Source organism: Capra hircus, chromosome 11, assembly GCF_001704415.2.
Source record: "Capra hircus breed San Clemente chromosome 11, ASM170441v1, whole genome shotgun sequence".
NCBI classification, from domain to species: Eukaryota; Metazoa; Chordata; class Mammalia; order Artiodactyla; family Bovidae; genus Capra; species Capra hircus.
The window spans coordinates 6,723,774-6,867,952 of record NC_030818.1 but is presented as its reverse complement, the minus strand read 5'-3'; the positions used below and the strand labels follow the sequence as shown (position 1 = coordinate 6,867,952).

Sequence of the window (144,179 nt, the reverse complement as noted above, 5' to 3'; positions counted from 1 at the left end):
TATTTTGTCTCATAAATGCATTGTCTTTTTATTTTGTTACTGGTTTCCTTGCTGTGCAAAAGGTCATAAGTTTGATTAGGTCTCATTTTTGTATCATTGAATCATTTTCTATTGCCTTGGGAGACTAACCTAAGACAAGAACTGTACCGCTAATCTTTGCCTACATTTTTCTCCAGGGGTTTATGGTGTGATGTGTCTTATTTAAGGCTTCAAGGCATTTTGAGTCACTTTTTGTTGAGTGGTGTGCTGGTGGGTTTTAATTTCAATGATTAGGATGTGGCCCTACAACTTTCCCAACACTGCTTACTGAGGAAATTGTCTTCTTCCCCTTTCATTGGGTTGTCTAAAATGTTTCTTCGAGCTTTTCCACAACATCTTATAGAAAAATCGGAGTGAAATTTGTGGCTAGCCCCATATCTTCTCGCTCCCACCGTGGAAGATTAGTTGACTGTCGGTGTGCGGGTTTGCTCCTGGGGGCTCTGTGCTCTCTCATTGTCCCATAGGTCTGTCTTTGTGCCGGCACCCCCTTGTTCTGAATCCTGTTGCTCTGTAGTGTGTGCAGTTTGGGCGGGTTATGTCTCCTGCTTTGTCCTTGGTTCTCAGGATTGGCTAGGGAATTCTGTGTCATGTATGCTTGCACATAATATAAGGATCAGTGGTTCTAATTCTGTGCAGAATGTCACAGGAAATCTGATATTGTCTTTTTCACGTTCAATCATATCCAGCTCTTTGAGACCCCGTGGACTGTAGTTCGCCAGGATCCTGTCCATGGGATTTCCCAGGCAAGCACACTGGAGTGGGTTGCCATTTCCTCCTCCGGGGGGTCTTCCCGACCCAGGAGTTGAAACTATCTCTTGTGTCTTCTGCACTGGCAGGCAAGTTCTTTATCACTAGCGCCACCTGGGACACCATGAACCTGTAGATGGCTTGGGGTCACATGGTCATTTTAAAAATAGTACTGCTCTCAGTCCAAAGGTATGTGATATCTTTCCATTTATTTGAGTCATCTTCGATTTTATTTGTAGTGTTTTATGGTTCTCAGCATATAAGTCTTTGACCTCCTTACTCTGGTTAATTCCTCATTACTGCATTCATTTGGATGCAACTTTTGTTTTTACTGTACTTTTTCAGGTTTCTATATTACGGTAAAATATACATATCATCACCTTTATGATCTTAATTTTTACAAACTTTTATTTCTTACTGAGAAAGTGTTGATTTACAGTGCTGTGTTAGATTCAGCTTTAATGCACAAAATTTTCTTTTCCCATAGTTTGTACAGTATATTTATTTGAGTTCCCTAGTGTACACATTAGGTATTTGTTGAATATGTATTGTGTATGTGGTAATGGGTATAAGCTAATCTCAAACTCCTAATTTAACCTGCCCACCACCAGTTCCCTTCCTGAGCATAAGTCTGTTTTCTCAGTCTCTGAATTTGCAAGTCTCTTTCTGTTTTGTAAACAAGATCATTTAATTGTTAAGGAACCTCCTTTCTGCTCTCCATAGATGCTATACCACTTTACATTGCCACCAACAGTGTAGGAGAGTTCACTTTTCTCCCACCCTGTCCAGCATTTCTTTTTTTCTTTTTTTTTTTTAGATGATTTTTTTTTTTAAATTTTAAAATCTTTAATTCTTACATGCATTCCCAAACATGAACCCCCCTCCCACCTCCCTCCCCACAACATCTCTCTGGGTCATCCCCATGCACCAGCCCCAAGCATGCTGCACCCTACGTCAGACATGGACTGGCGATTCAATTCTTACATGACCGTATACATGTTAGAATTCCCATTAAGACATTTTAATTATGGAAACTCTGATAGTTGTGGTGACACCACATTTTGGTTTTCATTTGCATTTCATTAAAAAATTATTGATGTTGAGCATTTATTCCTATGCTTTCTGGCCATCTATCTTTGTAGATCAAATAGATCTTTATAGATGTATGTAGATCTTCTGCCCATTTTTTGATTGGGTTGCTAGTGTTTTGATACTGAGGAAATGAGCTGCTTGTACATTTTTGAGATCAGTGTTGTGTGGATCACAATGTTAGCAACTGTTTTCTCCCATTCAGTGAATTGTCTTTTCATTATGTTTATGATTTCCTTTGCTGTGCGAAAGTTCATAAGCTTGATTAGGTCCCATTGGTATACCTTTGATTCTTTTTCCATTGCCTTGGGAGACTGACCTAAGAAAAGAGCAGTATGATTTCTGTCAGAGGATGATTTCCCTACTTTTTTCTCTAGAAGTCCATGGTGTGTTGTCTCTTGTTTAAGACCTCAAGCCATTTTGAGTTCTTTTTGGTTGAATGTTGTACATGTGGGTTCTAACTGCAGTGATTGAAGTGTGGTTCTATGACTTTCCCAGCACAACTGGATGAGGAGACTGTCTTCATCCCCTTATACTGGGTTGGCCAAAAGATTCCTTCAAATGTTTCCATAGCATTGTACAGAAAAATCCAAATGAAATTTGTGGCAAACTCAATGTATTCTCGCTCCGATTGTGGAAGATTAATTGACGATAGGACTGTGGGTTTGTTCCTGGGGTCTCCGTTCTTTTGCATTGTCCCCAGGTCTCTTTTCATACCAGGACTTCCTTGTATTGAATACCATAGCTCTGCGGTGTTGTGTAAAGTCTGGGAAGGTTATGCCTCCTGCTTTGTCCTTAGTCTTCACTGTTGCTTCAGCAATTCTGAGTCATGAATGGTTTCATGTAAATTTTAGAATTACTGGTTTGAATTCTGTGAAAAAATCATGAGTATTTGATAGAGACTGCATTAAATCTGTAGACGGCTTTTGTGGTATGACCATTTTAACAACATTAATGTTTCTAATTTAAGAGCATGGGATATCTTTCCAATTTTTTTGAATCATCTGCAGTTTCCCTATCTTAATATTTTATACTTCTTAGCATATAAGTATTCAAAAGCAGAGACATTACTTTGCTGACTAAGGTCCGTCTAGTCAAGGCTATGGTTTTTCCAGTGGTCATGTTTGGATGTGAGAGTTGGACTGTGAAGAAGGCTGAGTGCCGAAGAATTGATGCTTTTGAACTGTGGTGTTGGAGAAGACTCTTGAGAGTCCCTTGGACTGCAAGGAGATCCAACCAGTCCATTCTGAAGATCAACCCTGGGATTTCTTTGGAAGGAATGATGCTAAAGCTGAAACTCCAGTACTTTGGCCACCTCATGCAAAGAGCTGACTCATTGGAAAAGACTCTGATGCTGGGAGGGATTGGGAGCAGGAGGAGAAGGGGACGACCGAGGATGAGATGGCTGGATGGCATCACGTACTCGATGGACGTGAGTCTGAGTGAACTCCGGGAGATGGTGATGGACAGGGAGGCCTGGCGTGCTGCAACTCATGGGGTCGCAAAGAGTCGGACACGACTGAGCGACTGAACTGAACTGAACTGAGCATATAAGTCTTTCACCTCCTTGGTCAACTTTATTCGTAAGTATTTTATTCATTTTGATGTGATTTTATTTCATATATTTTTTCAAATTTCTTATTGTGGTAAAATATGCATAACAGAACATTTATCATCTTAATTATTTTTTAAGCTTTTCTTTTATATTGGAGTAGAGTTCATTTACAGTGTTCTGAGGTTTATTTGTATAGCCTAGTGTGTGCTTATACATAAATCTATTCTTTTCAGGTTCTTTCCCCATATAGGTTAGACAGATTATGGAGCAGGTTACCGTCTGGTATGATTAGGTCCTTGTTGATTATCTATTTTGTATATAGTAGCGTGCATATGGACTTCCCTGGTGGCTCAGACAGTAAAGCACGTGCCTTCAATGCAGGAGACATGGGTTCGTATCCCTGGGTCGGGAAGGTCCCCTGGAGAATGAAATGGCACCCCACTCCAGTACTCTTGCCTGGAAAATCCCATGGATGGAGGAGCCTGGTGGGCTACAGTCCATGGGGTCACAAAGAGTGGGACACAACTGAGCGACTTCACTTTCACTTTCAGTGTGCATATGCTAATCCCTAATTATGGCAAATCCCTAATTTGGCATATGCCAAACTCCTAATTCATCCCTCCCCACCACCTTTCCGCTTTGGTAAGGATAAGTTTGTTTTCTCAGTCTCTGAGTTGGTGCGTGCTTCTGTTTCATAAATAAATTAATTTTTAAAATATATAACCTTACGAATTTTCTGCTATGCTGGGTCTCTGTTGCTGCATGAGCTTCTCTCTAGTTGCAGCGAGCAGAGACTGCTCTCTCGTTGCATGTGTGGGCTTCTCATTTCTGCAGCTTCTCTTGCTGCTGAGCATGGGCTGTAGGGCATGTGGGCTTCAGTATTTGCAGAACTTGGGTTCAGTAGTTGCGGTTCTTGGGCACTAGAGCACAGGCTCAATAGTTGTGGCTCAAGGGCTTTGCTGTACCTTGGCATGTGGTATCTTCCAGGACCAGGGATTGAACCCATGTGTCCTGCTCTTGCAGGTGATTTTTATCTCTGAGCCACCAGGGAAGCCTAAATAAATTAATGTTTAAGGAACCTCCATAGTGTTTCCATAGTGGCTCAAATATTCATTCCAACACACTGTGTAGAAGGGCTCCTTTTTCTCCACAGTCTCCTTAGAATTTGTTATTTGTAGACATTTCAGTTATGGAAATTCTGATACATGTGATCACTGATTGTAGATTTCATTAACATTTCTCTAATAATTATCAGTGTTGAGCAGATTTGTATGTGCCTTTTGGCCATATGTTTTTGGAGAAATGTCTAGGTAGATCTGCGTATTTTGATTTTCTTTTTTTTTAATATTGAGAAGAATGAGCTGTTTGTATATTTTGCAGATTAGTTCCTAGTCTGCTCCATTGTTTGCAGATATTTTCTCCCATTCCGTAGGTGGTCTTTTCATTTTGTTTATGATTACCCTGCAGCACAAAAGCTCATGAATTAGATTAGGTAGCATTCATTTCTTTTTTATTTTATTGTTACTGCTTTGGGAGACTGGCCTAAGGAAACACTAGTACAATTTATATCAGAGAATATTTTGTTGATGATTTCTTCTCAGACTGATATGCTTTGGTCCTGGAATAAGTCCTTAAGCATTTTGAGTTCATTGCTGTGTATGGCATGAGGGTATTATAATTTCATCAATTTCCGTGGAGCAGTCCAGCTTTCCCAAAGCCACTTACCGAGGAGACTGTCTTTTCCCCATTGTGTATTTTTGTTTCCTTTATGCCAGGGTAATTGGCTGTAAGTCTGTGGTTTGCTACTGAACTCTCTTCTCTTCCGTTGATCCATAGGTCTGTTTTTGTGCCAGTACCTCACTGTCTTGATGACTGTTGCTCTGTAGTTCTGCTTATATCTCAGCAGGGTTATGCCTCCTGCTTTGTTCTTTGTCCTCAGGATTGCTTTGGCTATACTGGGTTATTTATGATTTCATATAAATTTTAGCATTATTGGTTCTAATTCTACTGTAAAAGTAAAATATCCCTGGATACTTTGATAGAGATTGCATTAAATCTAAATTTCTTGGGATCGTATGGGTATTTTAACAGTTTAGTGATTCCACTAAAGGGGCATGTGATATTCCTCCATTTATTTAAACCTTTTGCAAATTCATTTATTTTATAGTTTTATAGTTTGAGTATTTTATAGTTCTCAGGATATGAAGTATTTCACTTCTTTTGTCAGGTTGATTTCTAAGTATTTTATTTACTATTTTGCCACCATTTACTCAAATTTATTGTGGTACAATATGCATAATATAGGAGAAGGCAATGGCACCCCACTCCAGTACTCTTGGCTGGAAAATCCCATAGGTGGAGGAGCCTGGTGGGCTGCAGTCCATGGGGTCACTGAGAGTTGGACACGACTGAGCGACTTCACTTTCACTTTTCACTTTCATGCATTGGAGAAGGAAATGGCAACCCACTCCAGTGTTCTTGCCTGGAGAATCTCAGGGACAGGGGAGCCTGGTGGGCTGCCGTCTCTGGGGTCACACAGGTCGGACATGACTGAAGTGACTTAGCAGCAGCATGCAAAATATAAAATTTCCCATCTTAATTATTTTTAAGGTTTGCATTGATAATAGTGCTAATTTACAATGCCTTGTTGGTTTCACTTGTAGAGCCTAGGGATTTATATATATATATATATATATATATATTTATTTATTATTTTTCCTATTTTTTAAAATATCATACAGAGAGTATTCAGTAAAGTTCCCTGCGGTCATGTTGATGATATATTTTGTATAGTGGTATGTATGTTGGTGTTGTTCAGTTGCTTAGTTGTGTCCAACTCTTTGTGACCCCATGGACTACAGCACACCAGGCTTCCTTATCCTTCACTATTTCCCAGAGTTCGCTCAAAACTCATGTCCGTTGAGTCAGTGATGCCATCCAACCATCTCACCCTCTATCATCTTTTTCTCCTCCTGTCCTGTCTTTCCCGGCATCAGGGTCTTTTCCAAAGAGTCGGCTCTTTGTACCGGGTGGCCAAAGTATTGGAACTTCACCTTCAGCATTAGTCCTTCCAGTGAATTTTAAGGGTTGATTTCCTTTAGCATTGACTTCTTTGATCTCCTTGCAGTCCAAGGGACTCTCAAGAGTCTTCTCCAGCACCACAGTTTAAAAGCATCAATTCTTTGGTGCCCAGCCTTCTTTGTGGTCCACCTCTCACATCCATACATGACCACTGGGAAAACCATAGCTTTGACTATGTGGACTTTGTTGGCAAAGTGCTATCTCTGCTTTCTAATACACCAAGTGTGTCCCAGCTTTTCTTCCAAGAAGCAAATGTCTTTTAATTTAAGGGCTGCAGTCACCATCCACAGTGATTTTGGAGCCCCAGAAAATGTCTGTCACTGTTTCTATTTTACCCCATCTATTTGCCATGAAGTGAAGGGACCAGTTATACCAAAACTTCTAAATCATTCCTATCCATTTGTTTTGCTTTTGGTAACCATAAGTGTCTTTGCTCACTCTGTGAGTCTGTGTGCTTGTTTCTCTCTCTCTTTTTTTTTCTTTCTTTCTTCTTTTTTGCAGTAAGTTCACTTAATTCTTAGGTCCCTCCTTACTGTTCTCCATAGTGGTGATACCCTTCACATTTTCACCAACAGTGTAAAAGGGTTCCTTTTTCTCCACACTCAGTGCAACATTTCTTATTCGTAAACATTTTAATTAAGGAAATTCTCGTCACTGTGGTGGTACCTCATTGTGGTTTTGATTCCCACTTCATTAGCAATAGACAGTGTGCAGCATCGTGTCATATGCTTTTTGGCTGCCTGTATGTCTTCTTTGAGGAAATATCTGTGTAAATCTGCCCATTTTCTGACTGGCTTGTGGTGGTTTTGATATTGAGCTGAATGAGCTGTTTCTATATTTTGGAGATCAGAGTCTCGATCTCAAAGTTTGCAACTGTTTTCTCCCATGGGTGGTTTTTATCATTTTCTTTCTGGGTTTCCTTTGCTGCACAAAAGATCATAAGCTTGATTAAGTGCCATTTTTATATCTTGGGTTCATTTTCTATTGCCTTGGGAGACTAACCTAAGAAAAGAACAGTAACAATTTCTGTCAGAAAATGCTTAGCTTACTTTTTTCTCTAGGAGTTCATGGTATGATGTCTCTTTAAGTCTTCAAGCCAGTTTGAGTTCCTTTTCGGTGAGTGGTGTGCATGTGGGTTCTAATTTCAGTGACTGTCCTATTCCCAACAGCCCTTGCTGAGAAGACTATCTTCTTCCCCTTGTATTGTCCAAATGGTTACTTGAAGTTATTCCACAGCATCATACAGGAAAATCCAAATGAAATTTGTGGACAACTCAATGCATTCTTGTTTCCCTGTGGAAGATTAATTGGCCATGGGTGTGTGGATTTGTTCCTGGAGTGTCTGTTCTTGTCCGTTGTCCCATAGGTCTCTTTTGTGCCAGGACCTCCTTGTTTTGAGTTTGCAGCTCTGTAGTGCTGTGTGAAGTATGGGAGGGTTATGCCTCCTTTGTCCTTGGTCCTCAGGATTGTTTTGGCAATTGTGGGTCATGTATGGTTCCATGTAAATTTTAGGATTATTGGTCCTAGTTCTGTGGAAAATGTCCTGGGGAATTTGATAGGGATTGCATGAAATATGTATATTTCTTTGGGTAGTATGGCCATCTCAAAACTATTATTGCTATCAGTCCAAAAGCATGGCTGTCTTGCCGTTTCTTAGAGTCATCTTCAGTTTTCTGTTAGTGTTTCATCTCCTTAGTCAGGTTTATTTCTAAGTATTTTGTTTGTTTTGATCTGATTTTATTTTTCTATTTTAAGAAAATTCTTTATTGTGGTGATATATGCATAACATTTATTATATTAATAATGGGAAAATTTTTCATTTATGTTGAAGTGAAAGTGAAAGTCATTCAGTCATGTCTGACTCTTTGCGACCCTGTGGACTGTATAGTCCATGGAATTCTCCAGGCCAGAATACTGGAGTGGGTAACCTTTCCCTTCTCCAGGGAATCTTCCCAACCCAGGAATCAAACCAGGGTCTCCTGCATTGCAGCCAGATTCTCTACCAACTGAGCTATGAGGGAAACCCCATGTTGGAATACAGTTAACTTACAAAGTCACCTCCCATTTTGCAGCTGGTTTCACAGAGGAATCAGGGCTGTGTTTGACATGCAACGATCTTGGTGATAAACTGAGAAGCAAGTGACCCAACTGGGACGGAAATTCCAAAAGAAGGGGGTATGTGTATACATATGACTGATTCACTTTGCTGTACAATATTGTGTTAATCTCATTTGTACAACCTACAGGTGTGCTCACACAGAAATCTATCTTTTTAGATTCTTTTCCCATGTAAGTCATACGGGATACTGATTAGCAGCCCCTGTGCTATGCAGTCAGTCCCGTTGATCATCTATTTTGTATGTAGTGATGTGCGTGTGTTAATCCCAAACTGCTAATTCATCCCTCCCCAACCCCTTTCCTCTTTGTTAAGGATAAGTTTTCTTAGTCTCTGAGTCTTTAGTTTGTAAGGAAGCTCCATTCTGTTCTCCATACTGGCTGAACCAATATACATTCTGAACAGTAGGGTAGAAGGGTTCCTTTTTCTCCACCGTCTCCCCAGAATTTGTTATTTGTAGACATTTTCATTATGGAAATCCTGATGCTTGGCGTGCTGATCACTGATTGTAGATTTGATTTGCATTTCTCTAATAATTTTCAATGTTGAGCACATGTGCTTGGGTCCTCTGTATGTCTTTGGAGAAACGTCTATGTAGATCTGCCCATTCTTTCAGTGGGTTCTTTGTTTTCTTAATATTGAGTTGAATGAGCTGTTTGTGTGTTTTGGAGATTAGTCCCTAGTCCGTCCCACTGTTTGCAAATATTTCCTTCCATCCCACGTGCTGTCTTGCTGTTTATGGTACCTTGCTGGGCAAAAGCTCATGAGTCACATTTGTTTTTTCTTATATAGCTTTCTCTCTTTCTTTGTGGCTGTATTGGGTCTTCTGGCTGAGCGGGCTCTCTCTGGTTGCAGTGCCTGGGCTTCCCATTGCAGCGGCTCCTCTTGTTGCAGAGCCCAGGCTCCAGGGCTCGAGCGTGCCGCGAGTCCTGGTTTCCGGGCTCTGGGGCACAGGCTCAGTAGTCGGGGCACAGGGGCTTTGTTGCTCTGCCCCACGTGGCATCTTCCTGAGCCAGGGACTGAACCTGTGTCCGCTGCATTGGTAGGTGGCTTCTTTACCACTGAACCACCAGGGAAACCCTGTTTCTTTCTGTTGTTTTGGGAAACTGGCCTAAGTGATCTTTGGATTTAAGTCCTTAAGTATTTTGAGTTCATTGTTGTATATGGTGTGACAGAGTGTTCTAATTTCATTGATTTTCATGTGGTGGTCCAACATTCCTAACACTACTTGCAGAGGAGACTGTCTTTCCCCTGTTGTATATTCACGTTTCCTTTGTGCAAAATTGACTGTAGGTGTGGGGCTTTGCTGCTGAACTCTTGTTTCTGTTCCATTGATCCACAAGTCTGTTTTTGTGCCAGTACCACATTGTCTTGAGGGCTGTTGCTCTGTAGTATTGCCTGAAGTCTGGAAAGCGTTATGCTTCCTTCTTTATTTTTTGTCCTATAGATTTCTTTGGCAATACTGGGTCATTTATGGTTCCTTATAAATTTCATTATTACTGGTTCTAGCTCTATAAAAACATGTCCATGGGTATTTTGATAGAGATTGCATTAAATATGTAGTTTTCATGGAGTAGTATGGTTATTTTAACAATTTAATGGTTCCAATAAAAAAAAGCATGTGATATTCTTCCATTTGTTTGAAATTTTTTCAAATCCCTTTATTAATATTTTGTAATTTTGTAATACTCAGGATACAAGTATTACACTTTTGTCAGGTTCATTTGCACTATTTTATTTAATATTTTGCTAACATTTTATTTCAATTTTATTAAAATTTCTTTATTGTGGTACAGTGTAGATAACATAATATTTGCCATCTTAATTATTTAAGATTTGTATGAAAATAAAATAGCATTAATTTACAATTCTGTGCTTCTTTCACTTGTGAAGCCTAAAGATTTATTTTTATATATATATATATATATATATATAAAATTTTCTTTTTTCAAATAATAAGCTTGAAAGTGAAGTCACTCAGTCGTGTCCGACTCTTTGTGACTTTAGACCATGGACTGCAGCCCACCAAGCTTCTCCATCCATGGGGTTTTGCAGGCAAGAATACTGGAGTGGGTTGCCATTTCCTTCTCCAGGGGATCTTTCCTACCCAGGGATCAAACCTATGTCTCCCACATTGCAGGCAGATGCTTTACCCTCTGAGCCACCAGGGAAGCTTGACATTTGTATATCTTAGGCTCATTTTCTCTTGGCTTGGGAGACTGGCTTAAAGAGTTCGATTTCTTTCAGAGATTGTTTCACCTACTTTTTTCTCTAGGAGTCCATGGCATGATGTCTCTTATTTAAGACTTCAAGCCATTTTGAATTCATTTTTGCTGAATGGTGTGCATATGGGTTCTAATCTCAGTAATTGGCCTGTGGCAGTATGATTTGCCCAACAGCACTCGGAGGAAACTGTCATTTTCCCTTTGCATTGGGTTGGTCAAAAGGTTTCTTCAGAGTTTTCCTTAATATCTTATAGAAAAATCCGAATGAAATTTGTGGCCAATCCAATATATTCTTGCTTCCACTGTGGAAGATGAATTGACCGTAGGTGAGTGGGTTTGTGCCTGGGGTCTCTGTTCTTTTTCATTGTCCCCTCCCTCGGTCTGTTTTTGTTCCAGAACTCGCTTGTTTTGAATACTTGCTTGGTAGTCTTCTGTGCGTTCTGGGAGGTTTATGCCTCCTGCTTTCCTCTTGGTCCTCAGGATTGCTTTGGCAATTTTGGGTCATGCATGGTTTTGTCTCAATTTAGGACTATTTGTTCTAGTTCTGTGAAAAAAGTCATGAGTAATTTGATAGGGATTGCATTAAATCTGTAGATGGCTGTGGGTAGTATGACCATCTTGAAAATATTACTGCTATCAATCCCAAAGTGTGGGAGATCTTTCCATTTCTTTGAATCATCTCAATTTTCTTTTTTAATCTTTTATGTTCTCAGCATAAAGGCTTTTGCCTCCCTAGGTTTAGTTCAGTTCAGTCACTCAGTCATGTCCAGCTCTTTGTGACTCCTTGGACTGCAGCACTCCAGGCCTCCCTGTCCATCACCAACTCCCAGAGTTCACTCAAACTCATCTCCACTGAGTCGGTGATGCCATCCAACCATCTCATCCTCTGTCTTCCCCCCTTCTCCTCCCGCGTTCAATCTTACCAAGCACCAGAGTCTTTTCAAATGAGTCAGTTTTTCACAACAGGTGGCCAAAGTATTGGAGTTTCAGCTTCAGCATCAGTCCTTCCAGTGAATATTCAGGACTGATTTCCTTTAGGATGGACTGGTTAGATCTCCTTGCAGTTCAAGGGACTCTCAAGAGTCTTCTCCAACACCACTGTTCAAAAGCATCAATTCTTTGGCACTCAGCTTTCTTTATAGTCCAGCTCCCACAACCATACATGACTACTGGAAAAACCATAGCTTTGACTAGATGAACTTTTGTTGGCAAAGTAATGTCTCTGCTTTTTAATATGCTGTCTAGGTTGATCATAACTTTTTTCCAAGGAGCAAACTTCTTTTAATTTCATGGCTGCAGTCACCATCTGCAGTGATCTTGGAGCCCCCAAAAATAAAGTCTGTCACTGTTTCCATTGTTTCCCCATCTATTTCCCATGAAGTGATGGGACCAGATGCCATGATCTTAGTTTTCTGAATGTGGAGCTTTAAGCCAACTTTTTAACTCTCCTCTTTCACTTTCATCAAGAGGCTCTTAAGTTCTTCTTCGCTTTCTGCCATAAGGATGGTGTCATCTGTGTATCTGAGGTTATTGGTATTTCTCTTGTCAATCTTGATTCTAGCTTGTGGTTCATCCAGCCCAGCATTTCTCATGATGTACTCTGCATAGAAGTTAAATAAGCAGGGTGACAATATACAGCCTTGATGATTCCTCACTAATGTATACATTTTGATGCAACTTTTTTTTTGCTTTTTATTGTACTGTACTTTTTCAAATTTCTTTATTGTGATCTAATATGCACAACATAACTTGTATGATCTTAATTTTTACAAGTTTAGCTTTGTTTTAGAGTTGAGTTGATTTACAATGTTGTGTTAGATTAAGTTGTAACAGCACAGTACTTTACATATTCTTTTGTTTGTCCTTTATGAGATTCTTTTCCCATATAGGTTACACAGTATATTTACTGAGTTGCCTATTCTATACATTAGGTATTTGTTGAGCATATATTATGCATATAGTAGTGTGTATATTTTAAACCCAAGTCTTAATTCATGCCTGCCTGCCATCTGCCTCCTTTCTTAAGCTTGAGTTTGTTTTCTCAGTCTCTGAGTCTGTGAGTCTCTTTTGGTTTTGGAAGTAAATTCAGTTAATGTTTAAGAAATTCCTTATTCTTCTCCACTTTGTCTTCTTTTTCTTCACAACCACTCAAACATATCTTATTTGTAGATGATTTAATTAGGAAAATTCTGATTGGCATCCGGTCCCATCACTTCATGGGAAATAGATGGGGAAACAGTGGAAACAGTGTCAGACTTTATTTTTGGGGGTTCCAAAATCACTGCAGATTGTGACTGCAGCCATGAAATTAAAAGACGCTTACTCCGTGGAAGAAAAGTTATGACCAACCTAGATAGCATATTCAAAAACAGAGACATTACTTTGCCAACATAAGTCCATCTAGTCAAGGCTATGGTTTTTCCTGTGGTCATGTGTGGATGTGAGAGTTGGACTGTGAAGAAGGCTGAGCACAGAAGAATTGATGCTTTCGAACTGTGGTGTTGGAGAAGACTCTTGAGAGTCCCTTGGACTGCAAGGAGATCCAGCCAGTCCATTCTGAAGGAGATTAGCCCTGGAATTTCTTTGGAAGGAATGATGCTAAAGCTGAAACTCCAGTACTTTGGCCACCTCATGCAAAGAGTTGACTCATTGGAAAAGACTCTGATGCTGGGAGGGATTGGGGACAGGAGGAGAAGGGGACGACTGAGGATGAGATGGCTGGATGGCATCACTGACTCGATGGACGTGAGTCTGAGTGGACTCCGGGAGTTGGTGATGGACAGGGAGGCCTGGCGTGCTGCAATTCATGGGGTCGCAAAGAGTCGGACACAACTGAGCGACTGATCTGAACTGAACTGATTGTTGTGACATCTCAGTTTGATTTTGATTAAAAATCATCAATGTTGATCATCTTTTCTGGTGCTTCCTGTCCATCTGAAGGTCCTCTCCAGAGAATGTCTATGTAGGTCTTCCATCTGGTTTTTTGTTGGGTTGCTAGTGTTTTGATATTAAGGTAAGGGGGCTTTTTGTATATTTTGGAGATCAGTGTTTTGTGGATCACATTGTTTACAATTATTTTCTCCCGTTCTCTATTATTGATTTCCTTTTTGTTGTGCAAAAAGCCATTGATTTGATTAGGTCCAGTTTGTTTATTTTTCTACTGCCTTGGGAGCCTGATGTAAGAAAACAGTGGGAAAACTTCTGACAGAGTATGTTTCCATTCATTTTCCTCTATGAGTTTGGGGCGTGATGTCTCCTATTTAAGTCCGCTAGCCATCCTCAGTTCCTCTTTTTGGTAGGTGTGTGAGTGGATTCTGATTTATGTGATGTTTGTGCCTGTCCAACTTCCTCATCGCTGGTTGTGGTGGAGACTTTTCCCCATTGTGTATTCTTGTTCCGCCATCAAAGATCAGCTGACCGTGGATGAGTGGGTTTGCGCCTGGAGTCTGTGTTCTGTGCCATTGCCCCGCAGGCCTGTCTCTGTGCCAGGACCTCCTTGTTTTGAGTACTGTAGCTCTGCAGTGCCCTGCGGAGTCTGGGAGGGTTCTGCCTCCTGCTTTGTTCTTGGTCCTCAGGAATGCTTTGGCAATTCTGCGTCAGGAATGGTTCCAAGTAAATTTTAGGAACAGTGGTTCTAGTTTTGTGAAAATGTCACAGGGGATTTATTAGTGATGGCATTAAATCTATAGATTGTTTTGGGCAGTATGGCTGTTCTTAAAAATTACTGTCATCAATGTAAAAGCCTGAGTTATTTTTCCATTTCTTTGAGTCGTCTTCGTCGTCTTCAATTTTATTTTTATTGTTTTATGGTTCTCAGCATGTAAGTGTTTGACCCCCTTAGTCAGATTAATTCCTCAGTACTGTATTCATATTGATGGGACTTTTTTGTTTTTTATTGTATTTACTTTTTAAATTTCTATATTGTGATATAGTATTCATAACAATTTTATGATCTTAATTTTTATGAATTTTTACTTTATATTGGGATCAAGTTATTTACACGTGCTGTGTTAGATTCAGTTGTAACAGCCCAGTAATTTTCTTATATCTATCCTTTTTTCAGATTCTTTTCCCATAGAGGCCATACAGTATATTTAGTTGTTTATTCTTCCATACATTCAGTACTAGTCGAATATGTATTGTATATTTTGTATTGTGTATATGTTAATTTCAAGCTCCTAATTTATCCCTGCTGACTACCAGTTCCCTTCTTAAGCATAAGTTTGTTTTCTTAGTCTCTGTGTTTGTTAAATCTCTTTTTGTTTTGTAAATAAGATCATTTAATTTTTAAGGAGCCTCCTTACTATTCTCTATACTGCTGCACCAATTTACATTCCCACCAGAAAGGTAGGAGAGTTTCTTTTTCTCCACACCCTGTCCAATATTTTTATTAGTAGACATTTTAATTCTGGAAATTCTGATCATAGAAGTGATGCTTCATTGTGGTTTTCATTTGCATTTTGTTAAGCATTATTGATGTTGATTCAATAACACAAATCATCATTCCTGTGATTTTTGGCCACCTGTAGGTCTACTCTGGAGAAATGTCTATGTAGATCTTCTGGCTGGTGACTTTCTAATTGCATTGCTAGAGTTTTGATACTGATGTAAACAAACTGTTCTATAATTTCCAGATCAGTGTCTTGTGGCTCACATCATTTGCAATTATTTTGTCCCATCTAGTGGGTTGTCTTTTCCTTTTGTTTATGGTTCCTTTTCTGTGCAAAATAATATTAGCTTGATTAGGTCCCATTTTTATATCTTTGGTTCATTTTCTATTGCCTTGGGAGACTAACCCTAAGGCAAGAACTGTGCAATTTCTGAGAATCTTTGCCTACGTTTTTCTTTAGGAGTTTATGGTGTGATGTCTCTTATTTGAATCTTTAAGCCATATTGAATTAGCTTTTGTTGAATGATGTGCATGTGGGTTTTAATTTCAGTGATTGGGACGCAACTCTATAATTTTCCCAACACTGCTTGCTGAGATTGCCTTCTTCTGCTTGTACTGGGTTGGACAAAAGGTTCCTTCAAGTTTTTCCATAGCATTGTACAGAAAGAGCCAAGTGAAATTTTTGGCCAGCCCCATGTATTCTTGATTCCACTGTGGAATATTAACTGACCTTAGGTGTATGGATTTGTGCCTGGGGTCTCTCTCCTTGTCCATTGTCCCATAGGTCTGTTTTGTGCCAGGACCCCCTTGTTTTGAGTTCTGTAGCTCTGTAGTGATGGGTCAAGTCTGGGAGGGTTCTGCCTCCTGCTTTGTTTTTGGTCCTCAGGATGGTTAGGGAATTGTGTGTTGTGTATGCGTCCACGTAAACTTAAGGGTCAGGTTCTAGCTCTGTGAAAAATGTCACAAGAATTTGACAGAGATTGCATGTAATCTATCAATTGCTTTGGGTAGTATGACCATTTAAAAATATTACTGCTCTCAATCCAAAAGCATGTGAAATCTTTCCATTTATTTGGTCATCTTCCATTTCATTTGTAGTATTTTATGGTTCTCAGCATATAAATCTTTGACCTCTTTAGTCAATGGCACCCCACTCCAGTACTCTTGCCTGGAAAATCCCATGGACGGAAGAGCCTGGTAGGCTACAGTCCATGGCGTCGCTGAGGGTCAGACACAACTGAGCGACTTCACTTTCACTTTTCACTTTCATGCATTGGAGAAGGAAATGGCAACCCACTCCAGTGTTCTTGCCTGGAGAATCCCAGGGATGGGGGAGCGTGGTGGGCTGCCATCTATGGGTCGCACAGAGTCGGACATGACTGAAGCGACTTAGCAGCAGCAGCAGCAGTCCAGTTAACTCCTCAGTACTATATTCATTCTGATGGGACATTTTTGTTTTTACTATACTGTACTTTTTAAAATTTCCATATTGTGGATAAATATGCATAACATTACCTTTATGATCTTAATTTTTACAAACTCTTATTTCGTGTTGGAAAAGTGTTGATATACAATGCTGTTAGATTCAGTTTTAATGCATATAATTTACTTATATCTATCATTTTTCAGATTCTTCTCCATAAGTCTGTCTAGGATATTTGTGCTCCCTGTTTTACACATTAGTTATTTGTTGAATATGCATTGGGTATAAGTAATGTGTGTATGTTAATCTCAACTCCTATTTTAACCTGCCCATCACTAGTTTCCCTTCTTAAGCATAAGTCTGTTTTCTCTAAGTCTGTAAGTCTCTTTTTGTTTTGTAAATAAGATCATTTAATTTTTAAGGAACCTCCTTACCATTCTCCACAGTAGTGGTACCACTTATATTCACACCCAAGAGTGCAGGCATGTGCCTTTTTCTCCCACCCTGTCCAGCATTTCTTATTAGTAGACATTTTAATTATGGAAATTCTGATCATTGTGGTAATACCTCATTGTGGTTTTCATTTGCATTTTGTTAACAAATTATCGATGTTGAGCATCTCTTCCTGCGCTGTTCGGTCATCTGTAGGTAGGTCTACTCTGAAGAAATATCTATGCAGATCTTCTGCCCATTTTTTGATTGGGTTGCTGGGGCTGTGACACTGAAGTGAGTGAGTCGTTAGTACATTTCTGAGATCAGTGTCTTGTGGATCACAACATTTGCCCTACTTCCTCCCATCCCGTGGGTTGTCTTATTTTGTATATGGTTTCCTTGGCTGTGCCAATGGTCATAAACTCGATTAGGTCCTGTGTGTGTATCTGTGGCTCATTTTCTATCATCTTGGGAGACTTACCTTAGAAAAAAAAAACAGTATGATTTCTGTCAGAGAACACTTTGCCTAATTTTTCTCTAAGAGTTCATGATGTGGTGTTTCTTAAGTCTTCAAGTCATTCTGGGTTACTTTTTGCCTAATGGTGTGCATGTGGGTTCTAATTGCAGTGATCGGCACGTGGCTCTGACTTTCCCAGGACCCCTTGCCGTGAGACTGTCTTCTTACCCTTGCACTGTTGTTATTTGGTCACTCAGTTATGTCTGACTCTTTGTGACCCTGTAGCCCACAAGGCTCCTCTGTCCATGGGATTCCCCAGGCAGGAATACTAGAGTGGGTTGCTCTTGCCTTCTCTGGGGAATCTTCCCAACCTGGGGAATCAAACCCAGGTCTCCTCCATTGGCAGGCAGATTCTTTACCACTGAGTCACCTTGGAAGCCCTCCTCTTTCATTGGGCTGGCCAAAAGTTTCTTTAAAAGTTTTTTCATAACATCTACAGAAAAATCTGAATGCAATTTGTGGCCAACCCAATATATTCTTGCTTCCATTGTGGAAGATAAATTGACCATAGTGTGTGGGTTTGATCCTAGGGTCTCTGTTCTTTTCCATTGTCCCATAGATCTGTTTCTGTGCCAGGACCTCCTTGTTTTGAACACTGTAACTCTGTAGTGTTGCGTGGAGTCTGGGAGGGTTATGCTTCCTGCTTTGTTCTTGGTCCTCAGGATTGCTTTGGCAATTCTGCATCATATATGATTCTGAGTAAATGTTAGGATCTTGGGTTCTACTTCTGTGAAAAATGTCTTAGGGAATTTGACATGGATTGCATTCAATCTGTAGACTGCTTCAGGTAGTATGGCCATTTAAAACTACTACTGCTATCAATCCAAAATAGAATTTTTAAGTATTTTACTTAATACTTTGCTACCATTTTATTTCATTTCAGCTTTATTCATATTTGTATTATGGTATAATATGCATAACATAACATTTTACCTTCTTAATTAAGATTTGTATTCATGATAAAGTAGCGTTGAATTACAATGTTGCGCTTTCACTTGTAGAGCCTATTGATTTATTTATACATATATATATATATATTATTTTTCTTTTTTCAAATATGACATAGAGAGTAAAGTTCCCAGTGGTGGTTGTTGATGATATATTTTTAATTTTGTAAAGAGTGATGTATCTAAATTATACCAAAACTCCTAAATCACACCTACCCCTCTCTTTTGCCTTTGGTATCTGTAAGTCTCTTTACTTGCTCTGTGAGTCTGTGTGTCTGTCTCTCTTTTCAAGTACGTTCACTGAATTTTTAAGGACCTCCTTACTCTTCTCCACAGTGGCAGAGTACCCCTTTCTGTTCTCAACAACAGTGCCACACAACACAACAGCAGTGCCACAGTCCTCCACCCTCAGAGCAACGTTTCTTATCTGCAGACATTTTAATTATGGCAATCCTGATCATTGTGGCACCTCACTGTGGCTTTAATTTGCATTCCATTAATGATAAATGATGCTGAGCATCTATTCTGTGCTTTTCGGCCATCTGGATGTCTTCTCTGGGGAAGTGTGTATGTAGGTATCTGCCTGTTTTTTGATTGGCTTGTTAATGTTTTTGTTGCTGAGCTGAATGAGCTGTTTCTGCATTTGGGAGATCAGTCTTGATCTCAAAGTTTGAAACTAATTTTTTCCCGTTGGATGGGTTGGGTTTTTTTTTTTTTTTTCATTTTTAAAATGGGTTTCCTTTGTTGTGCTAATGATCACAACTTTGATTAGGTCCCATTTTTTTGTTTTTCATTCATTTTCTATTGCCTTGGGAGACAAAAATATAATGGTACCATTTGTGAGAGAACGTTTTGCTTACCTTCTTCTCTGGGACTTTATGGAGTGATGTCTATTATTAACTCCTGAACCTGGTGGGCTGCCGTCCATGGGGTCGCTAAGAGTCGGACACGACTAAGCGACTTCACTTTCACTTTTCACTTTCATACATTGGAGAGGGAAATGGCAACCCACTCCAGTGCTCTAGCCTGGAGAATCCCAGGGACAGGGGAGCCTGGTGGGCTGCCATCTATGGGGTCGCACAGAGTCGGACACGACTGAAGCAACTTAGCAGCAGCAGCAGCAGCAAGCTTTTTTGAGTTCCTATTTGTTGAATGTTGTGCACGTGGGTTCTAATTTCAGTGATTATTTATATGTGGCTACTAGGATGGCTACGCTTCCTGCTGTGTCCTTGGTACTCAGGATTGCTTTGGCAATTCTGGGTCATGTATAGTTCCAAGTAAAATTTAGAATCATTGGTTCTAGCTCTGTGAAATATCACAAGGAGTATGATAGGGATAGCCCTAAATCTGTAGATTGTTTTGGGTCATATGGGCATTTTAAAAATATTACTGGTATCAGACCAAAAGCATGGGATATCTTTTCATTTCTATGAGTCATCTTCAACTTTATTTTTAGTGTTTTATGCTTCTTAGCATGCAGCCATGAAATTGAAAGATGCTTGCTCCTTGGAAGAAAAGCTATGACCCAACCTAGACAGCATATTAAAAAGCAGAGACATTACCAATGAAGGTCCATCTAGTTAAAGCTATTTTTTCCCAATAGTCAGGTGTGGATGTGAAAGTTGGACCATAAAGAAAGCTGAGCACTGAAGAACTGATGCTTTTGAACTGTGGTGTTGGAGAAGACTCTTGAGAGTCCCTTGGACTGCAAGGAGATCAAACCAGTCCATCCTAAAGGAGATCAACCCTGAATATTCATTGGAAGGACTGATGCTGAAGCTCCAATACTTTGGCCACCTGATACAAAGAACTGACTCATTGGAAAAGACTCGTGCTGGGAAAGATTGAAGGCAGGAGGAGAAGCGGATGACAGAGGGTGAGATGATTGGATGGCATCACCAACTTGATGGACATGTGTTTGAGCAAACTCTGGAAGTTGGTGATGGACAGGGAAGCCTGGCGTGCTGTACTTCTTGGGGTCACAAAGAGTCAGACATGACAGAGTGACTAAACCGAATGACTGACTAAAGTAAATTCGTTTAGTTTTTAAAGAACTTCCTTACTCTTCTCTGTAATGGTGGTACCACTTTTATATTTCCAGCAACAGTGTAGGAGAGGTGTTTTTTTTTTTTTCTTCACACCAATTCAAACATTTCTTATTTGTAGATGTTTTAGTCATGGAAATTTTGAATGTTATTATGATACCTCCATTTGGTTTGATTTGCATTTTGTTAAAAATTATCAATGTTAAGCATCTTTTTCTATGCTTCCTGACCATCTGAAGGTCCTTTTTGGAGAGATATCTGTGTAGATCTTCTGTCTGGCTTTTTGTATAGTTGCTAGTGTTTTGATATTGAGGTGAGTGAGCTTTTTGTATATTTTGAAACTGATATCTTGTGGATCATATTGTTTGCAACAACTATTTTCTCCCATTCTCTCTTACTTTTTTATTGTTCAAAAGCCTTTAATTTGACTAAGTCTCTTTTTATTTTTGTTTTACCTTGGGAGCTAGAAGTGAGAAAACAATGGGATGATTTCTGCCAGTGTGGTTTCCCTTTGTTTTTCTCTAGGAGTTTGTGGTGTGGTGTCTTCCTGTTTAAGTCCTCTAGCCATTTTGACTTCCTTCTTTTTTGGGGGGGGGTGGTAGCTGTGTGGGTGTCTTCTAATTTCAGTGATTATCTGTGGCTCTTCAGCTTCCCCACCTCCACTTGGTATAGAGACTGTCTTTTCCCCGTTGTATATTCTTACTTCCTCCGTCAAAGATTGACCGTAGGTCCGTGGGTTTGTGCCTGGGGTTTCCATTCTTTCCCATTGCCCCATAGGTCTGTTTCTCGGCCAGGACCCCCTTGTTTTGAATATGTAGCTCTACAGAGTTGTGTGGAGTCAGGGAGGGTTATGCCTCCTGCTTTGTTCCTGGTCCTCAGAATTGCTTTGGCTGTTTGGGGGTTACTTATGGTTCCCTATAAATTTAGAATTACTGGTTCTAATTCTGTGAAAAATATCATGGGTAATTTGACACGGATTCCCTTCAATCTTTATATTGCTTTATGAACTATGGCCTTTGTAAAAATATTAATGCTTTTAATCATAGAGTATGGTATGTTTCCATTTCTTCGGTTTCCTTTATTTTTATTTCATAGATCTCAGTGTAGGTCTTTTACCTACATGTTTGTTTATTTTAAAATATTTTATTTGATGTGACTTTCTCCTACATAATATTTGTTTTAAAATATTTTATTTATTTCCCTATCAGATTTCTGTATTCTTGTAAAATATGCATAACATTTTCCCCTTTTTAAATTTTTTTTGTATTTTGGTGGAGTATTGATATGCTGTGTTATTTTATTTTCAGTTGTACAGCAAAATTATTTCCTTATTCAGATATCTATTCTTTTTCATGTTCTTTTTACACATAAGTTAATAGAGTATTTAGTACAGTGTTATACAGCATGTGCTTATGAATTATCTTTTGTGTATACAATAGTGTATATATATTAATCTTAACTTTTTAAATTATCCTGCCACCTTTCTCAAGTGGTAAAGCTAATTTTTCCTAGTTTGTGAGTCTGTGAGTGTGTTTCTTGTTTTAACAATAAAGTTTAACATAATTTTTAACAATACAGTTTAACACTATGGAGTCTCCATAGTGTTGTCCATATTAGCTTTTTCCAATTACATTCCCCATGACAGTGTTGGAGGGATTTTTTTTTTTTTCTCCCCAGGGTTTGTTGTTTGTAGATAATTTAATTATGGAAACTTTTATCAGTGAGAGGTGACACTTCATTGTAGTTATGACCTCCGTTTCTCTAATAATTATCTCCACTAAACATGTTTTCATGTACTCTTTGGCTGTCTCTGTCTCTTTAGCAATGTCTGTTTAGATCTTCTGCCCATTTTTTGATTTCTTGTTTTTGATATTGAAGTGAATGAGAAGTTGATATATTTTGCAGTTTAGTTCAGTCGCTCAGTCGTGTCTAACTCTTTGCAACCCCACGGACTGCAGCACGCCATGCTTCCCTGTCCATCACCAACTCCCGGAGCCTGCTCAAACTCATCTCCATCGAGTCAGTGATGCCATCCAACCATCTTACCCTCTGTTGTTCCCTTCTCTTTTCTTCAATCTTTCCCAACATCCGGGTCTTTTCCAATTAATCAGTTCTTTGTATCAGATGGCCAAAGTATTGGAGCTTCAGTATCAGTCCTTCCAGTGAATGTTCAGGGCTGATTTCCTTTAGGATTGACTGGTTTGATCTTCTAGATGTTCAAAGGACTCTCAAGAGTCTTCTCCAACACCACAGTTCAAAAGCATCAATTCTTTGGTGCTCAGCTTTCTTTATAGTCCAACTCTCACATCCATACATGACTACTGGAAAAAACCATAGCTTTGACTAGACAGACCTTTGCTGGCAAAGAAATGTCTCTGTTTTTTAATGTGCTGCCTAGGTCAGTCATAGCTTTTATTCCAAGGAGCAATTGTCTTTTAATTTCATGGCTGCAGAATTTCATATTTTGCAGATTAATTGCTTTTTGGTCACATCATTTTCAAATATTAATATCTTCTCTCAATCTTTAACTTTTCATTTTTTTATGCTTTGCTGTGCAAAATTTCATAAGCTTGGTCTTATTTATTTTTGCTTTTTTTTTTCTATTGCCTGAGAGACTGAACTAAGAAAACAATGGTATTAGTACAATTTATGTTAGAGAATATCCTGCCTATATTTTCCTCTAGAAGTTTTTATTGTACTTGGTCATACGTAGTTTTTCAATACATTTTGTGTTTACTTATTTTTAGGGTAAAGAATGTTCTCATTTCATTTTTTTGCATGTAGTTGTCCCCATACTCTTGCTTGGAAAATCCCATGGACAGTGGAGCCTGGTAGGCTGCAGTCCATGGTGTCGCTGGGAGTCAGACACGACTGAGCAACTACACTTTCACTTTTCACTTTCATGCATTGGAGAAGGAAATGGCAACCCACTCCAGTGTTCTTGCCTGGAGAATCCCAGGGACGGGGGAGCCTGGTAGGCTGCCACCTATGGGGTCGCACAGAGTCGGACACGACTGAAGCGACTTAGCAGCAGCAGCAGTCCCAGCACAACTTATTGAAGAGACTTCATTTTCTCCATTGTTCATTCTTGCCTCCTTTGAGTAGATTTAATAACCGTTGTTTCATGCATTAATTTCCTGACTTTCTGTTCCACTCCACTGATCTCTAATTCTGTTTTGTGCCAGTACCATATACTGTTTTGATTAACTTTATAGTGTAGTCTGAAATCACAGAGCTTGATTCCTTCAGCTCTACAGTTTTTTCTTCAAGATTGCTTTAGCTATTTATGTTCTTTTAGGTACCTGTACAAATTTTAAAGTTTTTTGTCCTTGATCTGCAAAAAAAAAGAAAAAGAAAAAGCCTTGGTGATTTGATAAAGATTGCATTGAGTCCTTTGACTGCCTTGGCTAATGTAGTCATTTTGACAGCTTTTATTCTTCCTATCCAATAACATGATTTACCTTTCCATGAGGAGGGCATGGCAACCGACTCCAGTATTCTTGCCTGGAGAATCCTCAGGGATAGAGGAACCTGATGGGCTACAGTCCATGGGGTCTCAAAGAGTCGGACAAGACTGAGCGACTAAACACAACTATTTGTATCATCTTCTGTTTATTTGCATGTTTTAGTTTTTGTAGTACATGTCTTTTGCCTTGTTAGGTATGCTGTTCCTAAGCATTTTATTCTTTTTGATGTGATGCTAAATGGGATTATTTCCTTACTTTCTATTTCTGATCTTTCAGTGTTAGTGTGTAGAAATAGAACACATTTTCTCTGTTTTGTTTTGTCTTCTTCAACTATAAAAAATTCATTAATGAGCTCTAGTAGTTTTCTGGTAGCATCGTTAAGATTTTCTATACATAGTATCATGTCATATGAAAACTGAGATTTTTGCTGCCTCTTTTCCAGTTTGGATTCCTTTTATTTCATTTTCTTCTGCTTGCCATGACTAGGGCTTCCAAAAGTTTGTTGAAAGGAAGTGGAGAGAATGGGCATCCTTGTCTTGTTCCTGACCTTGGAAGAAATGCTTTCGGCTTTTCATCATTGAGAATGACGTTTGCTGTGGGTTTGTCATATATGGCCTTTATTATGTTGAGGTAGGTTTCCTCTGTGCTCACTCTCTGGACAGTTTTTATCAAAAATAGAAGTTGAGTTTGTAAAAAACTTCTACATCTATGAGATTATCTATTTTTTTTATTCTGCAGTTTGTTAATGTGGTGTATCACTGGTTGATTTGCAGATATTAAAAAATCCTCACATTCCTGTGATAAACGCCACTAAATCATGGTGGCTGATCCTTTTAATGTTCTGTTGGATTCATTTTGCTTGTATTTTGTTGACGATGTTCCTCTCTACATTCGTTAGTGATATTGCCTGTAATTTTGTGGTATAGGCCTGTAATTTTCTTTTTGTTTGGTACCCATGTCTTGTTTTGGTATCTGGGTGATGGTGACCTCACAGAATGTGTTTGAATGCGTTCTTCCTCTGCAATATTTTGGAAAAGTTTCAGGATAGGGGGCTTCCCAGGTGGTGCTAAAGAATCCACCTGCCAATGCAGGAGCTGAGAGAGACATATGGGTTTGATCCCTGGGTCAGGGAGATCCCCTGGAGGAGGAAATGGCAACCCACTCCAGTATTCTTACCTGGAGAATTCCATGAACAGAGGCCACAGTGCATGGGATTGCAAAAGAGTCAGACACAACTGAGCGTGCACACACACATTTGGTAGAACTCACCTTCCTCCTCTGTTCTCCTGTAATTGGATGACTTTGTTTTATGTTACGTTGACTTCCTTTTTATCTGCTGTAGATTTGGGGGTTTTGGTTTACTTGTGGTTTTTATATAGCAGTCTATATATATAAGATTTTTTAAGTTGCCGGCCTCTCAATTTTAAATGCGTTTCCACTATCCTGCATTTGTGATTTCCTCTTCTCAGGATTGCTAGCTTTGAGACTGTGTGTGGTGTGGGTGATTTTCTACCTTTACTGTTTATTTGTCTTGACCTATGAGCTTTCCCCTTTCCTGTCTTATTTCTAGTTGTGCTTTTTCTGTTCCTCCTACAGAAATGCCTTTAGCGTTTGTTGTAAAGCTGGTCTGGTGGTGCTGAATCCTTTTAGCTTTTGCTTCTCTGTAAAGCTTTTGATTTCTCCTTCAAGTCAGGAGAGCCTGACTGGGTTGAGTATTCTTGGTTGTAGGTTTTTCCCTTTTATTACTTTAAACATGGGCTTCCCAGGTAGCTCAGTGGTAACGAATCTGCTAGCCGAAGCAGGAGACAAGGGTTCCATCCCTGGGTTGGGAAGATCCCCTGGAGGAGGAAATGGCAACCCACTGCAGTAGTCTTGCTGGGAAAATCCCGTGGACAGATGAACCTGGTGGGCTACAGTCCACGGGGTCACAAAGAGCTGGACATGACTGAGTGTGCGTGCACTGCCCTGCACACTTTAAATACATCATGTCACTTTCTTCTTGGCATGAAAGGTCAAAACAACCTTGTGCTATGCACGAGTTTCAAAACTGTGACAGTGCAGAAACTTATACTCAGGTCTCTTTCCAACTAGGTAGCACCACTAGTAAGAAATAATTCCAGAGACCAAAAAAAAAAAAAAAAAGGCTATTCTGAGTAACGTTTATCTGGTAAAGAAAAGAATATAAATTTTCATGGGGAAAAAAAAAAAAGATAATTGCTCTTAGCACTGATTGTTTTATTCTGTTTGCTAAAATTATATTAACTGGTAAAAAAAAAAAAACAAACAAAATATGGTGAAATCGCTCTGAATCCTTCCACTGAGATGGTCTATTTGGGCAAATTTTCTGGATAGCTGACTCCCCAATTTTCCTAAGTTCTTGTATTTTTAATTTTTGTTGAAAAATCCCTCAGGAATGTGTTAAAGTAATCCCCTTCTTTCTTTAGAGCACTAAACATCCTATAAAGTTTGGGGCTGGCAGAGGGTCATAGGGACACAGTCATTGGCCGTGAGCGACTCAGAAACCCCTGGGGTGGGGGGTGGGCCAGGCTTTGGTCTCCAGACGTCTCGGCTCCGCCTGACTGCCCTCTACTCTCTCATTCCTTTTACGTTGCTCACCAATTGTATGTTTTATCCACTCTATTTGCAGATTTCACTATGACTGGAGAAACCAAGTTTATTCGCAGAATTACTAGAGACAACACTACCATTCCCTGAGGACAGGCCATCTGCTTGACCCTGTGGACTTTAAGGTGACCCGCCACCTCTGCCCTTCTCCTCGGGTGCTCACAGCACCATCTGCTTGTTACCAGCTACAGGGTAAGAGGAAAGATGCACTGGCCAGCTGTGAAAGGCGCCCCGATCCTTAGAGCTTGTGAACATTAGAGCTCGCATTTGGATATGAAATCTATTGATTTTGTTAGGCTCCTGGATCAAAGGAGAAAAATAAATAAAAACTTTTTGTGAGATGTAAGTCTAAGAGGAATGGATAAAAAAACAATATGGTACATATATACAATGGAATAGTACTCAGCCATTAAAAAGAACAAAATAATGTCATTTGTAGTAACATGGATGGACTTAGAGATTTTCATACTGTGTGAAGTAAGTCAGGCAGAGAAAGACAAATATGTTATGACATACCTTATATGTGGAACCTAAAAAGAAATGATACAAATGAACTTAATTACAGAACAGAAACAGACTCAGACTTACAAACTTATGGTGGGGGAAGTTAAGGAGTTTGGGATGGACAGGTACACACTTCTATATTTAAAATTGATAACCAACAAGGACCTACTATATAGCACAGGGGACTCTGCTCAATGTCATATCAGCCTGGAGGGGAGGGGAGTTTGGGGGAAAATGGATACATGTGTATGTACGGCTGAGTCCCTTTACTGTCCACCTTAAACTATCACAACATTGTTAATTGGTTATACTCCAATATAGCTTTTTGTAAAAAGCAAAAAAAAAAGATGTAAAAGTCTATACAAATGTTGCCCCTATGAGTTTTGGACTGGTAATACGTGAATAAGACTCATATTTAATCTATTTTAGGAGCAAGCAAACAGATGGAATACAGCTGAGTCTACAGAGGGGAGTCAGCCCTCAGCTAATGACCTCTGACCTCCCCAGGAAGAAGGTTTCCTCACTTTCCACCTGACCTGGGAGCACGCAGGTAAACTCAGGAGAGAGCTGGCAAAGAAACAGACTTGAAGGAGAACAATCAATACCGGGTTTTGACAATTTTATTGGAAAATAAGTACAGTCCATTGATCAATGATACGTGCTGTACATGAATCTGGTGTCTTTCTATATAAAAATATTTGGTGTCTGCTGCAGAATTATACAAACAAGGTTTTTTTAAAAATCATTAACCAGTACAAATATAATTTATCAAAAAACTCATTAAAAAATGGCTCAATACCCTCTTTTACTGCAAATAGAGGCAGAAGGGGGAAAATAAAAATTCTGCTAAGCCAGTTTTAACAACTGGAAATGGAATACTTCACTATACTTGCAAACTTTTCTTAAACACTCACACTGACCAAGAAAAAAATTTCCCATCAGATTATGCAGTAAAATCTAATTAATGGGGAAGGCCTGAAAGGAAAAGGTTAAAGGGAAACTGAACAGAGGTTTTCAAAAAATAAGATAACCCGTGGACATTTTTAAACAGTAAAGCACTACACCAGTCTATGTTATCTGTGCAAATTTCTTCTGAAGGCACTGCCAACAAAGAGACACCCCTGCCTTTTCTGCAGAGAACAGGGCTTGGAGCTGGAGACAGAAGCAAGTTCCCGCAGAGAGAGCCTAAGTACAATCAGATTAAAAGAAACTGAACAAGTGCCTGAGGGCAGTTTCCTGGGGAAAGGGACTTGGAGTAAATTTTGAGTTTTAGTAAAATTTGGGTCAGCTAGAGAAAATGTGAAGAGGATTTCTGGTCAGAGGAGATGGGAAGGAGAGGCAGAGGTGGAGGGAAGCTGGGGACAGGTGTGAAGGTGAATGATCTGGGCGTGTGCAGAGCAGGACTGAGAGGTGTCTGGCTGCATAGGGCGGTGGGGAGATGCTCGTGGGCGGAAGTGGGCTTTCGCTCCTGACCCAGGAGGAGCCCGTGGAGGCGGTCTAGTAAGGGCATTTTAAGATCTGAGCATCGTAGGAAGATGTTTCATCTATAGGCCGTGTGTGTGACAGTGAGAGGAGGTGACTTTGGAAGTGGACCTTCCAGAGAAGTGACGAGTCCAGGAACAGGCAGAAGAATAAGGTGGAACCAAGTGGTCACTGCAGGGGGAAGGCAGTAAGAGATGGGTCCATTCTCTGCTATTCTCTCAAAATTCTCTCTCTCCTGCAGAAAGCTAAGGTTATCTCAAACCCTTAAGAGTCGGGGGAATTCCTTTGCTCAGTTGAAATGACAGTTTTAAAGGTTCCATGAAATGAAATTCCATCTTTGGAAAGTGACTGCCAGCTGTCTGTCGAGAGGTATGGGAAATGCAAGGCAGATGGAGAGTTCTCTAAGAATGCTTCTACGTCCTCTGGGAAGTACAGGTCTCAGTCTGCCTGTAGCAATGCCCAGGAGAACCACTCGAGGGCCTGCTGTCCCCAGACTGGGCCACAGCCCTGCCCTCAGACCCTGGGAGACTTCCTAAATCTGTCTATAGATGGTGAATATTACCTGCATGTTCATTCCCCTGGTTTGCTGCCCAGCGCCTTTTCTCAGCAGTTCAAACATTCAGACAGGGCATCCAGCGCCTGTTAAAGGACTTCCCAAGCCCTCTGCCTGGAGTTGCCCTGGCCACAGAGCAACTGTTGCTACATCCTGCTCCCTTAATCCGGTCCCAGGTGACCTCAGGGATAAGGGACTAAACAGGTATGTAGGATGACTGTGCAAGTCAGTGAGGCCCAGCCTGCAGTGCCCGAAGACAGGAGTCACCGAGGAACTCTTGGCCAAGCTTCTCCACTACCCGAGAGGCACGTGGACCTCCATGGGTCGTTTCTCCTTAGAGTCCAGCAGAGTGGCTGGGGACAGCAGCTGGTGCTTGGATAAACGCCGCTGCCGCTGGACTGGCATGTGGTACCTGACCTTCTTCCAGAATCTCGAGTTCATAGACTGCGACCCCTCTCTAAAGTCCCCTGACCAGCGTATGACCCCCTGCTTCTGCTTAATGAATTTAATGGATTCTGGCATTTTCTCATAGTCTGGAATCTCCTCCAGCTCCAGCAGGACGACTTTAATTCCTTCCTGAATGAGAGCATTGTACATGGCCACCTGCTCTTCAGATGAATTGCCCGGCCAGCTGAATCCTGACGTTTCTGGGACCAAAATGATAATCAGTCTCCTGCTTTTCTTTACATTTTCATTAACAACCTCAACAACGCCTGAAAAACAGGAGACGCAGCACAGTAAGTAAACTTTCAGCCTATAATCCTTCCCTCCAGAACCACGGCCCCTCAAGGTTCTTCCCACCCCACCACCTACTCTTTCTTCTTGCCTTAACATTGAAGGCATTTCTCATTTTACAGAAGAGCTCAAACACTGACCTGCAAAAGGTGAGTATTTCATTTCAGAGTAGGAGTACTTTAAGGATAAATTTTATAAACTTCCTTGCTAAACCACTGGATCTACATCACTCCTATTTTACCATCAGTTGTAAAGTAACTACTAGATCTAACTAGTTAAGTTCTGCAAAACGAAATAAAATTTAGTTAATTGTTGCCCCAATAGAGAATGAGAAAAGTAAACACTTTGCATTTGGTATGAAAACCATCATGTGCCACCACGCTGTTCTTGTTTGGTCTCTCGGTCGTGTCTGACTCTCTTTGACCCTTTGGACTGAAGCCCACCAGGCTCCTCTGTCCGTGGGATTCCCCAGGTAAGAATACTAGAAAGGGTTGCCATCCTCTCCTCCAGGGGATCTTCCTGACCCAGGGATTGAACTCGCATCTCCTGCATTGGCAGGCAGATTCTTTACCGCTGAGCCACCAGGGAAGTCCCACTTAAGAGGCTCTTCAAGTTGTCAAGTATATACACCCAGGCTGCAGTCTTCCAGAGACAGGAAACCCAACTTTAGTAATTAGTTATACAAGACGTCACTTCTTTCTACTGCATACATACTTTCCCCAACGTAGTCATCTCGGCCACAGATGAACAACTTATAGCCACACTGTTTTTCCAAGACCTCAGGCATGACTTTAAACACAAAAATATCTGAGTTACAGGTGGACCCTTCCCCAGGGGTCTTTGGACATAGTATGTACGCATCATATGTCTTTCCATCTGAAACTAAAAGAGAAAATGCAATAGCTTTAGAACAAAAGAAAAAATGAGATTTGGTAAAGTCAATATCACAAACATCATTTCATAGTGAATTACTAATTTTGTGTACAATGGTACGCAGCAACAATACCAAAAAGTATAATGTCTTTTTAAAGTGTTCATCTCTGACAAGTTTCTTTTTATTGTTTCACTGCAAAGTTCTTATATTAGTCAAAGGTCCCCATAAGGAAAGATTCTTCACCTGCCTAGAATGAAACTCTCTCCATTTCCTTGTTCTCATCTTACTCAAATGTCTCAGGCCTGCATTCTATCCACTCTTCCTTTTATGTATCAGTGTTGTTGTTTAGGCACTAAGTTGTGTCTGACTGTTTTCATGACCCCATGGACTGTAGCCCACCAGACTCCTTTGTCCGTGGGATTCTCCAGGCAAGAGCACAGGAGTGGGTTGCCATTTTCTTCTCCAGGGGATCTTCCCAACCCAGGTATTGAACCTGTTTCTCCCGCATTGGCAGGCAGATTCTATACCACTCAGCCACCAGGGAAGCCCATATATTAGTGGAGTAGTAGTTTTTTCTGAGGTTTAAACAAAATAGAAAATGCTTCCCTGGTGCATGAAAACTGAGTCATTTCTTTCATTTTATGGCAGATAATGGGGTGATCTCTGTGCTACCTAGCACAGAGCAAGTCTTCAACCATGGCTTCTGAATAACTGGATTTATAAGCAGATGCTCTAAATGCCAGGCTATCCCACCATTATGAACACCAGAGCAGTAACTTAGAAAATATTAATACTATTCAGTCTATTCAGTTATGAAACTATAATTATGTATAATTACATTATTTTGTATGGACCACATTTCATTTTAAAATTTGAATTAAAACCCTCTTAACTACCCCCACTTTCTCAGGAAAATACTACATAGAGTACAAAACCGTACCTTTTTTCGGGAGGAAATAATAGAAGGAATCTCTGTACCAAAGCACAATGTCAACCTTGAAGACTTTGTAGATGCAAACAGAGCATGTAATTACCAGTGTTAACATGACGAATATGCCAACTGTGGGCTTCTGGAAATCAGGGACTGTAGCAGGGAAGAGGGAAGAGCACATCAGAACCCAAAGGACTTAAAACCTGAGCACAGCAAACGAAACATTACCATCCCAGAGAAACCATATTTGGGATCGGCCTGTAAGTCCAAATTCCAGACAGTATTAACTCATTCATTACCGTATCTTATTACTGGATGATTGTTGTTGTTGTTATTTAGTTGCTGAGTCATGACTGACTCCTTTGCGACCCCATGGACTATATAGCCTGCCAGGCTCCTCTGTCCATGGGATTTCCCAGGTAAAAATACTGGAGCGGGTTACCATTTCCTTCTCCAGGGGATCTTCCCAACCCAGGGATGGAATCTGCACCTCTTGCATTTACAGGCAGATTCTTTACCACTGAGCCACCAGGGAAGCCCCTATTAGTGGATACTAATCTACAGAGGCATTGAGGATGGATACTGTATAAAGCTAAGGTGCACTGCATTTAATTTCCACTTACATAGTATGCAATAACAGAAAAACACCAGACCATAAGATAGAGCGCTCCATAGGAATATGAGTAAAGTCAAAGTCACTCAGACGCCTACAAACGTTCTACAAAAGTAGGAGAGTCGGGTGGAAAAAGTGGTAGACTGGAGGAAAGGAAAGAAGAGTTTAGGACTGCCAGACAGTGTTCCACACTCCACATTCTCCCAGCTCCACAGGCTATTCAGCTGATGACCGCAGAGGAGTCTGGTGGAGAGGTATGGGGGAGCAGGGCAGAGAAAGAAGAAAGAGCCTTCTAAACATCAGGGGCTGAGGAGACAACCAGGAAAGAGAATCTAAAAGCTCCATTATTTTGTTTTTCCAATTTAGGTCACTGACCCCCCTGCAGTTAAACTGGGTATGAAGTGGAAATCAAGGTAGACTAATGTCCTATTGGCCTAATTGATAGTTCACATTTATACTCAATTATTGCAGCTTTTAAAAATATTTATTTATTTATTGGGCTGTGTCGGGTCTCGGGTGCAGCACCCAGGCTCTCTAGTTGCAGTGCTTGGGGTTGGTTGCTCCACAGCATGTGGGATCTTGGTTCCCCAACTATGATCCAACCCATGTCCCCTGCATTGCAAGGCAGATTCTTAACCACTGGACCACCAGGGAAGTCCCCAGCTGTAGCGCTGTGCACGATCATCTTATCTGACGGGTAAATCTTCCAGACTGTTTTTATGCAAGACCACCTTAACTATTCTGGGCCCTTGACATTTCCAATATGACTTTTAGAATAAACACACCCACAACAACATGCCCACACAAACACACACCCACACCTGCACAAACACTGCTGAGATTTTGACTGGAACTGCTTTCAATGTACAGGTTAATTTGAGGGGAACTAGAAGGCAATGGCACCCCACTCCAGTACTCTTGCCTGAAAAATCCCATGGACAGAGGAGCCTGGTGGGCTGCAGTCCCATGGGGTCGCTAAGAGTCAGATATGACTGAACGAATTCACTTTCACTTTTCACTTTCATGCATTGGAGAAGGAAATGGCAACCCACTCCAGTGTTCTTGCCTGGAGAATCCCCGGGACTGGGGAGCCTGGTGGGCTGCTGTCTATGGGGTCGCACAGAGTTGGACACGACTGAAGCGACTTAGCAGCAGCAGCAGGGTATTTATAATACTGAATCTTTCAATCTATGATTATTTATTCCTCCATCTATTAGGTCTTTATCTCAGTAATTATTTTTAGTTTGTATCAGATTTTGAACAATTGTTGCTGCATTTATTCCTAAGTATTTAATAGTTTTGATGCTATTATAAATGCTATTTTTTTTAACTGAAGTTCTGTTTCTTCATTGTTGCTATTTAAAGATTACATAGAAATACTATATATACACATGTATAGCAACCCACTCCAGTATTCTTGCCTGGAGAATTCCAGGGGTAGTAGAGGAGCCTGGCTGGCTGCAGTCCACAGGGTCACAAAGAGTCAGATATGACTGAGTGACTAACTTTCACTAGTGATATTTCTAAATTCATTTACTAAGCCTAATAGTTTGTCCATAGGTTCTTTTCATATTTTTCCATGTATACATTCATAAATAATTCAACTATAAATTATCTTAAAATGTTTCACACACTTTAAAATTTTTATTTATTGAAGTATAGTTTATTTATAACGTTGTTTCAGGCATACAGCAAAGCAGTTAAGTTTTATATATATGTGTGTGTGTGCATGTGTGTGTGTGTATACACTTTTCCGGGCTTCCCTGGCAGCTCAGAGGTAAAGAACTTGCCTGCCACTGTAGGAGATACAGGTTTGATCCCTGAGTTTGGAAGACCCCACAGCCAGAGGACCCTGGCTGGCTACAGTCCATGAGATCACAAAAGATCTGGACACGATTTAGAAACTAAACAACATATACACTTTTTTCAGATTTTCTTTCCCTTATAGCTTATTACAAAATACTGAGTACATAGTATTTGCTATATACAGTAGGTTCTTGTTGGTTATCTATTTTATATATATTAGTGTGTACATGTTAATCTCAACCTGCTAATTTATCCCTCTCCCTCTCCTTTGGTAGGGCTTCCCTAATAGCTCAGCTGGTAAAGAATCTGCCTGCAATGTGGAAGACCTGGGTTCGATCCCTAGGTTGGGAAGATCCCCTGGAGAAGAGATCCCCTGGAGAAGGGAATGGCTACCCATTCCAGTATTCTGGCCTAGAGAATTCCATGGAATGTATAGTCCATGGGGTCGTAAAGAACTGGACACAACTGAGGGACTTCCACTTTCATTCTGACCAGAGGGAAGTGATAGGTTATTGTAGTTCTGATCAGCATTTCTCTATTGATGTTGAACATTTTTCCATATGCCTGTTGGCCATCTATATGTCTTCTTTGAAAAAAATATCTATTTAGGTCTTCTGTCCATTTTCTGACTGGGTTTTTGTTGTTATTGAGTTGTATAACTGGAGATTAATCCCTTTCCAGTCACATTGTTTACAAATATTTTGTCTAATTTCTATAAGTTGTCTTTTCATTTTGTTTATAGTTTCATTTGTTGTACAAAAGCTTTTCAGTTTAATTAGGTCCCATTTGGCTTTGTTTTTATTTACTTTATCTAGAAAATGGATCAGAAATAATATTGCTGTGGTGGTGGAAATAATATTTCTCAGTCATGTCCGACTCCTGTGACCCCATGGACTGTATGTAGTCTGCCAAGCTCCTCTATCCATGGGATTCTCCAGGCAAGAGTATTGCAGTGGGTTGCCACTGCCTTCTCCAGGGGATCTTCCCCACCCAGGGATCAAATTCACTTCTGCACTGCAGGCATATTCTTTAGTACTGAGCCACAAGGCAGTCCAATATTGCCGTGATGTGTGTCAAAGCGTGTTCTGCCTCTGTTTTCCTGCAGGAGGGCAAGACATAGCTCCACCCACCAGAAGGCCTGAACAAGCCTCTAAACCAGCCTCGCCCACCAGAGGGCAGACACAAGAAAACTGTCATCTCAGAGCCTGTGGAACTGAGTACGCAAACAGGTCAGAACCTACCCTGGGACCACGGCCCCTGGCCCTTGGGTGATGAGAGGGAGGTGTACTGATGGGACAATAGAATGTTCCCTATAGAGGCCACTTCTCCAAGGTCAAGAAACATAACTAACCTTCCATATACACAAGAATTCAAATAGAAATCTACGCAAAATGAGACGGCAAAGGAATCCATTCCGGACAAAGGAGCAAGATAAAACCCTTCACCTGGAAAAGCAGCTAACTGACGTGGAGATAGGCAGTCCACCCAAGAAAGAGTTCAGTATACTGATCGTAAAGGCCTTAAAGTTCTACTCAGGAAAAGGGTGGAGGCACAGAGTGAGAAGCTACAAGAAGGCTTAGCAACCCAGCAGAGCAGAAGGGTACCATAAGGGCAATGAAAAATACACCAGAAGGAGTCATGGCAGAATAAATGAGACAGAAAAATGGATCCATGAGCTGGAACACAAATACTGTCAATATTGTGTTTGATTATACAACGTATGAAAACCAGTAACGTCTGACATCCTCTCTGGAAAGTAGATATTTTGGCTTCCCCTGTGCATCCATCACGGAACTGTTTACCTAAAAATATATTCATTAGGCACCTAGGATGATCAAGATGCAGGTCAAGAAGCAACAGTTAGAACTGGACATGGAACAACAGACTGGTTCCAAATCAGGAAAGGAGTCCGTCAAGGCTGTATGTTGTCACCCTGCTTATTTAACTTCTATGCAGAGTACATCATGTGAAATGCTGGGCTGGATGAATCACAAGCTATAATCAAGATTTCTGGGAGAAATATCAATAACCTCAGATATGCAGATAACACCACCCTTATGGCAGAAAGTGAAAAACTAAAGAGCCACTTGATGAAAGTGAAAGAGGAGAGTGAAAAGGTTGGCTTAAAACTCAACATTCATAAAATCAAGATCATGGCATCCATCCCATTACTTCCTGGCAAATAGATGGGGAAAAAATGGAAACAGTGAGAGACTTTATTTTTGGGGGGCTCCAAAATCACTGCAGATGGTGACTGGAGACATGAAATTAAAAGACACTCATTGGAAGGAAAGTTATGGCCAACCTAGACAGCATATTAAAACACAGAGACATTTCTTTGCCAACAAACGTCCATCTAGTCAAAGCTATGGTTTTTCCAGTAGTCATGTATGGATGTGAGAGTTGGACCATAAAGAAAGCTGAGCACCAAAGAATTGATGCTTTTGAACTGTGGTGTTGGAGAAGACTCTTGAGAGTCCCTTGGACTACAAGGAGATCCAACCAAGCCATCCAAAGGAAATAAGTCCTGAACACTCATTGGAAGGACTGATGCTAAAGCTGAAACTAATACTTTGGCCACCTGATATGAAGAACTGACTCACTGGAAAAGACCTTGATGCTGGGAAAGATTGAACGCAGGAGGAGAAGGGGACAACAGAAGATGAGATGGTTGGACAGCATCACCGACTCTATGGACATGGGTTTGAGTAAGCTCCAGGAGTTGGTGATGGACAGGGAGGCCTGGCGTGCTGCAGTCCATGGGGTCACAAAGAGTTGGACACGACTGAGTGACTGAACTGAACTGATGATCAGACTTAAGTTGCTAACTAGCTCTGGAAATAGAATGATTAGCAATTGTCTGCATTATCATAGAACTTACAATCATGTAAAGAAAACTAAGTAAGATAGATATGGAAATACATAGCTGAGGCCCTAACACCTTATCTTTTGGGGCAGAGAGATGCGTTAAGAGAAGGAAAGTAGGACAAAAAAACTTCACAGAAGATACAGTTCACCTGAGAAGTAAAGTGAATGGAAGTCCCCAGGTTAAAAGGAATCTAAGAGCATCGTGGGCAGAGGAAATGGCATGGCAAACCTCAAGGTCATGGTATCTTACCATGGGAAAACAAAACTGCATTTCAAGTAAACGACTCTCTTGTTTACCTGGATGTATCAGTTGTATATATGCTGTGCTTATTCCTTCTGTATTCTTGGCTAAACAGGTAAATGGATGCAGGAAAAATTTACTTTCCACTGCCGAAATATTAAGCCGTGCGAGGACTGTACTCCTTCTTCTGTTTACAGGATTCTCCACTCTGTTCAAAAGAGTAAGTAAAATTGTAAAGATGGCATCAACTATAGAAACAATACAATTACCTGGTTTATCTCTTTGTCACATAAACTGCAGCAGTAAGAATCACCAGCCTAAAGCACAGGTGTAAGAATAAGGCTGTAAGCAGCACACTGATCTGATATTTGATAGCTCTAGGACCACTTACTAGCAGAGAGAAATCAAATCAAAATGACCAGCTTCCAAAAAGAAAAATGGGGATACAGGCATTCTGGGCTCCACGGGATACAGGGAATATATGAAATAAGAGTAGATCGAGACAGGTGGGCAAGGTTCCCAGGTGATGCTAAGGGCTGGCAGTTTCTCCCTGGAGAAGTGACAGGAAGACATCAGAGACTTGAGCAGGGGCATGCTTTAATTCTTGGTTACATTTCATGCGTCTTCTCTAAACTACTTTAAAGATGAAATGACATGAAGTGAAATTCAGGACGATTGCATCATTGGAATGTTGCAATTTTTGACTGAATTTAAGAGAAAGCCTTCCAAGTGGTCTGGAATTGGTACCATAATAACATGTAGTTCACCTGTATTGTACAAGATCTTATGAATCCTACTTAGCTTAGCAAAACTCAAGGGTCAATCAAAGACCCACTTGGAGAAGGAAATGGCAAACCACTCCAGTATTCTTGCCTGGAAAATCTCATGAACAGAGGAGCCTGGTGGGGTACAGTCCACAGGGTCATAGCAACTAAGCAAAATGACCACTCATCCTTGGTACTAACCCTTGCTTTGTTATTTAGCTACTCAGTTGCCAGGGTCCTGCCCTGGTGGATCCAGGGAATTTGAAGGGGAGATGGCGTAGGTGAGGAAAAAACTTATTTATTTAGAAATATAAAAGAAATTAAGAAGAAATAGTGTAGTAGGAAAATTTAGTGGAGAAAAGAGGCTGAATAACTTGGTCCACGTGGAAAGCCAATAAAGTTCCAGACAAGAAACTTGCACCATCTACGTTAGGCCACCAGTGTCCTCTTGAATAGTGGGGGGTGCCCCACCTTGGGCTCCCTCTCACATGGATCTTAGAAGCCGGGGCAAGTAAGTAGACATGGCGAGCATCCATGCCCCAGATGGGAATTCAGCCAGAAAACAGAGTAAAGAGGAGACATGGGGGAAACCAGTCCAGCGACTGGCCCCACCTCTATTGTCCAGAAAGGCCTTATATACTCTTGATTTTACATAGAGATCAATGGATAATACAAAATTATGCAGCGTCAGCAGCCCTGACTCTTATCGAGACCAGGCTTTCTCTCTGCATACCTAGTTGTATACATAAGTCTTGGGTGATTTACATCATCTTCTGGGCATAAGGCCAATTAACATTTTATGGCCCTTTTCTGATAAGGGTTTGTCATCCAGAAGACTTATTTGTCTTACAAATGTTGTTCTTCCCAAAGTCTGGTGCCACTCTCAGAAAGCACTAAATAAAGTTACATTCTTACATAGCAAAGATACAACAGTTTATAACAAGTAAAAGGAGTACAGTGATTTATAAAGAGAAAAGTAATTAACTCAAAAGTCTAGTGTTGCTAACATCAAAACTACTACATTCTTATTTCTGCATCCCAATTACATTGATTAATATCCTCCCAGGTGCCTAAAAGATAAAGAATATGGAGGCCTGGCAGCAGTCATTGAGTCAACAGTGAAAACCTGTCACCAATATAATTTTTAGCTCTTTAGAAAAGGCTCTGTATTTTTAAGATGCTTTAAGCTTTGTGCCTCTCGCAGTTGGGGGGCTGTAAGCAATTCACAAGCTGCAAAAGGTCCTGGGGAACCTGTCAGGCAAGTTAGAGAGCCATCAAAGGGGTTTGAGCTGATGCAGGAGACTGAAGCCCTGAATTAACTTTTTTTCAGAGAATGTCAGAAGAGTGAAAAGCACAGTAATAAAGCATGCAGACTCTGGTTTTTGGGGGTAGATGTTCAGGAGAACTCAGGGGGAACCCCTGAAGCCAGATCACGCCTTTGCGTTTTGTTGGGCTTCCTTCCTCATGACCTTTGCCATGGGCGGGATTCCTCATGCTGGCTCCCGGCACTCAGTCATGTCCAACTCTTTACAACCCCATGGACTGTAGCCCCATCCCGGGCGCCCCATCCATGGGATTTCCCTGCAAGAACACTGGAGTGAGTTGCCACTTCCTCCTCCAGGGAATCTTCTCAACCCAAGGATTGAACCTGCATCTTCTCCACTGTAGGCAGATTCTTTACAAGTGAGCCACCAGAGAAGCCAAGCCTTGCTACCCTTGGAATTGAATACCACAGTTTGTCTAGGGCACAACTGACTCTTGGCATACTTACGTGATAAAGTCTTCCTCCAGCACAGGAGTATATGTACTAATCATTGACCCATTCCACTTCCAGTAGACATAGTTACTTAGCCGGCCAGTAACATTGCAGATCAATTGAAGCCAGGATCCTGCAAAGCAATGTATTTTTAAATCATAACATTAATGGACTCTGGTCTATCTAGATTAACAAATGACTATTGAATAAAAATTTTAAAGTATAAGAAAGGAAAAGAAATTGCTCTTACATCTACCACTGAGAGAGGACCATGATTCAGTTCAGTTCAGTTCAGTCACTCAGTCTTGTCTGACTCTTTGCGACTCCATGAATCGCAGCACGCCAGGCCTCCCTGTCCATCACCAACTCCCGGAGTTCACTCAGACTCACACCACGATTAGTAACTTCATGTATCTTATTGCTTACCTTTCTGTGCACTGTGCAGCTTTTAAAATGGGGCATTATCATCTACTCTGACTATTGAGAATTTCGGCTCACATGATCAGCCTTCCAAAACAGGCTATTTCAAAGCAGTTTAGTATTCCATCATACAGACATATTATGACAAGCTCCTTTCCTATTCAGTTCAGTTCAGTTCAGTCACTCAGTCATGTCCGACTCTTTGCGACCCCATGAATTGCAGCACGCCAGGCCTCCCTGTCCATCACCATCTCCCGGAGTTCACTCAGACTCACATCCATCGAATCAGTGATGCCATCCAGCCATCTCATCCTCTGTTGTCCCCCTCTCCTCCTGCCCCCAATCCCTCCCAGCATCAAAGTCTTTTCCAATGAGTCAGCTCTTCGCATGAGGTGGCCAAAGTACTGGAGTTTCAGCTTTAGCATCACTCCTTCCAAAGAAATCCCAGGGCTGATCTCCTTCAGAATGGACTGGTTGGATCTCCTTGCAGTCCAAGGGACTCTCGAGAGTCTTCTCCAACACCACAGTTCAAAAGCATCAATTCTTTGATGCTCTGCTTTCTTCACAGTCCAACTCTCACATCCATACATGACCACTGGAAAATCCATAGCCTTGACTAGACAGACCTTAGTAGGCAATGTCTCCGTTTTTGAATATACTATCTAGGTTGGTCATAACTTTTCTTCCAAGGAGTAAGCGTCTTTTAATTTCATGGCTGCAGACACCATCTGCAGTGATTTTGGAGCCCCCCAAAATAAAGTCTGACACTGTTTCCACTGTTTCCCCATCTATTTCCCATGAAGTGATGGGACCAGATGCCATGATCTTCGTTTTCTGAATGTTGAGCTTTAAGCCAACTTTTTCACTCTCCTCTTTCACTTTCATCAAGAGGCTCTTTAGTTCCTCTTCACTTTCTGCCATAAGGGTGGTGTCATCTGCATATCTGAGGATATTGATATTTCTCCCAGCAATCTTGATTCCAGCTTGTGTTTCTTCCAGTCCAGCATTTCTCATGATGTACTCTGCATAGAAGTTAAATAAGCAGGATGACAATATACAGCCTTGACGTACTCCTTTTCCTATTTGAAACCAGTCTGTTGTTCCATGTCCAGTTCTAACTGTTGCTTCCTGACCTGCATACAGATTTCTCAAGAGGCAGGTCAGGTGGTCTGGTATTCCCATCTCTTTCAGAATTTTCCAAAGTTTATTGTGATCCACACAATCAAAGGCTTTGGCATAGTCAATAAAGCAGAAATAGATGTTTTTCTGGAACTCCCTTGCTTTTTCCATGATCCAGCAGATGTTGACCATTTGATCTCTGGTCCCTCTGCCTTGTCTAAAACCAGCTTGAACATCAGGAAGTTCTTGGTTCGTGTATTGCTGAAGCCTGGCTTGGAGAATTTTGAGCATTACTTTACTAGCGTGTGAGATGAGTGCAATTGTGCGGTAGTTTGAGGATTCTTTGTCATTGCCTTTCTTTGGGATTGGAATGAAAACTGACCTTTTCCAGTCCTGTGGCCACTGCTGAGTTTTCCAAATGTGCTGGCATATTGAGTGCAGCGCTTTCACAGCAGCATCTTTCAGGATTTGAAATAGCTCAACTGGAATTCTATCACCTCCACTAGCTTTGTTCATAGTGATGCTTTCTAAGGCCCACTTGACTTCACATTCCAGGATGTCTGGCTCTAGATGAGTGATCACACCATTGTGATTATCCAGGTCATGATGATCTTTTTTGTACAGTTCTTCTGTGTATTCTTGCCACCTCTTCTTAATATCTTCTGACATAATTTCCTAATTTTTAATTATGATTGATATACCAATGAATATGCCTGTACATGTTCATTATGAAATGTTATCCTCAATTTTTTGAGGTTTATAAGTCAGAGATTGGGGGGACTTTTTTTGTTTGGATGGCTTTTTTCTCTCGTATAAATCCAATATGTTTTCTAAAGATTTTGCGAAGATACTTTATAGACAGCTCTGTTGCAATAGGATCTCTTTTCTCGTTATGTTTACTTACTGGTTTTTGCTAAAGTCTAATACTATAGTATATTAATTTTATATCTGGCCAGTTAATACAATAATTATTCTAACTTTCCCCAGTTCTCTTGAAATTTATAGGTATGTAATTATACAATCGGAAAACAAAGTTCTTTTCTCCCCTACAGTCAGCAAGCGTTGGTTCTTTAATCTTTGCATTAGTGGGCACTTCTGGAACAAGTTAAGTAATTGTTAATTGTTATAGTAACTGTTACAAGTAACAGTTAACTGTTCATGTGGTCAGCTTAGTCTCACTTGACTTCAGTAAGAAAGTCAAGACCTATATAAGGCTTAACACTACAGTGTTTCACAATTAAAAATGCTGGGGATGACTGGTTTGAATTAATGTTATTTATCAAGTGTAAAGGGCTTCCTAGGTGGCTCAGTGGTAAAGAAGCTGCCTGCCAAGTAGGACACACAGGTTTGATCCCTGGGTTGGGAAGATCCTCTGGAGAAGGAAATGGCAACCCACTCAAGTATTCTTGACTGGGAAATCCCATGGACAGAGGAGATTGGCAGGCTACAATCCATGGGGTCGCAAATCAAGTGCAGAAAGTATCCCTCAGTTCCTATTTTTCTAAGTCATTTTATTGGTAATTAATGTGAAATCTTATCAAATAAAAGCCTGACTATAGCATAACCTTGTGCTATGGTGACCAGGCCTCTGATCAGTGTGATATATTAAAATAATTATTTCTAATGTAATATAGGAAGGAGGAGAAGGGTACGACAGAGGATGGGATGGTTGGATGGCATCACCAACTCGATGGACATGAGTTTGAGTGACCTCCAGGAGTTGGTGATGGACAGGGAAGCCTGGCATGCTGCAGTCCATGGGGTCGTAAAGAGTCGGACACAAAGGAGAGACTGAACTGAATGCAGTTATTATTTTTAGATCTGTAGATCAAATCTAGGTTTTACAGAGAGCTCTTAAGTACACATTCCGAGAGCATGCCTTCTCAACAGGGAAAAATGTGCTTCTTAGTGAGGAGCGCAAGAAAAGCCTATCTATTGCAATGGTCTGCAGTCCTCTAAAGTGCCAGAGTACATATCTGGGCATTAAATATCTGAGAAAGTAAAGAGGATTGGGGAGAAATGTCCTGTTAGGTGCTACAGCGGAAGAAAAAAGGGGGAAATAAAAGGTTGAAAACACTGCTCTGAATTCTACTGGCCAATATTTAAAGTTTTCATATCTTTGTTTACATCTATGAATGTCTGTATATTACCTTCCAACATGAAGAACAACTGGGCCAAGTACAGAATTCAGAGCTCACACATTTTAGCTTTTAATCTCTGTACAAGTGTTCTCTGTCTTCATGCAGTTACTATTACAGAAGAGAATTCTATATGCCAGCCTGAATTCTGATCCTCTGATACAAAAGAAAAGTCTGTTTTTTTATGCTGGGACCAGTGGTTTCCAACAACTTTCAGTTTTGGCAAAAATGTTCTATAGTTGTGCTGTCTAATATGTAGTCACATGTAAGCCAGTCAGCCCTTGACTGAGGCACTAATATTTAATTAAATTTACTTAATTTAAATTTAGTGTAGCTATGTACATAACCACACATGCCTAGCTGCTACTGTATTGCACAGCTTAGATGTGAATGCCTATAGTATTACGTCTTTATTCTTGAAATAAAACACTATCACTAACTTGGAAAAATAATCCTCTAGAGTAGTTTATCTTCTGGGCCTATCTTCTTAGTCTTCTACCTAAAAGTTTAACTCTCTCAGGAAAAGAAATCCCTCCTACACCAAATATATTCCATTTCTTATTCCTAGGCCTAGTGAACTTGGTCTTTGTTTTTTAAGATTTTTTTTTATGTGGAGCATTTTTAAAGTATTTATTGAATTTGTTATAATATTGCTTCTGTATTATGTTCTGGTTCTTTGGCCATGAGGCAGGTGAGATCTTAGCTCCCCTCCCTGGGATTGAACCCACACCCCTCATATTGTAAGGTGAAGTCTTAACCACTGCACCACCAAGGAAGTCCCTGAACTTGTTTTTCGGCTGATGTCTTCATGAATAGTAACTGTCCATAGAAAAGTAACACTGAGTCAATAAGATGTGGCTAGATGTTTGCCATAAGAGGCAAAAAATCCAAAGAAACAAGACACAACCTGTGCCACTTTCTAACTTTAGATACATGGAGTAAACAGTTTGGGTTGTATGCAGTAAAGGTACAGTTTATCTTACTCTCTACTTCAAAAAAATACTGATTTCAGCATATTCTAATTGTAGCCCACTTACCCAAGACCACTTCCATTGTCTCATTAGCTGGACTCACAATCTCAGGTATTGTGTTTCTGGATTTCTCTGAAAGAAAAACACCCACAAGGTCTCTTGTAGATTCGAATCTCCAAAGATGACAACACTTGGCAAAATATACCAAATACTAATATATACAACACAGCATCTGCCTCTAGGGGCCAAAGTATACATGGCAGGAGACAGAGGGCCAGGACTTTTGTGAAGGCAGGAGGCTGACTCAGAGGCCACAGCAAAACCATAACACCTTGGCCCTTCTGAACCCAGAGTTTGGTGCTACAAAAAAAAAAAAAAAGACCACAAATATCACCAGGCCCTGGGTCTCCGGACAAGTGGATCTCTTCATGCAAATCAGGGAAAACAAAGTGGCTTCCCTGGATGGAGCTTTATTAACCAGAAAGTCACCCAAGAGTGAAAGCCACAGTTATCAAAGAATGCCACACATTTCGGCATACTGTATTAAAGTAGGCAGAAAAATACTAAGAATCTCCAGAAATTAATCTGTCCTTTAGTGGCTCAGACGATAAAGCGTCTGTCTGCAATGCAGGAGACCCAGGTTCAATACCTGGGTTGGGAAGATCCCCTGGAGAAGGAAATGGCAGCCCACTCCAGTATTCTTGCCTGGAAAATCCCATGGACCGCAGAGCCTGATAGGTTACCGTCCACGGGGTCTCAAAGAGTCGGACACGACTGAGCAACTTCACTTATTCTCAAGCAGATAGGCTTAAAGAGTTGATCTGGGACCAAACCTTAGAAACTCCAAATTTGAATGCCTAGTATTGATTCTGCTACTTAAAAAAATTGTTAGCTCCATCAGCGCAGGATATTATCTCCCTTGTTCCCTAATGTATACCTAGAAAGTGCCTGGAAGACAGGAAATGTGCAATAAATATTTATAAATCCACCGTTAGAAAAGAAACAAAATAGAACCCCACCCCTGATTATATTATTTCTACATGAGGGATCAGAAAAGATGTCCGAAAGTAGTTAAAACCCATTTGAATTCTTAAAATTCTGTTTTCCCTCAAATCTGGTCTGCTGGTCTGGCTGCAGTACCCCAAGACACACAGACTGGAGATACACAATGCCCGGGGAAGTGCTGCTAAGGATGGTTGTGACTCAGGACTCCTGAAATTTAGGAGTCACTGATACTTGCAGGATGTAGGCAAGGAATCAGTTTTGAGACAACACAATTAACCTATGGAAAAAATAAATAATTGTAGAATTGAGAAAACACAGCTATCTGATAAGTGATCATCTGGGTTTACCTGGGATAGTCCCTATTAGGCCTGTTGTCCCAGAATAATTACTAGTAGAGACTGCTTTAACTTTTCAAAGTCCTGGTTAGAGTAACTTTACTCTTTTTTTTTTTTTTTAAACAGCTTGATAAATTTAACTTTCTATTTCATATCAGAGTAAAGCTGATTAACAATGTTGATTGTTTCAGGTGGACAGCAAAGGGATTCAGCCATACATACACGTGTATCCATTCTCCTCCAAACTCTCCTCCCATCCAGGCTGCCACGTAACGTTGAGCAGAGTTCCCTGTGCTATGCAATAGGTTCTTGCTGGTTATCCATTTAAAATATAGCAGTGTGTACATGTCCTTCCCAAACTCCCTAACTATCCCTACCCCCCCATTCTTTCCCTCTGGTAACCGTAAGTTCATGGGAATAACCCTCTTCATACATTACTGAAAGCTTAGGGAATCTAGTGTTGAGAGACAGGTTGAGCATGCTGCCCATCTCCAGGTAACTTATAAAGGTGCGTTTGTCCTATTTTGTTTTAAAATAGTTTTTATTATGAAATACGGTGGATAGCAGCCTCAGGATCACTAGCAAGAAAAACTGGCCTGCGCCTATTCATTTCTCAGCTGTTGGGCACCAGGCACATGACTATAAGCTGAGCACGCCTGATCAGCAGCACAGCTCACAACAACCTTGGAAGCTTGAATCTGCTTACAGAGAAGGAAACCGGCTTAGAGAAGTTACGTGACTGGGTTAACAAAAGACCTGACAAGAGTGGAGCTTATTCCATGGATAAAGAAGCTGTGATACAAGTAGTCAGTGGAATATTACACGCCATTAGAAAGAATGAAATAATGCCATTTTCAGCAACACAGATGGACCTAGAGATTGTCCTACTGAGTGAACTCAGTCAGACGGTAAAGGGGAAATATCGTATGACATCCCCCCATCAAGCTAAAAGAAATGATACCAAGGAACTTACAAAACAGAAAGAGACTCATAGACGTAGAGAACGAACTGACGATCACCAAGGGGGAGGGTGGGGGAACGGATATATTTAAAATGGACAACCAACAATGTATATAAAATATATGTTTGCTGTCACCACTGTGGTCTTCCCTCACTGACCCTAGCAGAGTACTCACCATGCTGTGGATTGATTAATTTTTAACTATGAAGAGTCATTTACTGATTTTAAGAGTGGCTTATGCAGATTGAGGAAATCAAAGAAGCCCTGTGGGGACTTCGGCTTATGGTTACCAGGGGGGAAGGGTGCAGGGAAGGGATAGTTAGGGAGTTTGGGATGGACGTGTACACACTGCTGTATTCAAAGTGGATAACTGACAGGGCCTACTGTATAGCACAGGGACCTCTGCTCAATGTCATGTGGCAGCCTGGAGGGGAGTTTGGGGAAGAATGGATCCATGTATATGTGTGGCTTAGCCCCTTTGCTGTGCACCTGAGACTATCACAATGTTGTTAATTAGCTATACTCCAGTACAAAATAAAAAGATGTTTTTGAAAAAGTGTAACTTATTTCAAGGTCTGTTAGAGTCCATCAACAACTGCTAGACACCCAGACTCCCCAGGTGAGAGGTCTCAGAACTGTCCTTTCCCCAGTACTAGCCAGAGGAGTCCCTGAAGCCTCTAGAGAACCATCTTTAGCTATGCCCAAAAACAAGCCTCCTAGTTCAGCTGGAAAACTCAGCTCATCCCATCTGTTTAATCAGCACTGCGTCTGAAACAGGAATGAAAACACTTAAATAGCATATAGCAACAAACACTAAAGCCAGGTGACCTCTAGCAAGTCATCAAGCTTCTCTTGGACTTGGTCCCTCTGTAGACAGTGAAGGTGATATTACTCACGGTCTCTGGACCTTCCCAGATTTAAACTCCCAGGACTGCAGCTATGACTCACCCAGAGTAATCAGCTTTATCGCCCGGGTGACACGATACTGCTTTCCCAAGTGTGTGTACGATGCAAGACACATATAGTGCCCACTGTGTGTTGTGTTCACATTTGTGATGATCAGCTTATTTGTTACTCCAGCAAAGTTTACATTGTCAAGAAGTAGAGGTTTGCAATCCTAGACAGGGGGAAAGGAAGCATTGAAAACCAATTAGTCATAGTTGCATTCATGTAAGGGCAACCCACTCCGACATTCTCGCCTGGGAAACACTATGGACAGAGGAGCCTGGTGGGCTACAGTCCGTGGGGTCACAAAGAGTCAGATACGACTAACGGACTAGAACACACAGTCAAGTATATGTGAATAGAAAGGTCCTTGCACAGAAGTTTTAATTTTGCTTTTTTTTTTTTTTGGCAAAGTCATAATTATATTCTCAAGATATTACATTTTTATGCCTATGAGTCTTGCACTTTGAAGACAACTGGAGACAAATCTACTTTGTAGGAGAAACATGTTTGAGGAAAGAATGTTAACTACAGTTTCTTAGTAATGATATACTTCCACTCTTCACTGATATTATTTTATATTTTTAAACCTCTAAAAAATGATTATCCATGTAAGCTCCAACAAACCAGTAGATCAAAGATACCAGAATCTGATGTATGCCATGCAGTGCTAGCTGATCACTTTTCGGTTATAGAAACCACTAAAGTTATCTAAGGACCACTTAATAGTTATAATAAAACATGAAGTAATATACTTTGTAACGAAGAGTCACTTTAAAAAACCCTAAATTTATAATCATCTTTAAACATCTTATGTGCCCACTGTACTTTTCTCAGCTGTACCCTATTACACAAAAATGACAGTAAATTTTTAGTTAAGCTGCAAATTAAACACGTACAAACATAAAACTTTTAAAACGTTCTATGAAGTTTCACCACTCAAAAGCAAATAATCTGCCAAAAGTACTTTGCAGATTCATCCTATTGTCTATGAGAGCAAACTGTTTTATTTGCTAGAGAAGTAAAAGGCCATATGTAATAGAAAATTACCTTATACCACTGTACTTGGGGTAACTCATTGTTTTCATCTTTTAAAAAATCCAAGTAAGGACATACAAGCTGTCCGTCTCCCGCGGTCAGTAGTCTCTGGGTAAACACAGTTCTTTCACTGTAACACAAGTTAGGCTCATGCTGCACAAACTCTACCACTATTTTAATTTTGAGGCAGTAAGTTGAATTTCTAAAATAAATCAAAATAGATTCATTAAAAAAAATTTTTTTTTTTCTGTCCTGAAGTATTGCAGGAACAGACATCACATGTTTGTAACGTACTTAGCGCTTGCTTACCTCACTGAGCAGTAGTAAGCTCCTGAGTCCTCCACTTCAGCAGGAACAAACCAGAGCTTGTCTTTGTGCTGATGAATCCTGGACCCTCTTTCTGTAGATACGGCTGTCGTGCTGTCATTTCTATACCAAGTTATCGGCTCTTTGTGTACACTTGTGATGAGAGGACACGAACGGGCGTCAATTTCATGTGCGGGGGAAACTAATGTAATTTTCTCTTCATGCTCCTCACATTTATCTTTAAAAAGGAGAAAGGGAAAGTCATTTCTGTAAGAAATTTGTCAACATTTCTTCATGGACTATCTAAATAAAAACACCGGTTATTAAATATATTAATTTGTGTTATACAGGAGAGTGTTAGTTCAGTTCAGTCGCTCAGTCATGTCCGACTCTTTGCCACGCCATGAATCGCAGCACGCCAGGCCTCCCTGTCCATCACCAACTCCCGGAGTTCACTCAGACTCACGTCCATCAAGTCAGTGATGCCATCCAGCCATCTCATCCTCTGTCGTCCCCTTCTCCTCCTGCCCCCAAACCCTCCCAGCATCAGGGTCTTCTCCAATGAGTCATCTCTTTGCATGAGGTGGCCAAAGTACTAGAGTTTCAGCTTCAGCATCATTCCTTCCAATGAACACCCAGGACTTATCTCCTTTAGGATAGACTGGCTGGATCTCCTTGCAGTCCAAGGGACTCTCAAGAGTCTTCTCTAACACCACAGTTCAAAAGCATCAATTCTTCGCCCCTCAGCTTTCTTCACAGTCCAACTCTCACATCCATACATGACCACAGGAAAAACCATAGCCTTGACTAGACGGACCTTTGTTGGCCAAGTAATGTCTCTGCTTTTGAATGTGCTATCTAGGTTGGTCATAACTTTTCTTCCAAGGAGTAAGTGTCTTTTAATTTCATGGCTACAACTACCATCTGCAGTGATTTTGGAGCCCCCCAAAATAAAGTCTGACACTATTTTCAGTTTCCCCATCTATTTCCCATGAAGCGATGGGACCAGATGCTATGATCTTAGTTTTCTGAATGTTGAGCTTTAAGCCAACCTTTTCACTCTCTTCTTTCACCTTCATCAAGAGGCTTTTTAGTTCCTCTTCATTTTCTGCCATAAAGGTGGTATCGTCTGCATATCTGAGGTTATTGATATTTCTCCCGGCAATCGTGATTCCAGCTTGTGCTCCTTCTAGCCCAGTGTTTCTCATGACATACTCTGCATAGAAGTTAAATAAGCAGGGTGACAATATACAGCCTTGACGTACTCCTTTTCCTATTTGAAACCAGTCTGTTTTTCCATGTCCAGTTCTAACTGTTGCTTCCTGACCTGCATACAGGTTTCTCAAGAAGCAGGTCAGATGGTCTGGTATTCCCATCTCTTTCAGAATTTTCCACAGTTTATTGTGATCCACAGAGTCAAAGGCTTTGGCATAGTCAATAAAGCAGAAATAGATGTTTTTCTGGAACTCTCTTGCTTTTTTGATGATCCAGCAGATGTTGGCAATTTGATCTCTGGTCCCTCTGCCTTTTCTCAAACCAGCTTGAACATCTGGAAGTTCATGGTTCACATATTGCCGAAGCCTGGTTTGGAGAATTTTGAGCATTACTTTACTAGCATGTGAGATGAGTGCTTTTTCGATGATTCAGCGGATGTTGGCAATTTGATCTCTGGTTCCTCTGCCTTTTCTCAAACCAGCTTGAACATCTGGAAGTTTACGGTTCACGTATTGCTGAAGCCTGGCTTGGAGAATTTTGAGCATTACTTTACTAGCATGTGAGATGAGTGCAATTGTGCAACAGTTTGAGCATTCTTTGGCATTGCCTTTCTTTGTGTTATACAGGAGAAGTTAAGAACCTGACAATTAGGAGTATTATCTTGGAAGTCTGAAAGATTTCTAGTCACTTACTACCTGTGTCCTTGAGCAAGTTATTTAATCTCTCTCATCCCCTCTGTAGAGCTGTTTCAGTAAAAAGATGGAATAACTGTAATTTGCCCTCCCATATCAACAGCTAAAAAAATTGGACAAAGTATAAGAACCAACAATGTTCAAGACATTGAATGTCAGGGAACAAAGGACAGAAATACCACAAAGTCAGGACACAAAAGGAGGGGAACCCTAGAGTTTCCCCAAAGTACTGTGTAGAGGGGGATTCTAAACTGTGGCACTGCAGGGAGGAAAGGAGGCAAAACCCAGTGTTCCTTCTTGAGCTGAGGAGGTGGACCTGGGAATCCAGGTAAACCAGGAGGCCGGAGGGCAGGATACCAAAGAGATTACAGCTGCACCCAGAGGAGGAGCGAGTTCTGGAGGACTACAGGACTGAGCATTCCTCAATTCATGTAACATGCATCCCTGAAGGGCAGGAGAAGGCCTGTCTCCCTGGAACATGAAAACTCTTTGAAAAAATAAAATTTGAAATTTTCAGAATTTTATGAAAATGACGTACCCACAGACCCCAAAGCCACAATGATCCCCAAGCCAAAGAAACATGAAGAAAACCACACCACGTAAGACAAAAACGATGCAGCCTTCTTACCAGAAACAATACAAGCCAAAGAGAAAAGAATAAAGGTAAGTACTAAAAGGAAAAAAAAAATCATCTACCTAGAACTCTACATCCAGGGAAAGTATCTTTCAGAAATAGAGGCAACACTGCAAAATTCAAGTCAGACAATTGGTAATACCTGGTTAATATTCATCCCTATTCTGTCGTCACAGAAAACACATAATTATCAGTATCTCCATTTTCAGTGATGCAAAATTGGATCATCCCGCTAAATTTTATCCTCCAGGTCTTTCAACTATACAGTGTCTCTTTTCAATTAATAAACAACTTGAAAGGTGGTATTTTGAGATTATGTGCATAGTCTATAAATACTTTTCACTCAATTATTTTTGTATTCACTGATTATCTTGCTTGAATAAATTATAGAGGCAGAAATAGAGGCAAAATAAATAGAGGCAAAATACTTTTTCATACTTTAAAAATATTACTTTTTTATATTTATCTTCACATATATATATAAACTATCACCAGCACACTTGTACTGACAAAAAATGTAAGGAGGTCCTTTGGAAAGAAAGAAAAAAATAGTTATCAGATGAAAAAAAATCAATCTACATAAAGGAATAAATAGCCCCAGAAACATTTACTACATGGGTAGTCATTAAGAGCTTTTCATTTTATTTAAATCTCTTTAAAGATAACTAAAGATCACTTCATGGCAAATAGATGGGGAAACAATGGAAACAGTGACAGACTTTATTTTCTTGGGCTCCAAAATCACTGCAGATGGTCACTGCAGCCATGAAATTAAAAGATGCTTGCTCCTTGGAAGAAAAGCTAGGACAAACCTAGACAACATATTAAAAAGCAGAGACAGTATACCAACAAAGGTCCATATAGTAAAAGCTATGGTTTTTCCAGTAGTCACGTATGGGTGTGAGGAGAGATGGACCATAAAGAAAGTCGAGCAGTGAAAAACTGGTGCTTTTAAACTGTGCTGTTGGAGAAGACCCTTGAGAGTCCCTGGGACTGCAAGGAAATCAAACTTTTCAATCCAAAAGGAAATCAGTCCTGAATATTCATTGGAAGGACTGATGCTGAAGCCAAAGCTCCAATACTTTGGTTACCTGATACAAAGAACTGACTCATTGGAAAAGCCTCTGATGCTGGGAAAGATTGAAGGCAGGAAGAGAAGGGGACAACAGAAGATGAGATGGTTGAATGGCATCACCGACTCGATGGACATGACTTTGAGCAGGCTCCAGGAGTTGGTGATGGACAGGGAAGCCTGGCATGCTGCAGTCAGTCCATGGGGTCGCAAAGAGTCAGAAACAACTGAGCAACTGAACTGTACTGAAAGATAATTAAATGTTTAAAGCAAAAACAATGATTGTGAGACGTATAACACCTGAAGACATAACATGCATGGAAACAATGGGGCAAAGTTTGAGAAGGGAGAAGTGGATGTATTCTAGGTTTTTTATACTATTTGTGAACTGGTACAGTCACTTGAAGGTATATAAAAGTCGCTTAAGTGAAGTCGCTCAGTCGTGTCCGACTCTTTGCAACCCCATGGACAGTAGCCAACCAGGCTCCTCCGTCCATGGGATTTTCCAGGCAACTGGAGTGGGTTGCCATTTCTGATAAGTTAAAGACAGATACCATAAGTACTAGGGCAGCTATTTTTTTAAAGTTATTATAAGCCAACACAGAAGATAAAATAAATCATGAAAATTCTCAATTTATCCAAAAGGCAGCAAAAAAAAAAAAAGGGAGAGAGAGAGAGAAAAGATAACAAAGTAATAATAGTACAAGGAGAAAATAAAATCACAAGCTCCTAAAATAAACCCAAATATACTAATAATCATATTATATTTTTTTCATGGTATAAGTAACCCAATTGAAAGGCAGAGATAGTCAGATGTGATTTAAAAAAAAGGATCCTACTATATGCTAACATACACACAAACCCACACATATACACACTTGAAGTGTAAAAACACCTTAAAAGTAAAAGCGGAGAGGGGAGAGAAATATTATGTTAATTAAAAGAAGATTTGAATGGTTACTACATTATTATCAAAGTAGATTTTACACTAAAGCATATTTCCAGGGGTAGAAAGTCATTTAATTACAACAAAGGAGTCATTTGTCAAGAGGTACATGGTAATCTTAGACGTTTATTCACCTATTGACAGTGTTTCAAAATTCATAAAGCAAAATCTGATAGAACTGCAAGAAGAAAGAGAGAAACCTACAATAAGAGTCAAGAGATTTCAACACCACTCACAATAACTGATAGAACAAGTAGAACAATGAGACAGAAAACCAGCAAGGATGTAGAAGAAGATTGGAACCACACTATCAACCAATCTGGCATAATTAGTATTTACAGAAGATCTACCCAACAACCAAATACACATTCTTTTTAATTGCACACAAGAAAGCTTATCAAGATAAGCCATATTCTTGTTCATAACCCAACAGTTAACAAACTTCAAAGGGTTCAAAGTATGTTCTCTGAATTAAATTAGAAATCAATAACAGAAAAATATCTAGGAATTCACTGATGGGTTTAAAACCTTAAAAATATATATTCTAAATAACCCATGCATCAAAGAAGAAATAAGAGGAAATTAGAAAGCACTTTGATCTGAATGATAAAATATAACATATCAACACTTGTGTCACGCAAAGGAAAAAAATACCTAGAGGAAAGTCAGTAGCATTAAATACCTCTGTAAGAAACAAGATCTCAAATTAATAACTTCAGTTTCCACTTAATAAGTAAGAAAAAATTAAAACCTAAGTAAGCATAAGATAGTAAATGATATGGCTCCAAGAGAAAAATCAATGAAATAAAAAACAAAAACAACAGAGAAAAATCAAATATATCAAAAGCTAGTTCTTTCAGAATATTGTAAATCGACTATATTTCAATTTTAAAAAAAAATTTAAGGAAAAAACCCAACAACAAGAACAACAAAATTTCAAGCCTAGATGGCTTCACTGGTATATTCATAGAAGGAAAACACCAATTTTACACAAACTCTTTCAGAAAATGGAAGAGTCAGAAATACTTCCCAATTCACTCTGTCAAATAAGTATTATTCTAATTCCCAAACCAAAGACATTACAGGAAAACCACAAACAAGTCTTCATCATAGAATACAGATGCAAAAATTTTTTAAACATCTTTGCAAATCGAATCCTACAGTATATTAAAAACCAACAGTGCATTGTGAGGTACATAACACGCTAGGAGTGCAAAGTTGGGTCCTTATCCAAGAAAACCAGCAACAAACAAAACTAGAAATAGGTGGGAACTTCCTAAACCTAATAGAGAACAGCTATAAAAAACTTATAGCTATCATATATAAGATTAGCAAGAAGGTAAGAATGCCCGCTCTAACCACTTTTATTCAACATTGTATTGGAAGACCTAATTAGTGTATTAGGGCAAGAAAAAGAAATGGCATTAAGACTGAAGGAGAAAATAAAATGTCTATTTGCACACGACGTGATTATCTATGTAGAATATGCTATGAAATCTTTAATGTGCAGAGAAATCTACAAAAGATCTAGAGGGGTTCCTCAGTTGTGGGATATAATATGAATATGCAAATAGGAATGAGTTTATATTATCAAAAACCATTAGAAACTGGATTTTTGAAAATACCCTTTATAAAAGCCTCAATAGATATGAATAATTAAGGATAAATCTGACAAAGATGCATCAGACCAATCCAATGAAAACTGCAAAATAAATTTATAAAGATTAAATTTATTTAAATAAATGTTAAGAGATCAAAGACAGTGAAGACATCTATACTTCATTCTTTGATCAGAAGACTCAGTATTGTTAAGTAGTCCAGTCTCTCTAAACCAATTTACACTCATTTCAATATTATCTGGGATTGTGATGGTTTCATGGGTGACTATGTATGCCAGCACATCAAACTGAATACCGTAAACGTGAGTCTATTATAACCTCCTTTAAAGCTGCTTAAAAACAGTATTGAAACAAAAGTGGCTAGGCGCTCAGCATGGTACCTGCACTGAGCCAGGACTGGACTCCTAGGAATAGCAGTAGCAATAACAATTAACAGTGATAAAAGAATAAGCCTCAAGAACTCAGCTCAACACACTCTCCTGTTTATCTGGGGTTTGCCCCACCGCTCCACCAAAACTCTTCTGACCAAGTCACCTATGACTTTTAAGTTGCTAAATCAACGAGTTTGAAACATCATCTTACTCAACACATCTGCATTGCTGCTATATTGTTCAGTCACTCAGTCCTGTCTGACTCTTTGCAACCCCATGGTCTGCAGCACACCAGGCCTCTCTGTCCTTTACTGTCTCCCGGAGTTTGCTCATATTCATGTCCGTTGAGTCAGTGACGCCATCCATTGTACTGGACACGTGTTATCCTCATCCTTGAAACGGGCTCTTCACTTGGCTTCCAGGACACTGTCTGGCTCTCCTCCTACAGTTCTGGCCAGTCTGTCACTGGCTCTTGGTGAGTGGGAGCCTGCCCACTCATTCTTGGAGAGCTGCGGAGTTCACTCCCCGACGCTCTGTTCTTTTCTCCCCATCAAGTCTCAGAGTTCGAATACCAGCTGCTTGCCAAGGTCTTCAACTTTATTCCTCCAGTCTCTAGCTCCAGACTGCTTAATCAAATCACTATGTAGACATCTAACAGACAGCTATTGTGGTGAGAAGACTCTTAAGAGGCCCTTGGACAGCAAGGAGATAAAGCACAGTCAGTCCTAAAGGAAACCAACCCTGAATATTCATTGGAAGGGCTGATGCTGATGCTGAAGATCAATACTTCGGCCACATGATGTGAAAAGCCAACTCACTGGAAAAGACCCTGATGCTGGGAAAGACTGAGGGCAAGAGAAGAGGGTGGCAGAGAATGAAATGGTTGGATGGCATCACCGACTCGATGCACATAAGTTTGGGCAAATTCTGGGAGATGGGAAGCCTGGAGTGCTGCAGTCCGTGGGGTCACAAAGAGTCGGACACAACTTGGCAACTGAACAACAGCAACAACCTTAACATGTCCAGTCTGAACACATGACCTTCCCCCTCTCATAATGGCAACTCCACTTTCCATGTGCTCAGACTAAAACCCTCTGTCCCTCACACTCACATCTGCTCTATCTGAAAATCCTCTTGGCTCTGTCATCAAAGTATATCCAGACTCTGACAACTCAGTTCTCCTTGTCACCCTTGAATAGCTTACTTTCATAGCTTGCCTGAACCACTGTAGCCACCTCCTAACTGGCCTGTTTCTCCCTTTGCTTCCCAATGATCTGTTCACAGTATGAGACCCAGAATGAGCCTGTAAAATATAGAAATTTTCTGGCAGTCCAGTGGTTAGGACCCCACACTTTCACAGTGGAGGACCTGGGTTCAATCCTTGGTTGGAGAACTAAGTTCCCACAAGCCACAGAGTGCAACAACAACAACAAAAAATTCACCTCTCTAGGTTTAAACTGGAAACCTACGCAGTCTTCCCATTTCAGAGTACAAGCCAAGATCCTTATAAAGGTTGCTAAGTCCTCTACACGATCAACCCTCCCCTCATCTCTATCACTCAAGTCACACCCCTCACCTTTCACTCTGTTCTAGCCACAGCAGATTTTAGTTCCTGGAGCATGCCTGTACTCCTGGCCTCAGCACTTTGGCACAGGCTGCCTAGAATATTTCTCCACCCCCACCGTGGTCTATATAGCTCCCTCCACCCCCTCCTTCAGGGTCAAGTCAAAGGTCAACTTCTTGACGAGATCTTAATGGAACCTTCTGCCCACCCCAATGCCAAAACTTTATACCTTCCTTTTCCTGCTTTTTTCCCCCTCTCTACACTTACCAACATATGACATAATATATATTTAGTTATCTAAGGTATTGTCTCTGTTCATTACTGGAATGTAAACCCCAGGCAGATAGATATTTCTATTTGGATTATTGATGGTTGTAGCCCCAGTAGCAGAGCCCAGCAAATAGTAGGGCTAAATGCATTTGCAGTAAGAGAGGGAGAGGGGAAGAGTGAGGATGAACTAATGGAGACAATAAATTGTCAGCTGTGGGTTCATAAAGACTGCATTTTATACCTCTTCCAAATGAAAGCCAGGAAGCCCCAGAGTATACTCTTTAAGCAGCAACAAAGTGGGGAGAGACGTGGACTAGACGCTGGTGGTATGGATTACAGCTTTTGCTCTGAAATAGCCTCATGACCGTGGCTCCTAACCTCCCTGGGCTTCAGCTTCCCAGTGGACAAATGAGAGAATGAAAAGTAAAGATGTTGAAAGGGCATCCAGCAATACAGTTCTGTGACCTGGAAATCCAAAGACACAGCTAAGAAAAACGATGCTGTTCAGGAAGGTACCACAGGTATTCTACGTAACAGATTTTCTTAGCGGACAGGAACACAAGGAAATGCTTTACTCACCAGCCTCCAGAGAAGGAATCAGTAAAGTGATGAAACAAAGAAGCCTGAGTAATACTTTCATATTCTCCTGGAGAAACAAACAAACAAAAATTTTAAAAGGAACTATTCCCCCCAAATCTCTAAAGCTACATACATTGACTCCCTCCCAGCTTCACCCTCACCCCCAAGTCACACTGATAGGCTAGTCTCCGGACATCGTTTATGCGATCATGCTTTGTGATGCAAAATGGGTAAAAGGAGGATGAAGATTTTTAACAGAACTGGGGACAAGCTCACATAATTTCAGATGAACAAAACTTCCATCATCTGTGCCATCATGCATTTCCATTTAAATTTCCCCCAAATCCAACCTATGCTACACCCCAAGTAGACTACTCACTAGACCATTAAAGCATCTTGCCTCTACTTATATGGATCTGTTCCCCACCTAGAACATAGCCACTGTCAGGACCCATGTGCGATGCCCCAAACTTCCAGATCCTGCTAAAGGTCACACCTTCCCTTTATAATGTATGACACTAAACTCTTTGGATGAAATGGCACAGCTGCATAGAAATGAACCAGAAAGACCGCAAGAAATAACAATAATAGATTACAATTGGGTTGGTTCTTATGATTGGTTGTCTTCCCCTTTTCTGGGGCTTGCTAGAGCTTTCAATTTAAAATTCCTACAAGAAACATGTATTAATCTTACCACAAAAAAATAAAACCTCCACAGCCCCTCTGCACAGTTGAGAAGCCACACCAACAGAGCAGAGGCTACAACAGGCATTGACCAGCCTCTGGGCTATGTATTAAACTGAGGTCCTGTAGCTACAACAGGCATTGACCAGCCACTGGGCTATGTATTAAACTGAGGTCCTGGTGGTGCTTTAGCCACTGAGTCGTGTCCAGCTCTTGCGACCCTGTGGACTGTAGCCCACTAGGCTCCTCTGTCCATGGAATTTCTGGGGCAACGACCCAGGGACAGAACCCAGGTTTCCTGCACTGCAGGCAGATTCTTTACAGAGTGAGCCACCAGGGAAGCCCCTGGTAAGCTGTGATTTTGATTTCATAACATTTTGTCCATATCCATAATCAGGTCAAGCCTTTGACTGATGCCAGAAAGAAAGCATGCCCAGGGTTTTATCCATTAAACATCACTAAAATAATATCAATTGGAATTGAAAAAGTAAAAACAAATGCTCCTTTTGCCTACCTTTCTAAACTACTCAAGCCCACAAGAAATGTTCAGTATGGCCCCTTTTCCTCTTGGAATGTTCCTGTTCAGTACTCCTGAGGCGGCGGCAGGGGGTGGGGGTGGAGTTGCAATTATGTGCACCAAAGTCCAATCTCCTGCTTCCAATGAATTTATGAAAGTAAGAAAAGTGTTAATTCACTCAGTCATATCTGACTGCGACCCCATGGACTGTAGCCCACCAGGCCCCTCTGTCCATGGGATTTCCCAGGCAAGAATCCTGGAGTGGGTTGCCATATCCTTCTCCAGGGGATCTTCCTGACCCAGGGACTGAACCTGGGTCTCCTGCATTGCAGGCAGATTCTTCACCATCTGAGTCACTAGGGAAGCCCCTATTGTACAAATTTATTCAACAACCTATGAATTCCTCATATTCCACAGGCCTCAAACCAAATGTATTCTCCCCACCAGCCTTGCTCCCCACCTCAGTGATAGGGACAACTCTGCCATGTGCGCACATACACACACACTGCGTGCACAAGCACACACACACGTGCGCGCGCACACACACCCCCAATGCGAGATGCTGGCTTAGTGACCCTGGCGCCTGCCACCCCAGAGCTGCTCTCGCCAGCACTAACCAGTCCATCTCCAGGGATTACCAAACTGGTTGAACCAGAGATTACCAAATGATCAGGTCAAAACACCTGCACTGGCTCCCCAGTGCCCCCCAGTCAGTCCGCAGCCCTGAGCACAGTTCCTTGGTGCTGAGGCTCTGACTGCTCCCTTCAGATGCAAGCCTCCGCCTCCCTGTCCCCCTGCCCCTCCACTGTCAGCCTTCACCTTGCCCTGTGCTCCAACCCCAGAGCCCTTGGCTTGACTCTGCCCTTTACCTCCCAAGGTACCTCCCAATCCATCCGGTCTCAGCGAGGGTCACCCTCCTCCCACCACCCCAGGGAGCGCCCAGACACCTGGCTATTCCTTCCTCCTCTGGGCCCCCACAGCAACCAGCATGAATGTAATAACACAAGTCACTGCTGTTACCCCAGGACAGGAAGCCCCACGGGGACAGGAACCACAGCTTCCCTATTACTGCATCCAGCACTGTGCTGAGCTGGGAATTCAGAAGCCCATGGTAAGTGCTCATAGAATGACTGAGAAAATGAACTAAAAAATAGCTGTCCTCTATACCCAACCTTGGGGGCAGTGTCCAGGGCAGACCATATAATCTCATGCTTTGGAAAAAAACCTGTCCCTCTAGTTTTACAGATTAGACTTGCCTGATTTTCTACGTCTCTAGCCGTAAGTTACTTGCAAACACAAAATATTTTAACTAAGACATCACAAACTCAGATTCTAATAACATGAAATCATTAGAATATTAGCTGGAAAATATTCTATTTAAGGGGGAAGGGAGGGTGAGACAAATTAAGAGAATAGGAGGAGCCTGGTAGGCTGCAGTCCATGAGGTCACTAGGAGTCAGACACAACTGAGCGGCTTCACTTTCACTTTTCACTCTCATGCATTGGAGAAGGAATTGGCAGCCCACTCCAGTGTTCTTGTCTGGAGAACCCCAGGGACGGGGGAGCCTGGTGGGCTGCTGTCTCTGAGGTCGCACAGAGTTGGACACGACTGAAGCGACTTAGCAGCAGCAGCAGGAAAACATACATATTACTGTATGTAAAACAGATAGCTAGTGGGAATTTGGTGTATGACACAGGAAACTCAAACTGGGGCTCTGTGACAACCTAGAGGGTTGGGATGGGGTGAGAGGTGGGAAGGAGGTTCCATAGGGAGGGGACATATGTGCGCTTATGACTGATTCATGTTGATGTGTGGCAGAAACCAACACAACATTAAAAAGCAATTATCCTCCAATTAAAAATGAATTTTAAAAAGTGGTATTAAAATGTATAAAAATGTTACAATGTGCTTTTAAAATACAGGCACACCTTATTTTATTGCACTTTGCTTTACTGCACTTCACAGATGCTGTGTTTTGTTCTTAAACAAATTCAAGGTTTGTGGCAACCCCTCGTTGACCCCATCTATTGGAAAAGTGACCCCACTTTGCCAACACCATCTGCTCCTTTCACGTCTGTGTCACACTTTGGTAATTCTCACAGCATTTCAAACCTTTCCATTTCTATTACGTTTATGTTCATCAGTGATCTCTGATGTTACTACTGTGATTTGTTTTGGGCTTATCACGAACCACGTCCATAAAAGACAGCAAACTTAATTGACAGATATTCTGTATGTTCTGATGTCCCCATCAACTGGCGGTCCCTCAGTGCTCTCCTTGGGCCTCCCTGTTCCCTGAGACACAACACTATTGAAATTAGGCCAACTAAGGTCCGTCTAGTCAAGGTTATGGTTTTTCCAGTGGTCATGTATGGATGTGAGAGTTGGACTGTGAAGAAGGCTGAGCGCCGAAGAAATGATGCTTTTGAACTGTGGTGTTGGAGAAGACTCTTGAGAGTCCCTTGGACTGCAAGGAGATCCAACCAGTCCATTCTGAAGCAGATCAGCCCTGGGACTTCTTTGGAGGGAATGATGCTGAAGCTGAAACTCCAGTACTTTGGACACCTCATGCGAAGAGTTGACTCATTGGAAAAGACTCTGATGCTGGGAGGGATTGGGGGCAGGAGGAGAAGGGGACAACAGAGGATGAGATGGCTGGATGGCATCACGGACTCGACGGATGTGAGTCTGAGTGAACTCTGGGAGTTGGTGATGGACAGGGAGGCCTGGCGTGCTGCGATTCATGGGGTGGCAAAGAGTCAGACACGACTGGGCGACTGAACTGAACTGAATAACCCTACAGTGGCCTCTAAGTGTTCCAGTGAGAGGAAGTGGCAAACTTCACTGTTGTCTTATTTTAAAAAATTGCCATGGCCATCCCAATCTTTGGCAACCACTCCTGTGATCAGTCAGCAGCCATCAATATTGAGAGCAGATCAGACCCTCCACCAGCAAAAAGGCTGTAACTCACTGAAGCCATCATAAGTTACACCATCAAGTGATGATGTAACTCATCATCACTCAGATGATGGTCAGCACTTTTTTAGCAATAAAGTATTTTTTAGTTAAGGTACATACATTGCTTTTTTATTACTCATTTAATAGACTGCACTATGTGTAAACTTTTATATGTGCTGTGAAACAAAAAAATGTGTGACTTGCTTTATTGTGGTGATCTAGAGCCCAACTGCAGTATCTCTGAGGTGTGCCTGCAAACGCAGGGAATAAAAGACGTTTTAAGCATGAGAGACCAGCCTTGTCTCCGGTGGCGCAGTGGTGAAGGATCGGCCTGCCAGTGCAGGATCTGGGTTTAATCCCTGGGTTGGGAAGATCCCTTGGTGTAAGAAACGGCAACCCACTCCAGTATTCTTGCCTGGAAAATCCCATGGACAGAGGAGCCTGGCGGGCTACAGTGCTCGGGGTCGCTAAGAGTCAGACACGACCGAGTGAGTGAACACACACGTATACGGACGCACGCCTGAGAAACACCTCCGTTGCCATTCTCCTCCGCTGACCCTCAGCGTGAGGAAAGTGCTTTCTATACCTGGTTCAAGCCTTGAAACCTACCTCAGAGCTGTAAGGCCACAGTCCTTAAATATCCTGTAATCCTGACATTTTATTCACATAAATTAGCCTTCTCCCAAAATAATCGAGACAAACAATATATTCATCATATTCACCTTTAAATGGGACTCAGATTATCAAATGAGATAGGAGGCTTTGACGTCCTGCCGTCTGGCTTATTAACTCTGTCACCCCGAGGAAGCGTGTTTTAAATCTCTACAACACAGAGGAAGAAAATGAAGGGTTAATGCATTTCCCAGTTACCTGTCCCAGGTCAACCCATAACCCACATTTGCTTATTAAAAATGAGATAAAGACATCACAGAATCAACTGAATTCTGCCAGCTGTTAGTTACACGCTCTGGCTTGCTCGATGAGTAGGCAGAGAAGACAAGGAGGGTGCCAAGCTGAATTCTCAGTGGGTGTGCCTGAAGATTTATCTCCAAATTAATTGTGGGCAAGCAACGCTTAATAACGACAAGTCCAAGACCAGTGTGATCTTGGACATAACTCCTCCTCATGCAGTTTCCTCATCTATACAGGCGATGATGACTTCAGAGCCCTTTGTATCCTACTGAATATATAAAACACTTGCCAGGTGGCTCAGAGGAAAGGAATCTGCCTGCCAGTTCAGGAGACGCAAGAGACATGGGTTCTATCCCTGGGTCAGGAAGATCCCTGGAGAAGGGAATGGCAACTCATTCCTGTATTCTTGCCTGGGAAATTCCATAGACAGAGGAACCTGGAGGGCATAGACAGTCCCTGGGATGGCAGAAGAGTCAGACAGACAAGACTTAGCAGCTGAGAATGCACATATGCAGATCCATAAAACACAGGAGACCAGCCCCAGGGGTCCAGGTTTTATTTCACCTGTCCTGGAACTTTTCTGGGAAAAAGGAGGAGGTGGGAGATGCCCCCTTCCCCTCCACAAGGGACTTTCTATCCCCTGATGAATCCCTGTCATCCCCAGGACCCTAGGACCAGGGGATCAGCTCCAAACCATGGGATGGGGGTTAAGAGTCACACAACCCAGGGAACAAGGACAGTGGAGAAGAAGCAGGTAAAGATCCACCACCCAAGGCCACACTAAACATGCTCCCAACCGAAATTAACAAAAGCCCCCTTATGCCCCAAAGTGACACAAAACTTCCAAGAGCAAAGCCAAACCAGACTAGCTTTCACCCTGAGAGTCCTTGAAAGGTTGGCCAGGTCAGAAAATCCGTCAGCAACATCCATGTTCTGTTGTATGCCAGGCAAAATGGGAGTTCCAGAGACAAAGATGATTTTAAAAATTCAAAATAGAGGCTTCCCTGGTTTTCCAGTGGTGAAGACTGCGCTTCCAACATAAGGAGCACAGTTTCGATCCCTGGTCGGGGAACCAAGGACCCCACATGCCACTCAGTGTGGCCACAAATAAATGAAATATAATTTAAAAATTCAAAATAAATCAAGTGAAATATAAAATGAGAACCTGCTCTTCAAGACGCTCACAATTTAGGCATCAGCCATATGTGCAGGAAGATCCCCTGGAGGAGGAAATGGCAGCCCACTCCAGTATTCTTGCCTGGAGAACCCCATGGACAGAGGAGCCTGGAACGCTACAGTCCATGGGGTCGCACAGAGTCAGACATTACTGAGTGACTAACACTTTCACTTCACTTTCACATGTGATCACAAGATGCATCCCACATACCCACACTGGATAGAAGCTCAGCCTCTGTGTCTCAGTTCCCCCTTTGGATAAAATTGGAACCATGATAACAGTATTTGTCCTTAAAGGACTGTTGTGGGGATTAAATGAGCTACCACATGTGAAGGGCTTAGAATACTCTTGCAAATGGTCACCCTGAGATAACTGTTATCAGTCATCTCATATTCTGATGACAGATATAAGTTCTGGTAAAATTATTTTGAGGTATCCATTCATTTCTTTATTCATTCCCTGCTGAATCAATGACTGTATATTGAAGACCTACCACATGCCTTGGAAGGAAAGCTATGACCAATCTAGACAGCATATTAAAAAGCAGAGACATCACTTTGCCGACAAATGTTTGTATAGTCAAAGCTATGATTTTTCCAGTAGTCATGTACGAATGTGAGAGTTGGACCATAAAGAAGGCTGAGCACCAAAGAATTGATACTTTTGAACTGTGGTGCTAGAAAAGACTCTTGAGAGTTCCTTGGACAGCAAGGGGATCAAACTAATCAATCATGAAGGAAATCAACCCCGAATATTCATTGGAAGGAGAGTTGGACTATAAAGAAAGCTGAGTGCCAAAGAATTGATACTTTTGAACTGTGGTGTTGGAGAAGACTCTTGAGAGTCCCTTGGACTGCAAGGAGATCCAACCAGTCCATCCTAAAGGAGATCAGTCCTGGGTGTTCATTGGTAGGACTGATTTCGAAGCTGAAACCTCAATACTTTGGCCACCTGATGTGAAGAGCTGACTCATTTGAAAAGACCCTGATGCTGGGAAAGATTGAGGTCAGGAGGAGAAGGGGACAACAGAGGATGAGATGGTGGGATGGCATCACCGACTCAATGGACATGGGTTTGGGTGGACTCCGGGAGTTGGTGATAAACAGGGAGGCCTGGTATGCTGTGGTTCATGGGGTTGCAAAGAGTTGAACACGACTGAGTGACTGAACTGAACTGATGCTGAAGCTGAAGCTCCAACACTTTGGCCACCTGATATGAAGAGCCGACTCATTAGAAAAGATCCTGAAGCTGGGAAAGACTGAGGGCAGGAGGAAAAGGGGACAGCAGAAGATGAGATGGTTAGATAGCATCACTGACTCAATGGACATGAGTTTGAGCAAACTCCAGAGGACAGTGGAGGACAGGGGAGCCTGGCATGCTGCAGTTCATCAGGTCACAAAAAGTCAGACACAATCGAACAACTGCATACCTATGTCTACACTTGGTCCTGAGAACAAGACTAGAAATACTGACCCAGGGGCTCAAGGAGCTCACCAGCCAGCAGGGAGAGTGGGCATGTCCACAGAGTCACACCATGATGTGGACAGCTGCCCAGGGCGTGAGGTGAGCCTCATGGGGGGAGAGCACAGGGGAGATTCATCACATTCCTGTCCATAAGTCAGAGTTGAGGTGCAAAGCGGCAAAGCTTAGAGAGGCGGAAAGTGCCCAGAACATGCAGATCCTTGCTGAGGACTGGGGACTGGAATCTGTAGGTGGCAAAACAACCAGTGAAAGGTTTTAAGCCACAGAGTAGTGTATGATCAGATTTTCTTTTTTTTTAATGGAAATTTTGGCACCCACGTGGAATATAAACGGGAAGTGAGTGAGGAGGCAGGGAGAGCAGGCAGCCAAGGAGGGGCCATCCAGGTTGAGTAGCGATGCAGGCATGAGCAGCCAGCAGAGACAGACGGACAACGGCAGGCATGTCTGATGTGTGAGACTCACTTGGAGGCGAGCCAGAGAAGCAGTGACTGAGTGGGTCTGGGACCCACCGGCCCTGAGTCACGCATGTGGTGCCAGCAAGGGGCAGGGCAGGGTGAGGAGGGTGGGGTCCAGTACCCACAGAGCCGAGGAGATGCCCACGGGGGTGTCACTCACTGCACCACCAGCCTGGGTCTCCTGGAACCACATGACAGATCCTGCGACCAGGAGAGTAGGTGAAAGTTAAGTGAAATCCACAAGGGAGCGGGCCGACCTGGAGCTGAGACAGCTCAGGCCTGCACTGTTAACAGCATCAAAAGATCACAGCTGGGGCTAAAGCAGGGTGACCCTGGGAAAGTGGGTGGACAGTGATTCTTCCTAGGGTCACAGACCCCTTCAGAAGTCAGATAAAACCGTGGAGCTGTCCCAAAGGAAAACACACCGACAAAAACACAATATTTTATATACAGTGGGAGATAGTCCAGAACTACCTTAAACACTGTAGGAGGCTTCCCACTGTTGATGAGAGAAAGCAGGTGAAGCCCTGGGGTGAACCAGCCTGGTCACTGTGGAGAAGGTCTTTTCCTGTAGGAGGCGGGAACACTTCTTAGGAGGGAGTCGACATCTTCAGTGGCCGCAGCTGCCTGGGGAAGGAAGAGCACACACATGAGCGTGAACTGGAATGGAGACGGGTAAGTCATCCATCACTGCACAGGTCTCAAGGCATCCGAAATAACAAAACAAGCTTGCAAAGATGAGTCACACATTTAAAGAGTACGTCCTTTGAGAAAACAGATCCAGGAAATCAGGTCGGGGTGAGGAGTACAGAGGTTGACAACCTCTGTTTTGTTTGTTTTAACTAAACACACACACCTGGCACTTCGCTGTACACCATGGTGTAGGAATGAGTTAAACCACCTCAAGGAGCCCACACCTTAAGGCACATCGAGAATAATGCTCCGAAAAACTCTCCAGGTACCAGGAGAAACTTCCAGGCCCTGTTTAAAAATAGGCTTCCTCTACGAATCATCACTCTTCCTTTCCACTCTTCTTTAACACCTGCATTCCAAATTACATCATTTGCTGCTGAGGTTGTGTTGTTCAGTTGCTCAGTCATGTCCAACTCTTTTGGACCCCATGGTCTGCAGCGTCCCAGGTTCTTTTGTCCACTGAGTCAGTGATGCTGTCTAACCATCTCATCCTCTGTTGCCCCCTTCTCCTCCTGCCCTCAGTCTTTCCCAGTGAATTGGCTCTTTGCATCAGGTCGTCAGAGTATGGGAACTTCAGCTTCAGCGTCATCCGTCCTTCCAGTGAACATTCAGGGCTGATTTCCTTTAAGGCTGACTAGTTTGGTCCCCTTACAGTCCAGGGGACTCTGTGTCTGGGTGGCCCTGCACTGCATGGTTTACAGTGTCATTGAGTTATGTAAGCCCCTTGGCCGCAACAAGGCTGTGATCCATGAAGGGGTACATGATTTGAGAAAACTTCAGAAAGCGGAGATGGGGTTGCCCTTCTGAAATGTCCTGCAGCCAGTTCATCATCCACTCCCGGGGCTGCGGTTTACTTTTAGTATTCTGGAGTCTGATATTTTATCTTTTCTCAGGTCTGTATCATTTCCTTGGGCCTCTGAGAAGCTGGGAGAGCCTCAGCATAAGGGCTTTCCATGCCCAGTGGGTAAAACAGCCCAAGTCAATGCCAAACCTTCTGCATGGACCCAATGTGCTCAACGCCACCCGTGTTGTTCCCTTTGGATTTACTGTGAGAAAGCACAGGGCATCGCATCGGGGTGTCAGAGCTCGTCACCGTGAAGCATAAGACACCAGATCAAAGACATGCCTCCAGGATCTGCCCACCCCCAAGCCCCTCCCACTGAGGGGCTCAGAATGACCACAGCTGATGGGAGCCCGCTGGATCATCAAAAAAGCAAGAGAGTTCCAGAAAAGCATCCACTTCTGCCTTATTGACTATGCCAAAGCCTTTGACTGTGTGGATCACAATAAACTGTGGAAAATCCTGAAAGAGATGGGAATACCAGACCACCTGACCTGCCTCTTGAGAAATCTGTATGCAGGTAAGGAAGCAACAGTTAAAACTGGGCATGGAACACAGACTGGTTCCAAATAGGAAAAGGAGTCCAGCAAGGCTGTATATTGTCACCCTGCTTATTGAACTTCTATGCAGAGTACATCATGAGAAATGCTGGGCTGGAAGAAGCACAAGCTGGAATCAAGATTGCCAGGAGAAATATCAATCACCTCAGATATGCAGATGACACCACCCTTATGGCAGAAAGTGAAGAGGAACTAAAGATCTTCTTGATGAAAGTGAAAGAGGAGAGTGAAAAAGTTGGCTTAAAGCTCAACATTCAGAAAACGAATATCATGGCATCTGGTCCCATTACTTCATGGGAAATAGATGGGGAAACAGTGGAAACAGCGTCAGACTTTATTTTTTTGGGCTCTAAAATCACTGCAGATGGTGATTGCAGCCATGAAATTAAAAGACACTTACTCCTTGGAAGAAAACCAACCTAGATAGTATATTCAAAAGCAGAGATATTATTTGGCCAACAAAGGTCTGTCTAGTCAAGGCTATGGTTTTTCCAGTGGTCATGTTTGGATGTGAGAGTTGGACTGTGAAGAAAGCTGAGCAACGAAGAATTGATGCGTTTGAACTGTGGTGTTGGAGAAGACTCTTGAGAGTCCCTTGGACTGCAAGGAGATCCAACCAGTCCATTCTGAAGGAGATCAACCCTGGGATTTCTTTGGAGGGAATGATGCTAAAGCTGAAACTCCAGTACTTTGGACACCTCATGCAAAGAGTTGACTCATTGGAGAAGACTCTGATGCTGGGAGGGATTGGGGGCAGGAGGAGAAGGGGACGACAGAGGATGAGATGGCTGGATGGCATCACTGACTCGATGGATGTGAGTCTGAGTGAACTCTGGGAGTTGGTGATGGATAGGGAAGCCTGGCGTGCTGCGATTCATGGGGTCGCAAAGAGTCGGACACGTCTGAGCGACTGAACTGAACTGAACTGATCGGAGCCCTGTGGACGATCTAAGGGAGAAATTAACAGAGTGGGGAAGGGGGCGGATGGATGAGCAGAACAGATTTATTTGGGAACCCAGAAAATCTTCTGCAGAGAGGTGGACACCACACCCTCCTAACCACTTCATTTTTCCTCTTCCTCTTTGCCCCAGAAACTTCTTAAAAGGATTTTCATATCCACTCTGAATGGCCTGCCCTCTGCTCCCCAGTTTCACAGACCTTGTGAAATGTGTCACCCAGGCCACCACAGGCTCTTAGTCACTCCACGTGAAGGGACCCCCGCCTCCAAGTCCCCATCTTACTGGACGGCTCTACAGCACACGGCCCCCACCCACCCCTGCTCGGGGCCAGCTCCCTGGAATGAGGGCCCAGCCCTCCTCCTCCGTCAGCTCCGGGCTGTCTCCGCTCCTGGCTCATCTGTAAGCCCTGTGTCCTTCTGCCTCCATGCTACCTCTACAGTGCTTCCCACGACTGTCGTTCAATCCGATCCTTCCTAGTCGGCCAGCTTCTCCTGTGACTTCTGATCAGCTCTGAGTGGATTCTGTGATCCACAGCCTCTCCCACGGGCTCCTGCACAGCCCCTTCCTCCACAGTTAGCAGTGCCAAGTTACACAGGCTCTCCTTGACACCCTGCTCTGGGTGCCTCAGGGATGCAGAGCTCTGGCCACACTGGCCGGCTGCCCCAGTCACTGGAACTCCCTGCCCGGCCAAGGAAGAAGGGTGCAGGGCAGACCCACCGAGTCGCCTGCACTCCTCGGAGGAGGACCCATCCTTACACATCCTGCATGTGCCAAGAGTTCAGTAACACTTGTAGATGTCAGGGTGGAAGGAAGGAGAGAGAGAAGAAGGCAGGAAGAAGGAACCCACCCACTGTCTTTGCACTAGACCAAAAAGGGACCAACACCCACCTGGAATGATGCAGAAGAAGCATGCGCTGCCGGTGAGTCAGAGAACAGACAGAGGGGAGCCATCCCTGGGGGCTGGAGACAGCTGAGACTTGCCCGGGAGAAGGTGGACCAGTGCTTAAGGCGTGGGACAAAGGCTCCCAGCTGGAGGGGGCAGGAGGCTCGAGGGACTGGGGAGGAGGAGCTGGACTGGAGCATTGCAATGCCACAGGGAATTCTGGGTCAGCATCGCCCCCCTTATCCAGAGGAAACTCAGCAAAGATGTCAAAAACGGTGTTTTGAAATCGATTTGTAATAAAATTCAATATATCCTTTTATTTGTTATTTGTTGCTTTTTCCTTGCTGCTTTTAATATATTGACACATATATGTGGAACCTGGAAAAATGATACAGATGAACTTATTTGCAAACCAGAAATACAGAGGCAGACATAGAGAGCAAATGCATGGATACCAAGGGAAGAAATGGGGTGGGAAGAATTGGGAGACTGGGATTGACATGCACACACTATCGATGCTGTGTATAAAATAGATGACTAATGAGGACCTGCCAGAGTACAAGGAACTCAATTCTCTGTGGTGACCTGAATGCGAAGGAAATCCAAAAGAGACTCCGTATAGCTGACTCACTGTGCTGTACAGCAGAAACTCACAACATTGTAAAGCAACAAAACACCGATAAAGAAAAATAAATGAACATTATCCTTTTAGAAAATATCTACAGTCACCGATTTACTCCACCACGTTATTTCTCAGGTGAATTTTCCACATAAAATGAGATGATTAACTCCCCCAGTAAATGAACAAGCGCCCCCCTGCCCCCTGCCTTTATTATGTATGAAATTTCCCAGACTTGCTGACATCGTCTCCGTAGCCGCTTCCAGCTGATGTGCAGAGGCGCAGCAGTGCATTGAGGTACCCAGGGTACTGTCTGACCCAGGGCACTGTCTGACCCGGGCAGTCACGGAGGGGTGGGGTGACCGGAAGCCTCGGCCAGTCACCCCACCTCCACCGGTCTGGTCTGCTGACTAGGTGCACCAGGAGTGAAAACAGGGCATAGCTTTCTATGACGCCCCCTGAAACAGCGAGCCATCATGAACTCCCCAAGCAGAGCTGCCATTGCTTCTTGGGGATAACGTCTGGAAACCAGCACATCACAGCATAACTAGGTGGTCCACGGAACATACATACACAGCTGCAGGTTTATAAAAGACAAGGTGAAAATGAAAATCTGAGGCATAAAGCAATTCCCTGCTAGATCCAGAAAGACAAACTTCAAGGTGAGCTAAGTTAAGAACAGAGACTAAGTATCAGAATTTACAGTGAACATCCTGGCCCCACGGAAAGCCCTGCTTCTGGGGATGACGGACTTCATCCACGGCGCCTTCCTGTCACTGTAAGAAATTGCACATCCAGTGCAGACAAAGGAAAAGAGACATGCTGTCATAAGACCCGAAGGTTTCCTCAAGGCCCAGGGTCCCAGCGCAGGGGGAGGGGACAGTTGCTCCCACCTTGTGGCCATAAAGAATCTATTACTATTAAGGCCTTCTTATTCTTGAGGCATTCCCTTCTTGTTTCTGAGGAATTCCGCCTCATTGGGAATCTTGTCTTCCAGGAGAGAAGCCAGGCATGCAGGGGCTGAGGTGGCATACCGCAGACACACACACGGCAGACACACACACGGCAGACACACACACGGCAGACACACAGAAGATGCAGGGAGACACACGTGTGTCTGGCCTGCACTGTCCACACAGGGCCTACAGGGGGCATTGCTACGTGGGGTTCAGGGGGTTTCTATCCACAGTAAGCTCCAAGCCCGACTCCCTGGCCTGCCCCCAGCTCCATCCCATACTGTGGGGACCCTTAGCGTGCCCGCAGGCAGACATCCCCGCCCTCCCCTCTCCCACCCTGCATGCATACAGCCCTGGCCCCTCTGCAGACCAGGGAGGCCCTCAGGCAGTGGAGTCCACAGAGGACTATCAGGAAAGAGGCCTGCGTCCACCCTGGAATCCGAGGGCAGGCTATCTGGGCAGGGAATTCCAGGGGTCCTGGGTTCTGGACCATCCTCTAAGCTCTAAGACTCCTGGCCATGCAGAGGCCTGTAGCCAGCTGATAAGCGGGCAGAAGCCCCCAAAGTATGCAGTCTGGGGTACTACCCTGGTGGTCCAGTGGTTAAGGGGCTTCCCAAGTGGCTCAGCGGCAAAGAATATGCCAGCTAATGCAGAAGATGCTGGAGACACAGGCTTAATCCCTAGATGGGAAGATCTCCTGGAGAAGGAAGTGGCAACCCACTCCAGTATACTTGCCTGGAGAATCCCGTGGACAGAGTGGCCTGGTGGGCTACAGTCCTTGGAATCACAAAGAGTCAGACATGCCCAAGCACACACACCACACCAATGGTTACGACTCTGTGTGTTGGGTGGGGGGGGTGGGGGGGGGCACAGGTTCAATTCCTGGTCGGGGAAACTAAGATCCCACACGCCACACAACCAAAACCAAAACCAAACAAACAAAAAATATTAGGGCCTGGGTGGGATCTATCCTATCCGAGTTTAAGGGAAGTTTCTGCACAAACCCAAGGAGGTATACTATAGCCCTAAGGAGCCCTTCCCTCTTCCAGGGACCTGAAGTAGCAGAGCCCCGCCTCTCAATACAGAAGGGAAGGGAAGTGAAAGTCACTCAGTCGTGTCCGACTCTTTGTGACCGCATGGACTATTGAGTCCATGACATTCCCCAGGCCAGAATACTGGAGTGGGTTGTCATTGCTTTCTCTAGGGGATCTTCTCAACCTAGGGATCGAACCCAGATCTTCCACATTGCAGATGGATTCTTTACCAGCTGAGCCATAAGAAGGAAATCCTAATGGTACTTTCCATGTTTCCACTTCATGCCAACTCACTCTCCACAATGAGCGTCTCCCTGTAAACTCTGTGTCTCCCTGTACAGACACAGACGGAATCATTTAATATGACTTCTCATCCCAAACATTAACAGACACAGCCTACATGTATGCCTGACATAATGGAGAAATATTCAGAGAATGACGCTCTAATTCACCTATAACAAAAAGAGACGGTGTATGAGACCCCAGGGAAAGCAAAGACGGTAAAGCAGATTCTTCAGCTTATGAAATGTCACCACCCACATGCTCTATGGAAAACTAGTAGAAACATGCATGGGAAATGGATCATGGTATTAAAATGAAGCCCATGACGAGGACCTTCACCTCTGACAAGCATTCAGCCAGCTGCTAAACAGTCAGTATTAAAACTAAACATGTCAGTTTTAAAGACAAGGCAGCAAAAGAACTTATAAAGCCAGAGAACTACATGATGGTGGAAAATACTTCAGAATTCTGTGTTTACACCAGTCTTCGTTTCTTAAAAGCAAAGTCCCAGAGACAGGCTGCCAATGGCCAGGGAGCTCAGTGTCTATCTTCCTGCAGCAATGATTCTCCATGAGGATTTTCTGGGGGGAGTTTTTATATTAATATACAATGAATTACATTTATTATTTTATATTAATACAAAATGTTATGTTATATTTATATAATATATACATTAACATGAAATTTTATGTTAATATAAAATAATAAATTACATGTAATTTAAATATATATTTAAATATACTATAAACATATTAATATGTATCAATAACTTATATTAACATAAACATTTATATTAATATAAAATTAATTACAAACTATTTTATATTAGTAATTTTTATACTAGAGGATACAGGACTATGTCATGAAGCAGAAAGAAAAGTCTCCAAGAGATAAAACACGAGACAAAAAACCGTCCCTTAAGGTGACATCGTGGCATGCTCAGCCTAGCATCCACTCTGATTTTCCAAGAGGAACATCTTGGAGGTAAAATCTGAGAGGCACTGTCCTGGGTAAGCACCACAGTTCCCTCTCCTCAGCCCCCCTGACACACCCACAAGGCTGGACACTAACTCCAAGGACGGAGAGGACCCCAGACGGGCTCTGCACCAGGAAGGAGAGTGTGGACGTGTCCGCCCGGGGTCCCCACAGCGTGCTCCCGAGTGACGTGCCTGACCCCGTTCTGCAGAGATAAACGACATGTCCTAAACCTCGACCACACGACCGGCATGGCTGTCACCGATCCTCCCCCGAGAAAGAGCCTTCCACGACTCTGACCAAACGGAAGCATCCCACCAGAGGCGGCGGGAATATACATCCTCCCCCAAAACCCCAAAGTCCAAAAACCTCTGAGATATTGGCAATCTTCCTATCCGCAGGCAGATCCAAAAGTGTAGCTCACAGAACTCACTTAGTTTCCCAAACAAATGGGGAAAGGAAAGTTTTTGGGTTTTATCATAAGGATATCGCAAACAGGACATGAAGGTAAAGTAAAAATAGCCACAGAGGTTTCCAGTGCTGCTAGGAATCCTAAGCTATTCAGCTCTTACACAGCACCATATTGGTGGTGTCACATGGGTTTCCAGGGAAGAGGTGAAAATGAGGCACGGAGGGAAGTGATTACTGTCACAAGCGGGCTACAGACAGGAACACCCTTGACCGCCAGGCTGGAGTTTGGCAAACTCTGCCTTCCTTGGGCTCCTGGACGAGAGAAACCAGACTGAGTGATGGAAGTGACCCCGGTCTCCATCCCTTTTTAATCTATTGACCCAGGACTTCTGCAGAAACTAATGCCTGTGGCCTGCAGATCGTTATGTAAGTGGATATTGAAAGGTCTCCAGTCAATAACATCTGGGTAACAAAAGGCAAACGCTATGTCTCTGGTCAACAATGTGTTAAGCACACTGCCTCGCCTCTTCCAGCATCTTATCCTCCAGCACAGCCCCAACCCAGACACTTGCCAAAGGCTCTGAGACCGAGAGCAGCCACACAAGACTGGCAGAGTCGACAGAGAGAGAGAAGATGCCTGGAACACTGGCTCCTGCTCAGGTGAACAGTCCCGCTTCCCAGCGTGGGGTCCACAGATGAGTCTCAGAGCACCGGACAGTCTCTGCAAGAATCTTCCAGTGTTTTCACCCCTGGGTTTTTTTCCTTACTGAAGTAAAACATGCACACAGTGAAACACACAGCAAACCTTAAGTCTACAATCCCATAAACCAGGACAACTGCGGACACCAGACACACCCCCGTCAGGATACAGACATTTCCCTCTCCATCTCCTCTGAAGTTCCTGCGAGCCTCTGAGCAGTCACCTCCCGGTAACGCATGCGGCCCCACCAGGCTGATTTCGATCATCTCCTCTACAACTGTCTGACAGTGCGTGTGCACCCCCGCCAGCCAGCTCACACCTGCTGCTATTCTTGTTTAGTCACTAGGTTGTGTCCAACTCTTCTGCAACCCCAGGGAGAGTAGCCCACCAGGCTCCTCTGTCCATGGGATTCTCCAGGCAAGAACAGTGGAGTGGGGTGCCAAGGCCTTATCCAGGGGATCTTCCTGACCCAGGGATCAAAGCCTGGTCTCCTGCATTGGCAGGCAGGTTCTTTACCAGAGTCACCGGGGAAGCTCCTGCTACCATCGGTGCCTTGCTGTTTCAGGACGCACACCTGCTTTCTTACTTACTACCAACCGATGCAGCAAAAGCAGTGGTTCTCAAGGGGGCCAGCACGCCCCTCAAGGGAGCATTTTGGAAACTGTGGGGAAGGGGACTCTCTGGGTGGTCATTTAGTGGCAGAGACCATGGATGCCACACGTCTGGAATAGCACCCTCCCACCCAACAGTGAAGACCTGGCCCTCATCCTGCTTGAATTCCAGGCTCCCACAGACCTTCACGCTGACAGAAGCACCATTTACTGCTTTGGGAGCCTGGCACCCCTACGCCATCCTCCGTTGGGATAAAATATATTTTGCTGGCACAGTTCCATAGGTACTGAATTTTCCTGGGATGCAATCACTGGGAAAACAGAGGGAAGACTGGCCTCCCATCACCACTCAGACCTTGATCACGGGTCAGTCCTCACCTAGGGGTGAGGACAATGTGTCTGCTCCAGGCTACATGGGCAGGCGTCCTATACCCCTGCACTCAGTCTGCATAAAACACCATTGACTTCATCAGACCAGTCTGACCCTACCCAAGCATCCACACACCAAAATACATCGTTTTAACCCAAATTACTTTACTCATTCCTTATGTATACTAATATATTATTTGGAAATTATGTTGTAGCTAAGTATTATACCAACTCAGAATTGTAAAGGAGGCGTTAAAATATTTTCATGAAAAGGGAGTATTCGTTTAGACCATGAAATTTTTGCACCTTGTTTTATGTCCCTGGACATATTCCAGTGTCTCCTGATTTATAGTCTATGGGAACTTGAATAGAATTTGTATGCTGCTGTTGTGCAAAAACTGTATAAATCTTAATTATGTTGAATTGGTTCATAGTGCTTTACCAGCCTACTTTTCCTTCTAATTTTCTATTCATTCTATTCATTTTTGAGAATTTGATATTGAAACTCCAACTAAAAATATTATTTACTTTAAAAATAATTGTAATTTATAGTGCAACTATATGTAGCTTTGTTCTGTATTATCCAAGTGTCCTGTAACTGTGTTATCATACTTCCATAATTTAAAAAATAAAAAAGAAAGAAAAATGGGGGGGCAGATATTCGGTTTTGAGTGAGGTGAGAAGCACCAGTCTAAAGTGATAGCATCTGATTCAATTTGACCCTTAGTCAGGAGCCATTGGCTGTATTTTCAGCGGTCCATGAGTTCCCTAGGGGCTCAGATGGTAAAGAATCTGCCTGCAATGCAGGAGACCTGGGTTCGATCCCTGGGTTGGGAAGATCCCTTGGACTAGGGCATGGCAACACGTTCTAGTATTCTTGCCTGGAGAATCCCATGGACAGAAGAGCCTGGTGGGCTACAGTCCACGGGGTTGCAAAGAGCCAGACAGCATGGACTGACACTTCCACGTCGTGAGGTCTCTGGTTTGGGAAGCCAGCTGTGCGGAGCCTGGAATGCCAAGCTGCTCCTCCATCAACAGCACCCTGAGTCCCCCTGAAACGCAGCTACCAAACTGCACTTTAGTGGGGGTCACTTGAGAGATGGCCCGGAACTTGCTCTTTGCACCTCTTAAATGGGGACTCAGAAGCGAGTGCCTGCTTCTCTCACCAGGAATGCTTTTGCATCTCCTGAGCACGTCTTTCTCATCTTGAAGACACGGGAGGCTGTGCTATGCCAGGTGTCCTCTTTTCCAGGGCCTGCAGCAAAACGTGCTGGTGTTGTCGGCCTCAGCTACTCGTTAGAACCACCCTGGGGACTCTAGGAACACCAGTGCCCCGGGCACACTCCGAGATGCCTATTGGTTTGCTCTGCAGTCCCATCCAGCAGTGCTGAGAGTGCCCTGGGTGGCGCTGAGAAGCCAGCAGGACGGAGCACTGTGCTTTCTTTTGTTCCTGCAGCCCCACTGGGGTCACCCAATAAGGTACACACTGAAAGAGAGTGAAAGTGTTAGTCACTCAGTTGTGCCCAACTCTTTGTGACCCCATGGACTGTAGTCCACCATGCTCCTCTGTCCATGGGATTTCCCAGGTGAGAATACTGGAGTGGGTCCCCATTCCTTTCTCCAGGGGATCTTCCCAACCCAGGGACTGAACCCAGATCTCCTGCACTGCAGGCCAATTCTTTACCATCTGAGCTACCAGGGAAGCCCCTAAGGTACACACTAGTCCCTATAAAATAAACAACAATGACCTACTGTATACCACTGCAAACTTTATTCAATATCCTGTGATAAACCATAATGGGTGCAGGGCGGGGGGAAGATTCAGGAGGGACAGGACATATAAATATTTACGGCTGATTCATGCTGTTGTATCGCAGGAGACAACACAACACTGTAAAGCAATTATCCTCCAATTAAAAATAAATTTAAAAAAAACATAATGGGAAAGAATCTGCAAACTGAATTTTGCAGATTTTTGAATAACTGAATCACTTTGCTGTATACCTGAATTACTGTGAATCAACTATACTTCAATTTTTAAAAGTACATAGTTCATCAAGCTTTACCTTTTATACATTTCTAGATTTCACTTTGTCTCCGCTTCAAAATAAAAATTTTTTGATGTGTACCATCTTTATTACAACATTTATTACAACACTGCTTCAGTTTTATGTTTTGGTTTTTTTGGCCCTGTGGCATGTGGGATGTTCGCTCCCCTGACCAGGGAATGAACCCGCTCCTCCTGCCTTGGAAGGTGACGTCTTAGCCGTGGGACCACCAGGGACGTCCTTGTCTCCACTGTTGTTTTGCTTTCTTCCTATTTTTAACTCATGGCGCTGAACTCCAAAGTATGCTGGTGACCCACAGCCCTGGGGAAGCCAGCCCCTTCCCGCACTCGGTGAGATCACTCTGCAGGTTCCCGCGTGCCACAGCCAGGAGGCTGCAACAGCACTGCCTGGGGCCCAGCACGTAATGGGGTTCAAGGAGGGGCAAAGCTGCTCGCAGTGCAGGTCCTGTCAGCCCACCTGACAGCCTGGAAGACAGGAAAACACAGGCAACTGCCGGCTGACAGCAGCAGACGGGGAGCAACAGGAGGCAGAGTCCCTGACGACTCCGGTCCTTCAAAGCGGTGTGTTCACACTGAGTTTGTCACGAGCTAATAGCGTAAGAATAACCCCTGTGCTTCCCTAACGCCAGCGCTATGGGAGCTTCACTGCGGTTGCCAGCTTTGCCACTTTGATCAGTGAGATGCTCTCCACAACCTCTCTGCCTACTTCCAGATGGACACGCCTGCCAGGGAGGCAGCCCCGTCACAGGCTCTCCATCTGTCCCCGTCCAGGAGCACGGCTGAGAGAGAGTGTATCCAGTGACGCCCAGGACAACCACGCTTTGTCCACCGGGACAAATCTCCAAGAATCCCATCAGGCAGAGAGACCTCCAATGTCCTCTCCTTCACCAAGCAAACTCCTGTCCAATCAAGGACAGCGATTAGCACCCATCTTGTTCACTACTCTGTCCTCAGTACTTATCACAGAAGAGTACCTGGCACACAGTAGACACTCGATTAACATTTGTTAAGTAAACTTGTTTAGTCATTCAGTCATGTCTGACTCTTTGTGAACCCATGGACTGTAGCCTGCCAGGCTCCCTGTCCATGGAACTCTCTAGGCAGAATACTGGAGTGGGTTGCCATTCCCTTCTCCAGCAGATCCTCCCAACCCAGAGATCGAACCCAGGTCTCCTGCATTGTGGGAGATTCTTTACCATCTGAGCACCAGGGGGTATGACTACAAAATACTAAATGAAGTACTGAATAGGATATAAAATAGGTAACAAAGAACCCACCTGCCAATGCAGGAGACACAAGAGACAGGGGTTTGATCCCTGGGTCGGGAAGGGAATGACAACCCACTCCAGCATTCTTGCTTGGAGAATCCCATGGACAGAGGAGCCCGGCCGGCTACAGCCCATGGGGTTGCAGAGAGTCAGACACAACTGAGCGCCTTAGCACATACCATGTGGAGTCCAGAGGTCTCTGTCTCCTTCTGGGTGCCAGCCCTCCACCAAGCTAATCACCCTATCTAAGCTTCTGTTTCCTCCGCTGTAACAGGAGGGTGATAATGGCCTGTCTCTCCAGAGACTGCTGGGAGGATAAAAGAGCAGTAGGTATAAAGGGTCTTATAAACTGTAAAGTGCGGTGCACGCCTGTTATGAATGAGTGTCACCCTAGTGTCTGTAGCTACACCACTCAGTGTCAACCTTCATCTGGAGGAGCCACAAGTTACCCTTCCCCACGGTGGTTAGGGCATCATAACTATCTCCTCCAGGAGACAACCCTTTCCAGCCCAAATCCCTAGGAGGGCCACTCCCAAACCAGTTCAACTTGGCCGGATTAAAACGCCTGCAAGCAATTTACAGACACACCCTAGAATAAACCTCCAGAAAGACTGCCAAATTCCCCAAAGACAGATTTGAACAGCTTTTACCCCTGGTTCACACAGGAATAAAAACAACCACCCTCCCCGCAAAAAGAACACCAACAAAACACAGATTAAACCGCCATCAATCTTCTTACAAGACAAGCTGACAACCAAAAGCAGGAGAAAGGACGCTTGCTTTCTGCGCGCTGTGCAGGGAAAGGGGACGCCCCGCGCGAAGGTGCCAAAGCAACAGTCGTTCCCCGCCCCAACCTCGCCCCCAGCCCTCCTACCTGGCGCCCGGCGGTCGCGTGCGGGGAGGCCGGGCGGGCGGGGGCGCCCCAGGAGCCGGCACGTCACATCCCCGGGTCGGCACCGGGACCCGCGCTCCCTGCCGGCTCCGCCTCGAGCCCGGGTAAGTACGGCGCGGCTCCGCTGGGGCGGGGACGGCTCTCACTCCGCCCCACCGGGGAGCCGGGGGACCGCCGGCCCCTTCCGGCGCCACCCCTCCCCTTGGCATCCCCGCGCAGGACCCTGGACGGCGGCCGCGCGCCCCTCGGGACAGAGAGGGGACGGCTCACTGTGACCTCGGCCCCGTGGATGTCCCCCACCCCCACGGCGGGGCCCCTGGGCACGATTTCCAGCGGAGCTCTCCACCCCAGGGACGCTCACACTCCTGTCCCCAAGCCTGACCTTCAGCCAGCCTCAGGCACTTTGTTGAACTTCTCTGAACCGCTGTTTCCTCTTCTGCGAAAAGGGATCGTAATGGCGCCCACCTCGTGGAGCAGTTTCAAGGCGCTAATGCTGTAAACCTGGGGCCAGGCGCAGAGCTGATGCTCCACAAATCACCTGCTGCTTTCATTGTTATTCTTACGGCCCGGACAAGAGATTGGCATGTGGTCCAATCTTGATAGCAGACTTCATGGCCAGACCTCGTGGGCTTTTAAGCTTAAAACTCACTTAAGTTCGTTTTAAACTCAGAAGAATGCAATGAATGGGTCACACCTACACCTCCGTCGGGAGGGTGGGCGCAGGGAGAAGGCTGAGGTCCCAGTGCACCCCCTTGGTTCCAAGCAACCCTTCCCTTTCTAATCTGTGCCTCCAGCGAGTGACTGGCCCCCAGCTTGTTTTGAGGACTTCATCGGCTGACCTCCCAGGAGACAGGGAGTCAAGGATGATTGTTTCCTTCCTAATAGAACACACCACCCTTCCTGTATCCCTTCCCGCCTGGGCAGACGCTGGTGTCCCTCACCCATCTCTAATATCCGCATCAGAAACTCAGGAACTGAGATAACTTCAGCTGCCCCAGATAATTCTGAAATGGAAGAAAGCATAAATCGTCCAGCAGCCATAGCTCTTCTGCCCTAATGCCTGCCTTGAGACCACAAATGATGATTTTCTCTCTCTCTCTCTCTTTTTTTTTTTTTTCTTTTTCTTTTATCTGGTTCCAGAGTTCGTATGGTTCCTCTTTCTCGGAGGAACAGGCTTCAGGTGATGAAGCATTATGAGAACTCATCACAAGTCCCATCTCGTAGTGAATTCCTATTTAGGTGATAGTTCTCAAAACCCAACTTGCATATTGGAATCACAGAGAGGATCTGGACTGCTGATGCTCAGATCAGTGTCATCAGAATCTCTGTGGCTGAGACCCAAATATCAGAGTTTTGAAAGCTCCCGTGCATGTGTGCTAAGTCACTTCAGTCATGTCCAACTCTTTGCAACCCCATGGACTGTAGCCCACCAGGCTCCTCTGTCTATGGAATTTTCCAAGCAAGAATACTGGAGTGGGTTGCCATGTCCTCCTCCAAGGGATCTTCCTGACTCAGGGATCAAACCCTTGTCTCTTAGGTCTCCGGCACTGGCAGGCGATTTCTTTACCACTAGTACCACTGTAGTCCCTTGGACTGCAAGGAGATAAAACCAGTCAATCCTAAAGGAAATCAACCCTGAATATTCACTGGAAGGACTGATGCTCAAGCTCCCAACAATTTGGCCACCTGATGCAAAGAGCTGACTCAGTGGAAAAGACCCTGATGCTGGGAAAGATTGAAGGCAGGAGGAGATGGGGACGACAGAGGATGAGATGGTTGGATGGCATCACCAACTCAATGGACACGAGTCTGAGCAAAATCAAAGCCTGGCGTGCTTCAGTCCATGGGGTTGCAAAGAGTCAGAACTACTTAGAGGCTGAACAACATGTGTCACCATAGACCCAGGTGATTGCAACATGTGTGCAGGATTGCAAACAAGTGTGTGTCCAAGTGCTGCCGAGTCTCTGCATCTTCCACTTGAAACAGCTTCATTGCATGTGTCCAGGTGGCAGTCAATGAACCTGACACAGGGGGACCAGCTCAGCACTGCAGAACTAGCCCAGAAGTGGCACAACTGTCTTACTGTTTACGCAATGGAAGTTTTTAAAGTCATTTACAAGTAGAAAGTAAAATTGACTTGTGCGATCATGTAGAAATAATAATTACATTTTCATTTTTCTTTATGTTCTGATGCCTCCCACAAACCCCTACCCCAGCTGTTCTGCTAGATGCCTGGGCCCCTCGACCCATGCGGGACCCTCAAACAGCCCCCCATTGTGGGGATAAGACCTGAAAGCCTGCCCTTCTCTTCTGTGACCACTGTTCTGCTGGGATCCTGAATTCATCATCTCCCTCACTCAGCTGTGCTGAATGCCTTCCCTGGCTCCTCCTCTCTCTGATTCCTAGGTAACAGGTGTGTCCGCCTGCCCTGGTCCACCCTGTGTTGGAGGCTTCAGAAGGTGGAGACTGTCACCTAAGTCACTGTCCGCTCTGGTCTCGGCATCACACAGATGTGGTAGAGGCAGGGTATACTTTAGGTCAGAGACCTTTCATGAAAATAATGACACATGTAATTTGACGAAAGTGTGTGAGCAACAGAAACAACAGAACACTGCTGGAGTGCGTGTCTCTCACTCCCCTCCCATCTCTGAGACTCTCACTGGGGGGACTCGACTGTCTGCTACCTCCCGAACCACCTTCCTTAAGAGAGGCTGTGTGTGTTAGTCGCTCAGTTGTGTCCGACTCTTTGCGACCCCATGGACTGTAGCCTGGCAGGCTTCTCTGTCCATGGAATTCTCCAGGCAAGAATACTGGAGTGAATTGCCCTTCCCTTCTCCAGAGGTACTTCCTAACCCAGGGATCGAACCCTGGTCTCCGGCATCGCAGGTAGATTCTTTACCCTTTGAGCTACAGGGAAGTCTAAGAGAGACTGTATTCCCTGAGAATTGTCAGTCTCTCTCCTACCCAGCAAGCTCCTCAGATCACGTGACCCTCTTCAGGAGGAACATCTTACAATGCATGAAAGGAACAGCACCTGGTCAACTAGAACAGCACGCTCTCGTGGTCTGAAACATAAGACGCTGCCCATGGCCAGTGAGGCGTGACACTTTGAAGGATTGTCCATTGTCAACACTGACGCCAGACATGACAGCTCTAAAGAGGGAGAGTTTATGTGCTTGTTTCCTTGACTCCCCAAAGCTAAAATGTTGGTAAACTCTGAGCCTCTCATTTATATCATAAACCATTGAGTTCAGAAGGATGTACATTCATGTAAAGAGCGCAAGGTATTTTTCCCACCCAGAGGAGCAGCGTTCAGCAGGAGGCGAGAAGGAAAGCAGAGAAGAGATACCTGGTGTTTGCTGACCCTGGACAGTCACTGAGAGGAGACTCAGCACCCCATTCTCCTCTGCCACCAAACAAAAGAGAGACCCTGGCCTCCTCCCGAGAGAGGAGGCTTGAGGGGACCCTGGAAGAGACCAGAATTCCTGGGCTCCCCGAGGTGTTAGCCCTGGACACCACCCATGTCGTAGCAAAGTCTGGGGTCCAGCATGGCCCAGGCCAGGGGCAGCTGGACAACAGAAATGCTGGGCCTGGGCCAGGCTGCCTCGCTAGGTCCAGTGTTCAGTGTCCCAGACCCTCCAAAGGGACATCAGCGGGGCTGAGATGAGCTGGCACAGGTGGGGACCAGCAGGGCAAGCTCAGTCTCCACTGGGGGATGTAAATCCAGAGAATGACCTTCAGGCAGAACCCTTATCCGAACCCCAAGACAAGCCGAAAGCTTTCCCTACCTCCACCTCCATCACGTCCGAAGAGTCCCAGTTACCGTCCAGAGGAAAACAAGCTGCTTGAAGAAGGACGAGTTCTGAACAGATTCTCTTAGGTTACGCAAAGAGACTGAGCCGTAACCCAGGGCAGACTAAACAGCTCTGCATTGCCAAGATTTTTTTCTTTTTTTTTTTTTTTTCTGGCATCAGATGGAAATGAGGCTTCATGCGCTAAGCTGACTTCAGTCGTGGAAAAGTTTTTCAAAAATTACATGTGCGCACAAGGGGCCTCTGTGACTCTGGCTACGCCTGTTTTCTTTTTATTGTTATTTATGGAACTGCCGGTAAGTGCTCACAGAACCACAGTGTTCCCTGAGAGAGGTTAAAAACCACTGTCCTAGATGGACTTCCTTCTACGGTCTAGTTTTTTTGCTCCGTTCACACATTTTCCATCCACTGGCCTCCAAATAATGACTTTTTAAATCTATGTCTCTCTACGTCCTGTCACTGCAGCTTCGTAGCTTTAACGGGCTGGAGGCTCCCTTTCTCTACATAAGTAGTTTACATGTAAAGTTTACACGTAACTGTAAAAGTTTCTTCTTCAGAAGGACACAGCTCTTCTGATGAAGGTCGTGGGACGGGCAAGCATTCGGGCCCACAATATTAGCAGGGACCCTAAGGAGAAGCACGAGGAACTTTCTTCCATCTGCTACCACCCCAGCAGTGACAGGCATTCCCACTCACATAGTGGCAGCAGCCGTGGTGTCAGTAAGCACAGCGCCCAAGAGCTGCCACCCACTGTTCTGAGGAGCCCTGTGGGCCTGAGCAGTGATAGCATGTCCTCCAGTTCCGACTCTTCAGGGAAGAAGCTGCATATCAACGATGCATCTCAGCCCCATCACTCCACAGTGAGCGCAAGTTCCGCAAGTTCAGGTGGACGATGGGTATCTCAGCGCCCTCGTGAAACTGGACAAGAAGCCAGTGGAGACCAATGGCTCTGACGTCACTCACGAGCACAGCAGTGCCAATCGCGAGCCAGCATGTGGACATTCATCGTGCTGGACTCACTGTTAAGTGCCCAAGGAATGAACATGTATTCATTTCTTTAGGTCAGTTTTTCCCTTACTTTTTTAATTTAAAAATTGTTAGCATGAAAAACTTCCTCCTGACATGGAAATTTCTGTGATCATCTTTCTACTCGAGTTCCTCTGATGGTTAAGAATTTTACCAATCAGACAGCTACATGTGAACTAGAAGAGGAAAGCTGGGGAGAAAGTATAAAATATCAGAAAACTTCCATGGAAAATAAACTACTTCTTAACCTCCTTTGTGTGCTTCCCAGGTGGCACGGTGGTAAAAGAATCCACTGCCAACGCAGGAGATGCGAGAGACACAGGTTCAGTCCCTGGGCTGGGAAGATCCCCTGCAGAAGGAAATGGACATGCACCCCAATATCCTTGCCTGGAAAATCCCACGGACAGAGGAGCCTGCTGGGCTTTAGTCCATGGGGTTGCAAAGAGTCAGACACTGCTGAGCACGCACACGCAGGCACATAACCTCCTTCATGAAGAAGAAAAGACACACACAGCAGGCAGCGCTGCCGACAATCGGTTCTAATTGCAGTTTTCATCTTGTTCAATGAAGGTAAATGGCCACAGAGGCTCCTGGTATCTGGTTTTTGCCATGTTAGCACAGAAAGAATACAGCCAGTTCCAATGGCCGACTGCCTTAGTCACTTCCACGAATTGGTAGTAACCTAGCAGAACTGGCCTGGCGGGCCTTCTCTTTTATACCAGGCTGTCTCTGACTTGGTGACTGCTTCAACACGTAACACAAGAGCACGTATGACCACATCATCTATCACCATCCAAAAGGCAGCCGTTACCAACTTCCCTGCGTCATTAAAAGAAAAGGGCTGAGTGAACCTTTTGTGCTTAGTCAGACACAAAGTACCTAACAAGAGTACTGCTTTCCTTAAACACAGTTCTCAATCTAATGTTCTTTCCTTGTAACTCTACATGGTCCCAGCATCATTGGTTTTCTACAAGATTCTAGAATTGGTCACTTTCCCTTTTCCCCAAGCACCCCAAGCACCTTCCAAGATCCAGATGTTGCAACCTCTCAACCCTTTGATCCTTTTGGAATATAACTGCCAATTTAATTTCTTTAAGTGGTTTCCTTCCTTTCAACATGATCACTGTAGTACTTATTAAAGGGATTTCCCAGGGGCTCAACGGTAAAGAATCCACTTATCAACACAGGAGATGCAAATTCGATCCTTGGCTTGGGAAGATCCCCTGAAGGAGGGCATGGCAACCCACTCCAATATTCTTGCCTGGAGAATCCCATGGACAGAGGAGCCTGGCAGGCTACAGTCCATGGGGTCCCAAAGAGTCAGACATGACTGAGTGACTAAACAAATATATTCAAAGTGGATGAAAATTCTCTACTCCTCCTTTAATTTAGAGGCAAAGTCAGATTTCCCTTCCCTTGAATCTGGCATCCCCTTAAATCAGTGACTTACTCAACCAATTCCAACCAATAAAATGAGGTAGAATGGAATTTCTGGGACTTCTGAGGCAAGATCATCAGAAACCTTTCAGCTTCTTCCTGAGTCTCTTGGAGGACTCTCTTGGTGCCCAAAGCTACCTAGTAAGAAGTATTACTCTCCAGAGACCGCCACACTATTAGAAACCCTAAACCCCGTAAAGACCACATGGATGTACCCCAGTCCACAGCCCCAGCTGACAGCCGGGACCTACCCCAGCCATGGGAGAGCTGTCTTGGATGTTAAGCCAGTCAACTCTAGTCAGCTGCTCTCTGACTACATACCCAGGAGGGGCACCAAAGGAAAACCTCCCAGCTGAGTCCCCTCAACCCACAGAAGCATGAGTGATAATAATACACTGTTGTTTTAAGTCACTGAGTTTGTAGCACAATAACAGACCAGCAAAGTAATGGCCACACTCAGGAATGTGCCATGATTCTCCACGGCCCGTCCTGAACCATGGCGAGTCAGCCCAGGCTGCGACATCCCCCAGAATTAAAATGACACTGATCTCTTTTCTCCATCGTCACCTCTGAACACTGCCTAGTCACAGAGTTCCTTAATATCTATCTCACCAGCAAATAAAGGAAAAATGGGAGGTATGAGATGGTCAAATAGGTTAGCTTTAAATACACTATTTAGAGTAAGAGAAGTAGCTTATAATCTTGTACTTTTCAGCAAATGCTAACTGCAAGAATGAAAAAGTTTCTAGTGTTGTTATTCCATGATTTTCTAAGAAATAGTACAACCTGTGGGAAGTAAGCCTCTGTCAGCGAAGATACTTAGAAGAGTCATGACTTTTGACATCAGAAGCAGAAGGAAAACCTGGGCAGACTCAAGAATGCCTAGTTGTTTAATCGTTTCCCTAATTTCCAAAGGTTATATTAACACTCACCTATAATGGCACCCCACTCCAGTACTCTTGCCTGGAAAATCCCATGGACGGAGGAGCCTGGTGGGCAGCAGTCCATGGGGTCGCTAAGAGTCGGACATGACTGAGCAACTTCACTTTCACGTTTCACTTTCCGGCATTGGAGAAGGACACGGCAACCCACTCCAGTGTTCTTGCCTGGAGAATCCCAGGGACGGGGGAGCCTGGTGGGCTGCTGTCTATGGGGTCGCACAGAGTTGGACACGACTGAAGTGACTTAGCAGCAGCAGCATGCCTTTCTCTTCTCTTGTCTTTTCTCAAAACAAACAATTTGGCAAAAACCTGGCAGCTGATGAACTGCTCTCCAACAGTCACCCCTGTTCACTTTTCCCCCAGGGAGAATGGAGCTGGGTCCAAGGGTTAGGAGATGAGGCCATAGGACCATAGGTGCCTTCTTTGCCTCTTGCATTCTTATTAGTAAGTCTCTGACTTAAGAGCTTTGATGGACGATGCTGAGCCGTCCCAACTCTGGGATGGTTAGACCTACTGATGAGCTCAGCCTGTGGTCAAGAATACAGCTGGTATTGACCTCAGAGAAGGCCAATGCCATGGGGCCCTGAGTCATCCCAAGAGTGACCCTAGTAGAAGCCTGTGATCTTAATTCCTCAATAACTGTGTAAAATATTCAGGATCCAGACTCGGGACCAGTTTTGGGCAGAAGACACAGAAGATTCGCTGAGTGTGACTTCTGTTTGGGCACCAAAGATGCCTTCTTGTATTCCTCTAGATCTGTGCTACCCAATATGTGTAGCCTCTAGAAGCATGAAGCTATTTTAAACATTAGTAATTGACACGAGTTTGAGCAAACTCCGGGAGATAGCGGAGGAGAGAGGAGCCTTGGCATGCCGCAGCCCATGGGGTCACAAAGAGTAGGACATGACTGAACAACTGGACAACAACATAATTACTTTACATTCGTAAATATAATGCTTTGACCATAATTATTTCATATCTATATTTTTTATTTCTTTGGTAAATATAATATCTTCAGGGATTAGAACCACGTATTTTGGGGGGAGGATGGGAGATCTCTCTGCTCTCTGTCCCAAAACACTCATATCAACCATATCACTACCCTGGATATCAGCATTAGTCAACGTATCAGCTAAGGAAGGGCTTCTCTGGTGGCTGAGATGGTAAAGAATCTGCCTGCAATCCAGGCCCATTGACTCATTCTTGGCTGGCAGCAGAATTCTGCTACAGTTTCTGGAAGGTCACAGATATGACAGTCAGCCATGAACATGCCTCACTTTCTCTCAATTTTGGTTGGAAATGCTTTGAGAATATTTATAAAACATAGACCAGAAATAATGAATATTAGCCAGGATCAAGACTTTTGAGGAAACAAGTAGATTGTGATTGATGTAAGTGAAAAACAGCCTGGCGACTGCCAGGTTCTAACAAGAAAAGCTCCCCAGGTTGTGAAGGTAGGAAGGAAAGTGAAGGGGGAGAGAAAGGGGGCGGGCTATGAATCCACTGTCTCCAGTCTTGCCAAGCCCAAGAATACTGAAGAAAGACTTATTAGCCATCACGGTCGCTTGAACACAAGCAGCAGGAAGAAGATGTTTAGAGGAAATTGTGCGAATGTTGACAAAAGATTGTTAAAGAGTAAAAGATATTCTACATTAGTGGTTCTCAAGGGACTTCCCTGGTGGCTCAGATGGTAAAGAATCCACCTGCAATGCGAGAGACCCAGGTTCCATCCCTGGGTTCGGAAGATCCCCTGCAGGAGAAAATGGGAACCCACACCTACTCCAGTATCTTTGCCTGCAGAATCCCCATGGACAGATGAGCCTGGTGGGCTACAGGGAAGCACACAGTGGTTCTCAAAGGTCCCTGAGACCCACCCAGGAGGTCTACAAAGTCAAAGCTACTTTGATACGAATTCAAAGATAGCCTGTTCTCTTTCTACACGGGTCTTCCATTATTATTGTTCAGTTATCCAGTCGTGTCCGACTCTTTGGGGCCACGTGGACTGCAGCACTATAGGCTTCCCTGTCCTTCACTGTCTCCTGGAGTTTGCTCAGATTCATGTCCAGTGAGTCGGTGATGCTATCTAACCATCTTATCCTCTGCCGCGCCCCCTCCCCTTCTCTTCCTGCCCTCAATCTTTCCCAGCATCAGGGTTTTTTTCCCAGTGAGTCAGCTCTTCACATCCAGTGGCCAAAGTATTGGAGCTTCAGCTTCAGAACAGTCCTTCCAATGAATACTCAAGGGTTGAATATCACAAGAAACCACATGATCTATAATAACTCAAAGACTAGGTGCAGATACAAGAACTTGTCTTCTGCTGAGCCAAATATTAGTGAGATTTCCACAGCAATGGAAACAGTATAAAACAATGCCAGAAAAGAATTCTATTTTTAAACTTTGTTTTAAAAATCTAATAATTTTTATAAAGGAGATGTGACTTATGGTAACAGGTAATGAAGTTCCTATTTTCAATTATTAATAAAAATTCATTTTAATATTTAGTTTCATTTCTAGATCAATATCAATAGTTAACCCATGTAAACAGATCTTTTTAAGTTTAAAGTTTGCAATAATTTTTAAGAGTGAGAGGAGGTCTTTAAATCACAAGTTTGAGAACATCTGCAAAAAGCTTGGGCAGGGCTTCTCTGGAGGCTCAGTGGTAAAGAATCCACCTGCCAATGCAGGAGACATGGGTTGAATCACTAGTCCAGGAAGATCCCACATACTGTGCAGCAACTAAGCCCACAACTGAGCCCACAACTGCCACAACTACTAAGTCTGTGTTCTAGAACCCAGGAGCCCCAACAAGAGAAGCCACCACGATGAGAAGCCTGCACACTGCAACTTCAGAAAGGCCTGAACAGCAATGAAGGTCCAACACAGCCAAAACTCAATTTAAAAAAGCATGGGCAGCTCTATGGAGACCACCATGAAGTTCAAGGAGGCATCTTCCCAGAAGCAAGGATCAAGGGAAGATCAAGGGCTGAGAAGGGAGAACCACCCCAACAATGGCTGCTTTACCTGTTACCCAGGCTTGGAAACGGAACTGCACTCAACAGCAGCCCCTCTGAGCCTCCCTCATAAGAAACTGTGCCCTAGTTCACCAGTGTGATCTAAACTGCTCTCTTGGGTTACACAAGTCCCAGCCTGAGTTTCTCAAAGGGTGTGCAAGACAGTCAGTGTCATTTACAGCTTACCTCACCACTGGGTCCCTAACTGTTCATCTGACCCAAACCTAGTAACTGCTTATACAGGAAGGACACGCAAACATCAGGACATACACGTGTCTGAGAATGAGTTAGATGCTTTCATAGAACATCCATTCAGAGCCTGTCGTACAGAGGGAAGGAAGAAGTCAGAAAAAGAAAAACAAATATCACATATTAGCACATGTATGGAGAATCTAGAAAAATGGTACAGATGAGCCGATTTGCGGGGCAGGAATAAAGACGTTTCCCTGGTGGCTCAGCCAGTAAAGAATCTTCCTGCAATGCCAGAGACCCGGATTCAGTCCCTGGATTGGGAAGATCCCCTGGGAAGGGAATGGCTACTACTCCAGTATTCTTGCCTGGAGAGTCCCTTGGACAGAGGAGCCTGGCAGACTACAGTCCATGGGGTCAGAAGGAGTCAGACATGACTTAGTGATGAAACCACAACCCACTCAGGCTCTGTGAATCTATGGAAGGGTGTAACATTCCTGCCCTGTTAACAGAGAAACTTCACAGGGTAACTGAGAAACTTACAGATAATGAACGTACCTGAGAACATTTTTAAGTGAATAGTACTGGAGTGGGTTGCCATTGCCTTCTCGGAATAATGCTATACAAAGAAGCAAATATTGCTGAAGCCTTATGAGCCATAAACTCCTAATGTGATCTCATTTTGAAATAGGGATATTTCTGGTAATGAGTGGATCAATATTTCCGACTAAAAGGGTAGATACGCTAGTAAATACACCAGCCAATAAGTTTCTCATTCCAAAACACCAGCCAAAGCCGCAGCTGAAAAGCGGGGATTATCTGCACAAATACTCCAGTCTAAAGTAATCAGGGGTGAAAGGTACAAACAGCTCGGTCTCAGGTGATAGGACACTAAATATAGTCAGCATCACAAAGGACTCTCAGGGACCGAAATCTAAACAGTACTCAAAGACCGTGAAGGGCTTCAAGGAAACAAAACGGTGGTTGGCAACCAGAAGTTTCTCAACCTTCCTCACGCAAGCTCTGAAATGTAAGTACCGCCGCGCTGAAGTGGCTCTGTTTCTTTTCATTTTCCATTGTTAAAAAGCTTTGCCCAAATTTGAGTCATTTCCTGTCTAAACAACTGCAATCTCTCTTTCCCGTCCTTCCTACACAACTAAACTCCCAATCGCCTCTGCCGGAGAAATTCCCTCCTCGTTGCCAAGTAAGCATCTCAAGCAGCGCGGTGTCAGGCGCGCACGCGCACACACTTTCCTGCTCTGTGGAAGCCTCTCCTGGCGAGTCAGAGCGCATCGGCATCGCGCTTACTGCACACGGTCCTTCGTGATCTTGTCCACTCACCGTCTGTTTCCACTAGCATGTGTGCCTCCAGGAGGATGGGAATGCGGTTTATTTACCATCGCATTATCATTATCTGGAAGAAAGCCTGACATGTGGTAGACGTACATCATGGAAAATGAATATCACTGAACTCTGCACACTGAAAGCTCTTTTACTTGATGTCAGGCTTGTATGTTTGTTTGTTTTTTGTCCCTTCCATTTAATAATACTTTATCTTCTTTCAGGGGCTTTCCCGGTGGCTCAGATGTCAAAGAATATACCTGCAACTGCGGGAGATTCGGGTTTGATGCTGGGGTCAGGAAGATCCCCTGGAGACGGTAATGGCAGCCCACTCCAGTACTCTTGCTTGGACAACCCCATGGACAGAGGAACCTGGCTGGCTACAGTCCATGGAGTCATGAAGAGCTGGACATGACTGAGCGACTAACACTTTCCTATACTGGATCCTTCTGAAGGAAGATGGAGATCTGACTCAGCCAATGGGACTCACAGGATGGAGCACAGTGTTTCTCGGCCTTAACCCTGTGGGGAAGTGAGAAGAGGAGAGAAACCTGATGTTTGAACCAGCACTCAGCCATTTCCAGGGCTGCTGCAGGCAAAGGCCCAAAGGAAGAGTGTGTGCAGGAGCTCAGACCACCGCTCCCAACCCTGGCTTTGCCTCCTGGGCTCACAAGTGGGCTGAGAAGAGAACGACACTGTTGATGCTATTTACTGAAGCATAGTCCCTTCAAACCCAGAGTAGACCCAGAGGGCCCATGCCTGGCTATGGGCCAGAGTCTCCTGGACTTCTATGGTCCTGTCTCCTGAGCAGACACTACAGGGAGTGCCTGCGAATTTGGATTTTTTTTATAAGGGCTTTTGAGGGGCTTGTTTTTGTTTATGTGGCTGTGTTGGGCCTTAGTTGCAGCACAGCGGAACTTCATTGCATCCTGCAGGATCTTTTTCTTTTTTCTTCTAATGTGGCATCACCTATTCAGTGGACATGAACTTGGGCAGACACCTGCAGACGGTGAGGGCCAGGGAAGCCTGGTGTGCTGCAGTCCATGGGGTTGCAAAGAGTCAGACAGGACTTAGTGACTGAACAACAACATGTACAAATGAATCACTGTGCTGTACAGCAGAAACTCACACATGGTGAATTAACTATACTTCCATTTTAAAAAATGGTTATAAACCTCTTAACTCGTCCCTTAGAACAAACCTACTAGTTGGAGACGAAAGCACTGTTTTCTTTGGTTTGTCCTTTTTGTCTGCTTGTTCAACCCTTGACTTGATTCCATTTCTCATTCAAAATTTGTGACTTATCCAGTAATAAATCTTCCAGCAGAACTACTTCAAATGCCAAGTCTTGCAGCATCTCAAGCATCACAGATTTGTTTTCTTTTTTATCATGGACGGGCCCCCAGGAGGCCCTCTTGGCTTTGCTCAGCTTTCCTTTAAAAGCACAGAGAATGTGAGCATTCTTTTTAGACCTTGCCTTTATGCATGTGAACTCTGCCTTGATATTTTACAGTCAAGACCACAAGAAGGGCTTGACACAACCACACTGGCTGACCTGGCTGAGCAATACGTACCGCAGTGGGGCTGGAAGCACTTCATATTTAGTGCTTCTCCTTTGTAAACATCTTCCTGACTCCTGCCCCTCACCTGTATACCAATGTACACCCTGGCTGCGAAAAGTGACTTAATTTTGAGCCCATCTTTGTGACTGCTCTCAACACACATCAGAAATCCTTCCCTTTACTTCCTGGGGAAGTTCTCACTCCAAGAAACAAAAATAAGGTTACCAAGATCTATGATCAAGGAGGATGGAAATACTGTTTGTGCCAGACAAAACCCCACCTAAGAATTATTCTTCAGTGGGGACCTCCCTGGCGGTCGAGGCGATGAAACTTTGCCTTCCAGTGCAGGCAAAGAGCCCTGTTTGGGACACTAAGATCCCACATGCCTCGAGGCTGAAAAGCGAAAACATAAATCAGAGGGGAAATCATTACAAAGTCAAAGAAGACTTTTTTAAAATGGTTCACATCGTGGTACATATATACCATGAAATATTACTCAGCCATTTAAAACAATGAAATAAGGCCGTTTGCAGCCACATGGATGGCCCTAAAGAGGGTCCTACTGAGTGAAGTAAACCAGAGAAGAAGAAATATACGACATCCCTTATATGTGGAATCTAAAACGGAATGATATAAATGAACTTACTTACAAAATAAAGAGACTCACAGATAGAAAACGAACTCATGGTTGCCAGGGAGAAGGGATAATTCAGGACTTTGGGAAGGGCATGTACACACTGCTATATTTAAAATGGATAACCAACAAAAACCTGTTGTATAGCACATGGAACTCTGCTCAATGTTATGCTCCAGCCTGGATAGGAGGAGGGTTTGGGGGAGAATGGATACATGTGTATGCATGGCTGAGTCCGTTCACTGTTCACCTGAAACTACAACAATATTGTTAATCAGCTATATCCAATACAAAATGCTTTTAGTGTTAAAAAAAGATAAAAATTAAAAAAAAATTTTAAGATTTTTAAAATGGTCCACATCAAAAAAAAAAAAAAAAAAAAAAGAATTATCCTTCATGTGGAGATGATACAGAAGTTGTAAGAGAAAACGCTCTAGTATGGTTTTCCTACCAAGTTGTTTGGCAGACAGAAGATAGCACCTGCTAAGTAACATGCCATTGATCCTTCCAGATAGTTGGGGAGTAGCTAAGAAAGAGCCTCCAGGGGATGCTCCCAGTCGTCATCCTCCAAAGCTATGAGGATGGCCGCTCCGCCACGTTCCTCTGCATCCTCAGCTAACCTTCCCCTGCCTCAGTAGTGGGGGCCGTATCTGAGGTAGGGTTGTATTAAACAACTATATTCTTTCTAGGTCACTCTCTCATTGTTTCTGGTTGCCTGGCAGCTTCCTACCTTTGAATGAGAGGCACCCATTACCTTAAGGAAAGGAAGACAAAGGCTGGAATAAAGAAGGCATTGCTCGTCTTTAAACTCCACAGTAGAGTTTAAGGCCATGGCCAGGCTATAGCCTAGGCTAAAAGGTCCTTAACTGTGATATGTGCAATAGGAAAGAAAAAAAAAAAAATGCTGACAAGTAACTATGACATCATCTATTGCAAGATGTATCTTCAAATGTGGTGGGAAAGACTCCAGACTTTGTCAAGAGGCAAAAAGGAATTACTTGCAACTCTTCAAACTGGTCTTTACTTCTCAAAAATCAGGGAAGAAGAGTGGACTCACACACCAGAGAGTGAGCAGAACTGGACTAGGGTGGTGTGGACACGGCCAGTGGTTGCGGGAAGAGCCTGCAGAAAGCGGAAGAGGAGGAAGCAAGAGCTTAGCTCTGACGGTTAAGTCTAGAAGTGGGGATAGAAACCTGTGGTCTCTTCCCCTGGGGTGGTCTGGGAGATAGAAGTTCCCCAGAGAGGTGGGCTCAGAGTGAGACCTGGCTTCTAGCCGGGCACTTGGGTGTGGGGGGGTGGGCAGTCACAGAGCCAGGGAGCTACCACCAGCAGAGTGGAAGAAGCCACCAAGGATTTCTGGAACCAGGAGGCTGGAGTCCAGGGGCCTCATATCTGGGGGGGCAATAGGAAGGCCCACGGCTGTTGGCACCCAGCGGCTTCTTGCCCTGCAGCTGATAAGACCTGTCACACCATGGCAGATACATGGGGCACCGGAGACCACAAGGACCCAAGGACAAGCTGCCACCTGACCCAGAAGAATGAGACATCCCTGCGGGGTGTGTGAGCAGAGGTCCTCCCTCCACCACCCCTGCAGACGCGCACCCCCCTGAGAGGACCAGAGGAAGCCTGAGGGGATGCTCTGAAAGGCCATTTCCCAGGAGTTACTGAGAATAAAAATAGGCTCAGTGGCAAATATAGTAATGCCGCCGGCTCCAGACTGAAAACCTTGACCTTGGAGGCACATGCTGGAACTTACTGATCCTGACCTGTGCCCATTCAGTAAACATTTATGGGGCTCACGCTCCCTGCTGGGCAGTGTGCTAGGATCTAGGATGGATCCGGGAACAAATCAGAACCCCCCCACCGTGGAGCCCACATCCTGCAGGGTGTGGACAGACAGTGAACTGCGAAGGCGATAAGGAAGGGACTTGCACAGACTGGGAGACGTGAAGCTGGGAAACAAGTGTCTGCCTCGAGGAGTCTGGGCCCGAGAGCGGAGCCGCGCCCAGTTACACAGCACGCACCCCCACTGCGCCCCTGCGCTGGTCTCCCCCAGCGCCGCCTCCCTGTGAAGGACACCGAGGGCAGAAGAGTCAGCACAACGCAGGCCCCGTCCTCGGCGGCCTGCTGGCTCAGCCGGGAACTGGCACCACCGGCTCCACAGGGCAGGAACTGGGCTTTTCCTCCATCTCACAGTTGTTTACCTGGCACTCAGGCAAGCGGAGCCAGGCACTGGGCATGCACTCAGCACGCTCACACGCACATGTGAAACACTCACAAAGTGCACACAAGCCACAGAAAATATACACACGCGCACAACACACAGAACAGTCACACAGCACACAGTCACACAGCATGCAATTACACACACACACACATTCATAACACACACACCAAACATCATGCAACAAATACCTACATACTCACACAATATACACAGGTATAACACGCACAAAAGATACAACACAACACACAATCAATACACCCTCACACAAAACACACAGAAAACAGCCATGCGACATACCACACACACACAAAACACACACTTACACAACATATACAAAATAGTCACAACCTACAATACACACACAACACAGTCACACACTCATACAGCATACACACAGCAAACACAACCCCTCCCCCACACTCACACACAACACACACATCCAAGTCTCCATGCTAAAATGTTTTCACATTAAATCCTCCAGAGATGCAGGCAGACAAGGCCAACCAAGCAGGTGAAGGTGAATGAAATGAAAACCCGGAGACCTGGGGGCAGGGGTGTCCCAACTGAGCCACCTCAGGACTACACTTCGGGTCCCGAGTTCCCACAGGAGCCCCCACAGGGGGCTTATGAATGGTTTATGACCATTAGAGTGGTTTACGGCCAAGATTTCTGGGTCTGCTCTCGTCATGGAACTTCTGCCAAGATGTTCCAGATTCTGTCCATGCCAAGGCCGAGAGGGTGCTCTCAACGCCTGGCACTTCGGGAGAGCTCCAGTCACATTGTGCAACTGTGCCACTGGGTCTCCTTCCCAGAAGTTAGTCTGACGCAGTGATTTAAAACATTAACCCGCTGGCTGCACGAAATTTATCTTCCGATTTTCAGCAGATCAAAGGAAGCATGATATTTCTCTTTCTCTTATGTTGCCTATTCTTTAATCTGCTGAGACTTAGAAAATATTTTTTTTCTGCTATTGCCAGGTTATTGTTTTAATAACATCAGACTAGCTTCTGGAAAGAAACCTCAATGACATATATCAATGCATATACGTGGAATCTAGAAAAACGATTCAGATGAACCTATCTGCAGGGCGGAAATGGAGACGGAGAGGACAGACATATGGCCACAGCTAGGGATGAACTGGGAGGGTAGCACTGACGAGTACACACCACCATGTGTAAAGTAGATGGCTAGTGGGAAGCTGCTATGCTTCACAGGGAGCTTAGCTTGGTGCTCTGTGATGACCTGGAGGGGTGGGATGGTGGTGGGGGCACTGGGAGGGAGGTCCTAGAGGGAAGGCATATATGTATACAGCTGATTCATTTCACTGTATGGCAGAAACCAACACAACACTGTAAAGCAACTATACCCCGATTTTTTTTTTTAAAGTACTCACCACACAAAAAAAGAAAGTGCAATTTGGTTTCCACAGTGAATATCCCAGCTTGGCATGACAGCACAAAGTGATTGAGAGGCCTCTGTGGTTAAAGGCATAACTTTGAAGTGCCATAAGGAGCTTATGTTTTAACTAGATACGCTTTAATTATTGAAAGAAAGTTCTAACTGCAGCACCAAATTACAGCTTTTACCATTACCTTCTTATAAACATTTCCTTGGTACTGAGCTGTATGCTTACTTGGAGCAATTTTAAAAGAATTGTGTCTGTATTTCTTTTCATGATATTAATACTTCCCAAACACATCCTTTACCATGACTGTGATGAAAAACTCCCAAGAGGTAACAGTTTTAGCCCCTTTTCAAGGTCTCATTAAATGAGAGTAATTCTTGAAACTCGAGTGCTCAGGATGTTTCCTGCTCAGCTGTGCCCACCTGCCCCGACACACAGCGGTATTTCTGAGAAACCCACATCACACATCCCCAAGGGGCCATACGGACTTGGACAAACATTTCCACAAGCAACAAGCTGCTTCGAGTCCTTTGTGGAACACAGCAAGGTTCACCTAAAGAAGTAAAGAAGCAGGAACACACGAGATTAGGATGGAGACTGGAAGATGGCTCTATGAGTGCAGAAGTGACTGAAGCAAGACAGTGGCAACTGTTTAGAGATCTGAGATGTCGGAGGTAACCAACAGCAACATACGCAAGCATCCTGTCGCAATGTCAACAGGAGAACGAAGCCACAGATGTGTGTGGTGGGGATGCCGTGAGCAGTGTGAAGTCATAAACACGCCACACTGGAGGCTCAAGGTGCCTCCAGCTCTGCCCTTTCCAACAGGGCTATGTCAGCCTCAGTTTCCCAACAGTCACCTGGGGATAACAGAGCCCACCTGGCCCGGATGGTGGACATACAAGTAAAGTGCTTACTGCTGCAGCTGGCACATAGTAGGTGCTTTGTGCAGTTATTTTTGGTCCCAAAAGACAAGTGGGGGTGTTATGATTTCAAGCATAGAGTAAAGATGTCTTTCCAGTCCAAAACTGGACATGTGGTTTGATAAGAAAACAGGAAGATATTGGAAATATTGCCCCAATATTTTTAAAACTAAGACGTTACAATATTTTATCTCCTGACTTTGTTACATAGCTATGATTCCTATGCAAATAAGCCTTCCCTGTATAAAGTAATTTTTTTCTTTCCTCCTTTGTGATCAGATTCTTTCAAACTAGGTCAAATACCTATTGCCATGGGACTATGAATTATACTATATACATATATGGATATGGATTATACATGAGAACAGTAAGAAGCAAAACTGATCAACTATAGATATGCAAATTTATCTAGAAATATGTCAGCCCTGTAATATAGAAAACACTAGGAACAAGCATAGAAAGTCGGCTAATGTGATTTCACCCCTTTCTTCTGCTAAGAGAAAAAGTGGACCCAAGAGTTTTCAGGATGATTGTGTGTGGGGCGGGGGCGGGGGGGCGGAGAAGGGAGGAATTCTCCAATGTCTCGAACATGATGCAAATAAATATTCTTACTGAAATATGATTGACATCCTATGTTAGTTTCAAATGTACAACAAAATGACTGAATATTTGTATATATTACAGAGTGATCACAAGCCTAGTGATAACCATTACTACCCACAGCTACAGATTTCTTTTCCTGTGATAAGATCTAACCTCTTAGCAATGTTCAAACATGCAATATTCTTAACTACGGTCATTATGCTGTACGTGACATCCCAGAACTTGTTTATTTTATAACTGGAACTCTACATTTTGACCCCTTCACCCATTTTTACCCTCCCCACCCCCTGCCTCTGCTAACGACCCATCCGTTCTACCTCGGAGATGATTTAAAATCAGACTTAGACAAAGTTATCTCAATTATAGAGAAATCACTCCCTCTCTTTCTTCCCCTTTTAGACAGAATCACTAGGAACACTTTCTTAGGAATAAAATTCTCAAAGTATATTGATGAACTTTTAGAGGCAATAAAATTAATCCAGAACCATCATTGGCAGAAGCACGTTGGCCGTTTGCGCCAAAACCTGACTGACCTTTCAATGTGATTATTGTATTGTGAAAAGAACTTTTAAACAAGCAGTTACCATGTTTACATAAGAGTCAACATGGCCAAAAATGAAATAAATACTGTGCAAACCATGAAACCTCTTAATGACCAGAGAATCTTTTTATTCTCAGTTTCACTGTTACTATTTGAGACAAGATTACCTGTGTGGGAAGCTCTTCAAATTCTCCCTCAGGAGGAGGACTGGGGAAGAAAAAAGTAGAGCAAAGGAGAGATGGATAAGGTAATGACAAGGAGAAGTCTGACCCACCCTGATGCAAAACCCACCTTGTGGCTGCAGAACGGACGTGCACAACCTAAACGGGCTTTTTTTTTTCATTTTGTCAAATGAGATGTTTATACCGAGACTTCTCTTCTAGAGCATCCAGATTAGCTGGATAAATAATGCTAGGCAAGCCCCGACTTGTCTGTTGCTCGGTCTTGGCAGTCAAACCCCACCCTAGCAGGATGCCCTACTCCTCTGGATAAAGCCCAGAGCCCTTGCTCTTGTTCCAAACCTGCCCTGTCTCCCTCGGCTCCATCTTTCTGACAAAGTCCTCTGTTGCCTGGATGCTTCCAGGCTGAGGTCAAATCGCATACCAGTCTCCTTGCCAGTTTTCCCATTTCTCCCTCATTCTTTCTACCCAGAATGTCATCCTTCCTCCTCCAGCTCAAGACACCCTCCTCCTCCTTTTTCTTCTCCTTTTCCTCCTCTTCCCACATCCATCGTCTACATTGTATGCCCCTTTCAGAGGGCATTCTAGGGTATGCCCCCCAACCAGAGGAAGCCAGGGTGACCATCTCCACCTCCTCTGAGCCCTTGGCTTCCCCTCTGCCTCCTTGAAGCACCAGCACCCCAGATTCTGTATGGCTGACTTCTTCTCTCCCTGATACTCATCAGATGCTTAAAGGTAAGCTTGTCCCCTGACTGGCCATAGCTGGAGCACAGCCGATGTTTACATCTTTGCCCAATGAATGAAAGCACCCCCATTCACACTGCTTATATCCACAGTCCCTTAGAAAATTCAAACCACACGGTTAGGACAGACAGCCCGCGATCATGACCAGGGATAAGCTTTCTGGGAAATGGACCTAAATTCCCCCAGCAGAGGGATTTAGCAATCACTCAGGACAACTCTTGTGCTAGCCAGCTTCTTGTTGACTTGGGCAATTTACAGAAATTACAGCTGTCTATTTCCCGGGTCAGTGGTTCTCAGCCGGCATTAGACCAGCTACTCCCAGAGAGTTTTTTTTTTTTAATCACTCTCCCCAGGCTGTGTCTCAGTCTTATTCCATCAGAACCTCTCAGGGTGGGGCTGCTGCCGCTGCTGCTAAGTCGCTTCTGTCTTGTCTGACTCTATGCGACCCATAGACAGCAGCCCACCAGGCTCCCATGTCCCTGGGATTCTCCAGGCAAGAACACTGGAGTGGGTTGCCATGTCCTTCTCCAGTGCATGAAAGTGAAAAGTGAAAGTGAAGTCGCTTAGTCGTGTCCAACTCTTAGGGACCCCATGGACTGCAGCCCACCAGGCTCCTCCGTCCATGGGATTTTCCAGGCAAGAGTACTGGAGTGGGGTGCCATTGCTTTCTCCGGGGGTGGGGCTGAGGCACCAATATTTCTTGAGGCTCCCAGGTGATTCCAACAGGCAATCAAGAGGGACAAACACTGACCTGCATCATAGAGGGTGGTGTTTGTTCTCTCTATATGTAGCTGAGTGGGTCCCCTAATGCAGCCACACCATTTTCTACACTGACTGGATAGGGGCCAGGCAGAGGAAGAGAGTCCAGCTCCAGGGGCTTGTTCACACCCAGAAGTTTTCCCTGGAACAACGGTTTATGATCCAGATATCAGCTCCAGACTAAAGGAAGTCTCTGTCTCCAGCACCCCTCCTCCACCCCACCCCAGCATTTTTCACTTTCCTATGAACCTAGTTTCTATCCACCGTGTCCCCATTACCTAAATTTCTTCAGTATTATAACTGGTGGGGGGGGGGAGGAGGGCGGGAAATCTTAGAACTCTGATCTCGCAGTTAAGTAAATCTCAGAATTTGAGGTTGATGAGAAATATTTAAGCCTGGTGAGTGAGGTGGAGTGCGATTTCCCACATCATTACAATAAAAGCAAAAATGTAACCTCTCCTCCCTATGAGTCAGCTCAGTAACCCTCTGTGTTCCTCTAGAGAAGTGCTTAAACCTTGAGGGAAATGTGTTCAAAAGCGGTTGTCATGGCAAGTATCACATAAGATTTTTTTAAATCAACAAGTCAAATAGATACCCATTCCATCACCTCTGACAAGAATCATATATTTTCTCTCCAGGAAAGAAACGCTGTAATTTTTTGTACATAATTTTACAGTTTATTATGTTGCTTGTCTTCCAGCTTAATCAAAATACAATTTACATATTACATTGGTGTAAGTTTAGGGCTGTACAGTGTGTCGGTACGTTTTAATACTGACAAATATAACCACCATACTGTCAGCTAATATCTCCACCTCATCACATAATTACCACTTCTTTTTTTTTGTGGTGGGAACCTTCAAAGTTTACTCTCTTAGCAACTTTTACATTAGGGACAATCAGCATGCTGTCCGTTTGCTGGTGGTCAGTGGCTAAGTCGTTTCTAACTCTCTGAAACCCCATGGACTACACTGTTTTCCAGAGTTTGCTCATCTTATCCTTTGTTGCCCCTTCCCCTCCTGCCTGCAATCTTTCCCAGCATCAAGGTCTTTTCCAATGCTGCATATTGGATCCCCAAATTTGTTTCTTTTTTTAAGATTTTTTTTTTTTTTGGATGTGGATCCCTTTTTTAGAGTCTTTACTGCATTTGTTACAATATTACTTCTGTTTCATGTTTTGGTATTTTGGCCCCAAGGCATGTGGGAGCTTAGCTTCCCAACTGGAGATCAAACCCACACCCCCTGCATTGGAAGGCAGAATCTTAACCACTGGGCCACCAGGGACATTCCCCAGACTTATTCATCTTATAACTGGAAGTTTGTACCTTTTGACCAACATCTCCACAATTTGCTTACTCCCTAGCCCCTGGCAGTACCACTCTACTCTCTGTCTCTCTGAGTTTCACATTTTTGGACTGTATGTGATATCATACAGTATTTGTCTTTCTCTCTGGCTTATCTCATTTAGCTTAATGTCCTCAAGCTATGTTCTTGCCAAAGACAGGATTCCCTTTCTCATGGCTGAATAATATTGTATGTCCAGTATATACCGCGCCTTCTTTATCCAATCATCTACGGACAAACAGATAGTTCCCGTGTCACGGCTATCATGAATAATGCTGCAGGGGCATGGGGACATAGGTTTCTCTTTGAGATGCCAATTTCATTTCCTTTGGATACATACCCAGAAGTGGAATTGCTGGATCATGTGCTAGTTCAATTTTTAACTTTTTGAGAAACCTCCATATTGTTTTCCAAAGTGGCTGCACCCATTTACCTCCCAACCAACAGTGTCCAAATGTTTCCTTTTCTCTACATATTCATTAACATTTGTCCTCTATTATCTTATCGATGGACAGATTATTCATTAACAGATAGATGGTACCATCTGTGAAACCAGGTTTCTCTCACCTATTTCAGGCAGGGGATGTTTAAAACTTCCAGAGAAATATCTATGGAGTTCCTACGATGGTTGAATTTTTACTTTATTGCATGTATGGTATTGATTTCAGCTTAAAAATTATCAACAGGTCATTTCAGAGGCTAGAAAAAACCCCTGCACATAATGCCTTTTTAAAACTCTCATCAGAAACGGTAGACAGGAGCCTTAATTATATTTCTCATGTGAACAAACTCTGACAGATTCAGCACTTCTACAAATAGGACTTCAAATGCATGGCAGAAAGAGCCACTCACTGACTAGCACTCTGCCTCCTGGAGTCTCACTATCATGTCAGCACAATGAAGCGTGAAGCTCAACTGGGAGCCCGACTGATGACGCTGCCATTTATCCGCCACCATCGGGAGGTGGCAGCCGCCTGTCCCTGCCAGTCCTGAGCCCCATCTCCCTTTGGACACATTGAAAATAGTAAAGCCTGTGTACAGAGCACAGGAGAGGTCTGTAAAGCACCCAGATGTTGCCAGGAAGGGCAGGATGGTGGCTGATCCTGGCTCATTCAGGAGCTGGAGGCTCTGTAGGCCCCTCCAGGACAGGACAATGAAAAATCAGCCCAGAGCAAAGAGATCAAAGAGCCAGCGAGTGAGAGCCAGGTAATAAAAGGTCTGAGAAAAGTTGTCCCAGATTTCCGGTCAAGTCTGCCCTCTCACTAAGTCCAGGAATGAAACGAGGGAAACCACAACAATCTTCGGGGTCATATTCATGGTTGTGGAATGTGCTGGCTCTGTGACCATGTTGGAATATGTTGTCGGCATAACTGACGGAGTGGATACAGTCATGAAAGGAATGCTGCCAACCTCAACCGTTGTCAAGAGATTCAGCATCTCTAGATAAATGAGGATGATGTACAACAGTGTGTGTCCATTTCCAATCATTTTCCCTCAAATAATTTTTTTAAAAAGGCAAACTTCCACAAAAGACATAATCACACCATCACCCAGTTCTCTAGCAGTATCATCACTCATTTGTTCTCTGATTCTGGAAATGCCTGAAGCCTTCAGACGTCAAACTTGCTAATATTCTCACTGAAATTTTAGTCTTTAAAGCTGGTCATATCATTGTCATAGACAGATTGAACACAGATTTCACAAAAGCCTGAAAGTCGATGAATCCTAAAATAGTGAGCTCAATTACAGTTAGTACAGACGCAGTTCTAGTTTTATAAATATGTTTCTGGACTTGCCCTTTGTACGCATTCCTTTCACCGCCACCATCTTTTACCTGGTGGCTCAGATGGTAAAGAATCTGCCTACAGTGTGGGAGACCTGAGTTCTCTCCCTGGGTCAGAAAGATCCCCTGGAGAAGGAAATGGCAACCCACTCCAGTCTTCTAGCCTGGAGAATTCCATGGACAGAGGAGCCTGACAGGCTACAGTCCATGGGTTGCAAAGAGTCAGATACAATTGAGTGACTATTTAACACTTTATTACTAGACAGTCCCAGCCTCTGCCCCATGTTGTGTTCATTTAGGCCACTCTGTTTGGGTCAAGCACCTGGAATTCACCTGCAGAGTCCCTTCTCCTCAGTAACAAACCCTGCCCTCCCCTCCCTGGACCAGGAGGCAAAGCTCCCTGAGATGTTAACTGATCTCCCAGCTGTCTGACTTCCCACCCAGGTAGTCCTATCTCCATGGAAACCCACATCCCTGAACACATCTTCTTGATCAGCAGTTCCTAAAGCCTTCATTCCAGACTCATCACCTACACACACACACACACACACACACACACACACACACACACACACACACACAAATTCCCACTTGGCTCTGGCCACAAATGACTAGTGTGCCCTAGGGACGATCCCAAGAGCCCACCCGAAAACACCTGACCTCAGTTCCTTGTGTTTCTTCACAAGATGGAAGCATCTCTGAGCTTCGAGCCCTGCCATCAGGCATTTGAGGGTGTGGTCCAGCCCTTCTGCAGGGTCCTGCCAACACTCCAGACTCAGAAACGGAGCAAATCCATAATAATGGAACCAAAGAGGCCAGAGTGAAAGAGCATGCAGGCTACAGAGAGCGAGCCCTCCTCCAGTGATGAGGCTGAGGGATTTTGATCTGTTTGGGCACCCAGGGAGCTCAGTGTTAGGGGCCAGTCCCAGCACCATCCTTGGCCTACCCCATGGCCTTGAGGAAAGAGGCCTTTCTTCACCTCTAAAGACAGAAAGAATGCGTTACCTGCTCCTCCACAGAAGGACAGAAGAGAAGCTCGAGCTGCTGCAAGCAGCTCCCACGGTGCTCTGCAAGGCCTCCCGTCTCATCTGGAGCCAGAGCGGCTGGGCCCCTTCCCCGCCCACTCCTGCCTTCCTTCTGGCATTGACACTCGACTCTGTCTTGAAGCTGCGCTGGAAGCCACTTCTCACCGTCTTCCTCTCTGGGTTTCCCCTTCCTCCTCCTCCTCTCATCCCTAGAAGCACTGAGCGCAAGGCTCAGCCTGGATTGAACACTCAAGAACCATTTCTTAAAACCCTTGGTTAATTTAGTAAAAGCTGAGATGCCAAGCAAGTCCCTGGTGCATGAGTTTCATTCCTGGGAGGGTAGAGAGTGCTTCTGTGGAATGTCTGTGCCTCCAGGTTCAGGCAGAGCACCTGTCGCTTGTCACACACTCAGGAATTCAGGACTGGGTGAGAGAGTGCCATGTCCTGGGTGCCAGCCTGCCACTGTCTCATAAATAAAACAACATCCCCCAGCGCTCACACAGAGGGACTGGGTCTGCCTAATGTCACACAAGTGAACACTTGTGGTCTGGGAGGTAAGGCTGTGAACACTTGTGGTCTGGGAGGTAAGGCTGTGCACACGCAGGCACCATCTCCCCAGCCTGTGACTGGCAAGTTCAGAATGAAATCCAAGCTCCTCATCATGGCCCCACCACTGTCTGCACCACTGTGATCTGGCCGCTGCCTCCGTCTCTAAGCTCCCTCCCACTCACTCAGCCCCCACATACTGAGCTTCCTCTTCCCTCCAAGGGGCTCAAATCCTGCTGCCCTCCTGCCTCAGACCTCACCCCTCCTCACAAGGACACCCCCTCACCAGGTGACTCACACCCAGCCCTTCGCCACTGTCTCAGCAGCCGTCTGTGTCTTTCATGTTTATCACACCCTCAACTCAGGCTACTGCCTGGCCCCTCCGTGTGATCCTCGAAGGCTGCTACCAGACTGCTCTGCCCTACCATGCTGCCCCATGGGTAGGCACCCACAAGGCATAAAAACCAACTGCTGTGATCACAGCTGGTTTTGAAACGACCTCAATGCCACTGCACACATATTAGAATGACCAGTGGCAACTTGCTCCAGCAGTCTTGCCTGGGAAATCCCATGGACAGAGGAGCCTGGTGAGCTACAGTCCATGGAGTCCCAAAAGGGTCGGACGCGACCTATCAGCTAAACAGTAGATCCACAGCACTAACAGCAGATCCCGTCAGGGGCGTGCAGCAGCGGAAACCCTCAGTCACAGCTGGTGAGGAGGCAGAAAGTGCCACCACTGTGGGAGACAGTCTGACAGTTTCTGATAAAACTAAACAAACTCTTACTGTAGGATCCTACAGTCACTCTCCTTGATGTTTACCCAAAGGGGCTGAAAACTTACATCCACACAAACATCTGCACATGGACGTTTAATAGATGCTTTATTAATAATTGTCAAAACTTGCTAGCAGCCCAGATACCATTCAGGGCGTGAATGGATAATTTAAGTGTGGTCCATTTAGATGATGGAATGTTATTCAGTGCTGAAGAGAAATGAGCTCTCAAGCTATGAAGAGACATGAAGAAATCTTCAGTGCAAAATCCTAAGTGAAAGAAGTCAGTCTGAAAAGACTACATAACATTTACATTCTGAAGAGGCAAAAGAGTGAAAACAGTGTTGGTCACTCCGTCGTGTCCGACTTTTTGCAACCCGTGAGCTTTGACTCATCAGTCTCTTCTCTCCTTGAAAGTCACCAGACAGGAAAACTGGAGAGGGTTGCCACGGCCTTCTCCAGGAGATCTGCCCAACTCACGAATCAAACCTGGGGCTCCTGCATTGCAGGCAGGTTTTTCACCTTCTGAGCAACCATGGAAGCCCAAAACTATGGAGGCAGTAAAAAGTTAAGTGGTTGCCAGGGGCTGGAAGGAGAGATGAACAGGTAAAGCACAGTGAAATGCCCTGTGTGACACTGTAATGATGGGTACATGTCATCCTACATTTGTCTAAACACACAGAATATACAACACCAAGAGTGAGTCTTAAGGCAGGCTATGGACTTTCAGTGACGGCGGTGTGTTAGCGCGTAGGTTCATCAGCTGTAAGGAATGAACCACCCTGGGAAGGGAGGGAGCAGGTTATACACACGTGGGGCAAGGGTTATATGGGAAATCTCTTTACCTTCCCCTCAATTTTGCTGTGAACTTAAGAGTGCTTTCAAAAAATAGTCTAGGGACTTCCCTGGCAGTCTAGTGGTTAAGACTTCACCTTCCAATGCAGGGTGTATGGGTTTGATCCCCGGCCAGGGAGTTAAGATCCCATATGCCTTGTGGCCCAAAACCCAAAAGGTAAAATAGAAGCAGCATGGTAACAAATTCAATAAAGACTTAAAAAATGGCCCACATTAAAAAAAAAAAAAAAAAGAAAGAAATCTTTAAAAAAATAAAGTCTAAAAATCCTCAGTTATATAAGGTATGAAAAATTTAAAAACAACAAAAACACCCACCAGTTTGCTAGCATACCTATTTTGGTAGGCACATGAGGAAATATTCTCTCAAACATTCCTGGCAGGGGTGTTAATTGTTACAACCTGTTGTAACAGGTGGGAAATCTTGACATATACATCAAATCACAAACACACTCAGCCTTTGACCTGACAGTTCCACTTCTAGGAATGCAGCCAACAACTACTCTTGCTAGCACTTCTGCAAAATGACAGAGGCATGGCTATTTGTTACTCATTGCAACATCAGTTGTAACAGCAAAAGACTGCAAACAACTTGAGTCAGCAAAAGGTTAAAAAGAAGCTTTTTTTTTTTTGATGCAGATGTAGGCCCAAGTACAGAAGAGCGTGGGCTCCCTGGTGGCTCAGTGGAAAGGAATCTGCCTGCCAATGCAAGAGACCTGGGTCAGGATGATCCCCTGGAGGAGGGCATGGCAACCCATTCTGGTATTCTTTCCTGGAGAAGCTCATAGACAAATGAGCCTGGTGGGCTATAGTCCATAGCATTGAAAAGAGTCAGACATGACTGAAGCAACTTAGCGTGCACCAACGCACAGAAGAGTATATGTCCTCAGTGTGGGATGGTTAGCTTTCTGTGTCAACTGAAACCTCCAGATAGCTGGTGTGTCTGTGAGGGTGTTTCTGAAAGAGATTCCCACCTGAATTGGTGAACGGAGTACAGCAAATAGCCCCCTTTCCAGAGTGGGTGGGCTTCCTCCAATCCCTTGGGGACCTAAATAGAGCAAAAAGGCATAGGAAGACTGATTTAACTCTGCCTGAAAACTTGATCAAGGACGTCCATCTTCTCCTGCACTTGGCAATTCTGATTCTCAAGCCTTTGGACTGGACGGGAGTCTACACCATTGCTCTCTGGCCTTTTAACTATACCATCTGCTTTCCTGGGTCTCCAGCTTAGAGATGGCAGCTCCCGGGAGTTCTCAAGCCTCCATAATAGCATGAGCCAATCCATACCTTATTATAAGAATCTTCTTGGCTGGGGGAAAGGGATAGTTAGGGAGCATGAGATGGATGTGTACACACTGCTGTGTTTAAAATGGATAACCAACAAGGACCTACTGTGTAGCACAGGGAACTTTGCTCAGTGTTACACGGCAGCCTGGATGGGAGGGAAGTTTGGAGGAGAATGGATACATATATATGTACGGCTGAGTCCCTTGGCTGTTCACTTGAAACTATCACAAAATAGTTAGCCAGCTATTAGTTGTTAAGTCAAGTCATGTCCGACTCTTTTGCGACTCCATGAACTGTATGCCACCAAGCTCCATGGGTTTTCATAGGCGAAGATAGTGGAGTGGGTTGCCATTTCCTTCTCCAGGGGATCTTCCCAACCCAGAGAAGGAACCCACATCTCCTGCATTGTCAGGAGGATTCCTTACCACTGAGCCACTGGAGAAGCCCATTAATCACCTATATTCAAATACAAAATAAAAAGTTAAAAAAAAAACTCTTCCTAGATAAATATAGACAGACATGTATGTAACAGGAGACTGAAACAGCTATATCAATACCTACATATTAATACATCTACGTACATATCAATCCCCCACTGGCTCTCCAAAGAGAGAACTCTGACAGATACAGTGAGAAAGAGGTGGAAGAGACTAGTAACAGTCACCTATTGATGAGAAAGAGGGAAAGACTTGGTTGAATAACCTTTTTAAAGCCTTATAAATTGTGTGCTATTTGTTCAAAAGCACATGAACCACGTGTTTTCATTCATCATCCCTCGAGTCCAGCAGCCCATGAACTCTAGAGTGAGGCTGTGTCATGAACCCCAGGCGTGCGCTAACTGCTGATCTGACTTCAGGCAAATCACATCTCTGTGCTTCCATTTCTTAATCTGCAAAGTAAGATGACAATAAAGACTCCCTCATACAGAAGGCACTCAGAACCGGGGGTCCCACATTAAGGAAGTGCTCTACTGGTTATTTACCATCATTATTACTTATCCACTATGAGTGTCAAACCGTTGCTGAACATGTACTTGACCCTGATTTGAACAGCCAACCACTGAGGTCAGAGTGAAATCCTGTACCCCCTGTAAAGCCTTCCATACTTGTGGCAAATCCATGGGACTTGCACTCACTAAAGGCACCATCTCCATTTTCCTGGATCTACCCCTGGTTGGAATTCATCCACTTCACACCCATTCAGAGCTTTAAAGTTGTACTCAGTAGAAACAGAAACCAACCCACACTTAACTAAACAAAGAAAACAGTCAGTGCACCCCAGGAAAAAAGCTCCATTTTTGAAAATGCTCCATAATTCCTCTTGAGGGGATATTCATTTCCCTGGGAAGTTGGGTTAAAATGTTCCTAGCTCGCTTCCGCTGACTCATTCAAAAAATGTTTATGCCCCCCCTCAAAGGGTGTCAGACCCTAAACCAGGTCCTGGAAAGAGAGGAACGCATAAAACCAGTCTCTGCCTTTGAAAAGTTCTGACTGGGGATCAGAGCAGAGCAAGTGGATGGTGACCGTGGGATACGAGAAGACTAGCATGTGACCCCATACGCAGATAAGCAAGCAATAAGACAAATCCATCTTCAAACTATGTCCCTGTGCCGCTGAATCTAAGAACAAAGAAATATGTTGACATACATACATGTTTTCTTTTCAAGTTTAGAACTATTTCGACAACATCAAAATTTCAGCACACAGCTCTCTGAAAACTAGACACTTTATAAGGTGAGGCTATATATGAACTTCATATTATAACAACAGTGATAGTACCATTTGGTATTTTTACTTTTTTTCTTTTTAAAGAACATTCCTCTAGCCTTTCCCTTTATGTCCCCAGTTCAATCATGTGGTGGGGTGGACAGCCAGTCCTTATCTCTAAATTTAATAGAGAAAAAGGAGATAAAAAGATTGAGTTTGCTCTGGGTTGTTCAAATGGTAAAAAGTCAGCAAAAGCATTCAACTCCCCACACACTCAGTGAGCCTGCTGAGAGACATCAAATGAGGTCAAAGACCACAGAAATTAGGTTGGCAAAAGTTACTCTGAGAAAGGATTGGTTTGATGATGACTAACCAAAAGAAGACAAGAAGCTGAACCCAAAGGGGCAGAATAGGGAGCCAGAGGTTTCACAAAAAAAAGTGTTCTTAAAGCAAATTAAGACAACAGAAGACTCCTTTCCAGTTATCAGATTAGAACACTTGAAAAAAAAAAAAGGTAAAAAACCCAATGCTGGTGAAAGTGTGAGAAAAAGGTGAAAAAGGTGTTCCTACAGTGCTGGAGGGAGTGCACATGACTAGCACTTTCCTAGATTAATTGAGTAACAGAATCGAGAACTTTAAATACACTGATGCCCTTGACCTCTGGCAATTATTCCAAGGAAAGACTAAGGAAGAGATGCGTAGGATCCCCTGCTGCTAAGTCGCTTCAGTCGTGTCCGACTCTGTGCGACCCCATAGATGGCAGCCTACCAGGCTCCCCAGTCCCTGGGATTCTCCAGGCAAGAACACTGGAGTGGGTTGCCATTTCCTTCTCCAATGCATGAAAGTGAAAAGTGAAAGTGAAGTCACTCAGTCATGTCCGACCCTGAGCGACCCCATGGACTGCAGCCTTCCAGGCTCCTCCGTCCAGGGGATTTTCCAGGCAAGAGTACTGGAGTGGGGTGCCATTGCCTTCTCCTACAAGCATGTTAGTATGGGGGATGTTAGTAATAGAAAATAAAAAAATCAAATATACCAACATGATTTAATAACTCATCTATGTCATAGGATTAAAAAGCTTTTGTGGGAAGAAGTCCCTTAGCAGGACAAGACCCTCACAACATACTGCTGAAAGGCAAAAGCAGGTGATGAAACAGCATGGAGAGCCCAAGCATGCTTTTTCCAAACTGTGAATGTGTTTTGAGAAAACCACGCCCACCCAGACACTAACAGTATTTATCTCACAATGTTAGGCCTTTATGTTTCACCTTTTTAATTCATCTCTATATATTCTTTTTCAATTGTCTTTTTGACCATGAGCATGTGTTGTCTGTATATGTTTTTAAAGACAATACTTAAGAAGTGGATCTTAGCCACTCCGTGATCTTGCCTGAGAGTTTCATTCCTCAGCAACTTAACAGTGCCCCAAAGGGTTTGTGTGTTAAAGAATAAAAGCTGAATAATAAAGAATAATAAAAAAATAAAAACTGTTGAGTAGAGACAGTCCATAGGCTTCTTTTAAAATTCCTCACAGCTTGTCAACAGATGAACAGATAAGGAAGATTCTACTTAGAATTCTACTTAGCCATAAAAAGAATGAAATAATGCCATTTTTAGCAATGTGGATGGATCTAGAGATCATACTAAGTGAAGTCAGAGAAAGACAAATACCATTTGATATTGCTGATGTGGAATACAAATATTATACAAGTGAACTTACTTATGGAACAAAACAGACTCACATAGAAAACAAACTTATGGTTACCAAAGGGAAAAGATGGGAAGGATGAATTGGGAATCTGGGATTAACATATACATACTACTAATATAAAATAACCACCAAGGACCTACTGTATAGCACTGAGAACTCTACTCAAGACTCTGTCATGACCTATGTGGGGAAAAAAATCTGAAAAAGAGTGGCTTTATATATAATTGATTCACTTTACTGTATACCTGAAATTAACACAACATTGTCAATCAGCTATACACTAATAAAAAATTTTTTTAATAAAAATATAAAATGTACTAATATCTAAGTTAACTTCTAGGTTTAAAAAACTGGAAAGTATTAAAAGTATAATAATATATAGTAAATTAGAACAAACATTGCAGAAACTCTAAAAAAAATACATTTTCAAATAAAGAAAATTCATCATTGCGATCAGGAAGATCAAATTCAGAAATGTCAAGAAATGCCCCCAGTCCTTCCAGACAGCACTTCTCCCCTTTCCCCAGCGACCCGCCCACCTCCAGTGGAACACAGACTTCCCCGGCCCCCAGCACACACAGGGCGGCCCCCAGGCGGCCGTAGGTGGACACGGCGATTCAGCAGACCACCTAGTCTCTCGCTGTACCTCCTGAACGGTCCTTTCCACCATCTAGCCCTTCATGTGCTCACAGCCACCGTGCAAAGTCACATTTGGCGTAAGAGCAAGCGCAAGATTCAAACTGAATTGAATGGTTAACCTCGTTTTGTTTTCTTCTTTCCTTAAACTTCTCGAATTCTGACTGACCCAACAACACTATTATAGAGTATATGGAGGTCAAGGGTGTCCAAGAAGGCTTCCCTCATAGCTCAGTTGACAAATAATCTGCCTGCAATGCAGGAGACCCCAGTTCAATTCCTGGGATGGGAAGATCCCCTGGAGAAAAGATAGGCTACCCACTCCAGTATTCTTGGGCTTCCCTTGTGGCTCACCTGGTAAAGAACCCACCTGTAATGCAGGAGACCTGGACTCAATCCCTGGGTTGGGAAGATCTGGAGAAGAGAAAGGCCACCCACTCCAGTATTCTGGCCTAGAGAATTCCATGGATCCACAGTCCATGGGATTGCAAACAATCGGACATGACTGAGCAGCTTTCACTCACTCACTCAGTAAGACAGTATGGACTATCCCCTGAGAGCCTACAGTCTCCTCACAACTTCAGGTGAAATATTTGCAACGCCTCTGAAAAAGCATGCTCAATACAGGGATGTCTGACCAGGACTCCCTGACCTACACAGGCCTCTGCTCTGGGGGTGATGGCCAGTCCTGGTATCTGAGTGATTCCCCGCAAAGGGATCCAGTTTCCAGAGCCCAGTAAAAATAAAAACCAATAAACAGCAACAACAACAAAAGCCACACTCAAGTTTTCGAGATTCCATTGTAAGTTTTTATGGAAGGAAGCATGCGCAAGTCTTGATAACACAATATATTATAATCGTAAATGCAATCAGTGATGTCAGTTTATAGTAATGCAATGCCTTCAGCCAAACACGGGCTGAGATGATCCCACTCTAGAATCGTAGAAGCATAAAGGAAAGTCATAAAGTAAGTCTTAATTCTTCCATCAGCTACAGCATTTTAAAAGGACTTTACAGGGACTTCTCTTGAGGTTGAGTGGTTAAGATTTCACCTTCCCATGCAGGAAGTGTGTGTTCGATCCCTGGTCAGGGAGCTAGGATGCTGCATGCTTTCCAGGTGACAAACCAAAGCATTGAACAGAATCAATATTGTAACAAATTTAAAAAACACTTAAAAAAAAAAAAAGGACATTACAATATCCTTCACTTAAACCTCGTGATGTATATGGCTCTGTGTGTTAGTCACTTAGTTATGTCCGACTCTTTGCGACCCCATGGACTGTAGCCCACCAGGCTCCTCTGTCCATGGAATTCCCCAGGCAAAAATACTGGAGTGGGTTGCCGTTTCCTTCTCCAGGAGATCTTCCCGACCCAGGGATGGAACCCAGGTCTCCTGCATTACAAGCAGACTCTTTACCATCTGAGCCACCAGAGAAGCCTTTGCTGGCTAAGAGGAAGTATATAGTCATACACCTCCCACATATTTCTTAGTTAATCTTCCATAGAATAAAACATATGTAATCAGAGATGGGGCTTCCCAGGTGGCTCAGCGGGAAAGAACCTGCCTGCAGATGCAGGAGATGCAGGCTTGATCCCCAGGTCAGCAAGATTGCCTGGAGGAGGAAATAGGAACCCACTCCAGTATTCTTGCCTGGGAAACCCATAGACAGAGGCGCCTGGCAGGCTACAGTCTGCAGGGTTCCAAAGAGTCGGACACATCTGAGCGACTGTAACAACAGCAACAATCACAGGTGATCCATTAGCAGGGCTCACAGGCACACTCAGGGTTTTAAATATGCCTACAGAGCCACATAACACTAAGAAATCCTTCAAATCTTGTTTTAAAAGACAGCACAATACTGTCTGTTTTATCAGACTCCATTCCTCCTTCCTAAATACTTCAGTGTATAAGTAAACAAAGGAAAAAGGAAAGGGGGAAATGCAGAAACAAAAGCTAAAATGCAAACCCATAATCTTACCCACTCCTTTCCTCGTGACTGGAGGCTGTGGGAACGGCTGGCCCCACCAGAGGCAGTAACTCAGGCTCAGCCCGCGGCGTTTCTTTTCCCACCTGTGAAGCCCGCTGAATTGACGGTGGTTATTAAAAACAAAAGTGCATCTCAAAAATCAGCCCTGAATGGGGTTGCTGATGGCGGTTTTCTTTTTCTAGAGAGCTCCAGGGCTGCTCAGCACACAGGCGGGCGAGGCCTCACAGCTTGTCAGAAGACCCAGCTGTGCAGAGGCCGGGCCAAAGGAGAAAGTGGGCTCCAAGCATGCCTGTTAGGGCTTTAATCCTCAGCTGTGACACATGGAGGGAGCTATGAACAGGAAACTCAGAGCTGGGCAGGCAGCCAGAAACATTCAGAAAACGTGCCAAGCCCTTTCGAAATACCACAGTCTCCACTGAACACTCACTGCTAACAGTTCACAGGCTGTCTCTCTTCTCAAATGACAGAGCCATAGACCCGGGCTTGCCTGGCTCGTGGACATCCAGTCTGTCACAGTTCCCGTCATCAGAGCCAGGGACCAGTCAAAGCCAGGCCTGGTGTCTCCCGCCTCCTCCCTCTTCTCCCACTTCCAGATCCTTCTCCTAATGACATCTGCAGATGTGAGCTCCCAGCGATACCGAAGGACCCTTCCTTCAAGCTTATGTATGTTTCAGATGCAGGGTCTCTTCCTAATGCACACACTGCCCCTGCCGCATGCTCTGGGGACCCTGCAGGGATCTCTTGCAGCGTCCCAGAGGGGAGGAGACCCACTGGTCATTCCTGGACTCAGGGGGATTCGGGAAGATGGGGTCCCAGCCCAAGCCTCTGGCTCCCACTCTCAACAGCCTGATTTCATCCACAAAAGAGCGGGCTGTTGAACCCCTCTTCTGACTGTCTCTCAGGGGCCCTCCTGCACCCCCCACCTGGATTCATGTTCTCACACAACCCAGGTCCCACCTATCAGAGCCCTACTCACAGGCTGAAACACAAGGACCAAACTGGCCAAAGCTTATATCCTGGTACCCAGGCCCACCCCCAGCAGGCTCTGCACACCTCTCCACCTTGTCCCCACTGCCCTTCAAAAGAATTCTCTGTGCCCACTCGGATGGGCCACCACTGACTCCAGAAGACAGTGCTCAGGGATGTCCCTGGTGGTCCAATGGTTAAATACTTTGCCTCCCAATGCAGGAGTGTGGGTTTGATCCCTGGTTAGGGAAATAAGACCCCACATGCCTTGAGGCCAAAAAACCAACATGTAAACAACAGAAGCAATATTGTAACAAATCCAATAAAGACTGTAAAAATGGTCCACATTAAAAAAAAAAAAATCTCCTAAAAAAAGGCAACACTCAAATGGCATGGGTTCTGCAGCTACCCTCCTGACCCGACTCCCCTTCTCCTCTTGAATGTGATGCCCTTTCAGACACAACACTCCCCCTCCTCCTGGACCCCCTCTCCCCACATTTCCAGTCTTCACCAAGGTTCATATAGGAGTACCCCCTTCCACATATTGGGGTGATGCCCCATGCTCTGAACCCATGTGTTCACTCCCTAAAAATAACAGAGAAGGCAAGAGTGGGCACTTACTATTCATCAGGCACGTTTCTAGGAACTTTTGATTCTTTCAGCCCATTTTACAGATCAGGCAATTGAGGCACAGAAAAGGCAAATGCTTTCTCTGAGATCCCTCAGCCAGGTAGGGTGGAGCCTGGTGGAGTCCAGTCTGGCCTCACTCTTTCTTTCCAGGCACCTGTGCTGTTTATTTGGGAACAAGGAGTATGTACTTAGGGAGGGTGCAATTTCCTCACCCTTCTCGGTAGCTGTTTCAGAAGGGCTTCCCAGAATGCTTTCCCAGGCTAGGTAATTACAAGTAGCTGTGATTAATTGGTAGTCTAATGAGCTTTAATTGAGAGACCAAATGGTCCACCTGAAAACTGCTGTGGACTGGGCTTTCAACATTAGGAAATAAACAGAATAGTCTTGAGGTTACGGCAACATTATTGTAGTCCAGGGGTCCCTAACCTCTGGGATCTAACGCCTGATGATCTGAGGTGGAGCTGATGTAAGAATAATAGAAATAGAGTGCACAAGAAATCTTCCTAAACCATCCCCTACAACCCACAGTTGGTGGAAAAATTGTCTTCCACAAAACCAGTCCCTACTCTGGTGCCAAAAAAGCTGGGAACCACTCCTGTAGAAGTTTCACTGACATTTTTAACCTATCTTAATGTGTGTATCCAGGCCCTGGACATCTGGTGCATCAACAGACTGCTAAAGACATAACCCCACTGAAAGAGCTGAGGTGCCCTGATGAGAAGAGCTGACTCATTGGAAAAGACCCTGATGCTGGGAAAGATTGAGGGCAGGAGGAGAAGCGGACAGCAGAGGACGAGATGGTTGGATGGCATCATTGACTCAATGAACATGAATCTAAGCAAACTCTGAGAGACAGTGGAGGAAAGGCAAGCCTGGTGTGCTGCAGTCTATGGGGTGGCAAAGAGTCAGAAACAACTGAGCGACTGAACAGCAACAACCCTCAAAGGTCTAGGGTGATGAGGGGCAGGGAGACGTCCCCACCCTTCCTCCAACGTGGAGTAGCTGAGGTTTCGGGGACCTAATCCACCCCCAGCTCCAGAGGCAGCCCCATTGATCTGAGCCATTAGATCTTCAGAAATGCTCTAGTACCTTCTAAGCTGCTGGCCAGGTCCTATAAATGCTGGAGGTGAATGACATTTCATTGAGGAGATGTTTCTGGCTCCCACTAGGGGCAAGACCCTCCCTATGCTCTTTGGTAAAACAACAACAACAAAATCAGGAAGACCCAGCTTTTGTCCCTAAGAAACCTACTATCCAGCTGATGGGGAGGCCGTGGATGAGATCCTAACAGGCCTAAGACACTGTAGGTATTGATATTTGGCTCCCAAAACAGGAGTTTGTTTTCCCAATTTTTCTCTAATCAGTTCATCTTTATTCAACACTTAGTGGAGAGGAAAGATTTTTGCTTCCAGGATGTTTCTGATTCTCTTTTCCACTCCAGACAACATCTCCCTTCTTCCTGCCCACTTCTCAGCCAGGAGACACACACACATATGCACACACACACACACACACACATACAAACTCCCGACTGGGTTTTGTAAGTTGCTTAGTCCCCCCCACCCCACAGAGTTCAGGGGAAAAAAATAGTCATACCAGGCAATAACAATCCGATACCAGAAGTTTATGGGAAATTCCCAAACTCCAGGGTCCTTTATAAAGGCTGAAGCTCAGAACTCACTGAGCAAAACCTGGAAATTTTACCATGAAAACTCTCAGAAGACATCACTAGGACACAATTTTATCAGCACCATGGCCTTTGTAGAACTCTGGAATGCCTGTATTTCTACTTAATAGGTCAGAAATAACTCATATCTTTCCCCAGAATTCTTTTATGGAAAAGTTTACACATTCAGAATGAATCTGCATTTAAGAATACCTTGAATGTGGCTATAATACACGTGCTTCCTGTGTTTCCTTAATCCATGTGTTGTCCACATGTTCCCTACACATCAAAATTGATGAGAATGGAGAATGCGAAAAAAGCATGGGAATGTGCGTGTGCGTGCGTGCAGACGTGTGTGTGCCTGTGCAAGCATGTCCATACCTGGAATCTGACCTCACCTCTCCTGCCATGTACTACAGGCCCTTAAGAAAGGGTGGGAACCCTGTTTTACTAGGTTCAGCAATTTTGTAGTTAATTTGGTAATTAAACAGATACCTCCCTGGGCCCCAGGAGACCTGGGTAAAAGGGCCTGCTTTAACTTCATGGGGGACTTAAGATGACTCAGATGGTAAAGAATCTCCCCACAGTGCAGGAGACCTAGGTTCAGTCCCTGGATAGGGAAGATCCCCTGGAGAAGAAAATGGCAACCCACTCCAGGATTCTTGCCTGGCGAATTCCACAGATAGAGGAGTCTGGCGAGCTACAGTCCATGGGGATGTAAAGAGTCAGACACAACTGAGCGACTGACACTTTTAATTTCATGAAGGTGGCTTTGAGGAGTCAATTTCACTTCCCTGGACTTCAGTTTCTACCTCTGGAAAAAAATACAGCATAATCTAAATCCATGCTACACAAAGTGTTGCCACCGGCCAGGGGAGGCATTGTCAGGAAATACGCTAGAAATGCAGATTCGCAGGCCCCACCTCAGAACAACTGACTCAGAATTAGCATTTTAATAAGATTCCCACGTGACTTGTGGGTGCACGGTAAAGTTTGAGCAGCACTGGTCCAAACATTCTCTGAAGTGCCTTCCAGGGCCACATTTTGTTAGTTTAAACTTTGTCCCTTTCAGCTAGAGCATTAACATACCAAGGCCAATGGCTGCCCATGACCTTTGTGGTCAGGCCCTGGGAGGATCTGGTCAGAAGCCTGCAGGCTGACTTCACTCCCATTCCAGGCAATGACACACAAAAAGTCAGGTCATCTCCATGACTGTCCCAGACCGCTAAGTCACACTCTGTCTTCCAGCTTCCTACCAAGCCTCTTAGGAAAAGGCCACCCCTTAGTACTTCCTACCTCGAGACAGCTCCCACAGCCATCACTGGGTCTCAGGGGTTGTGCAAGCAAAGATTAGTGAACAGGAAAAATGCCAGATGGATTATTACAGCGACTGTCTTCAGCACTTAATGGAGCCATGATCACTAAGATGAAAAATGAGCCATGTCTGGGGAAGCTCACCAAATCTCCTGTTTGATGGGGCTATGATGATGCGATTAGACAAAGTGTGAATGTGTGTGTTAGTCGTTCAGTCTTGCACAACTCTTTGAGACCCCATGAACTATAGCCCGCCAGGCTTCTCTGTTCATAGGTTTCTCCAGGCAAGAACAGCGGAGGGGGTTGCAATTTCCTGGACCAGGGGATCGTCCCCAACCAGGGATCCAACCTGAGTCTCCTGCATTGCAAACAGATTCTTTATGTCTAAGCTACCAGGGAAGCTCCATTAGGCAGAATACTGCAAATTTAATGAAGCAGGACTTCATGAAAGCATTTCAAACCTCTTTCTTTTAAGCAAGATGAAGAATGCAGTTAGCAGAGCTGAATTATTTCCTCAACACCCACACTCCATGACATACGGGTTAATTTGAAGAGGGGTCACCAGTGGAAAACCTCAGGCACTGCATTTGGTTCTTCCCATGAAAGCGGCTGCCAGGCTGGGCATGGTCACCCTCCAGCTGTGATAAGTCAAGAACAGAGGAGGCAGAGGTGGTTGGAAGGAATACATTTCCTCCACGCACACACAAAAAGCAAATTCAAGACTAAAAAGCAGAGCTGAAATCTGAAATCAAAAAAGGAAAAAAATTACCAAGTGAGCATTGGCCAAAAGAAGCAGTGTGGAAGTGGATGCTGATAGCGTTCCTGGGGGTCCTGAATGCAGACAAGAGAGGGCTGCAGCGACCTCCCCAGTGGTTCAGTGGTTAAGAACCTGCCTTGCAATGTAGGGGGCATGGGGTTGATTCCTGGTCAGGGAACTAAGAACCCACAGACTGCCAGCAACTAAACCCGCAAGTCATAACTACGGAAGCCCACGTGCTTTACAGCCCACGTGCCACAACTCCTGAGCCCGAGTACCACACCTAGAGAGTCTGCTCTACAACGAAGATCTCGCATGACACAGCTAAGGCCCAATGCAGCCAAATAAGTACATATAAAAACAAAATTAGAGAGAGGGAGCCGCAAACCCAAGCCAGAGGTTGGGAAGGGAACTGGGAGCTGCAGAGCAAGTTCTTACAACACAAAGGCACTCTCGCCACATGATGGGAGATGCAGACTTAAAATCTGAATTTTAAGAGTGAATCAGGAGGGAGTGAATCAGGACCCCAAAGACCCCTTGAAGATGGAACCAGAGGCCAGATCTAACAATATAAAATGTAATCGAGACAAATCGGAAGTCCTGTTCTTACTTCCCAAACCTAATTTCGTAAGTACAGGACAAAACCAGACAAGTGTCGGGGTCCTGGTTGACTGAACCCTTAGTTCAGTGGACCCTTCATTTTTTTTAAGCTCAGTTAACCCATGGTTGACTGAACCCTTAGAACCTCTTTGAACCCTTCGTGTGATGGGAGAAACCAGCTCAGCTGCCCTGGTGGATGCTTAACTTCTAATACAAGGAAGGGTGGTCACTCTTTGTACCCCAGACCCCAACCCAGAGATGGAACTAAGACAATGGAACAGAACTTTCTGGAGGCCCATCTAAGACCCGATGCAACATACCATCTACTTTGCAACAACAGAACTCTCCGCAGCGAAACCAGTCAATCCACAGAGGGTGTGCTGCCCCATCCCGGAAGTGCTCAAGCAGAGGCCACCTGCGTGGTCAGGAGCATCTCACAGGAGCCGCTCTGGCACCTCTACTTGGCCGTCTGATTTTACATCCACTTGTGGGTTGTTCTCTGTGGTTTTGTTTTGCTCTCGTGGCAAATCAGTGTGCTGAGCCGGGCATTTTCTTATCATTCACATGTTGAAATAGGAAACCAGGGCCAGCAGGGACAAATCTCAAACTAGAATTCAGACCTGGAGACCCTAAAACCTTTCCTGGTTACTCTTTCCCAGTGCCTGGTTATAATTTCTGTGGTTTATTTGGACACAGTTTTCAGTTCTTCCAGTGAATGAGGAAGCCACTGCTTTTAACAAGGTAGGGTGAAATATTTACCATGTGTCAAGTTCTAAATATGAGTCACAGCCCAGCAAATGTGCCCAGCTAATCGTATAATTAAATTTTATGAGAAGACACTGTCTTCGGTTGTTCTTTGACACAAGTTAACTAGTGTCATAAGTATGTAGGAAGGTTCAGTCATTCCAATTAGTACACATTTTAAAAACATTTTGTTATAAAAAATATATAATCATGATACAGAAGATAAGAAAGAAAAAAGAGAAGACTCAAACATTCTTCCCGATCTTGCTACCAAATTCTCATCACTGTTAGTTAGCATTTTGGAATATTTCCATCTACCCCTTTTTTTTCTAGGCACATATATCTTTGTAATCTCTCTTAATATTATATCACAGTGGTTTTTTTATGTTATTACTTGACTTTCATAACTATCATTTTTAGTGCCACATACTGCCTGTCACTTTGCCCCTTTTCCACAATCTTGGTGGTCTCTATGGTTTTCATTTTACATTTAAGAAGAAAGAAGATTTTATCCACACATTGTGTTTTAAAAGTCTGGATGAGGGGGTAAGGGGGGAGGGATAAATTAGGAATTTGGGATTAACATATACACACTCATATATAAAATAGATCCTGTGATAACCTATAAGGGAAAAGACTGAAAAGGAAGATATATGTATATATGTATAAATGCATCATTTTGTTGTACACTTGAAATTAACACAACATTATAAATAAATTATACTTCAGTAAAAATCCATTTAAAAAATAGATAAACAAGGACCTACTGTATAATCACATGGAACTTGACTCAATATCTTGTAATAATCTATAGGGGAAAATAATCTGAAAAAGAGTGTATAATATATATATATATATACACATGTATATATGTATACGCACACACACATACAAGCATACACATATTAACTGAATCACTTTGCTATACATTTGAAACTAACCCAACGTTGTAAATTAACTATACTTCAATAAAAAGAGAGAAAATTACAAAATAAAAGTCCAAGCAGCATCTCCATGGCACTCACAGTGGTTACTTGGAAGGGAAAGAATTGTAATAATACAGGCTTGATTTCATATTTATGTTTTTCCGGTGTGCTATCGATATTTTACTAAAAGTCTGCATATTTCCTTGTAGACACTTTAAAAATCTGTAGACTATGGTGTTACAGACTCAGTGACTACAAATGGAACACTTTCGCACTCCTAACCCTTCTGCAGCTGCCCCTGAAAACGTCCACAAGCACCACTGCATACAGGGCAAGGAAGTCAACAGAACATGCGGACTGCTTCAAATGTTGACAGCCATCTTCATCAAATGCATTAGGAGGTGTGTGTGCGTGTGTGAGGCCAGGAAGCATCACTTCCCGAGCTTGCTTGCCTATGCCTGTCAGTCGTGCCTGACTCTTGGCAACCCCATGGACTGTAGCCTGCCAGGCTCCTCTGTCCGTGGAATTCACCAGGCAAGAATCCTGGAGTGGGTTGCTATTTCCCACCCCAAGGGATCTTCCCAGCTCAGGGATCGAACCCATGTCTCCTGCATTGCAGGCAGATGCTTTACCACTGAGCCACTAGGAAGCCCTTTCCACGCTTGTTAGACCTGTATCCTCCTAGATAAAGATTTCAGGAGCAAAAAACACATTAATTTTCCAGCTTACTGCAAATATGGTTTCAATTATAGAAATCACAAAAGTAAAACGGTCTAAACATAGCTATAAGCTAACAAAAAGCTTGCGAGTCTACTCAGTTTTTAACTCAGTGCCAAACCCTGTTCTTCTAGAAGCAGTGCTCCTTAGAAGTCAGTTCATAATTACCTTTTTTTCTTGTTTAATTTTTTATTTTATAAAAGTATGATAACATTTACAGGAGACTTTGAAAATACAGAACAAGGTTATTTGTTGTTCTACTACATCAAGTCATACTTACTATCGTACAGCAGAAATTAACACATTGTAAAGCAATTATCCTCCAATTAAAAAAAGACAACTAAAAAAAAAACCTTAAACAACGTGAATGACATGTGAACAGCTGTAAACACAATATAAATTCCATGTAAATAGTTTCCAGTATGTAGCATATTCACATTTTCCTTTTTGGGAAAAAGAAAGTCAGTTCAATCTCCAAGCTATCCCCAGCCCCCTCACTGTTGAGGAATCCTTACTATTAATAATCATGTTCCCGAAACTGATACTTCCTTTCCAGTTTTTCTTTCGGGTACCCTTGCATCAGCTTCTCTAAGAAATCTGGGTGCTGTTGTCTCAGGGGTGGTTCTGCACAGCTGTTCTCACCGTATTCTCCCCTTTGTATCACCAAGAGAGGAGGGGAAAGCCATTACTGGAGAGAAGAATCTGGGGTCTGAGTCTGACACCAATGGCCATGTGCTGTCCACAGGGCTCCTCTCCCCACAACTACTGCCCTGTGTTAAGGCAAGTACGGGGTAAAGTGACCCATAAGAGGTTCTGCGAAATTCAGAGACTATGATTCATTCACTTCTCAGTCTACGCTTAGGATGTGAGCTCACTGCTGAGGCTCAGCGCTACCTCTGACCAGCTGTGTGGCCCTGAGCAAGTTTTCCAACCTCTCTGTTCCTTAGTTTTACATCTATAAAACAGCAATGATATTTGTATGTTCTTCATTGCACTACGGAGCATTTAAAGTGAAGCCATGTACACACTGCTATATTTAGGATGGAAAGCCAACAAGGACCTACTGTATAACACATACCTGGAACTCTGCTCAATGTTATGCACCAGTCTGGATGGGAGGGGGGTTTAGGGGAGGATCACTTCAGTTCAGTTGCTCAGTCATGTCCGACTCTTTGCGACCCCATGGACTGCAGCACACCAGGCTTCCCTGTCTGTCACCAATCCCCAGTGCCTGCTCAAACTCATGTCTATCGAGTCGGTGATACCATCCAACCATCTGCCATCCCCTTCTCCTCCTGCCTTCAATCTTTTCCCAGCATCAGGGTCTTTCCCAAGGAGTCAGCTCTTCGCATCAGGTGGCCATAGTATTGGAGTTTCAGTTTCAGCATCAGTCCTTCAGGACTGATTTCCTTTAGGGTGGACTGGTTTGATCTTCTTGCTGTCTAAGGAAATCACAAGAGTCTTCTCCAGTACCACAGTTCAAAAGGATCAATCCTTCTTTATTATCAGCCTTCCTTATGGTGCAACTCTCACATCCATGCATGACTACTGGAAAAACCATAGCTTTGACTAGACAGACTTTTGTTGGCAAAGTGATGTCTCTGCTTTTTAATACGCTGTCTAGGTTGGTCATAGCTTTTCTTCCAAGGAGCAAGCATCTTTTAATTTCATGAATGCATAAGTATGGCTGAGTCCCTTTGCTGTTCACCTGAAACCACCACAATATTGTTAATCAGCTATACCCCATTACAAATGCTTTTGGTGTTAAAAATAAAATATCCCCAAAAGTGAGATAATACACATAAAGCACTTAGAATAGTAAGCTGGTGTATGCAATTATTTAGTTATCTGTAACTTTCTTTGTTCTTTTCTTTAAAAACAATGTGCCACAAAAATAAAATGAAAACAAAATTTTCCTTCGGGAGCATCTGACTCAGTGAACCATCTCTATTCTGGTTTTCTTTCTGTCTCTCTGAGCCTTTCTGTATTCTGCATCCTCATTCTCTTCCTATCTTCTGCTACCAAGACTCCCAGGAATCACAGCTGCCAAGCCAAGTCAGGCTCGTCATCCACCTCTTTGCCTCAACCTTCCCCCTCTGGGAGGATCAGTGTGGCTGTATGATCAGCTGAGCTCTGTCGTAGCTTGAACAAGTTTACCCACCCACTGAGTACTTCCCCTGTGGTTGTTCAGCATTTCCCTATCTCAAACTTGTGTCAAGTGCTGAATTGGCCTGAGGATACAGATTTGAAAACTCTACTTTCAGGAACCCTACAGTCAAAGACAGTAGGATGTGGGCCAGAGGGCTGTCCTGAGGATGTTCAGTTCAGTCGCTCAGTCGTGACTCTTTGCGACCCCATGAAACACAGCACACCAGGCTTCCCTGTCCATCACCAACTGCCGGAGTCTACCCAAACTCATGTCCCTTGAGTCAGTGATGCCATCCAACCATCCCCTTCTCCTCCTGCCCTCAATCTTTCCCAGCATCAGGGTCTTTTCAAATGAGTCGGTTCTTCACATCAGGTGGCCGAAGTATTGGAGTTTCAGCTTCAGCATCAGTCCTTCCAATGAATATTCAGGACTGATTTCCTTTAGGATGGACTGGTTGGACCTTCTTGCAGTCCAGGGACTCTCAAGAGTCTTCTCCAACATCACAGTTCAAAAGCATCAATTCTTCGGCACTCAGCTTTCTTTATGGTCCAACTCTCACATCCATACATGACTACTGGAAAAACCATAGCCTTGACTAGACAGACCTTTGCTGACAAAGTAATGTCTCTGCTTTTTAATATGCTGTCTAGGTTGGTCATAACTTTCCTTCCAAGGAGGAAGCGTCTTTTAATTTCATGGCTGGAATCACCATCTGCAATGATCTTGGAGCCCAGAAAAATAAAGTCAGCCACTGTTTCCCCATCTATTTGCCATGAAGTGATGGGACCAGATGCCGTGATCTTAGTTTTCTGAATGTTGAGCTTTAAGCCAACTTTTTTCACTCTCCTCTTTCACTTTCATCAAGAGGCTCTTTAGTTCTTCTTCACTTTCTGCCGTAAGAGTGGTGTCATCTGCACATCCAACGTGAGTGGGGGTGAGGGGCAATCAGCACAAAATCAACTTGGCTATCTGAGCACCCCTTCCAGCTCTCCCGCAGGCTCACTCCACACCCACATGTCCCCCTAACTCTCGCCACGAGGCACAGTTATCAACACGCCCTCGGCCCATGCATACAGGCACCATAATCCTTTTACTGTCATTGTCTCTTCACGTTCGATTCTTTAAATACCCGGTGGATATTGACTTGCTGCTAAGTCTCTTCAGTCATATTCGGCTCTTTTGCGACCCCATGGACTGTAGCCCACCAGGCTCCTCTGTCCATGGGATTTTCCAGGGAAGAACACTGGAGTGGGTTGCCATTTCCTTCTCCAGGGGATCTTCCCGACCCAGGGATCGAACCCGTGTCTTATTATGTCTCCTGCATTGGCAAGCGGGTTCTTTACCACTAGTCCCACCTGGGAAGCCCAAATATTGGCTTGATTTTACCTTAAAAATCTTTCTTCTAGAGAGGTGGGAAGAAAAGTCATCATTAGTCATCGTTAACATTTTATATGACAAAAGGTTGACACTACATATATATATATATAATCATACATAAATTATATACACATATAACATCAGACACAATGGCAGTGACTTAGCACACACGCAAATATTGATGTATTGCATGGCTTATATGGAAAGCCAATGGCCAGAGATTCCCACCGAACTGACTTAGGACCCCTTCTGCCAATAGACTGAGGACAAAGATTTCAACCACACAGGATGAAGAGTAAGATGGAAAGCATAGCATCTCACACAAAAAGGTAGAACTCACAAAGGATTAAAGCTTTCTAAAAGTATGAACTCATGAAAGATAACCCTAGAGGCAAAGAGCAGAGAAAACTGGTTGTCTCACTCTTGTCTCTAGGTGATGGCTGACAAAGACTTGGCATCTCCCATGAAAATACGTGCCCTCTGACACACCTTGGTAGTGGGTTAGAGTCTGATTTTACACACTTTTATATGCTTTGAAAAGGCATAAGGCAATTTTAGTATTCCTAAGTCTCTTGGCTGAGGAAATTAAATAATCTCTGGAGGAAGACACTAGAAACGAGCCTCAAAAAACTTTCACTGTTAGATGTCTAACAAACATGACTCTACAACCGAAAATCTAAATATAAAAGTACATAAGCTATTAAGCATTGACAGGCGAAAAAGAAGAACCAGGCTGACAAAAGAAAAAAAAAAAACCTTCAACTACTGAATGATCAGACATGGAATATAAAACAAATATATTTATATATGGCCTTTCCTGGTGGTTCAGATGGTAAGGAATCTGCCTGCAATGAAGGAGATACAGGTTCAATCCCCAGGTTGAAAAGATCCTCTGGAGGAAGAAATGGCAACCCACTCCAGTATTCTTGCCTGGAGAATCCCATGGACAGAGCAGCCTGGTGGGCTACAGTCCATGGGGTCACAAAGAGTCAGACATGACTGAGCAGCTAACACTTCCACTTTCATATACATGTGTGTGTGTGTGTGTTTTAAAAACTGAAAGAGAATCAAAACATAGTAAGGGGCAAAAGAATATAAAAAATAGGCAGGCTAAAAGAAGACACATGTACTATTTAATAAAAGTGATTCTGAAATGAGACTGTAAGTTTAGAAAAATTTCAAATTATTGGTATCAGACACAGACCCTATTTTCTTACTACAATGCAATTAAAGTTAGAATTACAAAGACACACATATTTGGAAATGTAAACACACACATCTACCTAACTTATGGCAATAACAGAAATTATAATATATGGAATTTTTTTTTTTAATTTAGAAAGATGGTAACGACAACCCTGTATGAGAGACAGCAAAAGAGACACAGATGTATAGAACAGTCTTTTGGACTCTGGGAGAGGGAGAGGATGGGATTATTTGGGAGAATGGTATTGAAACATGTATAATATCATATAAGAAATGAATCGCCAGTCCAGGTTCAATGCAGGATACAGGATGCTTGGGGCTGGTGCACTGGGATGACCCAGAGGGATGGTATGGGGAGGGAGGAGGGAGGGGGGTTCAGGATGCGGAACACATGTACACCTGTGGCGGATTCATATTGATGTATGGCAAAACCAATACAATATTGTAGAGTAATTAGCCTCCAATTAATATAAATAAATTTAAATTTAAGAAATAAATAAATTGGAAATGAGAAAAAATGTCATATTCAGAATATTCTAAATTAGATTTTTCTAATAAATTATATATGGTAAAAAAATTAAATCATACTTTTTAAAAACTACATATCAAAACTAACAGTATAAAGGGGCAATTTTTAACTTTAAGATTATATATTTGAAAAAAGGTTGAAAGCAGTAAATTCAAGCTGCCAGGTTTCTTTGTCCATGGAATTCTCCAGGCAAAAATACTGGAGTGTGTAGCCATTCCCTTCTTCAGGGGATCTTCTTGACCCAGAGATCGAACCTGGATCTCCTGCATTGAAAGGCAGATTCTTTACCATCTGAGCCACCAGGGAAGCCCCAAAATAACTTTTAAAGAATATTGAAAAAGAAAATCAGATCAGGGCACTTGAATAAAGCAGACACCTAAACTTATTCTAAGTGAAGTGAAGTGAATTGAAGTTGCTCAGTCGTGTCCAACTCTTTGCAACCCCATGGACTGTAGCCTACCAGGCTCCTCTGTCCATGGGATTCTCCAGGTAAGAATACTGGAGTGGGTTGCCATTTCCTTCTCCAGGGGAAAAAAAAAAAACTTATTCTAAAGCCCCTGTAATTAAAGAATTGGTATGAGGGTACACAAACCAGGAAGAGAATAAAGGGCTCAAAAGGAGGCCCACACTGGGATGACAAGGCAGAGACAATTCGTGCTCATTAAACATGTACATGCTCCCCAATTTCACGACCTCCCTTGTGGTATGGTGGGGGCCAACTAACTAGCTCTGGACAAGTAGCTGTGAGCACAACTGACCTGTTGAAGAGTGCAGGTTTTTTAGCTTAAGTCCTTTATACGGTACCTTTATTCCATTATAAACTTCAAGTATTTTGCAATTTAAAAATGAAAACTCATCAGGGTCCCTCTCTTGTCTTCTTGCTTTTGTGCTCAGTTACTAAGTCGTGTCTGACTCTTTGCAACTTCATGGACTGTAGCCTTCCAGGCTCCTCTGTCCGTGGAATTTTCTTGCTTTCAAAGAAAAAGAAGACTATGTTGTAGTGAAACATCACCAGATAAAACAGAATTTATTTTAAAAAATGGAGTTTCTCCCTAATGGAGAAGTTGGCTTCCTTTCCTTTAACCTTCTTTTAAAATATTTATTCATTTGGCTGTGTCGGGTCTTAGTTACAGCATGTAGGATCTTTGTTTCTGCCCAAGGAATCTCCAGTTGTGGCTCCTGAGTTCAGTTGCTCCGGGGCATGGAGGATCTTATTTTCCTAACCAGGGATCAAACCTACATCCCATGCATCGCAAGGTGGATTCTTAACCACTGGACCACAGGGAAATTCCCTCTTCTATTATCATCACTGTAACCTCTTTTTACAGCAGAGGTCAGGTTGGGTGCTTCTCCCCCATGATCACTATAAAAAACGGCATCTTCACTACCGCTGTGCAAGAATCATACCTAGGTGACTATCAGAAAAAGTACTCGGTTCATGAAGCAGCAATATGAAGGGGTACTGCGGTGGACGAAGAGTGTAAAGTTCAAAGGTTAAACTCTTGGGAATATTCGAAGTGGAAAATTCTCTAAGTTTTGACATATATATATAAGCCTATAAGATCATCGCCACAATCAAGAGGATGAACATATACATCACATCACCTCTAAGACCTTCACATGCCCGTTTGTAATTCAGCCCCACATTGTTCGTACATATGGACCTTTATTTTTAATATTCTGTTCTGTTCCACTAACCTATTTATGTATGCGTTCAGTTCAGTTGCTCAGTCATGTCTGACTCTCTGGGACCCCACAGACTGCAGCACACCAGGCCTCCCTGTCCATCACCAACTCCTGGAGTTTACTCAAACTCATGTCCATTGATGCCATCCAACCATCTCATCCTCTATTATCTCCTTCTCCTTCTGCCTTCAATCTTTCCCGGCATTAGGGTCTTTTCCAATGAGTCAGTTCCTCCCATCAGGTGGCCAAAGTATTGGAGTTTCAGCTTTAGCCTCAGTCCTTCCAATGAATATTCAGTACTGATTTCCTTTAGGATGGACTGGTTGGATCTCCTTGCTGTCCAAGGGACTCTCAAGAGTCTTTTTCAACACCACAGTTCAAAAGCATCAATTTTTTGGTGTTCAGGTTTCTTCATGGTCCAACTCTCACGTTCATGACTACTGGAAAAACCATAGCTTTGACTAGATGGACCTTTGTTAGCAAAGTAATGTCTCTGCTTTTTAATATGCTGTCTAGGTTGGTCACAACTTTTCTTCCAAGGAACAAGAGTCTTTTAATTTCATGGCCTCAATCACCATCTGCAGTGATTTTGGAGCTCCCCAAAATAAAGTCTCTCACTGTTTCCATTGTTTCCCCATCTATTTTCCATGAAGTGATGGGACCGGATGCCATGATCTTAGTTTTCTGAACTAAGGCTGTATATTGTCACCCTCCTTATTTAACTTATATGCAGAGTACATCATGAGAAATGCTGGACTGGATGAAGCACAAGCTGGAATCACGATTGCTGGGAGAAATAGCAGTAACCTCAGATATGCAGATGACACCACTCTTATGGCAGAAAGCGAAGAAGAACTAAACAGCCTCCTGATGAGAGTATATCTATTAGTGCATATGTTACTGTGTGTGCATCAGAGAACTGTCTGTTGTCACTTCACAGGATAAAATATTTATCCTAGGAAATAGACTTCTACATACTGCTGGGCTTATAGATTAATTTTTTAGGAAATCAATCAAGTATAAAAGTGTCATCTTTATCATTCTAAGCATAAATGTAGCATCCCCTCACACACAGACACAACAACCCATATTCACGAGCCAAGTCATATATTCTCAGCTCTGACATAGGAAATAGCAACTCACTCCAGTATTCTGGCCTGGAAAATCCCATGGACAGAGGAACCTGGTGGGCTACAGTCCATGGGGTTGCAAAGAATCAAGCATGATTGAGTGCCTGCACACACACGTGTGCACGCACACGCACACACACACACACGCACACACTGAAATAGTAACGCACACTGTCATTTCCTGAATTCAATATCTGACAACACAGAACTTTCTCTTTTTCACTTTTTGAAAAATTATTTTATTTTTTGTGTTAAAGCAAAGTTGGTGTACAGTGTTGTATTGGTTTCAGGTGTGCAGCAGAGAGTCCAGTTATTAATATAGCATATATATTTTCATTGTTGTTCAGCCACTAAGCTGTGTCTGACTCTTCGTGACCCCTTGGACCGCAGCACATCAGGCTCCCCTGTCTTTTCAGTGTGTCCTGGAGTTTGTCCAGATTCATGTCCATTGAGTCAGTGATGCTACCTAACCATCTCACCCTCTACGTGCTGGGCTCAGGTGCTCTGCTGTCTCTGACTCTTTGTGACCCCATGGACTGCAGACTGCCAGGCTCCTCTGTCCATGGGATTCTCCAGGCAAGAAAACTTGGACTTCAGTTTGCTCTTCTCCCCTCTCATCTACCCCGAAGCGCAGATAAGCCCCGCATCTGATGAGCAAGAGCTCTGCTTCTAGAGGAACTAGTATTACAAACTTGCTTCCCTGTGCTCTGTTCTCTGAGTTCATATGTTGTGTCCAAAGTAGAATTTTCAGTGTTATTTTTGGCATGGGCCACAGTGTTATTTATCTCATGAATGAGGAAATGAATAAGGAAGATTAGAAAAAAAAAACTGGTTTAAGGAACCCTGAGAAACATGGGCTTATATAACCAGCTGGGAAATGAAGATCAAGATAAGACCAGCAAGAACTGCTTCTTCTGGGGAAGATGTACTAGACAAAACACAAGCTAGCTCTTTGCTGTGACTGCTGGATAAATATAAATAAGAAGCTTACTTTTTAAAAAACATCAGAGACCTGTGGAAGCAATAAGGAGCAGGAAGACACTTTTTAGAAAAGAGAGAACAATTACATTATGAACTTATAATCATCGGCTATTTTTTTCTCTGATATTAACCAATCCTGACTGCAAGCCGAGAACAGAGCTTGGCTCAAATGTAGGATGTGGCTGGAAAAAGAGAAACCAGTGAAGTTTTTCATAGTCATGTGGGACAACTCTGACAGCTTAGGAACTTGAGGGCTCCCAAATGCATGAAAGTGAAAGTCATATAGTCATGTCCAACTCTTCGTGACCCCATAACTGTACAGTCCCTGGAATTCTCCAGGCCAGAATACTGGAGTGGGGTGCTGTTCCCTTCTCCAGGGGGATCTTCCCAACCCAGAGATAGAACCCAGGTCTCCCACATTGCAGATGGATTCTTTACCAGCTGAGCCAGCAGGGAAGCCCATACACATGACAGGTTGCAAAATAAGACATTTGCTGAGGCCTGGGTAGGGTAGGTAACTAGTGAAGAAGGCTTAAAAGCTTTTCAAATGCAGAAAGAAATCTTCTGAAGTCTTGAAGCAATCACAAGTCAAAACCTCCCAGCAGACAGGGCCTGTCTCATGCCCATAACCTTTTCTTCCCCTCAAGATCAGATTTTTCATCTCTGGGGACTGGACACTGGAGAGCAGGGTTGTGAGTCTCTGGGGGGCATGCCTGGATCTCTCACAATTTTTCAGAACTAGAGAAAAAAGAGAGTAACAGGGCTGTCTACAAAAAGCCCAGAAAAGCCTCAGTGATGACACAGGGGTACACCAGGGTCCAGCTAGTCTTCAAAATTGCCAATCTGATGGGGCTGAGTTTAAACATCTCACGCACCTGAAGACTAACTGGGGACACGCTTGACACGTAATAACATCATCTGAGCCTCTTTTGCACATTATCTGGCAAAAGTAAAACTTTCTGGGATTTCCCTGGTTGTCCAGTGGTTAAGAATCTGCCTGTCAGTTCAGGGGACATGGGGTCTATCCGTGGTCCAGGAAGCTCTCATGTGCCAAGAGCCAACTAGGTGCATGTGCCGCAGCTAGAGAAATCCTTGCACCACAGCTAGAGGAACCTCCCTGAGCACCATACCCAGAGAAAGCCTGCACACCTCAGTGAAGACCCAGGGCAGCCAAAACCAGCAAAAACTGACTGAGGAGGCGAAAGGAACAATAGTCAAGGGGTGGGGGGAGCAGTGTTCTTTTCTACAAAGGAGTCATTTCAACAATCAAATGGAAAAATTAAAGCCCAACCTCGAAACACCACCTACCACGATATGCAAAAATCAATAGTAGATAAACTGCTGATCTAAATGTGAAAGGTAAAACAGCAAAGGATTTTAAGGAAAACATAGAAGGAAGTCCTCATGACTTGGGAGTAGACAAAGATTTATTCAACAGAACAGAAAATAATTCCAACCAAAAGTGAAGCAGTATTGATAAATCAAGACTGTTCATCCAAAGACACTATTAGGAGAGTAAAAATCCAATCCACAGAATTGAAGAAGAAATTTGCAACTGACATATCTGACAAAGTATTCTTATCTAGAACATATTAAAAACTCCTGCAGGTCAGTAAGAAAAATACGAATGACTCAATAGAAATAGGAGGGCTTCCTGGGTGGCTCAGTGGTAAAGAATCCACCTGCCAGTGCAGTAGACATGGGTTCCACCCCTGGTCTGGGAATATCCCATGTGCCGAGGAGCCTGTGCACCACAACTCCTGAAGCCCACACGCCCTGGAGTCTGTGCTGCACAACAAGAGAAGCCACCGCGATGGAAAGCCCAGGCACCGCAAGTAGAGAGTGGTGCCCCCACTTGACGCAACAGAGAAAAGGCCACACAGCAACAAATATGGGCACAGCCAGAAATAAGTAATTTTTAAAAAAATAGAAATATGAACAAAAGACTGAAGAGATATTTACCAAAAGAGAATATTCAAATAGATATTTTTCTTTAATGTTCAACTTTATTAGTCATCCGGGAAACTCAGTTTAAGCCAGAATGGGATACCAGGACACACCTACCAAAACGATGAAAGAAAATACCAGAATAGAGGAAAACAGAGAAAATTATTGTAAAAATCTCAACAAATGGAGTTCTCCAACATTCCTGTTGGGAGCACATATGAGTAAAACAGATTTAAGAAACTGTAAGGCAATATTTACTATTATCTAGCATCACTGATTCAATGGACATGAACCTGGGCAAACTCCGAAGAGAGAGTGAGGGGCAGGGAGGCCTGGCTTGCTGCAGTCCTTGGGGTCACAAAGAGTTGGAAACTAAACTCAACTAAACTAAACTTTAGACTTAGTAACTAAACAACAGCAACAACCACCCAGAAACAGAGGCATATCCTCCAACCCAGGAATTTCATTCCTGGGCTTACAACCAACAGAAAAGTGTAGAAATGTCCATCAAAAGACAAAATATTCATAGCAGTTCTATATATAACAGCCAAAACCTAGAAACTACTGGGTCCATCTGCAGTATATAGGATAAATAAATTATAGTATTTCCAAAACTTGATTTTGTGAAGATCCACTGAGTTGTCAGTGGTAAGTTCACGTTTCTATAACATCAAAGGAATGTATTTAATTTAATTGGGCTTCTCTTAACTGGGCTTTTTAGCTCAAGTTTTTACACAGCCTTTCTCATTTGAGCCTCATGTTACAACAGCTAAATCTTAGTTTTGCCCATAAGGAAACTGAGATTTAAAGTCTCAAGGAGACCTTGACCAAGGCCACAGAGCTAAGTAGCAACATCAAAACAAAACATTCACATATATATGTATGCATGCATAGCCAATTCAGTCATGTCCAACTCTTTGTGAGCCTATGGACTGTAGCCCACCAGGCTCCTCTGTCCATGGGATTCCCCAAGCAAGAATACTGGAGTGGGTTGCCATTTTCTCCTCCAGGGGATCTTCCTGACCCAGAGATTGAACCTGGGTCTCCTGCATTGCGGGCAGACTCTTTACCGACTGAGCTACAAGGGAAGATAATATACATGTACATGTCAGAAGGAAATGGCAGCCCATCCCAGTATTCTTGCCTGGAGAATCCTATGGACCGAGGAGCCTGGCGGGCTACAATCCATGGGGTCACAAGAGTCACACACGACTTAGTGACTAAAACACCACCACCACCATATATATAAAACTGTATGTAATTAAGATTAATTACATTAATTTAATATACTAATATTTTGCTAAAGTATAGGTTCATATTCTCATTTTTAAAAATCATTGGCCTATATTGTAGCTGTTTTTAGATAACTGGTACCTATAGTTAGGGCATCACTGACTCGATGGACGTGAATCTGAGTGAACTCCGGGAGTTGGTGATGGACAGGGAGGCCTGGCGTGCAGCAGTTCATGGGGTCACAAAGAGTCGGACATGACTGAGCAACTGAACTGAACTGAACTGATAGTTAGGGTTAGGAAGATACCCTGGAGAAGGGAATGTCTACCCACTCCACTATTCTTGGCTGGGAAATCCCATGGACAGAGGAGCCTAGGCAAGTTACAGCCCGTGAGGTCACAGAGTTGGACACGACTGAGCGACTCACACACATAGTCTTTGGTGCTTGAGGAAAAGCCTTAAATGAATCTTCGGCAGTGCTGAGATCTACTAAGCTGTTCTCATACCTGCATCAAACACTAGGCCAGAGCAGCCTGGGATGGATAAGCCAATGTCTACAGGTGTCAAGATTCTCTCAGGGGTTACTCTTGACCACTCAGACCTTCCAATTATTTTCTTAAAAAAAAAAAAAGGAGCTAGTGAGATGACACATAAGGTGATGACGTCACCCTGTCTGGGTGTGCCCCCAGGTGCGCTTGGGGAACACAGCATCCATCTGAGGGGAAGGCGGCTCCCCAAAACATTAAAATAAAGATTCTAAGCCAAGTATAGTCAGTACCAGCCAACAGCACCTGATAGATGGGAAACTTACATCTATGTGCATTTTCTTTCTGAACACCCACTCAAAGAAAGTGTTCTCGAGAGTGTGGAAACAACTCAGCGTATGAGCCTTGCTCTCCTGGTGTGGCAGCCGAGCTTCATGGAGTCTAGAGCGGGGTGAGATGCCCCCAGCAGCCAGCTGGCGATCGTCACCCAGGGCTGTCATGTGCCGGCCCTGCGGAAGCCCACAGTCCCAGGAGAGGGCCCCCGCCAGCTTCCTGCTGCTCCGCCAGCACTCCTGTACTGTCACAGAACTGGCCCAGGCCCAAACCCCAACCTCAGCCTCAGCTCCTGGGAGGAAGTCAGTCTTCACAGGCAAAGCCCTGCTTTCATCATGGGCTGAATTTTCAGAAAACATTGACAAACTCTCGCCATCTCTGAAGGTACCCAGACCACCTCACAGCCTGGACTCAGCTCTCACTTGCACTGACCAGGCAGCTATTTTCAATATCCCCCAGCAGTAAAGGTCGCTACAAAGACAGCCCCATGGATGGCACACTCACTTGAAGGAATTAAAGAGAGAGAAAGAGAGAAGGCAATGCACAGGTTCATTCTCTCTGTCTACATCTCTATTCCTGCCCTGCAAATAGGTTCATCAGTACCATTATCTAGATTCCATATATACACGTTAATATACCATATTTGTTTTTACTTTCTAACTTACTACACTCTGTATTATAAATTCTAGATTCATCCACACCACTACCAATGACAATTTCGTTTCTTTTCATGACTGAATAACATTCCATTATATATGTGTGTACCTGAACATGAATTTGAGCAAACTGCGGGAGGTAGTGGAAGACAGAGGAGCCTGGCATGCTGCAGTCCGTGAGGTCGCAAAGAGTCAGACATGAATGAGCAACTGAGCAACAATAACAACTAAACAAATACATGTCCCACGTCTTTGCTCATCCATCTGTTGATGGACATTTAGGCTGCTTCCCTGTTCCTGCTGTTGTAAATAGGCTGGGATGAATTGGAAGCGTAACACCAACATACACACACTAACGCGTATCCAGTAGCTAGCTAGTGGCAGCTGCGCTACAGCGTGGGGAGCTCAGCTCAGCGCTCTGTGATGACCTAGAAGGGTGGGAGGGGGTATATACACGTGTACCTACAGCTGATTCATGCTATGAATGATTGTACAGCAGAAGTGAATATGACACTGTACAGCAATTATAGCTCAATTTTTAAAAAATAGATAAATAAAAAATTTTTTAAGGAAATGCACTGTACAACTTTACAAGGAAAGCTAGGACTCAGTCCCCAGAGCCTCTTTTTGTCAGAGCAGTTCCAACAGGAAAAAGCAGGAAACCAACACCTCTGTTATCACCTAACTTTAGCTAAGTTAGCAGAATACTCAGGGCGTCATTTCCAAGAAATAACTTTGACTTTACTCTGGTTCCAAAGTTTTCATATCAGGTAAATACATGATATCTGGAGGAAGAACATCCTTTGATCCAAAATGTACGAGCTGCATGACACATCCTTAGCTTGGGGACAAACAAGACCATCATTTTTGAGAAGACACGATTAATATCTTCCTCTCTTGTGGGCAAAGGGTACCATATAAAAGAACATTTTCCAGAATGTTTAAATGAAACGATTAGATTTAAAATGTCATGAAGGCATTTAAATGAAAGGATTCAATTTTTTTTAATTTTTTTTTAATTTTGTTTTCCTGATGTATTTTATTTTATTCTATTTTTTTCTTTCCTCCAAGTCTTTTTTTTTTTTTTTTTTTGCTTTATTTTACTTTACAATACTGTATTGGTTTTGCCATACATTGACATGAATCCACTACGGGTGTACATGCATTCCCAAACATGAACCCCCCTCCCACCTACCTCCCCATAACATCTCTCTGGGTCATCCCCGTGCACCAGCCCCAAGCATGCTGTATCCTGCATCAGACATAGACTGATGATTCAATTCTTACATGATAGTATACATGTTTCAATGCCATTCTCCCAAATCATCCCACCCTCTCCCTCTCCCACAGAGTCCAAAAGTCCGCTATAAACATCTGTGTCTTTTTTGCTGTCTTGCATACAGGGTCATCATTGCCATCTTTCTAAATTCTGTATATATGTGTTAGTATACTGTATTGGTGTTTTTCTTTCTGGCTTACTTCACTCTGTATAATCGGCTCCAGTTTCATCCATCTCATCAGAACTGATTCAAGTGTATTCTTTTTAACGGCTGAGTAATACTCCATTGTGTATATGCACCACAGCTTTCTTATCCATTCGTCTGCTGATGGACATCTAGGTTGTTTCCATGTCCTGGTTTACACTTTTAAATAAAAGAATTAGATTTAAAATGTCGTGAAGACAACGTGCAGGATGGGGAAACAGAGACAAAGGCCATAGTAAAGCCAAGAAGAAGTGGAAGAAAATTTAAAGAAGGAAAGGAAGGAGAGGCGAAAGAAGAAAGTGTGTGGGGGCTGGCAAGGCAGCGGGGCGTTGGCCCACATCCACTGATTCACAAACCCCGGAGGTGGCACCCTGGCAATCTGTGCCCGTCAGTCCCTCTGAGGCTGAGTCTGACAAGCACAGAATTGGAGCACCCTGTGACCCTTATCTTAGCTTCTGGAAAGATGGTACTGCGTTTTCTCTGTTTGGAAGACACCCAAGCGTCACGGGAAAATGGGCCATTAATAATGAACAGTCAGCTTTGTTGTCGTTCAGGTGCTAAGTCATGTCCAACTCTTTGCGACCCCATGAACTGCAGCGCACCAGACTCCTTTACCCTTCAACATCTCCAGAATTTACTCACATTCATGTTCACTGAGACAGTGGTGCTATCTAACCATCTCATCCTCTGCCAGCCTCTTCTCCTCCTTCTCTCAATCTTTCCCAACATCAGGGTCTTTACCAATGACTCACATCAGGTGGCCAAAGTATCAGAGCTTCAGCTTCAGTCCTTCCAATGAATATTCATGGCTGATTTCCTTTTGAATTGAGTGGTTTGATCTCCTTGCAGTCCAAGAGACTCTCAAGAGTCTTCTCCAGCACCACAATTCAAAAGCATCAATTCTTCAGTGCTCAGCCTTCATTGTGGTCCAATTCTCACATTGTATGTATCTACTGGAAAAACCATAGCTTTGACTATACAGACCTTTGTCAGCAAAGTGATGTCTCTGCTTTACAATGAATAGTCAATAATGAATAATTAATGATGGGCAGACATGTTATAGCCCCTGGGAACACCAAGAGAGGAAGGAGCCTCTGGGCCACCCTGACCAGTGAGCCCAATCCCATGAGCACTTGAGGCCACGGCAACCTCGGGGTTATCACATACATCTAATTATCCCCTGGCTTCTAATCAGCAGCAACAGGATCTCTGGCTTTCTTCCTGGGCAGGAAACTGGGTCACTCACTGGCAGCTGAGGTGCTTCCCAAACCCCTGACCCAAGAACGGGCAGGAGCTGTTATTTCCTGTCTCTGGGTACAATTAGTCTAACTCAGTCCTCATCGTTATTCTATTATCACTTGATCATCTGCAGGGAAATGGCTGAAGGCATTGTGGAATCAGACGGATAGATGCTCTGGTGTGTTGCAGGTTCAAAGGAGTTATCTTCAGTTCTTGACAGAGCGCCAGATAGCCCACTGGGTGTGGCTCCAATTTTCCCAGCCTCAGTCAATTTTGACTAATTCAGCATATTTCTATATGACTGTTTTAAACTTCTGCTTTTAGAAATAGGTACTCTCATATATTCTTAAGAAAGTCAAATGGATGGACCTAGAGTTTGTCATACTGAGAGACGTCAGTCAGAGAAGGAGAAATATGGTATGACAGCCCTTTGATGTCGAATCTAAACAGAAATGATACAAATGAACCTACTTACAGAACAGAAAGAGACTCACAGGCCTAGAGAAGGAATTTACAGTTGCCTGAATGCATTGCTATACGTAAAATGGGAAACCAACAAGGACCTACTGTAGAGCGCATAGAACTCTGCTCAGGGTTACATGGCAACCTGGATGGGACGGGAATCTGGGGAAGAACTTGTCTAGTCCCTAAGTCATGTCCAGCTCTTTTGTGACTCCATGGATTGCAGTTCGCTGGGCTCCTTTGTGGATAGGACTCTCCAGGCAAGAATACTTGGAAGAGTGGCTACTTCCTTCTCCAGGGACTCTTCCTGAACCAGGTATCAAACCCAGGTCTCCTGCATTGGCAGGCGGATTCTTTACCACTGAGCCACCAGGGAAGCTCTGGGTAAGAATGGATACAAGTATATGTATGGCTGAGTCCCTCTGCTGTTCACCTGAAACTATCACAGCATTGTAAATCAGCTATATTCCAATAAAAAAGATTTTCTTTAAAAGAAAGCTTTGAGATATAATTCAGTTCAATTCAGTCCCTTAGTCATGTCCAGCTCTTTGCAACCCCTTGGACTGCAGCATGCAGGCCTCCCTGGCCATCACCAACTCCTGGGGTTTAGACAAACTCATGTCCAGTGAGTCAGATATGCCATCCAACCATCTCGTCCTCTGTCATCTGCTTCTTGTCCCACCTTCAATCCCTCCCAGCATCAGGGTCTTTTCAAATGAGTCTGTTCTTCCCATCAGGTGGCCAAAATATTGGAGTTTCAGCTTCAGCATCAGTCCTTCCAATGAATATTCAGGATTGACTTCCTTTAGGATGAACTGATTGGATCTCCTTGCTGTCCAAGAGACTCTCAAGAGTCTTCCCCAACACTATAGTTCAAAAGCATCAATTCTTCAGTGCTCAGTTTTCTTTATGGTCTAACTCTCACATCCTACATGACTACTAGAAAAACCATAGCTTTGACTAGATGGACCTTTGTTGACAAAGTAATGTCTCTGCTTTTTAATATGCTGTCGAGGTGGTACTAACTTTTCTTACAAGGAGCAAGCGTCTTTTCATTTCATGGCTGCAATCACCATCTGCAGTGATTTTGGAGCCCCAAAAAATAAAGTCAGCCACTGTTTTCACTGTTTCCCCTTCTATTTGCAATAAAGTGATGGGACCAGATGCCATGATCTTCGTTTTCTGAATGGTGAGCTTTAAGCCAACATTTTCACTCACCTCTTTCACTTTCATCAAGAGAATCTTTATTTCTTCACTTTCTGCCATAAAGTTGGTATCATCTGCATATCTGAGGTTACTGATATTTCTTCCGGCAATCTTGATTCCAGCTTGTGTTTCATCCAGCCCAGCGTTTCTCATGATGTACTCTGCATAGAAGTTAAATAAATAGGGTGACAATATACAGCCTGACATACTCCTTTTCCTATGTGGAACCTGTCTGTTGTTCCATGTCCAGTTCTAACTGTTGCTTCCTGACCTGCATACAGATTTCTCAAGAGGCAGGTCAGGTGGTTTGGTATTCCCATCTCCTTCAGAATTTTCCACAGTTTATTGTGATCCACACAGTCAAAGGCTTTGGCATAGTCAAGAAAGCAGAAATAGATGCTTTTCTGGAACTCTCTTGCTTTATTGATGGCCCAATAGATGCTGGCAATTTGATCTCCAGTTCCTTTGCCTTTTCTAAAACCAGCTTGAACATCTGGAAGTTCATGGTTCACGTATTGCTGAAGCCTGGCTTGGAGAACTTTGAGCATTACTTTACTAGCGTGTGAGATGAGTGCAATTGTGTGGTAGTTTGAGCATTCTTTGGCATTGCCTTTCTTTGGGATTGGAATGAACACTGACCTTTTCCAGTCCTGTGGCCACTGCTGAGTTTTCCAAATTTGCTGGCATTGGGTGCAGCACTTTCACAGCATCATCTTCCAGGATTTGAAATAGCTCTACTGGAATTCCATCACCTCCACTAGCTTTGTTCATAGTGATACTTTCTAAGGCCCACTTGATTTCATATTCCAGGAGGTCTGGCTCTAGGTGAGCGATCACACCATCGTGATTATCTGGGTCATGAAGATCTTTCTTGTACAATTTTTCTGTGTATTCTTGCCACCTCTTCTTAATATCTTTTGCTTCTGTTAGGCCCATACCATTTCTGTCCTTTATCGAGCCCCTCTTTGCATGAAATGTTCCCTTGGTATCTCTAATTTTCCTGAAGAGATCTCTAGTCTTTCCCATTCTATTGTTTTCCTCTTTTTCTTTGCATTGATCACTGAGGAAGGCCTTCTTATCTCTCCTTGCTATTCTTTGGAACTCTGCATTCTTCCCTTTTCTCCTTTGCTTTTTGCTTCTCTTCTTTTCACAGCTATTTGTAAGTCCTCCCCAGAAAGCCATTTTGTTTTTTTGCATTTCTGTTCCATGGGGATGGTCTTGATCCCTGTCTTCTGTACAATGTCATGAACCTTCATCCATAGTTCATCAGACACTCTGTCTATCAGATCTAGTCCTTTAAATCTATTTCTCACTTCACTGTATAGTCATAAGAGATTTGATTTAGGTCATACCTGAATGGTCTAGTGGTTTTCTCCACTTTCTTTAATTTCAGTCTGAATTTGGCAATAAGGAGTTCATAATCCAAGCCATAGTCAGCTCCTGGTCTTGTTTATGCTGGCTGTATAGAGCTTCTCCATCTTTGGCTGCAAAGAATATAACCAACCGGATTTCAGTGTTGACCATCTGGTGATGTCCATGTGTAGAGTCTTCTCTTGTGTTGCTGGAAGAGGGTGGTTGCTATGACTGGTGCATTCTCTTAGCAGAACTCTATTAGCCTTTGCTCTGCTTCATTCTGTACTCCAAGGCCAAATTTGCCTGTTACTCCAGGTGTTTCTTGACTTCCTACTTTTGCTTTTCAGTCACTGGCTGCGATGGACCTCACAGAAGCGTGGCCGAGAGGAGCTACCCCCCGCCCAAGGCCAGGGGTGGCGGCCGAGAGGAGCTACCCCACACTGGAGGTCAGGGGCAGCAGTCAAGAGGAGCAACCCCATGTCCAAGGAGCAGTGGCTGCACAGGCATAGGATGGCTGAGAGGAGCTACTCTACATTCAAGGTCAGGAGGGACAGCGGTGAGGAGATACCCCTGGTCCAAGGTAAGAGAAACCCAAGTAAGATGGTAGGTGCTGCAAGAGGGCATCAGAGGGCAGACACACTGAAACCATACTCACAGAAAACTAGTCAGTCTAGTCACATGTACCATAGCCTTGTCTAACTCAGTGAAACTAAGCCATGCCCTGCGGGGACACCCAAGATGGGCAGATCATGGTGGAGAGGTTTGACAGAATGTGGTCCACTGGAGAAGGGAATGGCAAACCACTTCAGCATTCTTGCCTTGAAAACATCATGAACAGTATGAAAAGGCAAAATGAGAGGTTACTGAAAGAGGAACTACTCAGGTCGGTAGGTACCCAATATGCTACTGGAGATCAGTGCAGAAATAACTCCAGAAAGAATGAAGGGATGGAGCCAAGGCAAAAACAATACCCAGCTGTGGATGTGACTGGTGATAGAAGCAAGGTCCAGTGTTTTAAAGAGCAATATTGCATAGGAACCTGGAATGTTAGGTCCACGAATCAAGGCAAATTGGAAGTGGTCAAACAGGA

At 43.7% G+C, this 144,179-nt stretch overlaps 1 protein-coding gene across 9 annotated transcripts; it reads right to left on the bottom strand.

The window, feature by feature from the left end:
* IL1R1 (interleukin 1 receptor type 1) lies at positions 27,805-121,671 on the bottom strand. 9 transcript variants are annotated; one of them, XM_005686295.3, is made up of 14 exons: positions 115,305-115,620; positions 66,686-66,838; positions 66,219-66,412; positions 62,908-63,007; positions 58,026-58,092; positions 49,067-49,301; positions 48,770-48,959; positions 47,723-47,891; positions 44,540-44,605; positions 39,841-39,958; positions 37,362-37,513; positions 31,787-31,930; positions 30,687-30,854; positions 27,805-29,950 (listed from the first exon to the last, which is right to left on the bottom strand). In XM_005686295.3, the coding sequence occupies exons 5-14, from the start codon at positions 58,084-58,086 to the stop codon at positions 29,532-29,534; spliced, it is 1,722 nt and encodes a 573-aa protein (XP_005686352.2). In that variant the 5' UTR covers positions 58,087-58,092; positions 62,908-63,007; positions 66,219-66,412; positions 66,686-66,838; positions 115,305-115,620; the 3' UTR covers positions 27,805-29,531. The 9 variants fall into 9 exon arrangements, with proteins under 9 accessions (XP_005686352.2, XP_013822912.2, XP_013822913.2 ...); XM_013967458.2 differs by lacking the exon at positions 66,219-66,412 and adding an exon at positions 65,769-65,980; XM_013967459.2 differs by lacking the exons at positions 66,219-66,412; positions 115,305-115,620 and adding an exon at positions 121,567-121,671.

Excerpts from the sequence above, each read along its gene's own strand:
- IL1R1 (XM_013967459.2), bottom strand. The coding sequence starts at position 58,086 with ATGAAAGTATTACTCAGGCTTCTTTGTTTCATCACTTTACTGATTCCT. Across the intron at positions 37,514-39,840 it reads CTGGAGGAAGACTTTATCAC|AGTGGAGAATCCTGTAAACA; the intron begins GTAAGTATGCCA and ends TCTTTTGAACAG. Across the intron at positions 29,951-30,686 it reads AGATGACTACGTTGGGGAAA|GCGTTGTTGAGGTTGTTAAT; the intron begins GTATGTATGCAG and ends CCTGTTTTTCAG.